The sequence below is a fragment of the Bidens hawaiensis genome, unplaced genomic scaffold (genome assembly GCF_021521415.1).
Source record: "Bidens hawaiensis isolate Kalapana, Puna unplaced genomic scaffold, B.hawaiensis_p1.1 tig00039579_1, whole genome shotgun sequence".
NCBI lineage: Eukaryota > Viridiplantae > Streptophyta > Magnoliopsida > Asterales > Asteraceae > Bidens > Bidens hawaiensis.
In genome coordinates, this window is record NW_027496967.1 from 55,006 (window position 1) to 180,484 (window position 125,479).

At 36.2% G+C, this 125,479-nt stretch overlaps 9 protein-coding genes, 2 non-coding genes and 1 pseudogene across 12 annotated transcripts; 8 read left to right on the top strand and 4 right to left on the bottom strand.

The window, feature by feature from the left end:
• Nucleotides 1-14,828: 14,828 nt before the first annotated feature.
• On the top strand, nt 14,829-17,695 carry LOC143591345 (ubiquitin-conjugating enzyme E2 7-like). Its single transcript, XM_077071578.1, has 6 exons — nt 14,829-15,009; nt 15,095-15,197; nt 16,630-16,727; nt 16,874-16,974; nt 17,293-17,370; nt 17,451-17,695. Exons 1-6 carry the CDS (start codon nt 14,961-14,963, stop codon nt 17,526-17,528), a joined length of 507 nt encoding a protein of 168 aa, XP_076927693.1. The 5' UTR covers nt 14,829-14,960; the 3' UTR covers nt 17,529-17,695.
• A 2,644-nt stretch (nt 17,696-20,339) lies between these two features.
• Nucleotides 20,340-21,582, bottom strand: LOC143591346 (putative F-box protein At1g47790). The gene has a single exon (XM_077071579.1). The coding sequence runs from the start codon at nt 21,580-21,582 to the stop codon at nt 20,416-20,418; it is 1,167 nt and encodes a 388-aa protein (XP_076927694.1). The 3' UTR covers nt 20,340-20,415.
• Nucleotides 21,583-30,980: 9,398 nt separating this feature from the next.
• LOC143591337 (uncharacterized) lies at nt 30,981-33,867 on the top strand. The gene is made up of 3 exons (XM_077071573.1): nt 30,981-31,133; nt 32,517-32,598; nt 33,033-33,867. Exons 1-3 carry the CDS (start codon nt 30,993-30,995, stop codon nt 33,527-33,529), a joined length of 720 nt encoding a protein of 239 aa, XP_076927688.1. The 5' UTR covers nt 30,981-30,992; the 3' UTR covers nt 33,530-33,867.
• On the top strand, nt 33,867-41,305 carry LOC143591336 (uncharacterized). Its single transcript, XM_077071571.1, has 7 exons — nt 33,867-34,054; nt 34,144-34,250; nt 38,259-39,033; nt 39,115-39,459; nt 39,543-39,811; nt 40,895-40,993; nt 41,084-41,305. The coding sequence occupies exons 1-7, from the start codon at nt 33,994-33,996 to the stop codon at nt 41,111-41,113; spliced, it is 1,686 nt and encodes a 561-aa protein (XP_076927686.1). The 5' UTR covers nt 33,867-33,993; the 3' UTR covers nt 41,114-41,305.
• Nucleotides 41,306-44,952: 3,647 nt separating this feature from the next.
• TRNAC-GCA (transfer RNA cysteine (anticodon GCA)) lies at nt 44,953-45,024 on the bottom strand. The gene has a single exon. It is a non-coding gene; the product is annotated as a tRNA-Cys (tRNA).
• A 5,924-nt stretch (nt 45,025-50,948) lies between these two features.
• Nucleotides 50,949-52,735, bottom strand: LOC143591347 (protein SOSEKI 5-like). The gene is made up of 3 exons (XM_077071580.1): nt 52,468-52,735; nt 51,565-51,634; nt 50,949-51,489 (listed from the first exon to the last, which is right to left on the bottom strand). The coding sequence occupies exons 1-3, from the start codon at nt 52,733-52,735 to the stop codon at nt 50,949-50,951; spliced, it is 879 nt and encodes a 292-aa protein (XP_076927695.1).
• Nucleotides 52,736-57,183: 4,448 nt separating this feature from the next.
• On the bottom strand, nt 57,184-62,357 carry LOC143591338 (phragmoplastin interacting protein 1-like). Its single transcript, XM_077071574.1, has 5 exons — nt 61,771-62,357; nt 60,275-60,446; nt 60,089-60,135; nt 57,784-59,384; nt 57,184-57,511 (listed from the first exon to the last, which is right to left on the bottom strand). Exons 1-4 carry the CDS (start codon nt 62,256-62,258, stop codon nt 57,788-57,790), a joined length of 2,304 nt encoding a protein of 767 aa, XP_076927689.1. The 5' UTR covers nt 62,259-62,357; the 3' UTR covers nt 57,184-57,511; nt 57,784-57,787.
• A 1,760-nt stretch (nt 62,358-64,117) lies between these two features.
• LOC143591339 (beta-hexosaminidase 1-like) lies at nt 64,118-69,347 on the top strand. The gene is made up of 15 exons (XM_077071575.1): nt 64,118-64,495; nt 64,939-65,022; nt 65,861-65,896; nt 65,989-66,100; nt 66,193-66,263; nt 66,346-66,476; nt 66,640-66,656; nt 66,765-66,813; nt 66,897-66,997; nt 67,091-67,150; nt 67,232-67,265; nt 67,348-67,446; nt 68,245-68,304; nt 68,392-68,642; nt 68,884-69,347. The coding sequence occupies exons 1-15, from the start codon at nt 64,142-64,144 to the stop codon at nt 69,057-69,059; spliced, it is 1,635 nt and encodes a 544-aa protein (XP_076927690.1). The 5' UTR covers nt 64,118-64,141; the 3' UTR covers nt 69,060-69,347.
• A 16,814-nt stretch (nt 69,348-86,161) lies between these two features.
• On the top strand, nt 86,162-87,058 carry LOC143591349 (glutathione S-transferase T3-like). The gene is made up of 2 exons (XM_077071582.1): nt 86,162-86,554; nt 86,762-87,058. The coding sequence occupies exons 1-2, from the start codon at nt 86,162-86,164 to the stop codon at nt 87,056-87,058; spliced, it is 690 nt and encodes a 229-aa protein (XP_076927697.1).
• A 4,840-nt stretch (nt 87,059-91,898) lies between these two features.
• LOC143591340 (metal tolerance protein 11-like) lies at nt 91,899-96,296 on the top strand. Its single transcript, XM_077071576.1, has 6 exons — nt 91,899-92,286; nt 93,081-93,190; nt 93,296-93,541; nt 93,697-93,777; nt 94,451-94,684; nt 95,742-96,296. The coding sequence occupies exons 1-6, from the start codon at nt 92,079-92,081 to the stop codon at nt 96,087-96,089; spliced, it is 1,227 nt and encodes a 408-aa protein (XP_076927691.1). The 5' UTR covers nt 91,899-92,078; the 3' UTR covers nt 96,090-96,296.
• Nucleotides 96,297-101,149: 4,853 nt separating this feature from the next.
• On the top strand, nt 101,150-111,046 carry LOC143591341 (sulfate transporter 4.1, chloroplastic-like; annotated as a pseudogene). The gene is made up of 17 exons (XR_013145647.1): nt 101,150-101,505; nt 106,155-106,203; nt 106,297-106,495; nt 106,630-106,798; nt 106,912-106,977; nt 107,058-107,165; nt 107,510-107,617; nt 107,700-107,765; nt 107,856-107,916; nt 108,011-108,138; nt 108,537-108,578; nt 108,702-108,818; nt 108,894-108,945; nt 109,026-109,164; nt 109,245-109,333; nt 109,414-109,490; nt 110,270-111,046. The product of XR_013145647.1 is annotated as a sulfate transporter 4.1, chloroplastic-like (transcript).
• A 664-nt stretch (nt 111,047-111,710) lies between these two features.
• LOC143591350 (U12 minor spliceosomal RNA) lies at nt 111,711-111,867 on the top strand. Its single transcript, XR_013145649.1, has one exon. It is a non-coding gene; the product is annotated as a U12 minor spliceosomal RNA (small nuclear RNA).
• Nucleotides 111,868-125,479: the final 13,612 nt, after the last annotated feature.

Sequence of the window (125,479 nt, forward strand, 5' to 3'; positions counted from 1 at the left end):
ACAAACCCCCACCACCGGTAGCCACCAACCACAACCACTACTGACAAAATTCATCAACGCCTCAGATTCATTGTACCATCTTGTGATTAAGTTTAGTAGCTTGCCTCATGATGGTATATAAGACCTTAAATTATCACTCCAACAAAACCCCTCAATTTCAAGACGACATATGTACAACAATTACCTTTACCTTACTAATCTTGATATTTAATTTCCAGCTGTTGAGCAATTTAATTTCCAACAAAACCCCCAATTTCAAAATCCAAAAGCACAGAGATGACGATTGCGATGGTGTTTGTGTGTGTGTGGCGGAGATGATGATGGCGGTGCGGTGATGGTGATGATAGCAGGGTGGTGGTAGGGTAAGACGGTGATCTCAAATTTGATAGCAAGGGTAAGTACGAAGGTGGTGGTGACAAATTCTTTCGTCGTGGTCTTCGATGGTGGTGGTGGTTGTTGGCAGGGAGGTGGGGGTGGCGATGGTGGCAGGGAAGAGGGGGGTGATGGTTAGGTGGAGTCGTGGAGAAGGATGCGACATATATAAATATAATAAATAAAATTTTTGATTTTATCACTTGAACTTTGAAAAAATGACATTTTTTACCCCAAACACTAACGAAGTCAGTGTCTCGTTACCCTGGGAGTACCAGAAGAATATATGTTAAAAGTTGGAAGTGTTGAGAAACATTTCGTAAGTTGATCGTGCTATCTACCAATGGGTTAAAGTTGAGAATATTTAGTTTCATGGCGGATCCTACGTGTGGGAGAGAGATATGGTCCTATTATAACTACCCAACGACACCGACTCCTCATGGTATCGTACACAGGTTGAAAACTAAAAAACTAAAGAAAACAAAAACAAAGACTATAAGGAACTGAAGAGGTATGTACCCGCCTCAACACCGAGCGAGGCGGGTCAACCCACAAGATATAGACAAGAGGCTTGAAATGTCACAAAGCCAAAACCTATGCGCATGGCGCATATCACATATGCTCAGGCATCATATGCCCAGGCACCACACATGCTCAGGCATCATATGCCCAGGCACACATATGCTCGCGCATCACATATGCTCACGCATATCACATATGCGCGCGGCGCATATCACATGCTCGTGCATATCACATCTGCGCATGAAACATCTGCGCGTGAGAATAAAGAGAAGACCTCGCGCATCCTCAGGATTGGCGCATATCACACATGCACATAATCAACCTCGTCCTTATCCAAATCAGGATTAGGGCAACCTTGATTGTGCACGTCAGACAACCTTCCAGAAGGTATCTTTTTAAGGAATAAGAATATGCTGATGTTGACAGCTGCCAAATGAAAGGTGGACAACTCAGCATAATCCATGTGCTACCACGTGATTATAACCAATGAGAAAGCACCAGGTGTCCCAGAGGACACGTGGCGCAGAGCAATTGGAGGAGGCCAACAAGGCTGAGCCCAATCAGTGGAAACCCTAGCACTATAAATACAGCATCAACTCCACAAGGAGGGACACTCAGTCATTCACAGTTACAGACAATAACACATTCATATCACATTCAATCACATTCAATCACAGACAGTTACATCCAGTAACACAATCACACAGAGTATTCAGCTATTAAGCAATACTCTCAGATTTCCTGACACACATATTATTATCTTCTCCACAAATACTTATTCTCACACCGGAGGGTTACCCCAAAGAGGACCCCTCTGTCCCTTTCTGAGGGGTAAGTTAACGGTGCTGTTCATTTTGTAGGTGGAAGAACACAGATCCAAGAAAACCATCGGTGAAGAAGCATAATCACACCCGAGGAAAGTAGATCGTCTACCAGTGAGTCGATCCACGTCTCTTCATTGGCGCCATCCACTGTTACAACGGCAATCAGATCTCATCAGATCTATATATAAAAACAAAAATCACCATGGTTTCTGGCGTTCATAACGTTGATCAAGTTCTGGAGGATATTGAACGTGAGGACGTTAATGAGGGACAACAGTTTCTGAGGGGGCCGCGTGATTCTACGCGCACCACCAGTAACCGTCCCTTCATCACAACTCCTCACGGCCAGACTGAAACTCCTCCAGACGATCTCACGTTACAAAATCTTGCCGGCGCAAAACAAAAGAGACCAATGGGTCCAGAAGATGAAACAAATGATCCTAAAGAATGGCTCATAAACGAGCAGCGGCGCCTAATGGACAAGTACAATGAGATGGTCAAGCAGAAAAAGCTAGCCGACTTAACACAAAGGCAAGCGCTTGATAAGCAAACTGTTCATGCAACAAAAAGGCCGCGCGCGCCGGAAGAAGGACATTCTGTTCACACTGCACACACTGAGTTCAGTGATGAAGAAGTGCATAGCATGAGGAAGACGCGGGATACTCATGCAGGAGGCTCACAGCTCCGCGCGCCTGTGAACATGGCGCCTGGAGCCAGAGCCGATCTGGATCTGCACATGCCGTACAGCCCACCAGTCAGAGGGCAAGTGGACGTAACCACACCGTACAGACCAGCCATCTTGGTGAAACATTCAAAGTTCACTGCGCGCATCGCGCAGGCTCCCATCCAGCACAAAACCAAGATGCCAAGTGGTTTGGGTACATATGACGGCACAACAGATCCAGGCGATTTCTTGCAAGGTTTTTACAACACGGGAAACCTAGAAAGCTGGACGATGCCAACATGGTGTCATATGTTTGCTCGCTGCCTCACGGGCGCGGCGCGGGTATGGTTCGAGAGCTTGCCGACTGGGCAAATTGATGGGTTCGAGGAACTATTAGAAAAGTTCCAAGCCCACTTCGTGCAGCAGCGCAGACACACGCGCGATCCTGATGACATCATGCACTGCGTGCGCAGGAATGATGAAACGATTGAAGACTACATCACTCGTTTCAATCAGGAGTCTCTGGCAATCGGAGGTATAACTGAGCAACTCCTGCGCGTGGCCTTTATACAAGGCGCGCGCAGTGATCAACTCCGCCGAGCTCTCGTAAGCAGAGATGGCATGCCCACCACGTGGGCCAAGTTAATGGAGGCATCGCGAGTTTTCGCGAGAAATGAGAAACAAATTGCCCAAGATAGGGCAAGAGAAAGAGCGCATCAAGCTGAGTCACCGCGCAGCAAAGAAAAGCGGGGCAAGCAGAACTCTGTATGGTCCAGGTTGCAACCAACCAGTTTTTCTTCCGCAGAAAAACAGGCGCAACCAAGCTCACCCCAGGCCCAAAAAGATGTTCGTAATCGCGGGGAGGGTGACAGGAGGGAGGGCGGCAGAGATCCTAGCAGACCTCTGCCAAGAATATGGACTCCCCTCACTAAAACGCCTTCACAGGTGTTAAGCACTGAGAATGTCCAATTCAAAAGCCCTAAGCCACTACACTACAAGGGACCATCAGATAGTGGCAAGTACTGTGAGTTTCACAAATCCACTGGACACAACACCGATGCATGCCATCATTTGAAGGATGCAATTGAGAAGGATGTGAAATCAGGCAAGCTGGCTCACCTGGTAAAAAACTCAAGACCAGAAAATGAACAACCAGAAGGAGCCTCCGCCAGCAAAAAGTACAAAAGAATCTGTGTAGCTGAGGGAGGAAGGCAAGGGCAAACATCAAGAAAAAGAAGCGCGCAAATCCAAGGAGATTGGCGCGAGCAACAAGTCATCTTCCCAAAAATCAGGAGAGGCCCTTCCATCTGCAGTCATCTTGTTATCACTACACACATTGCTCATTACGAAGTGTCAAAAGTCCTGGTGGACACTGGCAGCGAATCAGACATAATGTATGAGCAATGTTTCAGGAAATTGGATCCGGTAGACCAAGCAAGGCTTGAAATTGTGAATGCACCGATCTCTGGTGTTTCCAATGAAATCATTCATCCCCTAGGTCAAATACAATTTGAGCTAACTATGGGGGATGAGAAACACAAGCGAGCCGAAGTTGTCAACTTCTTGGTTTTGCCCACCACTTCATGCCACAATATGATCTTGGGTAGGGAAACGATTGCCCAATTCAACGCCATACCGTCGCCAGCGCACGGCGCGTTGGGGTTCCCAACACCAACAGGTGTAACTTTTGTATACCGAGATCATTTGTGCGCAGTGACAAGCACTCCGCGGGAGGGGAGAATGAAAATTCCAATGGCAGAAAACGCACCAGAGGAATGGATTCTCAACCCGAAATTCCCGGAGCAAAAAATCACAATTGGCGCTACGTTATCAGACGACACGAGGTTAAGAATGAAAAGGTTGCTCACAGCATATATGTCGGTCTTCGCGTGGCAACACTCTGATATGACTGGGGTTCCGCGGGACCTGGCGCAGCATTCTCTAAACACCTTCAAGTCTGTAGAGCCAATTGCTCAAAAGAAGAGAATCATGGGGGATGAAAAGGCGAGGGCCATGAATGAACAGGTTGAGGACCTATTGCGCGCAAACATCATCCGCCCGATACGATACCAGACATGGGTAGCCAATCCTGTTATGGTAAAGAAAAGTAACGGGTCATGGAGGATGTGCATTGACTTCAAGGACCTCAACAAAGCGTGCCCAAAGGATTGTTACCCCCTACCAAACATCGATGCAAAGGTGGACTCCGTGGCGCCATTCAAGCTAAAATGTTTTCTGGATGCCTACAAAGGCTATCACCAGATTCAAATGGCGCCACAAGATGAGGACAAGACCGCATTTAGAACCGACAAGGGTGTTTTTTGCTACACAAAAATGCCCTTTGGTTTGAAGAATGCGGGCGCCACCTACCAAAGACTTATGGATGCCGTTTTCAGCGAGCAAATCGGAAGAAACCTAGAAGTCTATGAGGATGATTTGGTGATCAAGAGCAAGGAGGAAAAGCAAATGCTCAAAGACATCGAAGAAACCCTTGGGCGCCTAAAGGAAGTTAACATGAAGCTCAATCCGAGCAAATGTACTTTCGGCGTACTAGAGGGAAAATTTCTAGGTGTAATGGTCACCAAGGATGGTTTCAAGGTGAACCCTGAGAAGGTGGAGGCCATCCTTGACATGCCCTCGCCATCCACCATGAAGGAAGTTCAGAAGCTGAATGGTAGATTGGTTTCAATCAACAGGTTCCTAGCGAACCATGCAACCAAATCTACCCCATTTGTCAATACATTGAGAAACTGCTTAAAGAAAAGTCAGTTCAAATGGACTCCTGAGGCCGAGCAAGCCTTCAGTGAGATTAAAGAATGTTTGATAAATCTGCCCGCCCTCACAGCTCCTCTTCCTGGTGAAACTTTGACATTATATCTATCAGCAGGAGAACGCGCCATCGGCGCAGTATTATTGGTGGATCGCAAGGGAATCCAAACGCCAATATACTATGTGAGTCGGGTCCTGACAGATCCTGAGACGCGCTACTCCATCATGGAAAATTTAGTTTTATCACTAACACACGCGTCGCGCAAGCTTCATAGATATTTCAATGGTCATCCCATTGAAGTTCTGACTGGTTACAACATCCAACAAGTCTTGCGGCGCCCCGCGCTCTCAGGAAGGCTGACAAAGTGGGCGCTGGAATTAGGAGAGCACACGATCTCCTATAAGCCCCGTCCAGCAATAAAGGGACAAGTCTTGGCTGATTTCATTGCAGAAGTCCCAGAAGGAAGAATTGAAGAGGCTCAGCGCGAGGCAGACCCTCCGCGAGCCAATGATGAAGAAAATGTTTGGAGATTGTTCACTGACGGAGCTTCAAACAATGAAGGGTCCGGCGCAGGCCTCAAACTGGTGGATCCAGATAATCATGAATATACTTACGCCATCAGGTTGGACTTCAAGAGCACCAACAATGAGGCTGAGTATGAAGCCCTGCTGGCTGGCCTGCGCATCGCGCACAAATTCGGGGTTAAAAAGCTAGAGGCCCATGTTGATTCATACTTGGTAGCAGCACAGGTCAATGGCCTTTATGATGCCAAGGAGAACACCATGCCTCTATATCTAGAGCAGGCGAAAAAGCTCATCGAGCAATTTGACTGCTTCAGAATCATTCATATTCCGCGCAGTGAAAACAAATCTGCAGACGCGCTGAGTAAGATGGCATCAACCAGTTTTGATCACTTTGGCAAAGATGTCAGGGTAGAAGTAATGAGCAACCCGTCGGTGGTAGCGAAGTCTGTCCTGGTAACTCATACAACCCCTTCATCATGGATAACTCCAATAATGGAATTCTTGAAGGAGGGAAAGGTACCAGATGATCGCGCGCAAGCGAGGAAGATAAGACACAAGGCGCAGAACTATGAACTGCTTGATGGTACATTATATCGACGCTCTTATCTTGGACCGCTCATGAAATGTCTAGATGCTGAGGAAGCAAGCTATGTGATCAGAGAAATACACGAAGGAATCTGTGGAATTCATGCTGGCCCGCGCATGGTGGTTGCCAAGGCAATGAGCGCAGGCTATTATTGGCCAGGCATGTACTTGGACGCTCTAAAGGAGATCCAAAAGTGCAAAGCATGTCAGAGCTACGCGCCAAACACCATGCGGCCAAAGAACAACTTGATTCCAGTAACCTCAGCATGGCCTTTCCACAAGTGGGCAATCGACATTGTGGGTCCCCTACCGCAAGCGCCTGGGCGAGTAAAATTTTTGGTAGTGGCAGTAGACTATTTCACAAAATGGGTTGAAGCCAAGCCACTAGCAAAAATAACAGCCGAAGTGATGAAGCAGTTTATCTGGAGCCACATCATATGCCGTTTTGGCTTGCCTATGGAAATTGTGAGCGATAATGGCAAGCAATTCACTGACAAGAAGATTTCCAGCTGGCTCAAGGAATTGCGCATCAACCAAATTTTCACTTCAGTTTATCACCCTCAGGGGAATGGACAAGTGGAACGCGCGAACCAAAGCTTGTTAAATGGGTTGAAGAAAAGGTTAGAGGGAGAATCCCATTCTTGGGTCGAAGAGCTACCTAATGTCCTGTGGGCACACAGGACATTAAGCAAAACCAGCAATGGCGAATCCCCGTTCAGCCTAACCTATGGAACAGAGGCAATGATTCCAGCAGAAATCGGATGCCCATCCCATAGAGTGCTCATGATGAACAAAATTGATAACGAGCGCGAAAGAAGGTTGGATCTCAACTTACTTGAAGGGCGCAGAGAGGCGGCTATCATCAGTGAAGCCAAGTACAAGAAAAAGCTGGAAAAATATTACAACCAGCGCGTGAAAGAATGCCACTTCAAGAAAAATGATTTTGTCCTTCGAAACAATGAAGCTAGCCGCGCGATACCCCCGGGAAAATTGTCCCCCAATTGGGAGGGACCATATCAAGTCTTGGAAGAATTGGGAAAAGGCGCATACGCCTTAAAAGATTTGAATGGAAAGAAGATCCCGCGCGCATGGAACGCGGCACAGCTTAGAAAATGTTTCATGTAAAAATGTCAAGTTTGTAATCAAGGCTTTTTAAGCCAGTATGAATAATGATACGCGCTATCTTTTCTTAATGTGGATTCTATTACCTTTTGCATACATGTTTCACACTTCCCTTTATTATTTTTGAGCAATATGACAACATTGTATTGACATCAAAACGAATTAAAAACGAAGTAAAACATACATGCGCGAGCTTCAAGCACAAACGCGTTAACGAGTCTTAACTCTAAAACGTCAGGGCCTTAGCCCAATTCTATTACCTTTTGCATACATGTTTCACACTTCCTTTTATTAATTTTGAGCAATATGACAACACTATATTGACATCAAAATAACATAAAGCGAAGTAAAACATACATGCGCAAACGCGTTAAAGAGTCTTAACTCTAAGACGTCAGGGCCTTAGCCCAATAATGTGAGCCTTAGCTCAAACAACTCACAACATCCATCCTACATGCTGCGCAGCCAGACCATAAAATACCTAAACACAACTAAGGCAAAGCAAATGCCAAAACATAGTTGTTAAGGTCTCAGGTCGAGGTCGCGCATAAAATTGTAATGGATATCTGAGTAACACATTGACGCGTAAGGCTAAAAAAAATCATAATTCCATAAACGCGCAATAACGTCGCGCAGAAGAGGAATAATGAAAGCGCCAAGACATGTGTCAACATAATCAAGATATCGCAGAATCGCTTACAATATGACAAGGGTTAAGTATAATAAAATTCCTTACAACCTTGTTCTTATTCCAACGCGCAAGCATATCTTATATTCAACAAGCAAACATGCGATATAAAAAGATGAATGGGAATGCGCAAGATGCGAAGAAGGGAAAAACAGAATTTCATTCAAAACCATTGAAATTTACAAGTTTACAAGATGAGATACGAACTACAAATAAAAAAAAACAAAAAACATGAAGGGCTTCTCAAGTCTCCACGTTGACATCAGCCTCTTCATCATCCTCATCATCGCCCTCGGCATCTGGCGCAGCCTGCTCCTCATCATCTCCAAACTGACCATAGTCTTCATCTTGAATGGAGTCTTCTATCGCAACAGTGTCAGGAGCGGATCCTTTGGCCACGCCAGAGCCGCTAGCAACGCCAGCATTCCCCGCGCCATCATCGCCGCCAGCCCCTTCGCACTCGTCAAGTAATTTCTTTAGCGCAACGAGATCGGGCTGGTCAGCAAGCGCGGATATCTGCAAATCATAAGGAAAAATATGAGTACAAAAAGACTTACAAAATAAGTCAAGGTAATCTCATTAAAGTTAAAATACATGCGCAAGGATGGGAATGGGAGTATTTATATACTTCTCCCCCATCGCGGCCATCTCCGCGCAGGCAGCGGAGCTCTGATAAGGGTACTCGGATGGGTTCTTCTTCAGCATGTCATATTCATAGCCATCCGTAAACCCTTCAGCTCGCCCCACCAAGCGCGCGGCAGCATTGCAGTCCATCACAAGGGCCTGAAACTCGTCTGAATATTTCATCGCGAAAGCGCAACGAGTCATGCCCTGTGAGATGAGCCAGTGGCGATCCTGCGCGAGGCCAGCAACAGACGTCTCGAGGGACGGAACCTGAGAGTTTAATAACTCAACAGTTTCCTTAGTCTTTTTCAGCTCCTCTTTGTCAGACGCTGCTGCCGCCAAGATTTCTTTTTTCTCCGCCCGCGCAGCATCAAGTGCTTCCTGGCTAGACGTTGCCGTCGCCTGGGCTTCATCTTTATCGGCCTGCGCGGCCGCCAGTTCCCTCTTCAGGCGCGCAACCTCACTCTCCAGTGATGATTTCTCAGTGATAGACTGGACGAGAGCTTGGTCACACGCCTCAGCCTCCAGCTCCAAGTCGCGCGCTCGGCGCGCGAACTTGGCCGCATCCGCCTCCGCCGCCTGCAGCTTCTCCCGCGCCGCCTGAAGCTCATGCCCGCGCTTCACGAAGGCGCTGTTGGCACTGGCTCTGTTCTCACTGAGCTCGGCTTGGAGCTTTTCAGCTCTCTCGCGAGCATCAGAAAGATGCCAAGCAGACACCTTAGCCTCTTGCTTGGCTTCCGCAAGAGCATCACGTACTTTAACGTAATCAGAGCGAAGCTCTTGGGAGGCAGCAATGAAGGCCGACCCAGCAAACATATGATCATTGAGCAGGTCGTCGCGAGCGCGGTCCTCCTGGAACCTCCTTTCAGATGGAGGCACAGCATGAGCCCAGAATTCCGCACACACCCCCATGGACTGAAAGGTGTTGTCTTCAGTTATATTCCATCTCGGGCGGTAAGTGTGATCGGCTTCCTGCAAAAAACAAAGAAATTGTCTAAGTCATCAAAACATTAAGATGGAAGTCCGCGCAGCGGAGCAAGAAAGAACCTATACCTGCGGGGATGAAGCAGAAAAGTCAGCGCCAGCCCCACGAGAAGGCTCCGCCGCGAAACCTCGTGGCGCTGCAGGGCTGGCGCGGGCGCCATCGGAGTCCTCAGCATGAACCTTCTCATCCTCCTCTGAAATAGGCCTCTTCTCCTGCGACCTGGAATCAAAATCGGTCTCGCGGGGAGGGCTGTGCGCAGGAGGAGGTGAGGGAGGTCTCGCCACCGCCAGGTCGGCGCGCAAAACGGCCTCCTGCTCCTTACTGATCCCGATAAGGGGAGATTCATCGCTTGCAGGAGCAGGAGCAGAGCCAGCGGCGCTGGCGCCGGCGCCAGGAGTGCCGCCAGAAGCTTGTACGCCAGCTACAGCTTCTATGAAATAATCAAACAACAAGAAATGGTTACTGACTTGATCTAAAAGAAAGTCAGAAAATAAGAGCGCAATACGTACCTTGGCGCAACTCCGTTCGCGAAGCAAACATCGCCATGAAGTCCATTCTACCCTTCTTTGAGGGTAAAACAGGGGACTTCGAAGCGACCTCCGGCGCAGCCTCGGCATCTTGTTGCGCTGTTGCCGGCTCTACAAACATTCGAGCAAGACAAGATTCATTAGTAATTCTATAAGAATCGCGCTCATACAAACATAAAAGATAACCAAAGGACAAGCAAAGTATACCTGTCGAGGGCGCAACGCCACTTCCCTTTTCCGTAGCGCGAAGGGAGGAGGTAGCGCCACCATACCTCAAGTGGACAGGAGGTCTGCCCACTTTTTGAGGCAGGGAAGCCAAGGAAACCTTGGTGGTAAACCCCGGGGTTTTCCCAAATCCCCCCGCCTGGGTAGGAGGATCCTGAACAACAGGGGCATCATCCTTCTTCTGCTTCTTACTGGCCCCTGCGCCAGTTTTCCCCTTAGCTTTACGCTTTAGTTGGGGCGGCTCCTCTTCCTCCTCCTCCTCCGCGAGCTCCAGCTCGTAATTTTCGAGCGCATCTACAATACATGCAACAGAAGTGTTAGCCAAATTTGGTATTATAAAGAAAAATGCATAAGTACAAAGGCTTACCAGGCGCATCGCTGTCAAACAAAAATCCCAGATCAACAGGGATGAACATGTCATCAAAGCGATCTGGGAAACCAACCTCCCCAGCGCCAAGCGCGACGGAGCCACCCTCCACTTGATCATCATAAACGGCGTGGATATACTCCTTGGTGACTGCACAAAACAAGTTAAGTGATATCAGCAAAAAGAATTATATTCGCGCAGAAATAAAGCAACGAGATAAAACTTACATAACCCGTCGACTTGGATAACGGGCTCAAGCGCGCTGTCCGCCCACCCCTTGCTCATACCAACCCCCACCAGCGCCTCCTCACAAATGTTCTTGGCGGGGGATGGTTCAGCGGTCAGCTTATTAACCCAGGCGCCAGTTGGGTTCTTGAGGACACCCACATCCGCAGGCGCAGAAGAAATCGAGCGCATGGTCATACGGATGGGGATCACACCAGCCCTTATGTAAAAGAACCTCTCAGACCAGTCATGAAGGCTCTTGAATGAAACAGTGGAGCACTTCACCTTCTGACTGCGAGGAACGAAGGAGAACCAACTGTCTTGGATCTTGGGCTTGTAAAAAAATTGAAAGCGCCGAGGGGTGGGCTCCTCGCGCTGGGATTTGCACATGAACTCAAAGTGAGTCATGCGCACAAGTCCAAATGGATGGACTTGGGATATATGAATCCCAAAAAACTTAAGCACCGCACCCACAAACCTTGTCATCGGGAGACGAAGGTTGCAGTGGATGAAAAAATGGCTATATAGGGATATATAGCCGGCAGGCGGGTCCGCCGCCGTTTGCCCGGCTGCAGGCAACATGCAGCCAAACACAGGGAGGAAGCCCTGAGAGGCAATAAGGCTGTCAAGATCAGCCTGCCTCAATTTGCAGGGGATTTCATTCCACCTCTTCACGGCTTTGGTCCTCCCTACCTCCTCCGATGAGACCTCAGCAGCCTTCTTCCCCTTGCCGGTCTTCTTCAAAGTAGACATTACTATTGATTTTCTACGGCAATGGATGGGGGAGATTATGTTGTCTGAGCTATCAGACATACAACTTTGACAACGAACGAGGGTTGTTTCTGAATCACAGATATTTGGAAGCAGAACAAAGATAATTGGAAGACAAAGACAGAAAGGAAAAAGCTCTGAAAAATACACAAGATGAAGGATAAAAGAACTCTAAGGGCTGGCTTTTATAGGCCCAGGAGAGAGAAGGTTGGGTGCTGATCGGACTTCACGCGCCCCCACTCGCAGGTCTAAGCCAACGCGAGTGCGACACGTGTCCCTGACAACTGGGTGAGGGGACACGAAAAGAAAAATACAGCTGTTGCCAGAGTTCACGCGCCACCACTCGCAGAAATGACCAATGCGAGCGCGACACGTGTCCCTGACAGCATGTGAGGGGACACGAAAGGCAACTGTAGCACCTCGAGCACACGAAAAGCCTGACACGTCTCCATCACTGGCCCACGTCAGCAACAACCAACCACGTACAGGGCCGATTCGTTTGCAACCAAAAGGATAGAATTTCGCGCAACGGTGAATAATAAGAAGTAACAGACAAACCCCTATTAAAGAAACAAACTGTTAAGTCTAATATCTATCTTGCCTCGCTCGCGCGAGACAAGACACACATTAGACTGGGGGGACTTGAAGAGGTATGTACCCGCCTCAACACCGAGCGAGGCGGGTCAACCCACAAGATATAGACAAGAGGCTTGAAATGTCACAAAGCCAAAACCTATGCGCATGGTGCATATCACATATGCTCAGGCATCATATGCCCAGGCACCACACATGCTCAGGCATCATATGCCCAGGCACACATATGCTCGCGCATCACATATGCTCACGCATATCACATCAGCGCGCGGCGCATATCACATGCTCGTGCATATCACATCTGCGCATGAAACATCTGCGCGTGAGAATAAAGAGAAGACCTCGCGCATCCTCAGGATTGGCGCATATCACACATGCACATAATCAACCTCGTCCTTATCCAAATCAGGATTAGGGCAACCTTGATTGTGCACGTCAGACAACCTTCCAGAAGGTATCTTTTTAAGGAATAAGAATATGCTGATGTTGACAGCTGCCAAATGAAAGGTGGACAACTCAGCATAATCCATGTGCTACCACGTGATTATAACCAATGAGAAAGCACCAGGTGTCCCAGAGGACACGTGGCGCAGAGCAATTGGAGGAGGCCAACAAGGCTGAGCCCAATCAGTGGAAACCCTAGCACTATAAATACAGCATCAACTCCACAAGGAGGGACACTCAGTCATTCACAGTTACATGCAATAACACATTCATATCACATTCAATCACATTCAATCACAGACAGTTACATCCAGTAACACAATCACACAGAGTATTTAGCTATTAAGCAATACTCTCAGATTTCCTGACACACATATTATTATCTTCTCCACGAATACTTATTCTCACACCGGAGGGTTACCCCAAAGAGGACCCCTCTGTCCCTTTCTGAGGGGTAAGTTAACGGTGCTGTTCATTTTGTAGGTGGAAGAACACAGATCCAAGAAAACCATCGGTGAAGAAGCATAATCACACCCGAGAAAAGTAGATCGTCTACCAGTGAGTCGATCCACGTGTCTTCAGGAACTTAGTCAACTAGTTATGAATTTCATATAAAAGCTCTTACATATTGGGAGAATTATCACATGTGTTACAAGCAACAAGAAGGTCCATAGCCCCACAACATGCATTAATTTGAAGATAAAGCAATGCGAATGCAAGTTGTGGACTTGTCATTCTAAATAGGTTCAAAGTTTGACAAAACGATATGAAGTTGGTCATCACATGTAAAGATAAAGTAAGAATCTGTGCATCATGTAACCTTCATATATGCATTCTAACTAAGAAGATTGTAACATGGAATTGAATACCAAAATTCGGTGTCTCCATCGTTTACGTTATGCTAACTTAAACACAAAATGTAAGTCTTTTGAGCATAACAAACCAAGAATAACTAGGAATATATAACTCCACAGATCAATGAAACATTGGTGGATTAATAACAAAAAATCGACATTTTGTTCCCTATGTTTAATTGCCATTTAGAACAAAGTCAGGTTAAATAATCCATGTGGATTGATTTAAAAAACTTAGCCTTGGTGCACACGAATAAAATCGAACCCATAAAGCTGTAGAGGCCCATCATGTTCGAGTGATTTTTGTGTACACCATACAAGCATGATACCATGATGGGGATAAAGAAGAGAACATAAAGTGGCCTACTCAGATTCAAAGGGATAAATAAAGAGAAAGAAAAGATGAAAAAGACCAACATGATACTTATTATAAACTCTTAACACTAATATATAAGTTAAAGGAATACTGTAATATATGGTAATGTTTATGAAGATGGACTTTTTTAATTTAGAACCAATAATACATTAAAAAGTGTAAGTACTACAGCCTTACAGGTTATGCTTTAAATGTGATACATAAGACGATTATATAAAAGTTATGTATTCTCTCTTCCACTAGTTTGATGATCATTCTAAAATAAATATGCCCATGTGTAATAAATTAGTAGTGCTCGTCAATGAGATTTTAGGTTATCTGAATTTGAATATTTTGAAACCTAATTCAACTTCGAATAAAATGTGTAACGCCCTATTAAAATAAACATTTTAGAGTTCAATCTATTCAAATAAAAATTCTAAAACACAAAAAGAAAAAAAAAACATCCATAAGTGATTTTGAGGCCCGTGTTTAAAGCTCAACCAAATTTATCGTAACTTTATAAAAAAAGCATAATCTATAATCCCAATTCGGTTTATTCTAATCGCTTCGTGATACCTAAATACAAATTCAAATTCATAATTTAATCCAGATAAAACCGATCAAAATTCAATTCGATTTAAATTTTGAGTTATTTAAATCCGATTCGAATAATTATCAAACAATAAGAAACATAATCATCTATATAAACAACTTATAAATTATAATAATATTTTCTCTTTCAACAGTAAATAAAAAGAAAAAACCAAAACCAATTTGTGATTTTAACTTACTTCATCATCACTCTCCTATAAAACCAACCAACAGCGAACACACATCTCAAAGTCTCAAACTCAACTCATTCTAAACTAACCAAACTCTGTCGGTTAATCTATCTATCTCTAGAAGCTTCCTTCAATGGCTTCTCCATCTCAAGCAAGTCTTCTTCTTCAGAAACAGCTCAAAGGTTTCAATTCCCACTTTTAATTCATGGGTTTTGATTTTAATATAATTTAATTTTGTTGGGTCATGATCCGTTTTTGATTTTTCAGATCTCTGTAAGCATCCGGTGGATGGATTCTCAGCTGGTCTTGTGAATGAGAGTAATTTGTTTGAATGGAGTGTTACGATTATTGGACCCCCGGATACTTTATAGTATGGTTATTACTTATTATTGTTGTTTGTTATTTGTTGAATTGTGGGATTTGTTTGGTGGTTTAAGTTTAGGAAGTTAGTTATGTGAGATTTAGGATTTTTGGATGTTACGGTTTGGTAATTGCTATTGTTTTAGTTTAATTCTAAGCTCATAAATCGCCCGTGATATATTGGTTAACGGTACCTTGGTCGGTATATTAGTCAGAATAACGGTACCTATAATTTCAGCGATATTGACGATATTGGACCATTATTTGACCGATATATCACTGATATTCCCGATATCAGTGTTTTAAGTCTTTATTATTAATGTTTAGTGTTCAATGTTAGTGTTTTAAGTCTTAATAAGTTCCTACTTGCTACGATTGTTAGTGTTTTGCAAGTTGCAAAAGGTTAATTTGTTAATGGTAGGAGAGTATACTGAATTATTAGTGTTACATTTCTATATATGAATTTTACATGATGCTAAAATTACCGATATCTCATATATCGTACTTGACCGATATCCGATATTTTACCGCATTAACTGCTTAGTTGTCGTGTTGTATATTTGTTAGGGCTGTAAATGAGCCGGGAGCTTGGTTTGTTTTGATACACGAGAGGCTCGGGCTCGGCTCATTATCAGTTATTAATTGATTTATATACATTTTTATTTATTTTTATTTGAGAAAAACTTGCAACAAACCTAAGGTTTCTTAAATGAGTCAAAGCTTGGCTATTTAGTCCAAAGTTTAAACAATTAAAACTTAAAAATACACTAGGCTTGATCGATCTTTCCATACAAGGCTCGAGCTTGGTCTTGATAACTGAACGGGTTTTATTTGAGGTTTCTCAGCTTGGGCTCAATAAGGCTTAGCTTGTTTCAAGCTTTTTTTTTATCCGATCTCGAGTGGCTCGGCTCGTTTTCACCCCTAGTATTAGTTTAGGAATTTTATTTTGTGAATTTTGGAATGTTAGGGCTTGTTAATCACTCTTGTTTTAGTTTATTTTGTATTCTCTTGTTAGGATATTGATTTTATTTGTGCTGTTAGGGTTTATTTTGTTGTGTTCAATATTTGTTTAGGAACTTATTTTGTGAAATTTGGAATATTAGGGTTTGTTAATTGTTCTAGTTTTAGTTTTAACTTTATGCTCTTGTTATGCTATTGATATTATTTGTGATGGTTAGGATTTAGGGTTTATCTTGTTATGTTCAATATTAGTTTATGAACTTAGTTGTATTGATTTTAATTTAGTTTAGTTTATTTTGTATGCTCTTGTTAGTTTATCTTGATTAACTGTTGAATTTTAGGTTAACTTTTCTATTATTTTACTGAATTGTGTTATGATAATAAGTTCTATATTGTAGATCTTGTATGGAGTTGACTGATTACTATTACTAGCTAATGAAATATATGTTTCTAACTCATTGATTTTGGGTTCATTGTTTCAGTGAGGGTGGTTTCTTTAATGCAATAATGACTTTTCCACAAAATTACCCAAATAGTCCTCCAACCGTGAGGTTTACATCCGAGGTTTGGCATCCAAACGGTTAGTAGTTTTCATGTGCAATTATTCTCATATCTTTTGAACTTTCATGATTAGACCATGCAAGAAAATATAAGTAAAACCAACACTTTGGGTTGAAAGATTATAGATTTCTAATATTATATATTTATATTTTGGTGTTTTGACAGTTTATCCCGATGGTAAGGTTTGCATATCAATTCTTCATCCTCCTGGTGATGATCCAAACGGTTATGAGCTTGCAAGTGAGCGTTGGACACCTGTTCATACGGTATGCATTGGCTATTTTAATAACATTCATGTTCATGTCTATTGCTTCAACAATTATCTTTGTCATACACTCAAAACTGTTTTCAATATTAAAGTCTTAAAAGTTAACAATGCGAAGTTGATTATACTATCACAATATGTTTCACATTAGCGTCGTAGATGCTCGAATTTTAGCTAATGATTGAATCGAATCGCTGGTCTAGTTATTACCATATAGATAGTTGTATATTGATTGTAGTGTATAAAAGGTTTGTGTTTGTTGTCTTTTTAGTTCAGTTTTTATTTCATTATATAAATTATAAAATTATTATTTGTACAGGTTGAGAGTATAGTGTTGAGCATTATTTCAATGCTTTCAAGCCCGAACGATGAATCACCTGCAAACGTTGAAGCAGCGGTAATATACTTATTGATATATTTGTTGATTGGTATTAATTTATATTGGTTGGGTGTTGAAAATATCTGTGATGTTTGCAGAAAGAATGGAGAGAAAGAAGAGATGAATTCAGGAAGAAAGTGGGGAGGTGTGTGAGGAAATCACAAGAATTCATGTAAAAGTGGTATTGCCTTAATTTTAAACCAACTACTTGTAGAATCAAACATTGAAAATGCCATTGTTTGTTTTATGGATTTTTTTTTGTTTGTTTTGTATTGTATTGTGTTGTTTTTATGATTCCTTTTGTTTATGGCTCAAATCAAATGAAATGATTGGTTTACTTGTAGTTTGTTTTGAATGAGGGGAAAGAATTTTCGAATGCGAGTTCTATTACCGGTTGCGTATGTTTACATTGCATTAGGATGGTAAATATATTGGCTTGTTGGAGCATTTTAAGCTTAGTTATATCCATATATATTTAAGTACATTAAAAATCAATACATTTTATATTTCATTTAAAATTAATAATGCTCTTTTATATATATCATTATTTTCCTCTCTTCTCCATTCACATTTACTTTTGAAAAAATTTACTTTTGAAAAATATTAAATATCAGTGTAAATAGTCTAAATACAAATTTTTCACTTATATTCATAACTATATCATATAATTTACAAAACTCACTCACATATTATAAAGAATGAGCTGAGAATACTCGAGCTTAAGTCGCGCGTCTAAGCTAAGCATTATTAAATAAACAAGGCGTGGAGCTCGAAAAAACTGCACGTGCTTATATATCTTGGTTGAGGCTTATCAGCTTATGCCATTTTTTCAAAAGTTACAATTAACTCTTTTACTATTTTGCTCTCTTAAAACTTTTAGTATAACCTCTAAACGAGTAAACTTCGGGTCATAAATAATAAGGCAAATTGGAAATAAATAATTATAATTTTTATGTATTTGTCGATAATAATTTCAACTATAAAAATCACTACTACCGGTCCCAACTTTCAACTATTTTTATCTCAATGGACCTCCGTTAAAAACACTTAACGCAATTAAGTTTTTTCCCGATTTTCAAACCGATGTTTTAGGCTTTTGATCGGAAGAACGATACGATCTAACTGATGTAAGACTTATTTAGAAACGGTGATTGTGACAAAAATAGTTGAAAGTTGGGACCGCTGATGAGATCCATAGCTATGGTAGCAAAACTAGGTAAGTTATCGCTTAGTGTTATAGTTGTCGCATTTAGCTTAGTTATTGCATAATTTAGTTATGGCATAATATCGTCCATGCCTAGTCTACGTTATCGCATCCCTGTATGCAATAACTTGATCAGGCGATAACTTAGTTAAGATTCACGATAACCTAGTTTCACGATAAATTAGATAAGGTGTTGGCCGAGTTTCGCGATAACTCATATAAAACGAGAACTAGGAAGGGCTGATAACTTGGAGCCTTTGATAAAGTTAGGACTTGATGAGTTTAAGTCGTGAACCGAGTACAACTGTTCAAGTGTTCGGTTTAGCTTTATGATGTGGGTCTAGGGTGATGCCCATACTCACAAAATGACCAAATGATTTAAAAAAGGAAAATAGTTTTGGCTTCTCGTCTATATTTGAAAGAATCAATGTGTAATGTTTTGTGAAATGTATTAACGATTATGGGATGAGTATGTATAATATATGTGTAAACATAGGGTTTTGACTTTCGATTTTGGTATGAGTACATAATATACAACGTACCTAGGTCAACACACATCAAGGTTTCAACCCGTTTTACTAAAGCTCATTTTGACTCGTTACCCAACCCGCTCCGCCATTCATTTTGCTACATTTTTGACATATTTTATTTTGATTATTAATCATATGGCGTAGGAAGTGTTAACACTTTTTATTTTGATTATTAGAAAAGCTGGTAAGATTTATAACAGAATCACCTAACTACTTGTGTTAAGGAATCACTATACTCTTTACATGAATATAGTACGGTTTTGCTTCTCCCGTTATCAAAAACAATAAAGATTCATGCTTGTTACATGAACCTAGTTTCATAAGTGTGTTACTTCCATGTAATGAAAATTGCAACATCAATCAGAACCGTTAAGACTTATTTAACCGACAGTTTCTATGTAACATGGGTTATATATTCATATGATTACAGAGTTTATATTATTCAATGTGATAACTTAATTTGCTGAAAAATATGGTATAAAAGGTTTAATGCATTATAAAAATGCATTTTGTTAGGATTGAAATGGGTTTAAATCATTATAAGTGCAAGGTTTAAAGGTTTTTGGGTGGTAAAATTTGTTGGTAAGAAAAAGGCATCACATAAGTCATAATCTATACTTTATTATAATACATATGAAAATGACATTATAAGAATTATTTGATTCAAAAGTTTCGAGTTCATATTTACATGATACAACACTTGATGCATTCATTTTAAACATTAAATTTTTAAAAGGTAAAATTGTCTTTTGAACAACTAATAATTAGTGTACATTATTTAATAACAAATATTTAATTCACTATATTAAGTGCCGATGAGTTGGTGGTAGAGTGATAAGAAGAATACTTAATATTTCTTGTGAACCATGTTCGATTCATACCCCATCATTTAGTTTTGGCGGCACCGGATGATAATAAGAGATTAGGCGAGTATGTGGCGTTCACTAGTTGGATATTTGAACTAAACAAGTTTTATCTCACAGCATTGCCGTGCCTTCGAGCGAGTGTTCATGAACATTGGCCTTAGGTGAATGTTTTCCCGAATCGAAAGACAAGTGTATCCCGATGTGATGAATTTAGCAAGTAGCCAGTTTGAAAAGATTCTTTAGTCGCGCTCAAAAAAATCACTATATTAAGTGATGTATATTTAACTAGTTAAATTTATGTAATGTAACCACTAATAATTATTATTTTTATTTTAACAATAATAAAACTCAAATATAATCAATGTTTAAAGAAAATCAGGTTAGATTTTTCATTACGAACCCGTTGCAAAATGCAAGCCTCCCAAGCATTAACATTAAGTACTTAGGTTTAAGTACTTTTAACTTAAGTTAAAGACATAATACTTTCCACATGTTCGTTAACATTCATGAGAACCAAACTACAACTAAACTCAAAATCAGTCAACTCACCAATCTCCACCTTCTTCACTTCATTCTTCTTAATATTATACAACACCACACAAAACGGTTTAACCAGCCTTTTATCCGCAAATATCATCTCGCCGGAAAGCGTAGTTCCGGCGAACTTAAACCTCCGGCGATCCTTCATCTCACCGTACATCACCGGAATAGTTACACACTTCTTAACCCATTCATTTTCACCATCCATTAATATCCACATAGTCAAAATATCATCACCATTTGTAACACCTTGATGGTCAACGATAGTTAAACACCCGTCGAGTTCGATTAAAACACTTTCTTCCGAATTCGAAACCGGGTCATCGATCATTTTAATTAGTCGAAACTCGTCGCGAGTAACATCGAATGCGACCATGACAGGCCTTTCCGAAGCGATCATACTCGGAAAGGCCCTAAAGTAGATGTGGGCATTAATGCATATGCTTTCGTTGAATGGAAAGTACGGAGGACCGTCAGCGATCCTCCGCCAGGATCCGGATCCGGATCCTATTGTGAATACTTGATGCTCCATGGTGATGTTGTCGTTATGACATGTGGTCCAGGTGTCCAGCACTTTGTGTGTGGTGGACACTGGGTCAAACCCAAAGTGGCTTGACCGATGACGTGTCGCATGCGCTGTTAACGGTGCATGCGACACTGTCCATAGGAGTTTGATGAATTTGCGAGTGGAGGGGTTGCAAACACACATGGATCCTAAATTTAGGCAAACGATGCCGTTTAGTGATTGTGAGACAAACGGGTGGGCGAACCCGGGGATGGTGAGGAGTCGGGTTAGGTTTGGGGCGGGGCGGGTTTGGTTCGAGGGAATCTCGAGGGAGAAAATCGTGCGTTCGGAGGTGAAGCGGTTGATGAAAGTGAGGATAAGGGTGACGGGGGCGCCTGCGATGATGGAGCGACGAAAGTGGGCTTTGGAGAAAGATGGGTGGGTGATGGTGGAGTTCCATTGGGTCGAAACAGAGCGGAATCGGGTCAGGGATTTAACGGGGAGGCGTGTGAGGATTTCGAATATGAGTTCGTGTGGAACGGGTACGGGTATGGGTTCGGGTGAAGTGTTATTTTCTTCATTCATTGCTTTCGACTTTTCGTTGTATGGGTTTAGCGTATGGAGGAGTGTGGTGTATTATGTTATATAGCACGTAGGGACTAATCCGGGTTAAGTTTGACTTTCTAACTGGATCTTGATAACATAAAAAAATATAAAATGTTATTATATTTCGCAACATGTTAAAATGATAAAATCTTTGACGTTGCATAGTATTCAATTAATCTTTTATCTTGCTGCCCAATACTTTTGGTATAGAATACCTTGAGCTTGATTGGGCGAACTGGCCATCTTAGCACCTCACGATTCATACTTGAGAAATAAAGATGATCGAGTGGATTCATGATACGTCTGTTATTCAAGTTGTCGTTTAAAAAAAAAAATCTACATTTCGTATGATCGTCCATGTTTGATTATATGAACACACTTTTTGAAAAAAGTCTAGAAGGATTAAGACACACATGCCATTTTCACTGATGTCCAAAATTGTCAGCAAAAGTGCAAAACAACCCATGTGCAAAATCTTTCATATTTATATTTTTTCGTAACTTGAATGTTCGGTTGTTATAATTATATAAATGTCTAAACTATAAAAAGGTGACAACTGAATGACTTGATTAATGTGATTAATCATTTGCGAGAATAGTAGATTAATTCGTGATTTAACACATGTCAATTAATAATTTAATATGTTACAATGTTATACTGTCATAGAAGTGTTAGATTACCCCAACATGTGTCTAAAGTTGCATGTTCTAAAAGTCTAGTAACCTAAAACCATAGTAGAGTTATTACTAACGAGTTAGATGAAGATTTCACCTAAAAACCTTAAAATACAACCATCACCCTTAATTATATCAATCGGATGTAAGGCCAATCTTAGTCTAGGTTTGACTTGCCCATAACATCTTCCAAGAAAGGATATGAAATAACCTTACAAATACAATATGGTCGTTTAAAATAATATGCATTTAACAATAATGGACTTATGGTTTATTTAAATAGTTCGTAACAAAGGGTCAAGCACGTGACACATGAAAGAGTTTTTTCGCGTGCATCATGGTGGGGCTGCGAATTGGCAATAGTCCAAAACCATATCTCAATTGTTTACACTTCACAGTATCGACAAAACAAAATAATTTATTTAATAATGAGTTAAGATCTTTTTTATATGACAGCTCCGTTACTTTTATGTAGTAGCAACATATATTTGTGATTTTGTGTAGCTTATGGTTGTAAATTTGTAATCGGGTAGGTGGGTGTCCCGATCTACTTAGCACGCTCGTTGAAGAAATAAAAGTGTTCGGTTTATGTGGGTTAGCAATAGATCACGGTTTGGTGGGGATCTTTTTGGAGTATTATTTTAGCTTCTGGTTGTATTTGGCTAGGCGGGGGTTGGGTGGAAGTTTTATATGTTCCCCTCAGGGGTGGCGTTTCTTTTTCTTTTTGACGGTTGTGTCAAGTGTGCTTAGCTTCTTGCTAGCTCATATTTATATATAAAAGAATATTTTGTTGGTCATAAAAAAATTCTTTAATCTAAAGGGCTTGAGCCGGCTTCTTACTACCTACAAACGCTACATGTTACTATGTTAGAGCTAATAATTTATGACACAATCAATCAACATGGTGACTTATTATAAAATTAAACCGACATGCACTTAAGTTAATAGGTGCATGTAGATTATAAAAGATGGTGTATTAATGATTAAAACATTTTAGGAAAAAGGGTTCAACATCCCCAATTTCACGTTGCTGAACATGCAGTTGTCTGGTGTTGCACAGCCAATATGGGGCAAGTAGTTGCGAGCTTTTAGTCTAGTTAAAACTTTAAAGTCTTCATATAACCATACCAACCAATACCATAAAAGTCGTACTAAGTAACGTATTAAAGAAGGTCCCTATGAGTGTCTCTTAAACATCATTACATCAATGGGGCACCTTATAAATTTTTAACTAGTCATTTAGATTTAGAGAACTACCAACTATTATAAAATCTTTCGGCATTCGTATAATAATCAGGGGCGGATCTAGCATAGGTTGATTAGCAGTCTCAGTTATCTCTCAATTTTCTTGGTGAATTACATTTTTAGTGAAAAAAAAAATTTATCCGTTTTATGTATCTGCTACACATAAACAATTTTTTTAGCATGCACAACCCCTCAATTGTTTTTATAGACTAACATAACTTGATAAACAATTCAAAAGATTTTGAAGAGTAAAACTAACTTGAACCATAATCGTATTCAATCGGGCGTGATTTGGTTGTTTGATTACGGTTGCTATTATTAGTTAACGGAAAACATAAATTAAAAATAAGCAATCAATCCGTAATAGTTAGAATGACAACCGTCGATTAGAGCCAAATTCTGATAACTTTAGTGGCTAAAACTTAGCGTATTATACAATTTAATTTAAAAACTAAAAGTTTATTCGGGTTTTTCGGGTTGACCCAAAACTTATAAATCAAATCCAAGAACCAACTCGAATTACTTCGGTTCGGGTTCGGGTTAGTCTTTTATCGTGTTCGGGTTCTTCAAGTCATGTTAGTTCGGGTACGGGTTTTTTCGGGTCAGGTTTCGAGTAAAAATGACAGCCCTATAACCAAACAATAAAGCAATATAACCTGATAAAAAATTCAAAAGAAGAGTAAAACAAATTCTAACCATAATCATCTTCGATCAAGCGTGTTTTGGTTATTCAATTACAGTTGCCATTAGTCATAAGCGTAAATTATAAATTAATAATAAACATTTGATCTATAATAGGTGGAATGGTCCAGATTTTGATAACTTTAATGACTAAGACTTAGTTTATTATACCTAAAAATATATTTGGTTTAAAACTAAAACTTTACTAAAACTTTATTCGGGTTGATCGAAACCCATAAATCAGACCCAATAACCAACATGAATTACTTCGATTCGGGTTAGTCTTTTCTCGGGTTCAGGTTTTTTCGGGTCGGGTTAGTTTGGGTTCAAGTATGAGTTTTCTCGGCTATATGACAACCCTAAGATAGATTGATATTCATGTAAATTATGTATATTAGTATATCTTGTGGCAAGTTACGTGAAAAAATTGATATTCATGTAAAGTTCAATCCATTAATTGTGAAATATTCAATCAATTAATATTCATGTTACGTGAATAAAAACATGTTGATATTAATGTAAAGTTTAAATTAGAAAACTAAAATCACACGGTTACGTGATTTGATATTCATGTTTGTTAATTGTTGTCACCTTCAACTAAGAAGAAAACTTAAAATCACACATTTACGTGAAAAAAATGTGAAAGATTTTGGTTGTTTTTAGCAAGGAAGGAGATAAACATTCATGGAAGAGATAGAAGTTGCAAGAAGGCAAGAACCGAAGACATGCAATTTTTGGCCTTCGGGTTGTTAGGATATCGCCAGAGAAGATTAGATTATGGTTTTAACTAGAAGGTTAACAAAGCGTCAATATGAAAAGCCTTTTAGAAAAAAAAATATATGGATAAAATTCTAAATTTGAATATTCAGGTTCTTCAACTTCACGTATTGAGCTTTCGGTTTTAACTGGAACCGATTCGGAAGCCGTTTAATGCAAAAATTGAGAGCTAGAAATCATAAGGCAACATACTTTGGAGGTCCAGATACACCGGTTTTGTGTCGGTTTCTTGGTTATGGCAGTTCCAAACCGTTTCTTGCTCATCTATAAACATCATCATTGATGAATGGATAGAGTGATTATAGTGGTGGACCTATAAAATTTCCTCACATGCGTCAATATTCAGTTAACATTTGGTATACAAATTTTTTTCGGTCTGGTTCGGCTGTGACATTCGTCAATTTCGGGTCTCGTTTGTATTCGTTTTTGTATTCGTATATCATGTAAACCGACCCATTTTGTAAACCAAAGCTTATGATATAATCAAAATGATGGATTTTATGTTATAATATTGTTTTACACTTGTTGGATCTTGAAAACATTCTTTTTGGTCCTTAAAACGACTTAAACCAAACTTTGGGGACTATTATTGCCATTTACCAAAAACTTGTTTGACCATTTCAACCATCACATGCATCTTTACCCTATTTGTATGAACCATACTCTTACCATTATAAAAGCAAGGCTCCATACACCATTTTGGTTGTTCATCTCCAAAATCTCTCTCAAATCATAGTATTCATCTTCAACATTTTGTTATTTTGATTTCTTAAGGTCAACTAACTATAGTCTTTCATTTTAACTTGTTCATCTAATATTACTAACACTTGAATATGGTGGTACAACATATATATACTTGAGTCTTTTACCGATCATTTTAACTTGTTCATCTAAGTTTTATACTTGAGTCTTTTACCATCCGGTTATTCATCTTTTACCGATCAAGTTTTATACTTGAACGTGAGTAACTTCATACCCCGTTTTCTATCTTTTGTTTCGGGGTGACATTTCATACTTATTCAAATCAAATGATTTATACTTGAGTCTTAAACCACAAACGTTGTTTTATAATTTACTTGAATAATTGCTCGATTTGGTGTTCTATGCTTATATGCCTATGTGTTTATCGCTTTCGGTTGGTGGAATCTATAAATCCTAGACTACTTGGCATCCCCTTGTAGAAAGGTGTCGTTAACGTAATGCAATTAACGATATTCTATTAAATCCTAGACTACTTGGCAATCCCTTGTAGCTAGGTGGTGCTAACGTAATTCTATTAACGATTGTCAATTTATCCAAGTTTATAGCTATTATTTATGGTTTTGTATACTAGTTTTGTGGCTTTTCATACTATATATCTATTGTTCAAACTTATGAATTGTTCACCAACCTTTGTGTTGACAACTTTATTTTATGAAATGTTACAGGTTTGCATCTAGGTTGATTATGGAGTTCAGTGAAGAAAATGACCAAATACCGTTAGGATATTAGCAAAAATGAACAATATTTGATTTGCTATATTTTGCTATATTTTGTTGTATTTGACTTATGAATATTTGGTTATGTGACATTTTCGATGTTGTGAAATGAAATGAGTTTGATAAATATTGTCGCTTTAAATAGTGTCGTGCGCTTATGAGCAATCGTTACACCTTGGCATGTTCCGCCGCCTTTGGTCGGGGTGTGACATCGGCCGTTTGGTTCGGGTCAACAAATCAGCATATAATTTTTTCCGGTCTGCTACAACCGGCCCTGTCGAGTCAAAATTTCAAATCGGGTCGACCATATACAAAAAAATAATCAAACAAAATATCATATAACCAAAAATAATACATGAAACGTCATTAGAAACATATAGTTAAAATACAATAAAAGTTGCTATCTCCCGGTTTTTAATTTTAAAATCTAACTATGATATCATCTAGTTTAACATTTTCAAGTAAGTTTTTCTCAATTATACAGATACGACTATTGTTTAAACTGGATATATTACATTCAAGTTAAATTTCGGTAATTTGACTTAAAAATTGGGTAGAAATTAATTAGGCTTGCAGGGGCTTAAAATTGGGCTTTAAATCAAATTTAATTGGTAAAGTTATTTATAGGGTGATGATCCTAAGATAATATTTTAAAGTTAAAAACTTTGAGAACTATTGTAAATCATAAAAAACCCCTTTAAAACAAATAAAAGAAATATGAAACAAAAAAATAAACAAAAAGTTTAATAAATTATAAAAACAAAAACAAAAATTTTTATGTTTCATCATGGTTTTATAAAAAACACACCTATTTATACACATATATACATTTTTATTTAATCTCCATTTGACATAATGTACATATATTTACATTGTCATTTATCTCAATTGTATATATGTATATAAAAAATAACATGTATAAAATTTAAAAATTAAGTATTATAAATATATGCATAATTTTGCTAAACCGATATTTTTTTATGAAACCGGGATGAAACATAAATTTTTTTTGTCTTTTTTTACTTTTTTTATTTTCGCGTTTTTTTGTTTTATAGTTTTATTTGTTTTTTTTAAAAGAGTTTTTTTTGTGATGTAAAATGATTCTTAGAGTTTTCAATTTGTAAATGAATCTCACACGATCCGTTATTTATATTACATTTATACAGTTATATATGTAAAACTTGTTATTTTAATTTTGACTAGGGTTGGTCGCGAATTTTCATGGGGTCATTCTCGAAACTCTCGGTGTCAAAATTTCACAAGAGTTTGTCATGATTTTAACACTACAATACACTAACAGCAAAATTTCATCAGGGATGGCGGACCCTACCATAAGGGTAGGTCCGCCGATAAGAGTGAAGGAATATCAAGAGTACGCTTTGGATAGAATGTGGCAGAAATATTCCATAGGGAGAATGGCTCTACACATACATATCACATTATCACGTTTTTTAAATAGTGCTTGACTTACAACTCTATGAGGGAGGAGGATTTTTAGGAATACTTATTGTTAGTTGTAACATTCGTGTTTAAGAAAAACATAGAAGCCTCTAAGAAAAATCAGAAGATAGATGATGATCAAATTCTACCAATCAAATGAAAACCGGATTTTTGGCTTTACAAGCCTAAAATTCATCAAACCAAAAATAGAACATCTATTATATATATATATACAATTAGCAACTTTGTTGTGTTACTAAGTTTGTACGTTGTGCAACAAATTTTGTACACCCTTCTGATTGGTAGGTCTGACTGTCCTTTCCATGTAGTCTTCACCGTCTCACCGTTTTCATCTTCCCTTTGAAAAGCCGGTTCCACAGACACGGCATCGCCGCAAGTCACACACAACTTAAAGCCGAGCTCCGCCTTTGCGCCACCGCCATCGTCGTCGTACTGCTACCCACTTCCAACGATCCTTCACTCCTTTCTTCTTGTCTAATTTAGGGATTGTAAAATGGTGAATTAGGATGATGATTTTTTGGGTAGTCAACTTCGATAGTGAATTAGGAATTGTTCGATCCCCAAACTCGGAATTTGTATTTCACCTAGCACAAGTTATCAGAACATACGGAGGTAAGCGAATATATTCAGCAATAGTAATTCATTGATGATTATTTTTCATGCAATTGATGATACATGTTATTATATTATTATTAATACTATTGGTCAAGATTACAATTTAAATAAGGCTACAGACCAATTGGAATTCAAATTATATTACTAACGGAAGGACAACTTAAAGTCGAGTCTTGCGAAGTAAATATGTGATTGCAGATGCTACAAACATGTAACTTTGCTAATGTTGAGATAGTTTGGGGAACGTGTGATTGAAGGTTTATTTGGTCGACCCAAGAAAATTAAATAAAAATCAACTTTAAAATTCAAAGACTATCAAATTTACTCTTTTGAACTGTTAACTGTGGTTACCTTTTTGGTTTTTGGATGTAAATGTGCTTCAGATTTAATATAGGTATCAACTTATGAAACGTGGTGTGACTCATTTTTCTTATTGATTTGCTAAGTCTGTTTTCTTGGATTATTTTTTGTAATTGAATTCCCAGTGGATTGCTGAAAGTTTGTACTGTAATCAAGGGTTTGGCAACTAATAGTGTTTGTTTAATTTTCTCATTTGGTGGTTGTTTGCAGGCCCATATTATCAGTTAATCATTTTTATAGACGGTAATGGCGTCTGAGCCATTTTACATAATTACTCTACATGCCAGCACCATATATAGTAACAAGTATCGCAAATGGCAGTGTGCGCCTAAATTGTTTGAGTTAGATACTGTGTAGTAACTGTGGCTACGGTGGTTATGTGGTGGTAGAGGTGGTAACAACGGATTTCGTGGTAACATTTGGATGTCTTCGGTTATGGTTTCACACCCCCACCGCAACGCGGGGGGTGAAAATTCTAGTTTGAAATAAATCTCGAACCTTGAAGACTTAGCCAAATTCGTCCTTCTAGTGCTAAGATGATACATGTGTTAGTGAACAAGTGCATAAATCTTAAAAGGATAAAACATAAAGATAAGGGTATGTTTGGCAAAACTAACTGCTAGACGCTAGCTGGAAGCTGGAGGTTTGAAGCTGGTAGCTGGAGCTTTTTAGATATATTTATATGTTTGGTAGAATAGCTTAAACTTTTAATAAATGTAAAAAAATACTAAAATGAGCAAAACTAAAAACAATAATAGTGAATGCATATTTTTTGGAAGGTTATTTAAGTAAATTAAAATAATAAAAGCTTGTAACTCTTTCTAAACGCTACTAGTAGAAGTTTTTTCTCATAACTTAAAAGCTTCAAGCTTCTTGAACCAAACAGACTTTTAATTAAGTATGAGTGTTTTCTTAAAAGCTCAAAGCTCCTGAAAACTTCCTGCCAAACATACCCAAGAACTCACATGTCAAGCGGAAGGCCTAAAGAAATTTAATACTTGTTTATGCCTCTACCCGAAACATCCCTGTAAATAGTAATTTAAAGTCACAAAGGAAGAGGAACGAGAGTAAACGAGCTTAGGCTAAGACATATATAGCCATCAACATCATTCGTCACGTCTGCATCACGTCAGCTTTCCCCCATTATTCAACATCACCCTTCGACCTAGGGGTATACACTCTTAAACACCATTTTTCATCATTCTCTATTTCCTATATTTCTTTTTTATTTAATATAATTTTTGTATTTAGAATATATATTTGAAATTATAACATCTAATAAAATAAATTAAAATGCATAACATGTGCTGGTGTAATTTTTCTTAGCCTTAACATGTGCTGTACCCCTTCAAACTTACCTTAATTGTTTCACATAAAATTCTTTTTAAGTATTTGTTTTTGTATTAGCAAATAAGGATTAATCACTTTTGTAAGCATTTACTGGCGATATAAAATCAAAATTCTAGACCCTCTTTCTTTTGAAAATTTGATGTCTTATTGCACACAAATTTTTATTTACTATGTTGAAATCAATTTGCCATCTTTGATTAACATTGATTAACATAAATCTAGGACCAACAAGTAGTATTATTTAACTTTTACAATACCAAAAGAACCTAAACCTTTACATTACTTATGTTAAAATCAATAAACATAAACATAGCTTATCTATTATCTACACCGTTTATGATGCTACAATAAACTTTATTGCTACATATCACCACACATGAAAAAAGCACAGTAATAGGGAAAGGAAAGTGAGAAACACGTAACGGATTAATTAACGCCAAAAAACTAAAGAAAGAGTGGGGTCCATAAGCCTTCAATTAAATACACTCTTGCATAGTGATTGTTAGCCTCTTTCTAATAGTAAAAAAAGAATATAAAGTTTTTAAAAAGAACATTAAAGTTTCAATAAATAACAAAACACCTCAATACATGGTTCCCTAAAATAGAACATGGTTCATGAACTCCAAGCCTCTTTTTAATACATCTCAATACACAAATTGATTCATTCATATAATAATAATAATAATAATAATAATCATATCATAATAACACACATTACATATTACATATTACGGTGGAGAGGCTGACAATGGAGGAAACCACCACCACCGCCGCCGTCGCCGCCGTGACTTCTCCGGCGATATCTAATCCTGCTGCTACCGATGCACAACCGATCGCCGATTCATCCAAAATCAGAGAAGAAGGCGAGCTGTCCGCTTCGGAAAATGACGTACGTCTCTAAAACCCTAGCTTATTTAACTGAATTTCGGTTTATATAATAAATCGATTCGATTTGTGCTGTGTAATTGAATCTGTTGTTGTATATGTTTGCATCTATCGCGATTATATGAGGCAATGAGCTGTAGTTATGTATATGTTTGCCTGTTTGAGGAGCGTTTGATTAAACTTCTAGGGTTTTACGGTTGTATTAGGTTTATAAGAAGCTCAATTAAGCAGTCGTATTTGTTAATGTCTATGGATATGATGTAGGATTTTGAAGTTTTTGAAGCTGAAGTGATGTTAGTTTTTTCGGTCGAACACACGGTTGAATGCAGTCTACGTGTCGGTAGAATGTAGATGCATCAGTTCATTTTTATGTTGGTTAGGTTATTTTATAGTTTATACTCGTTTCGTATTTATTTACTCATCTTTTGGGGTATGTTGCTTAATAGGCGCAAATGCAATAAATGTATGGCCATTTCAGTTGTTACGAAGTTGGAAACCGCACATCAATGTCATAATTCATCGTAGGGTTTGTATTAAACTCGTGATGTGTCACAATTATATGAACTGTAATTGCGTATTTGTTTGATGAGCGTCTGATGAGTCTCCTAAGGTTTCATGTATGTCTTGTTCATCTCGTGGTTAGGGATTTGCTTATTCGTTTCTGTTTGTATTTCGCATATAAAACAGTTTTTTTTAGGTTTATAAGAAGCTAAATCAAGTAGTCCTGTAAGAATTTAGTCAAATTCATAAGAACATATTGACCTAGATGTCTTTAGGACTATCTTATGTCAATGATTTTGGTATTACAACAGCATGATTCTTTTACATTTTAGTTTGTGGTTGTAATTGATACTCCTATTAATGTCTGTATGGATATGATGCGTTAGTGGTATCTTCTGTCAATTGTAAACGTCTATGTTGATAGTTGAAGTATTTTAAAGCTTCTGAAGCTGAATTGATATTTGTTATTCAGTCTGATTACACGATTGTATGAAGAATGTGGATTTATATCCCAACTCGTCAGATAAATTTTAAATATACAATAAATTGTTTGCACAAACTCGATTTTCATATAAAAGAATTAGGTTATCTGGATTTATATTTGGTGCATTTCTATTGTAGCATATAAAAGAATAAGTAACTTGCTTAATTTGGATATAATCTAAATCTTCATATTATGTTATTTTATACTTATTTTGTAGTTATTTACTCGATCTTTTGTCACGTCATACATTTGGTGTATCTCTCTTTATAGGCACAAATGTGATAAGCATATAGCCATTTTAAATGTTATGTAGTTGGAAATCTTATTGTGAGCGGAACTTGCATTTTTTTCTCCGTCAGATATAGGTAAATTGAACCGTTTTCATGAGTGAGTTTCTTTCAGGACAATGCGCGTTCTCAGTTCCCTGATGGAACAATTCTTGCAGCACCTCCATTGAACAAGGGCACCAGTGTTGTTGAGAAGGGTAGGTTGTACTAGTCCTTTAAATTTGTTGTCTTTAAAAAGTGCACAAAACAGCATTCTGTTCTGTTGGATATCTTTTCTTAAAAAGTAAAGGTATGTCAAACACCATAAAACAGAATAATTGTTAGGATACCCTAACATTGTCATCAAATCTATATAACACAGTAATATGTGCACAAAATCTGTGACCCCATCTTTATCTATATTGAGTTAAAACATGGTTGATAATCAAACATTAAACACCTTTTTTAACACTCTCATTCATGGTCTTTTCATAATGCTATAACTTTTGTATTTGCAAGCGTGCACTCGTTTACTTCATAAAGCATGTTATCAAATGATGGTTTTACACTCTTTTGACCTCATTTATTTATTAATAATTACATTTTCAGTGAAAATGCAGATATGGTTTGATGTTTCTCGTGTACTTAACAGGGGTGTCTGCATCGATTCTTAATCCTGCCGTAGCTTCAAGAACAATCGCTTATTCAAACAAACGGAAAGGCGTGGAGAAGAATCGAGTCCCATTTGTGATTAGTTTCTCAGATGATGATGACAGTGGTAGTGACTCTGAAGAATACAAGAAGGAAACGGCAATGGAATCTGGTGATATGACACGTGGCACCATCGATAATAGAAAGTTGTCCACTTCAATGGTGAGTTCACGGTCACAAATGGTGCAACAAACTGGCAAAACAAACACCAAAAGTCCCAAAAAGTTATCTACAAGCCGTACATTTGTCTCATCAGTTAACAGAGTGAATGGAGCCAAATTCAAGAATGGTGGAAGCACGTTTGTTGGGGTGAAAACTCATCTTAAAAAGTCAACCCCGCCTAGCATTATTAAATTTGGTCAAAAGGCCCCAAACATTCATGTCAACAGTAATAAACTCCAGGATTTAAGGCAATTGATCGCAATTCGGGAAAATTAGTTAAAGAGTAAAGCTGGTAAACCTGGTAACGAGGTAGCTTCAAGTTCAAAAAAGAACGCTTCTGATTTGAATTTGAAAAACAGTGCTGTTAAGAGCCGAAATCTTACTGAACGTATAGAACCAAAGGAGCAAGAAAAGAAACGTCTTAAAGTTAGCGAGCCACCTAGAAATGTTGTAGTTTCTGTTGGTCAACATGATAGGCCTTCTGGGTCAACAATAGCTGCTGGAGTTGCAATGTCTGTTGGTCAACATGATAGGTCTTGTTCAGAGTCATTAGCAGCAACTGGAGTTGCAACTTCCGCTGGTCAACATGGTAGACTCCTGAGTCAACAGTACCAGCTGGTGGTCAACATGATAGGCCTCCTTCAGAGTCAACAGCAGCAACTGGAGTTACAAATCTTGGTCAGCATGGAACTTCTGCACTAGAAAATGATGGCTTGAAGGGTAGATATGGGAAAGAAATCATGACAATGCAGCAACATATAAAGGAACTTAAAAATCATGATATCAATAATCTACTGATAGGTTGGGAATAAAGTTATGCGTTATTTGTTTATTTATGCTAAGTTTGTTTTCATCATAGGTATAAGTTAAGGCAACTGTTTGTTGTGTAGGCAGTGGCATAGTCAGCAATAGCAGGCAGCATAACAGGATAACAAATCTGGGAGAGTCTTCTGCACAATTAATGGCTAAAACTGATAAAAGTTCTTCACCTAGACAGGTACATATACAAATTTTTATTGCAAGACTTTGTTTTAGTCTCTGAAGCTTAGTTATTGCTGAAACCACAAAACAGCTTTTGCTTGCATTACTATAACCAAGGCATCACCACCACTGAACCTAAAGATTTATAGTTATTATAATGTTACTTACAGGAAAACATCATAATCAGTTGAAGAGTTTCTGTGTATGCTTTTTAGATGTTTTTGTTTCTTTTATTTATTTGTCAGTTCTTTACACATGGACTATTCCCATCTTAGAATCTCTCTAGCATTGTTACATATATATATTAGAATACTGGGTTAGAAACCCGTGTATTACATGGAATCCATGTAATGGATAACAGATTGAATAAAGAATATATTAAACAGTTAGTAATGAAAATTTAAGAATTATAAAATGATATATAAGATAAGATTTGATTGAAATTATGTATAAAAGAAGCAGGAAAAAGAATTTTGGGCTCACAGAATTGTGACACTTGGTGCAACTGATTACTTGTTTATTAGATATTGATTATTGTTAGGTTTTAATTATGTCTAGCACACAGGGCCGAGTTAGGTTTCTCTATGGTTTATTTCCTATATCTTGAGGTTTCCCCTTTACTGTAAATACACATGAATACATGATTCACTGAAAATGTAGTCAGTCACTTTTACAAGCATATAATTTACTAAAAATAAAACGAAGTATATGTATAAACTCGGGATTCACTCTCTTTCAGCCTCTTCCAATTTCACTCTTCTTATGCTATATTCCATATGTAAAAGGGATAGTCTTAGTAGGATAGTTTCTTCTTTGGGTATTACAAACCATACAGACCACAATGATTTTTGGTTAACTAAGTTTAAGCTAGATATGGGTCTAACTTGCAGCTTGTGATGATGTTTCTATAAAAGCTAATACTTTAGAGAATAGTTTCTAAATTTGCGTGGTGAAATGATAGATAGCATGACACTTGCACTAATATTAAAACAAAGCTATATGCGATATAATTTACAAACAGGTTCATTGTAGACAAAGTTAGTTTATGTTATGATGATCAGTGGTCATACTAAATGCTTTAGAACTTATGGAAACAGTAGTCACTTAAGAAAGGGTACTAGAAAATTAGAATTATTCAAATAAATAAAAACAAAAGGAATATTAAAAGTGTGACCAAAGATTGTGAAGACGCTTAATACAAGAAATCAATAATGTTTGTTCTATTAGTAATCTGTTATGTTATGAACTTGGATGTGAAATCTATGGGTTGAAAGGGATTTTACCACCAGTGTGCTTTTTGATTGAGGACAGTCAATATCTTATTGGTAAGATCTGTTTTGAGAACTGATTTTACCACCAGTGTCTTTGATTTTTCCTTCGTACAAGCGCTGTGAATCATGAAAACAGGGTTTTCTTGTTCTGGGTTTATAAATCTCAAGCAAGCACATACGAATAGAACAAGAATTAAGAATACCATTACTTGCTTCTTTGACTTCTTATGTTTATATGTGTATACTTGGTGGAGAATTCTTGGTTTTCTTCATTTGGCGGATAATCCAAAGAAATGTGATTTAATGTGTTATGAATTCTTGGTTTAATTTTTCACCGGATATTATAATTATAAGTTATAACTATATATTAAACGAGAGTTTTGGCGACGTAGCCACGCAATTTGTCCACGTGGCCTCACGTGGTTGATTGGCATTTTTCCATTTTGATTTTTAGCTTTTTATTTGTTTATAATTCGCGTCGGTTCACTGTGGCAAAACGTGTTTTTTTACCGTTGATACCTTCAAATGATTCCAGCCGAATTTGTTTCAGCTTGCGGTCGCAACACGGGTTTTTTTTCGCCGTGAGTTTTTTTTGTCCGTTGATTCCGGACAAATTCGCTTCAGTGTGCAGACACAACGCGCGCATATTTTTGTTTTTCGTTAATTTTTTACTTAAACATGTTAATTTGTTGTATTTGGGCGTGGATGAATTAATTTTTTGCTTTAACTTCGGTGCCATAACCCGATACCGACTGAACTCATGTCGGTTCGCCACCACAATGTGTGGTTTTCTTTGTACAATTTAGTGCCGACAACGTCGATTTTGACCGAATTCGCTAGCGCGCAAGTTTTTTTGTTCGTTGATATCGGAATCAACGAGTTCATATCAGTTTGTAACTGCAGCGCGTGATTTTTTTTTGTTCGCCACATTGTTTTCTTTTTTAATTATGTTAAATTGTTGTATATAGGTGTGGAGTGTTTGGATCAAATACAAATAAAATTAACATGCTAATTGTGAGAATCAAGTAGAGTAATTATGTAATTACATCATAGAGTAATCATATTACTCTTATGATGTAATTACATAATTACTCTACTTGTATATATAATTACTCTACTTGATTCTCACAATTAGCACGTTAATTTCATTTGTACGTTACCTTTCCCCTAGGTGTGGACGAATTTATGTTTCGCTTTTCTTTCGGTGCCGGAACTAGATACCGACTGAAGTGTCGTCGGTTCGCCACCGCAATGCGTGGTTTTTTCTTGTTAATTAATTTGTTGTATATGGGTGCTAGCAAACTTTTTTGGGGTTTATTTCCGTTCCATAACCCAACACCGATCGAATTCACCCCAACTCGCAGTCGCATCACACAGTTTGATAAGCTGTACGACTATCAATAACATCAACCTAGCGCAACGCGCCGGGAATGCTACCTAGTTTGTTTTTAAAGAGGGCCATATGCATACACACGCGCGCACACACACACATATTTGTAAGTGTGTGTGTAGGGGATGGATACTTTGAGAATTCGAAAGAACTCCATCTTAACAATATTATTTTTTTTTATCATATATAGAATAGGTAAGTTACATCTACAAAACAATTTAAAACCTTTTTTTGCATGAATTGACTTTTAACAGAGATGTAACAAACGTTTACATTACGCAAATATTTGCAAATTTGTACTTTTTACCTTGTAATGTAAACGTTTGTTTCATCTATTATAAAAGTTGATCGACGAAATATATTTTTTGTTTTTTAGCTGTAACTTATTTATATATGGATTTTTTTTTTCAAAAAAATATCGTTAAGTGGAGTTCTTTCGAGATCTCAAATGATCTCATTCATATATGTATATGCATAAGTGTGTATATAATAATGCAGGGATGAGCAAATTCGGTACCAGTACCGAAATCGGTACCGATTTGGTCCGTCGGTACCAAAGTTTTGAGTTTTGGTATCGGTACGGTACCGGTATTTTTTACCTTCAATACCGGTACCGAAACGATACCGGACCGAATATTTTGGTGCCGGTACCAAGAATTTGCGATTTTCGGTCCCGGTACGGTACCGATCTCATCCCTAGTATATACACACACACACACGGAAGATCATCGTCTATTCACTCATCACCAATTTGGGGAAAGTTTCTGAAACCCTACCCCCGTTCTTTCCTGCCATCTGCTGCTCCTGGTCATTGCTGATTTCATAACAGTAATCCCCCTTGTAATCTTTTTGTTCAATTTTGTTGAATTGCTGATTCTCAGATTACATCCATTCATTTTCTTGTTTTGGCTCATATTTATCGAATCTGTGTAGGTTTTAGATGCCCTAAGTTCCCGATCATGTCGCAACAGGGTTCAACATCTTCTATATCCGTGTATTTTCCGATTTCACAACAGGGTTCGACATCTTCTATATCCGTGCGTTTTCCTATTTGTTTCAAGATCTGTTCAATCTTGTTTCTAGATTACATGGGTTTAAATAACATAAGTGAAACACAAGCTGATAATGCCGTTATAGTAGTTAAGTAGATAAATTCTCTTTCCATTTCTATCTCTATTCTTATAGCTACCAATCATCAAAATTCTCCATAGCACCTCTGTTTTTACAATGTTTACAAACAGTTAGCAATTGTGATTTACATTATTTTAAATTCTGAATTATGAATCTGCAAATAGCTTTTATGCAACAATGTGTTGACTGTTCACCTTACATGAACAACTACCTTTTTGTCAACTGATTCTAGGGTTCTCTGACCAATTCAAGCTTTTGGAATCATTTTGGGGCCACAACTGGCGAGATGGATATCAAATCACTACTAGAACTTGAAGAATTGCAAGATAAGGAGCTAGATGAAGCACAAGAGCATAGACGCAAATGTGAAATTGAAGAAAGAAACGCCTTAAAAGCTTACCGGAAGGCTCAAAGGGATTTAGCTGAAGCTAATACTAGATGTTCATATCTTTATCACAAAAGAAATTTATTTTCGGCTAATCTTCGCTCTCACGTGATGGAGGATTCAAATATGTTCTGGTCAAATATGTCAAACATGTCAAATCAGCTTATTGATGCTAATGTGAACTCTATAACCAACATGTCAGAAAACGACACACCACATCATCAGGTGCAGAATGAGTGCGAGGATCCCGATTCCAGTGGATCAGAGCCTCAGGGTGAAGAAAAAACAAACGATAGTAATAATATGTTAGCTGAGGATGACCAGACATCCACTTTTGGGCTTAAAGCTGGTGATTCAAGTTTAGATAGTCATATGGAAGGAATATGTAATGAAATGAATAATAATTCAGTTCCTATTGACAACAATGAGGACTCATTGCTTCTAGAAGCATCATTGAGGTCTCAACTGTTTGCAAGGTTAGGAAATAGACAGTCAAAGAAGAATGAGCCAGTTCAAAGCCTGGAGATTGCTACTTCTGAAAAAGAGGATGGGGAAATTATGGAAGATTCTGGAAACATACCATCTTCTGAGACAGAGAAAGACCAAATTTATGATAATGGAAGTACATTACTACATTTTAATAATTTTATTATGTTTTAGTTAGTGTGTATAATTTTTAACTTCTTTTTCTTGGAATATAAAGATATTGTGATGTCAGAGAAAGACCAGTGCGATGTCGATTATGGATCCTTTTTGGCTGAACCAATTCTGAAGAGTGCTTTTGGTCATGTAAAGTTCAGTGAGAACACACAGATTCAAACTGATGACATTCCAAATGGTGTTTGTGGGGCCCACCATACTGATTCAGTTTCCAGTTCTTTATTGGATCTTTATGTTGGTGAAGTCGGTTCGTATTCGAACAACTTACCAATCAACCCCTTTTGGCCTCATTGCATGTTTGAATTACGAGGTAAATGCAACGATCATGAGTGTCAATGGCAGCATGTCAGAGATTATTCATCAAAAAACGTTGATTCAAACAGCAATGGTATGAAATTTTGAACTATGATCTCACTGTCTTTTATTTTGAAACATGTTTTTATTTGTTTTAATGTGATGTTAACGTTGCAGATCGTGGGTCCCTTTGCTTAGCCCCACCTACTTATCTGGTCTGTTTAGACAGTTTGAAAGCTGATTCACATCCATATAAATATCTTGTGGCTCCAACCAATGAACAGCGTTGGAAAAAGTCGTATAGTGCTTTTTTAGTTGTTTCAAGTTCAATGCTTGCAGATTTGAACTCAGATGAATCATGTCTGCATGGTCCTGAAACACGCATTGAGGTTCATGGTGTTTGGAATCGACAATCATCGTATTTTCATGGTCAAAATGCCAAAGAGGTCAGTCTATTTTCTCATTATACACACACAGTTTACCAACCCTTATGAGTAGTGATTTACATGTTTTTAGAGGACAAAAAATGTATTATGTCTTGAAGCTTTGTTTAGCAACACATGTTTTGATTTTTTATTATGTAATTAAGTATTATGTATATACTTTATGTACTAGCTCTTCAAGCACAAGGTACAACTCCTCAAAGCTACTATTATCTAAATATTTTAATTACTTTTGAGCATATTTTTTTTTCTCTTATAAGTTTTAAAGCATAATGTTTTACAAAATTCCGAATATACCGTTATAACATGCTCTTTTATCTACACGATTTAACATAATCGATATTCAAAACTGATACGCCCTGCTTGCGGTGCGCACATATAATGTATATATGTGTGAACCCTTGGGTGGGCAAAAGTAAAATTGCACTAATTTTGACGTTATTTTACTAATCACGTGAAAATAACGTTAAAAGTGGCGGAAGGTTAATCAGGCATCATGTGGTGGCGTTGATAGCCGAAAGACAAGGGCACATGCACCAATCAGCCGGTGTCCCGATGATTGAGTGTTATGTGTCTTATGTCCAAGGCTTGATTCAAAACTACTATCGAGCCGGGGGTCTCACCGGAAGCAGCCTCTCTATCCCTATGGGATAGAGGTAAGGCTGTCTACATCTTACCCTCCTCAGACCCTACCATAGCATTGCTATTGGTGGGATATACTGAGTACGATGATGATGATGATGATGATATTCAAAACTGAACCTGGTCAATATTATATATATTTTAAATTTTTTTCCACGGCATAATGATTCTAAAATTCCAAAAGCATTACGAGACGCTTATTGCTACCTATGTTTCGAACTTTCATTATGAATTTTACTCAAAACCGAGCTATCGTAATTCACTGGAAGTGAATACTAGTTTTAATACAATTCGGTTATAATGGTGTGTTATTATTTGCATTATTTTTTATTTAGTTATATTTAAATTAACTTTAAATGAGATAATTTTTCCTATGAAAAAGTAAGCACGGATTAACTTTTATTAGCTAATTAACCTTTTTATATATAAACTATGTTAATACAGGGTCAATCAGATGAACATATGGATGGCATCTATCAACGTCTTGAAACGGCTTTTCTTAATCTCAGTAAGGAGGTTAGCAAGGAGAAGGGACGTACAGGGGTAATTGTGATGTTACCGACTCTCACATATATTATTATTAATATATTTTTGATATTATATATTAATTTTTGATCATCAAAAAAATTGCAGTGTCTTACTGTTCTCGCTCGTGCCCTTTAGGAACATCCTACATCTGTACTTATCTGGATTGTTTATTTACACATTTTCTATTGCAATCAGAAGTCAATCGGAAAAAGATGACATGCATCGTTATGCGGTACACACTTTGTTTTCTTTCTCTCCTTTTCAGTATCGTATATTCGTATTATTTTAACAAATCAGGTTAATTTTTTAATGTAATAGTTTTTGGTCATTTAAATTACATTAATTATTTAGAGATATAAAAAGCTTATCAAAAGGTGTTGCAGGTCAACCTGACCTGTTTTTAGCTGTACGTAAGAGCCGTCTATGTTGACATGAACCCATTTGCATATTTTGTTAAACGAGCTGAGCCACATGAGTGCTTGGCTCATTAAACCTTTATTTGTTAGTTATTTTATTTAAATGCACACTGACACACACACACACACATATACTGTTTAGTTATTTTTACCAATGTTATATTATTATATATACATTAATGTTTTTTATGTGGTATATATTTGTTTAGATTAGATATGAAATTTCATATATATAACAGGCCGTTTAGGCTCGTAAGTCTAGCCGTACTCCGTATGTTAAGCTTGGGCCTCAGCTCCTTTACTAAACAAGCTTTGATTTAGGCTCGAAGTCAAGCTTAAGCTTAGCTTGTTTAACCTCGGCTTGATTTGAGCTTTTAGCGAGCCAATCTCGAGTAGTCATGAGCGGCCCGGCTCGTTTACACCCCTACTCTTTGTCAATATTCTTTACAATGACCGTCTTTTTGTCAGGGTGTTTGCCAATTTTTTAGTTTAATTTCTTCATCTACTTTCTTTTTCTTTTTTGTTATTTTTGAAATTAAACATATTGGTTTTTGTATCCAGGTTGAAAACAATGAATCATCTTATGAACTTTGGCTAATGTTCATCAATAGTCGGGAAAAACTTGACGATCGGTTACTTGCGTATAACACTGCAATATCAGCACTATGCCGTCATGCATCAACTCTTAACCGGGAAAGCGAGTGCATCTTAGACCTCTTTCTACAAATGATTAATTGCTTATGCTCATCTGGTCAAGTCAACAATGCTATCCAGAATGTATATGGACTGTTATCTTCTACAAACACCTCCACCGATCCCCATGCACCATTGTTTCCCGATATTCAGAAATCCCTAACAGATCCTGACATACGTGTCTTATGGCTTTGTGCTGTATACCTGCTATTATATAAAAAATTACCCGATACCATCATCCAACGGTTTGAATGTCGTAAAGAATTATCTGCAATCGAATGGCATCCCGTTCAGTTAACAGATGATGAAAAACAGCAAGCGCTTACCATGTTAGAACTCGCCCCTGAGTCGGGTATGTTAGCGCAACAGTTTGCTGTTAATCACATCAGATGTACAGCTGTCATTAAAGGTTTAGATTCTTGTAAACAACTGTTGGAGAAGTACCTTCGGGTATACCCATCCTGCTTGGAACTCATTCTTTTATCAATTCGGGTCAACGGGGTTGACTCGACCAAGTCAACATTCACAGCATTTGAAGAGGCTCTAAGTAACTGTGCTGAAGAACGTGGTATCCAATGCATTTGGAACCAATATGCAGAATATGCCCATGAAACTGGAAAAATCGATCTTGCAAAAGAGATAATGGGCCGATGGTATCCAAAATCTGGGATTATGAATTTAAGTCAATGGATATCTAGTTTGGCCGAGTCCGATATCGTATTTGGTCTGCTTAATCTCTCACTATATAGACAGTTACAAAACGATCATAACGAAGCTCGTATTGCTATTGAGCAAGCGTTTGAAGTCGCTTCTGTTGAGGATTACACAATGTTGTGTGAAAGAGCATGCAGCGTTTTCACTCAAAAATGTTTTTGGTAAACCGAAAGCCTGTTTAGACGTGTTTTTAAACGCGATAAACCGTTACCTAACGGATCCCCGTGCTTTACCACCCCCCGAGCCACTTTCTAGAACCTTCATCAAAAGTATCGGGAACCAGAAAATTCAAAAACTCGTTAACAATCTTTTATGTCCGGTTTCTTCCAATTCATCTTTGTTGAATCAGGTTCTCGAATCGTGCTTTGGCTCGTGTTTGTTACCGTTTGAAGGTTGTGAAAAACCGACCGATGTTATAGATCTTGCTGAAGCGTTGATGGAAATGAGGCCCGCGAATTACCAATTAGCACTATCGATCTGCAAGAACCAATCAGATGCGAACGCTAGCGTGTCTTTCTGGGCGAGCGTGCAGCTGATCGATTCTCTGTTTCAGGCGGTCCCGGTTGCACCGGAGTCTGTGTGGGTTGAAGCTGCAGGTTTGTTGAAAGACGTGGTTGGTTTTAGGGCGATCTTGGATTGCTTTCATAAACGGGCGTTGTCGGTTTACCCGTTTTCGTTGAAGCTGTGGAAGTCGTATCGTGAGTTGTATGATACTGATAATGATAATACCAATCAGGTGAATGCAGTGGTTGAAATGGCTAAAGAAAAAGGTATAAAGCTTTAATGATGGTTAATTAGTGGTTGGTTATGTTGTGACTTATGGTTGACAAAAATTTGTGCCTAGATATTATGGTACTTGAAAACTTGTGGTTGACCAGTCAACGGTCAAACATAAGATATAGGGACGAATAGTGTATGGAAGTTGACAATGCCTACACTTAGTTTTTAGGAAATGGAATCTCAACTGGTTTTATAAATCATTTCAGTATTTTGGATATTTGTTTAGCAAAATGGTTTTTCTTGCTAGTGCTATGATTGATATTATATATTTTTACATTATTTGGGAATGGATCATAATAAGTCTTCTATATCTGAACCTGTCATGAAATTTATTGGTTTGGGTTTAGTGTTCGAGTTTAGTATAAACGGGTTTCAGTTTGTTTCTGGTTATGGTTACACCTGAGTACACATTAAGATAAACTGATTGTGTCTGGGTCAATGTGGTGGGCTCTCGGTTGGTCTGTTGGGTGTTTGGGATTCCTTATTTTTTACCTTCTTATAACTTTATTTTTGGGATAAGCTATAAGTTACAATATTGTAACTTGTCAACTTATCCCCTCACATATCAAACAATGCCAAACCCATTTTTAACTTTTTCAATAATTTATAAGTTGACTAAAATAAGTAATTCAAAACACCCCTTTATCCTGTTTGTTTTTTTATCATTTGGAAAAGACATGTCGTCATCATTAAACATGGTTGTTTATTTTATGTAAGTTTAGAGGGAGTGACCTAAGGTGTTTATACTTTAAACGTAAATATTTTATATATATTCATATTTGGTTGTAGATTTGTGAATTTAAGGTAATAACATCCAATTTTTTTTATTTAGTTCAGGTTTATCTAGTTGTTTATGTACATTTGTAGTTATTTGTGTTCTATCGGAGTTCACGTGTCTTATATGATTTTCAAGTTTTATTGTTTGAATTAGTGTCGTGCTTAATAGCCAACTCACGAGCACAACCCGATTAGCATCCTGATTTATTGGGCGTTAGTCCTTGATAGATGTGATAACAAATAAGAAAAATGTTGCAAAAAATGCCCTATTAAAAATGTATAAATTAATGTAGCATTGAGCTTTGTCAAGATATTTGACTTGACGCATTGTAAAAGATGATAGAAAAGTGTATAATGTAAAGTTCAAATGCAACTACAGGAATGAGTCTCAATGGTATTTTTAATAACACAACAGTAATACTTTTAACTGTTTTTCTTTGTAAATTCATCTTCGTAACTAAAGAGTGTGGTAAACCAACCTTTTCTGCCTTCCTTAGCATTTTCAGAGTAGTGATCAAAGTTATACATCTAAAAGTATTTAATAACGAGCTAATTAAAATTAAAAAAACTATTTAAAATAAAGAAAAACTAAAAAGGGCCCAACCGGGTTCGAACCGGTGACCTCTTGATCTGCAGTCAAATGCTCTACCACTGAGCTATGGACCCTTTGATGTTTAAATATATTATTTATGTGATTCATTAATAATATATTCTAACCAGATGGAGCGACAAGGTCAAAACCATTGTCTTTCAAGTTGCATTTATTTTTTAACTCGATAATTAAATAACGCGCATACATGATGTCTTAAAAAAGCAATAACACATGACAAACGTATTACTATATGATATGAATTTCTTGGTGAGATTTATGGCCATAAACAATTTATCAATTGTTAATTCTTATGTAAATTATTAGGAGGTATGTTTTGTCCCAAGTTTCATAAGTTTTGAAATCCAAAGGCGAATTGAGCAAACTAATACAAATATAAAGAGAGGCAGATACAAAAATATTTTGTACCAGGAACATAGTACAGAGGCTATTGGAGGGCGGCGAGGCAGCCGGGCAACACGATGGGAGGCAGAAGATGAGAAGTCGAGCGTCGTATGGGAGCCATGTCGATTCACAATGCATTCAAAAATCAAAATTAGCTTATTTGAATTACTGGATTAGATTTTAATTTGTTTAGGCTTTGGGATTGATAATTTATTTACTCCTATAAATATCACTAACCTTCGTTTATTTTCAACAAGTCATATCTCCAATCCTATTATCTGAAAGGTTTAAGTCTATCATATCATGTATAATTCACTCATTCTATGTTAACCTTGCACCCGAAATACCCTAATCTAATTAACAGTTTAAAATTTTGACAACAGAAAATATGAATTATATTAATGTAATTTTATTATTATGTTGAAACATCCAAACGATTTACAATGAAGTGGTAGGTAAGCGGGCAACAAGCTGCGCCGCAACCCCCGTTTGGATAGCAAACTTAATCCTACTAAAAACAAAGTTTCGATTCTTATGGGCCGATAGTCCGATACGTTACTATGCACAACTTTCTGAACCCTATTCAAAAGGTCCACGGCATCCGGAGCTAAGAAACCAAAAGTGTCAAAGGCAAAGGGGATAAACACGTGTTGATTCTCCAAACAAGCTCTCTCGTGTTTAGCAACCTTCCCCGATGCCGCCTTCAATGCTGCCTGGCCTGCTACAAACCCATTGTCACTAATCCCAACAAGAGGGGACACTCCTGTGAGGTTGACACAAGCGTGTTTCCCTCTACCCACCAAAAAACAAGAATATCGGCCGGTCGTAATGTGGATCTTCCTTCTTGAGGATCCGTAAGAAAGTTTACGGGGGCTTCCTTTTTAGCCGAAATTCCGGCTCGTTTAAGAACATCACACAGAACATCCCTCACCAAATCATGCCTGCACTTAAACCCAGGCAACTCTTTGCAGTGAACCGCATGCTCGCCAAAAGAATCCAAACAAACCTTACGGCAAACCGGACATGACTCATCTACCGGGAACAAAGGGATCATTAACCGATACTTCAGGATGGCCCGGTACTCCAAAGCGGACATATGTTGGCCCAATCCTTCAATAGGGAGAACAATTAAGAAATCTTGAGCCCGAGGAGCCCGAAGACACTTAAGCACCGCTTTCGGACGAGGGGATAAATCAAACTTCATTTTCAAACTCTTGATGATTCCACTATAAAGGGTACTCGCCAAAGCATGTTGGGCTTTAGGGGGTGTCTTTATTAGAGAAACCGCTAATATCAAAATCGGGAAGTGCAATGTGCCATCGATCAAACCCATCAATACCACAACCTCGAAGAATGTGGTCTTGCAATTCCCAAGATTGCGCCCTCGAGGCCACAAACGCATAAGTAGAAACATCTGAAGCTGAACATAAACCCAAACCTTCAAAACGAGTCGGAAGTGATGCCAACCTCCATTAAAAATCTCTAAAGAAGGCACTACCACAAACCACGATATCCTCAATCGCCCCCCGAAGGCCATTGTTAAACACAGAAACTGCTTCCCCTAAATACACAGGTTAGCATTTTCTGAGACCGAACAATAACTTTCCAACTCCCATACATGAGCGGAGCAAAAAGAGCTCGTATTGAAGGTCCCGCAAATGCGGGAGATAGCTCATCAATTATATTATAAATCATAAATTGTTACAAAATTGAAAACCCTGTATAAGTAGGGTATTATAATTTGAATAATTGAGTACATGGTATTTATTTGCTTTTAATCATAAACCGAAACAATCTTCGACGAACATACATATAAATTTCAAGGAAGTTTCTTGTAAGTTGTAAATAATAATCCAATCTTCAAAAATAATATAAAAAGACTAGTAGGCAAGGCGTTGGGTTGACCTAGACTTTAAACACAACATAACTTCTATATATTAACACACACCATTCATCCAAACTCATCCATTAAACCCACACCCACCGGAATCTTATCTTACTTCGGCCAAAATGAACTCCGACAGCTACACACAACCTCCATCCAACTCCAACATCTACCAACGTTCAGTTAGCATAGATAACAACACCAACCCCACATCCTACACAGCTGCTCCAAATCTCTCATCCAATCTGTACGGTCACTCTGACCCTTACTTTCCGGCAACAAGTCAACGCATTCTGCCACAAGATCAACCACTCTCCGGCCATTCCCCGGGGCTCTCAGACGTACGTGGACCATTCAACTCTAATAATAACATTACTAGTCGTGATGGGGTGTACTCAAATAATAAGTCACCTGAGATATCAGATCTTGGGAGGAAAAACATGTCGGATAATAATCATAATGGTGGTGGTGTTGGTGGGAGTCAACAGAAGCAGCCTGACATATCTGATCTTGTTAATCAACGGGATAAGAGTACTAATGGTGGTGATGAGAGTAATGAGAGTGGTGAGAGCGTTGACCCGCGAGATTATGTTGGGATAAGTTTGGTTGGGAGGAAGTTTAAGCAGGTTAATCCCGAAGCTTATTATGTGGAGAAAGATGATCAATAGATGATGAATTGATGATGATGATGATGATTTGGATTTGTTTGTTTAAGATTTGTGTTTCAGTTCATTGGATTTGAGTATTTTAAGTTTTAGATCTTGTTTGTTGTTTGGCATCAATAATTGTTATTATGGTCAACTTTACTTTGGATGGTATAATATGTCTATTTTAAATGTTAGATATTTATTTTTATTTTGGTATATGTCTCATTATCATGTTATACAGTACATTTCTTTTATATGAATCTTATTAAAGTAATTCAAAACTTGTTATTGGTGAATGCATTAATTTATCCCAAAAGAGATTATATAATTGTTAATGGTACTGTCACTGTCATTGTTACCATCACCATTGTTTGTAATGTTGGGTTTAGTGGATTAACGCCCATGATACCCACAAACTATAACCTTCACCACCGTTTGTAAGGTTGTGTATAGTGGATAAACGCTCACGACACCACCATCACCCGCAGCATAACTACCAGAGGTGCAATCCATGTCCCCATTGCGCTACCCCTCTTTGCCCCTTTTGCCGTTGCCGTGCTCATGCCCTCTAATGCAAAGCTCATGCCTAAAACTTGCAAGAGTGATATGACGCGGGCGGTGGTGATGTTGTGGGCTTTTATCTGTTACACATGGTTTAACGTATGTGTTTCATAACCACATCGTACAGTGAATTGGACAAGCTACCGGTTCAACCGGTCAAACCGACCGAACTTTTGTCTCAAAAAATGAGATTTAAGGTTAAAAAATGTTATATTAAAAAGAATATTTTTTGGAAAAATTACCAAAATAGGCATGTTTGACCAAGAATTTATCAAAATAGGCATGCCTATTTTAGCCCACATCTCTTCAATAATTGGTTTTTAGACCAATAAACAACTGACACGTCATCGAAGCCTGCTAAGGCGGCTAAGCCTTAGCCGCCACTTTATGGGCACAGAATTGTATGAAAAGTAAACGGGTCCCACCTTTAGCCAATAAAAATTCGACACGTGTCAAAGGCGGCTAAACTTAGCCTACATCTATGGTTATTTAGCCGGCATCTCTGACTCTTAGCCGGCTTCGGGATACGTGTCTATTTACTTAGCCGGCTCCAAATATTCCTTTTTAGCCGGCTCCAACTCGGCTTGTAGGATAAGGCTTCACTTAGCCGCCTTCTTTTTTTCATTTAGCCGTCTAATTTTAGCCGTCAAAATTAAATATTTTACCAACTTTACCAACTCTATTAAATATTTAGTCGGCTTCACTTAGCCTTCTTCTTCGCCGGTGTAAGTTTAGCCCCCAAAATTAAATATTTTACCAACCTTACCAAGTCTATTAAATATTTAGCCGGCTTCACTTAGCCGTCTTCTTAACCGGTGTAATTTTAGCTAACAAAATTGAATATTTTACCAACTTTACCAACTCCGTACCAAATTAACCCAATGTTAGTTAAACTGAAAGTTTATTTTGGAGCTTTGTTGGTCAACTTTCGCTACTGGAGGAGGTCTGGACGGGAAGAAAAACTTTTTGGGTTGATAGTTCTGACAAATATGTGCAGCCCAACCACACTGGTCAGGCGAAAAATTCGGAGGTATTTGCTTGTATGTTAATGAAACATTTATGTTTTGGAAAACAATTTAATTTTGAAGGAGATTTTAAGGAGAAAATGCTTAAATATCGGAGGTTTATGGCAGAAAAATTTACATTTGGCGTTGTCAGCCGACCATCAAGTAGATTGTAATCGTTATTTAGTATGCTTTGTTATTATTATGTTTCTTAATTTTTATTATTTATGAATATTTTCGTGTATTACTTTTTTGTTAGTATCTACATACATAAAAATAATTTTAATAAGTTAATTCATTCAGAAAAAAAAAACCGGCTAAGTAAATAATACAATCTGATCTAAGTAAACAACGACGTTAACAAACATAGTTTTTTTAAAAAAAAATTGAGGATCTTTTGATAAGAAAGTAAAAAAGTTTCGTAGGATGAAGAAGGTTTTATAAGATGGAGTGGAGACGGTTGTATAGTTTTGTAAAAATGGTTGGTGAAAAATTACATTTGGGTAGTTAAATGTATTTATTTCTAATGGCTAAGAAAAAAAATTGACGGCTAAGCGAAACCGGCTAAATAATTAATTGAGTGGGTAAAAATATTTAAATTTGGGGGCTAAATTTACACCGGCTAAGAAGACGACTAAGTGAAGCCGGCTAAATATTTAATAGAGTTGGTAAAGTTGGTAAATAATTTAATTTTGGCGGCTAAAATTAGATGGCTAAATGAAAAAAAGAAGGCGGCTAAGTGAAGCCTTAGCCTACAAGCCGAGTTGGAGCCGGCTAAAAAGGAATATTTGAAGCCGGCTAAGTAAATAGACACGTATCCCGAAGCCGGTTAAGAGTCAGAGATGTCGGCTAAATAACCATAGATGTAGGCTAAGTTTAGCCGCCTTTGACACGTGTCGAAATTTTATTGGCTAATGGTGGGACCCGTTTACTTTTCATACAATTCCGTGTCCATAAATTTGCGGCTAAGGCGGCTCGGCTTCAATGACGTGTCAGTTGTTTATTGGTCTAAAAACCAATGATTGGAGAGATGTAGGCTAAAATAGGCATGTCTATTTTCGTAAATTCTTGGTCAACATGCCTATTTTGGTAATTTTCCCATATTTTTTTCTTAGTAAATTGGTTCAACCGGTTGGACCGGCTGAACTTTTTGTCTCAAAAATGACTGTTAAGGTTAAAAAAATGTTATATTAAAAAATGTATTTTTTATCATAATAAACCGGTCAACAGGTCGGGCCAGTTTTCTGAGAACCGAGCGAACTATATAGAACCGTGCCGTCCAGATAATCGAATCCCGATCAAACCAACCAGTCCGGTCTAAAAACACTATTTGTGTGACAAATTTTTTTTTTCCACTTATTAAAGAGAGAATTGTAATTTTAAGTTTTTAGCAACAAACTATTATTACATTAAACAAAATTAATTCATAGATAAAACTTATTATTACTAATAACAATCCAGTACTTTTCGCTTACCATACACCTTCACAGTACGCACACTCACCCACACCCACACCCAGTTTGCATCTTCAATCTAGAAGCCGGGGCCCCACACGTAATCAACTGCATCAACACCTCCGAAGCCTTCATCCTCCCACTTCCATCACACTTATCCACCACCGTCCGATCACCATCACCACCACCATACCGTCCTCCAACCACACCATCCGAACTCGAATTCGACGGCGGCGGAGACGGCATCTCCTCCGTCACCACCGCCACCGCCACGTGTCCCTTCCGTTGCTCCTCCGTCTGCGTCGCCGCATCCGCAGCAAAATTTGCCGCCAATTCTCTGTTGGATTCACACTTCACAACCATATATTCCTGTGGATTATCAAACGAACTCCATGACTGGTTTCGCCGTCGGATCGCCGCCGTTGAAGAAGAAGTGCAGTTTTCGCCGGTGCGGTTTGTGTCCGTACAGTCCGTTGGATGTGGTTGAAGAAGCTCGGTGCCTTTGAGGACGTAATCGTGACCGTTTGTGACGTCGATTAAGTCGTCTTCGGATAAATCGTGCCATACGTAACCGTTTTTGTAGCTCCTGGATTTGATATTATGAAATTTTAAACCTAATAACTTATTGAACACGAAACAGAAATTGGTTTAAGTTATATACCGTTTGAATGACCAGGAGTACATGTTTGCCATTCCTTTTCCTCTGTGATAATTCAAAGTGTTCATAACATCTGCCAACAAAATTACTACAAATTCATCAGATCAAACCGCTCGTTTTCGTGAATTCTACAAGAACATACTAATTAAACTTGTAGGAATCAAGAAGTTTGTTAATTATCAAGTTAAATTGATCAATTGAACAATCATTTTGCGTACAACTGTTATGTATACGTTATGAGCGCGATGATCCAAGCTGCGCGTGAGGCGCGAGCTATATGAGCTCGGATTGACAAAATCTTGAAAGGAGTTGAGTCTCAGATAAAGCTCGTTTAGTTATCGAGCTCAAGCTTTGTATGTATGGGAAGCTCGTTTAGGCTTGTTGAGCATTAACAAGACAAATTTCACATTGTACAACTGAGCTCGAGCCTAGCTTTGGCTCGTTTAAGGTTTTCTCACAAAATACAAAAATAATTAAAAACGTATATAAATCAATTAATAAATAATAAATAAGTTGAGCTTGAAAAAAAGAGCTAGAAACAAGCCGAGCTCGAGCTCAGTTGAGCTCAACTGCTCAAGCTATGCTCTGCTCGTTTACACCCCTAGTTTCCATGAAATCTTCATGAGGACACTGGATTAAACTTGCAGAAATAAGTGAATTCCATAATTATCAAGTTAAAACGATTGATCAAACAAGAATATTACATTACACAGAGAAGAAAATTGCTAAGGTTTCATGAAATCTACTTGACCAGTGGTGAAGCTTGGACGAAAACGCAAGAGACTCAAACTTTTCAGCAACATAAGGTTACACTACGTATAAAAATATTTCCTGACGAAAATAGGTGGCCACCTCAGGGCTCAGGCCACCATTAAATTCCACAAATATCAAGCGAAAACCGATTACCTCTGAGATAGAGTCCATCAAGCGAAGAGAGCGGAACATCGATAAGATGCGGATGCTCAATGTGACCGTTTCGCGTAAGATAATACAGAATCGGGACTTTTCTCGGTGTGATTGCAACTGCTGGTGAGGTTCTAGGTGTGATGAAGTTAGGACTTGCGTCAGGAGTACTGAGCATGAGAGGATTCAGGTTTCCGGTAATGTTAACACGGTTTCGAGTCTTCTTAAGTCTTCTGGAGATGAAGATCTCGTTTCTGGAATCGGTGGCCATGTGAGTGAGAGAAGAAGAAGAAGAAGAAGAAGATGGCGGGTACATTCGGTTAGCTGTCATCACAGGGGTATATAATGTATATTTATGGGAACCAGGGAAACATTCTACTGTTTCTTCTGCACGAGTATGAAAACTATTCCTAACACTTGTATTTTAGTTATTATTAACACTATTTTTATTAAATTGTTGCTTAAATCAAGCTTTTTATTATTTTTAAAAATTCAATGAGTTTGTTCGATTTAAATTCTAATTAGATGTTCAATGTGTTGGGGACCTCCAGTGGAGGTTGGCTTCCTTCCCTATGCGTTGCGGAGGCTTAGGAATTTTCTCGGCTGAGGATGTCTCCGCATATGCATTTGTGGTTTCCAGGTCTCAGTCGTGGAAATTGCAGGACCACGTCCTGCGAAACGCTGGTGTTACGTGGGTAGATCCTGACTACTCTTTTGCACTTGGTAATATTGGAACAAATCTCCCGAACCTTGATATAGGCGGTTTTACTGATAAGGAGACCGCCCCCAAGAAACCTCAACAAACCTTGGCGAGTGCTCTTTATGGTAAACACGTACATGATTTGGAGGAGCGATTCGATATGACCCCGAGACAAAAGGCAGTTTTAGCTTGTCTCAAGGGGCTCATGCCCAAGATTTTTTGACTGTTGTGCCCATTGAAGGTCTTGGGCAACGGATGTCGGCAGTTGAATACAGAGCCATCCTTAAATACCGGCTTATGATTCCCTTTTCCCTCCAGATGAATTATGCCCCATTTGTAAAAAAGTTTGTTTGGATAGATTCGGTGAGCATGCCCTCCACTGTAAGGAATTGCCGGGATTCAAGTATCGTCATGACTGGGTTAGAGATGTGTTATGGGATGTGCTTAGATGTGCCGGGATCTCAGCCAAGAAAGAGGCACCTGTTAACTTTTTGATTGATCCGCGTGAGGGAAGATCTACCCTGCGTCCTGCGGATGTTCTTGTGTTTGGCTGGGCAGGGGTTAAGCATGCGTGTGTTGACCTCAATAGGGTGTCCCCGTTGGTGGGGCTGAGAGACAGTGGCTTCGTACCGGGACAGGCGGTTTTGAGAGCGGAGTCTAGGAAGGTTGCTAAGCATGAGACATCGTGTTTGGAGAATCAGCACGTGTTCATTCCATTTGCCTTCGACACTTTTGGATCCCTAGCTCCCAATGCGGTTCACTTCTTGGAGCGGGTGTAGAAGGTGGTCCACAGTGACTCGCAGAGCCCGAGGAACCAAGGATTTATATTTAGCAGAATAGGCTTTGCGATTCAAAAGGGGATAGCGGCCCAACTTGTTGCTCACTTACCCATTATCCAGATGTAGTTCGGTTTGTATTATATATAAAAGGGTCAATATTTTCTCTTTAAGAAAAGGGGGTCAAATCAAGCTGTTGATAGTTGATACTGTTTGATTTCACAGTTCGGATTTAATAGGTTTCCTAGCATGTAACTTTTGTTAGCTATTGGGTTGGCCAAAATTCTTTCAATATCTAATAATGTAAGATGTAAATTGATGTGTACTGATGTTTAGAAAGGAAACATCTTTTAACGACTGAGATAAAAAAAAATATTATACAAGTAATGTTACAAATCTTATAACATTGTAAAATGTCATTTAGTTTACTGTATTTTCAGGATCAAATGAATGATTGAATGGTCACTTTCGGCTTAATACTCGTCGGTTTTAAGCCAAACTTCACAAAAAATTATAGTCACTGATTATCAGATAACTAGCATTGAGTCACAAAAATCATTATTTAAACATGATCACAAGACTTGTTTTTTTGTTTTGAAAATAAAAATCACTTTTATATGTTATTACAAATAAAGTTTAGACCAAATTAAAAGTCCAAATACCCTTTGGTATCTTAAATTGTGAAGAACATATAAGTCTCTTTCAAGTTTCACAAATAGGGGTTTATCTTTTGTTTTTTTAAAAATAAACTTGTTTCAAGAAATAACTAGTATCAACCAACATTTATAAATAATAATTTTTATATTCATTAAAAGGGCTTTAACATGTGTTTAAATTTACTTTTTTCAAGACCAAAACAATATAAAAAAGATCATTAAAAATCCAGAAGAAAAAAGTACAATAAACTTTGGATTCTACATAAACAAATCTAGAAAATGCATGAATATCAATTCTCAAAAACCCCCATGAAACTCCCTTTTTACAAACCAAAAAATTATAAAATAAAAATATTTATTTGTCCATTTATGATGGGATGGTGTCCTAAATTAGAAGGACAAGGGGCCAACATCTTTCCATAATTATCTCAAAGGGTTATGATTTCTTTGTTGTATTTATGCAAGTATATTAATAATATAGCTTAAAAGCCGGAGTCAACAATATTCCAAATACTTCACATTTTCCAAGTTGCCACCCGTGAACTTCATTTTTGTATGTATCCAAATTATGGATATGATTGTCATCCATGAATTGCAAGTTTGACTCTCAAAAAGTCAACATCAATGAATTGATCAAATACAAGTACTTAACAATCACATGTGCTATTAATGCGGATATTAACTTTAAACCATTGTTATAATCAAGTTATAATGTTATAATAAATTTGTAGTACATATTAGGCTGAGGGGTGTGGAGGGCTTTAATGAGAGCTCCAACCAATAATATTATGACGTGTGGCAGAGAGAGAAACTGGATAAGGGGGGTGTTGGAGCCCCCGTTTGAGCCCCTAGCCCTGGTGTGGAGGGGCTCCAGCGAATTTTTTTTTTATTTTTTTATAAATATATTCAAACAACGTATTATTAAAAAAACTCATAAATTATTAAAAAAAACACACATTAATAAAAAAAAACATTAATATCTAAAAATAAAATAAAAATTAAAGTACTAAAAAAAACATTATTCTTATTCTTCGGCTTGGTCTTCTTCGATCAACCTCTTTCGGATACGTTCCTTTTGCTTTTCCATTAGCATTTGATCGACCGGGTTTAGGTTACTGAAGTCTCTAGTAAGAAAGTCCAAATCTCTCATTCGACTTTTTTCCTTTTTGTCATTAGAGACCACCTCCATGGTTTTGTTGAATTTATTGAGGGATTCAACAAGATTGACGATGTTTACGGCTTCCCCCTCAGCCGGTTTTTTCCCCTTGGCGTCCCTTCCCAATGGCCGCCTCCTCGGCGGTGAAGACGTTTCCTCCTCCGCAATGTTTAGGTCGAATCCAACGCGGCAATCCGACCCGGTTGAAGTGCTATACGCTCCAGACGAACTAGTTTTAGTCCGTTTCGCCCTTACTTCCGCATCAAAGTCCGGCGCCACCAGCTCAACCCACTTGGAACACCTTTTCAACCTCTCCCACAACAATAAATCGTCCCACGTCTTCACCATCCCATACCTCCGCAAACACTCTTGCTTCCACTCTTCGACCGTGAAATTGTAAACCGCCAAATCATCACTGCCACTTGGTCTCATACGACCGCTGTTCCTGTTGAAAAGATTAGTAAACAAGCTGACAAATTTTCTGATTTCGGACCACCGACCCGAAATCATATCGGCGTTCCGCTCTGTACTCCCAACGAGCATGTAGAACGTCTTCCTAACCTTTGTCCAAAAAATCTTGCTCTTTTGGTAGTCGGCTGCAAAATGAATAAATAAATTAGATTTCCATTTAACTTTTATATTTAACTTTTTTATTAAAAATCATTTTTAAAAACGTTAAAACAATTACCGCAACGCCGATCCTCAGAAATGACTATCCAAGCCCGACACAAGGCTTCCTTCTCATCCGATGACCACTGAGTGGCTTTTCGTTTCGTCCTCGGAGTCGAAGCCGGTCCCGACCCGTCAGTTGCAAGTTGTTTTTTCCGGTGGACGCGTCTTTTTGGTCCCGTAGCTTCACCGTGTGATTCTTGCGTCTCCGGAACAACAAAGTTAGGAGACGGTTGTGTGTTGGATGGTTGAAAGCCGGATGATTCTTGCGGCTCCGAATAAAACATCGGTTGGTGCGGTGACGACCATAAATCGTCGTCAATATAATCTGAATCAAGGTTTGGGTACCAATTTCCAGCCATTTTTTTTAAAAAAAGTTGAGAAGATGAATTGATTTTGGGTGAAGGTTTGAAGTTGTGGTATAAAAATGGGTGAAATGGGGTATTATATAGGAAGATTTTTTTTTTTTTTAATTTAATAAGAGCCCAACGGCTCTTTTTCTAAAATTCAACAAGCTCCTCTCTCTCTTCTCCCGCTAACAGGCTCACGCCTGCATGGATTTTCGCGTTAGCGCCCCGGTGGTGTGGTGTTAGCGCCTGGGGGCGCGAGCGGAGGGGCTCTAGCGCCTCCGTTGAAGCCCCACACCCCTCAGCCTTAGGCGTTAAATTTGTCATTGTTACAATAAATTTGTAGTACATAAATTTGTATTGATCCGACACAAAACCCGATTATGATTCTTAATCATTGTAACATTACAAAATAAAACCAGTCAGAAACATCTGGATCAATAGATTCAGTCATCATAATATGTTTTTGTTTCTTACTTTTGTCAAACAAGTAATGATAAGAGCAGAGTAGGTAGCATAAAGTGTATTTTCTTAGATAAAACAGCCTAGCAAAAAGTATATAAATCCATTAATACAATCAAAGAAATAATGACTAGCAAAACTTGTAGCGTTTAAACGCTATTCTCAAACGAACCTTTGTTTCGATCCATGCAGGATCAGGTGAAGATTACTAACTGGTTTGGTTATTATGTGTTGAAAGAAATGGACCATGGCAGGGTCCGCGGTTCGGGCCATGACAAAACCTGAAAACAATGATGACTCGGAAAGTTAGCATCGTTGTCTAGAACATATTATAAACATTATTATTCATTCCATGAAAATTGCTAAAGTTTGTCATGGCATATAGACATAGTCAAAGCAAATTATTAAGTTATTATTCTATGGAAACAACATAATGGGAGCTATATAATTTTCAACTAATTTATGCATGATGATGATAAACTTGTTTCACCATTGATAATAATAATAATAATAATAATAATAATAATAATAATAATAATAATAATCAACTTACTTGATTAAGCCGCAAAACTAGTTTGTGATTTGTTGGGACACAATGAGGATACATGACCCTTTAAACCGCACTCGTAGCAATTCCTCCTCTTTAGCTTGCTATCACTAACAGCAACCGGAGTCTTAACTTCCTCAACTGCCACGTCATTATCTATCTTGCGTTCAGCCACTTGTTTCTTAGGACATAATGACGATAAATGACCCCGTTCACCACATTCATAGCATGTTCTCCTCCTTAACTTACCTTCACTCACTTCCTTACCAACAACTGCCACGTCAGCTTTCTCAACTTCCATGTCATCAACTTCCTTCACTGAGCTTGCCACGTCAGCAGCTTGTTTCTTAGGGCATAATGATGATAAATGACCTCTTTCACCACATTCATAGCATGTTCTCCTCCTTAACTTACCATCACTAACAGTGTTGACCGTGTTATAGTCAACCTCTTCATTATCTTTGACCGCTACATGTGCAAAAGTTTCATAACGCGGGTTTGCCACGTCAGCAACTTGTTTCTTTGGGCATGATGATGATAGATGACCTCTTTCACCACATTCATAGCATGTTCTCCTCTTTAACTTACCATCACTGACCGAATTGACCGTGTTATAGTCAACCTCTTCATTACCTTTGACCGCCACATGTGCAAAAGTTTCAGGACGCGAGTTTGCCACGTCAGCACCTTGTTTTTTCGGGCATGATGAAGAAAGATGCCCTTTCTCACCGCACTCATAGCACGTCCTCCTTTTAATCTTACCATCACCAACATTATCAACCTCCATTTCATCTTTGTGAAACGCCACATCATCAGTTCTGTTATATGTATGTGCCACGTCAGCAGCCTTTTTGTTCGGGCACAATGAAGAAAGATGCCCTTTTTCACCGCACTCATAGCATGTCCTCCTTTTAATCTTACCATCACCAACATGATCAGCCTCCTTTTCACCTTGGTCAAACGCCACATCATCAGTTTTGCCACCTGTGTATGCCACGTCAGCGGCCTTCTTGTTCGGGGATGATGAAGAAAGATGACCCTTTTCACCACACTCATAACATGTCCTCCCCTTCGCCTTATCAGCGTCCACGCTATCAATTGCCATATCATCAGTCTTGCCACCCGTAGGCGCCATGTCAGCAGCCTTTTTGTTCGGGCACGATGAAGAAAGATGACCCTTTTCACCACAACCATAACATGTCTGCCTCTTTCCTTTGCTTGCCACGCCATCACTACCACTTTTACTGATAGTGGGGTCCACTTTTGAACCAGGGTTAACTGATTTTGGTGCGACCGCACATCTAACTCTCACGGGTCTACCAAAAAGCGGTTTTTGGTCTAACTTTAACGCCATTGTTAACGACATATTATCAGCAAAATCGACGTGTGCAAAACCTTTAAATTCCCCTGTTTCTTTATCCTTACCGAGTCGAACAGAAGATATATTGCAATCTGAAAAGAATTTCTTTAACTCATCTTCTGTCATATCCCATGATAAATTTCCAACATAAATTCTGTTATAGCCTTCCAACATTGCAGGGGCAAAATCAGAAACTTTTTTATCTCGGGTTGCCTTGTAAGGTTGAATCTTGAGGGACAGTCCACCCCTATAACAAGAAATAAGTTTGTCATTCACATTATTAGATAGAAGTTACTCAAAGTGGATTTTTAATTAATAAAAACCTCATAGATCACTTTCTTCAACAGATTTAATTATTACTAACAGAATAACAGATCTGTAAATAACGGTGTGCATGGGTCGGTTTTAGACTAAGACCGAACCAAAAACGGAGCTGACTTTTAGATTTTGAAAACCAATCGGTTTCGGTTTTTTCAGCTTTCGGTTTACTGTTTGGGCTTGAAATTTTAGGGCTGAAAAAAAAAAGTTGACGCAAAATAATGAATTCAGACCTAAAACTTTGTGTTAAATATTGATTAATTGATTATTACGCATTTGGGCTAAAATATTTTGGTTAACTATTTATTAATTTTTTGGAAATTACTTAACATTCAAAATTAAAAATGAAAATCCATACAGTCGTCCGGTGCAGTTTTTGTTTGGTTTTATTACATGCAAAACCAAAATTCTGTTTTTAGCAAAACATAAAATCAGAATGCTGGTTTTTGTTTGGGTTTGGTTTTTTCGGTTTCATGCACACCCCCGTTTGTAATAATACTTGACACTCTTTTAAGTGTTTAAAAAGAATAAAAAAATAGAACTTTTGGCTCAACTTAAATCGCACCAAAAAGTACCCATATAGCCCCTGTATTTGTAACAAACATTTTACTAAAAAATAGTTGTGTTACTCACATATCCGACCCATCAAGTGCCAGTGCTCGTTTTGCTGCAGCTTCGGTCTGCAATGAAAAAATTGGAATGTGACTCCACATTAAAGGTTTGTAACTATACCATACTAATAATAATATTAATGCGACAAATATGTACAAAAATAAGGTTAAAAATATGTGTGACAATTAGAGCACCTCTTTATCATACCCGAAAACTTATCATGGCAATTCCGTTAAACTTTCCAGTCTCGGGAAACTTTAGACAATCTATTTCAGTAATGCTTCCACATCCTTCAAAGAAACTTTGAATATCTTCCGCAGTTGAGTAGTATGGAATGCCTCCAACATATATCTTTGTAAAAATATTCTCATCTTCTTTACTGCATTAAATAATTTAGCACACAAATCGATCAAAATGTGTTGGCATCGTGAAAGCAATGAGATACAATTGGTTTAAAAAATTTAGAAGTTACTTGACTTTAATTAGGTGTTTCAATCAAGAAAGTTTAAAATTAAGTGATGTAAATGAAACATATATGATTTTTGCTTATTATTTAGTGATTATCCATTAATAACTCTCATCTGTATTTTATAGTAGTATGTATAAGCCTGTAATTTGAATGTGTATCTAAAGTGATTATCGGGGCTTGATGTTGCAATCAGTGTTGTAAAAATCAGGAGTAATCAGTGATTAATCGCAAATTGGTACTCCACTAATGCGATTAAACCTAATCAAATTAATCGTAGTCGGTCAAATCGGTCAAAATTGGTCCAAATCAGACCTTTTTTTTATCTTTTATTATTTTTAAAAGAACCTTGGTTTTCTCATTGATTTGTCATGCTTACGTTTAACAGTTTATGCTAGAAGTGTTTATGTGAAATTTTATATGAAACTTTTCAAAGTATATATAATTTTTGAAAAATTACATGAAAAATTCCAATCCGAATAATCCCTATTAATCGCTTGTCGGTAACTCTCTTAGGACATGGTCCAATATAGGAGTTCATGGACACAAAGGTTTAGGATTGAGGAACTTTAAGTGAGGCTACAATTTTTACTAGAATTTGCTTGTAATTGTCTTTCATTGTGTCTTTATATATTGTTTTATGATGTTACAGTCTTTATAATTGTAGCCTTCTATTTTAAAACCATCACTAGCACACTAGCACTATATAGTTTTATATTATGTTTTCTAATGCTGGTCTTTTATAGAGCCGTAAGTCTCACTCGAAGCAACCCTCTATCCCTTAGGATATATATATATATACATATATGATTTACCTACACCCCACCCTCCCCAGATCCTACGATGAGATTTTTACTAGATATAGTTGTTGTTGTAACCGCTAGTCCATACCCCACCGCCCAACGAGCGCCTAGCGAGTTCTACAACACTGGTTGCGGTCAATGGCAAAGCTTGGAAGTAAATGCCCGGGTGTCAGGATTCAATACGCATAAAAAAATTTCATAAACAAGGGTGGTCGGGCTCAAAATTTTCGGACAAAAGACATGTAAATTTACACCATGTATAAAAACAATTTGGACGAAAACGCTTAAATTTACACTACTAAGCCAACCACAATACAAGCTTTCCCCTTGGTTGGAGTGATCTATTTTGATTACATCAACATTCAACAACTTATCAAGACATGTTTAGCCTACAATATGAAACATTTACATGAAGATGAATAAAAAAAACATACCTAATTTGAGTTTGAACTTGAACTTGAGTTTGACTTTGACTTTCCTCTTTCACACCTTGTTCTTCACTTCCTGCATTTGCTTTCTGCACACCCTCTTCATCCTTCTTCACAGCTTTCTTCTTCTTAACATTTTTCTTCTTTTTCTTTTTATTATTGTTGTTATTATTATTATTATTATTATTATCACTCAAGCCCTTATCTTTATCAACTCCATCTTTCTCCTCTCTCTTCCTCTTATTATTATTCTTCAACTCACCATCAATTTCTTCACTTTCTTTCTCTACACCACCAGTTTCTTGACCTGGGTTTGGTTTAACTGCTGGGTTTTTAACTCTACGAATCTCCCTTTTGTTTAATTTGGGTTTTTGGGTTACCGACCTCAGGAGCGATTTAAATGATTCGTGGGGTTGTGAGTCTGATTGGGGTGATGATTCGGATAACAATACGGATCGAAGCTTTTGCTTTAGCTTCTTGTTTGATAGAACCATGGTGCATAAGATTTGAGTAACAATGGAGGCAGCTGAGATAGTGGCGGAGGTGGAGGAGACGTATAAACCCCAGAAACCCTTTAATGGGTGATACAATTTAGAGCCTCAAGTTTGTTCTAGTTGCAAAATAAGTCCTTATTGTGATCCTGGTTTTGATTAGGGCGCAAACGAGTTGAGCTGTTCAGTATCGGCTTGTTAAAATGCTTGATCGAGCCGAGCTTGATCGAGCCTAAAAGTAAGTTCATTTAATAAACAAGTCCCGGCTCGAGTTTCACTTATCGAGCTCGAGCCGGCTCGCGAACCTAAACGAGCATGTCATTTATATAATTTATATATATATAATTATTAACTAATATATATAATGTTACTGAAAAATATATAAAACTAACCAAATAATATATAAAAATAATTATAATTATAAAAAATATTTGATAAATATTAAACGAGCTGAGCTTGAGCTAGAAAATCTACCTAAGGGCCGAGCTCAAGTTTTGAAAATGGAGCTCGAAACGAGTCGATCTCAAGATTTGTGTAGGTTAAACGAGTCGAGTTCGAGCATGGTCGAGTTTGGGCTCGGTTCAGCTCGTTTGCATCCTTGGTTTTGATTTGGCTAGGGTGTGTTCATCGTGTCTGGTTGATGTATCAAATTTTGTGTTTAAAATATTAGTCATGACTTGGTGTGTTTGGTCGTTTGATTAATTTAGTCAAATGGTTTGACGGGTTGTAAATGATTTGTAATCAAGTTGTAAATATATGACAAAGAGGTTGATGGGTTCATGTGATAAATCTGAACATGGACGGTGTATTTGTTGGTGTTATAGACATCAATCCTAAATGTGTGCACGTAAACATGTGCAAACCATTAGCATAACAAGTGAAACGGTTTGATACTAAATTCAAGTTGTAATTTGGTTAAAAATGGTCTGTCGTGTATACTTTATCAAATACGCTCATTGTTAAATTATAAATGGTATGATAATTGACAAATAATTGTACTACCATAACAGATCGAACATTTTAACTGATAAAACTCTTCTTCTAAGTATAAATGAGTTAATATAGAAATGACATTTATCATCTCTCACCAAAGAAATAGTCATTCTTGGGCTATAAGCACCATGATTAAGTGCCAACGATGCACTAAAATTTCTTAACATTCATACAAAGATATATAATTTGTATATTCTAAATGAAGACACAATACGATGTAACCTATCGAAATAAGTTTAGGTGGCACTGTAGATGCAGAAATTCTAATATAACGTAGTCGTGGATTTTTTGGTATCTGTATACGAAAAGACAACGAAAGTCTCACACGAAAATAAATCATATACTTTATTCAACATAAAGAATTACGCATCAAGAAATCAATAGACCAATCATTAACTGTAAATGTTTCAACAACTTTTACAGATAAAATAACTGACACTCATCATACTAGTTGCACTCATTTTCACCAGGTTTTGTCCTATTGACTTTTCCTAGTACCGTTTTTAATGAATCGGCATAACTAATCCAAAAGTAACAAATGAGACAGGTTATGCTACACTTTTTTTTACCTTTTAGCGATTGTTTTATGATACTAGGTTTTTCTAACGATACAACATAGGCGTGTTCAGAAAAATCGAAAAACAAAAAAAAATCTCGAAAACAATATCATATCCATAACCGAAAAAACCGAGTCCGAATTCAGAATTCGATTTCGATTCGGGTATAACCGAAAACCGAACTGTGGACTCCGATTATTATTACCATGAATTAAACACGGTGGTCCTTCCGTAAGAAACCATCATTATTTTAACCTCAAAACAAACCAATATCATCATCATCATCATCATCATCATCTCACACAGGTCAAACACAGCTTTTCAATCTCCCCAAAAATGTGTACTATAAACCCTAAATCACTCAAACTTGTGTTCACAATTCTCTCTATATGTCTCCTTCAAACCATCAATTCACGCACCATGCGTTCTTTATCCGACGATCAATCCATCACGTACCTCTGGCCGTTACCTTCGCAATTCAAATCCGGTAACGAAACCCTAACCGTTGATCCTAATTTATCCGTCTCACTCTCCGGCAACGCCGGAGACTCCGTTATTGTTAGAGAAGCTTTCAATAGATACAAAACGATTATATTTAAACATGCATATGGTTATAAATTGGGAGGAGTTAGTGATTCGGATTATGATATTGGTAAAGTTTATGTTATTGTTCATTCTAATGATCAAGAGGTGAGTTAGTTTTGTTTAAAGGTGTGCAAACGAGCCCAGGAGCTCGAGCTCGTTTAACTTACATAGAGCTAGAGCTCGGCTCTTATGATCTCTATTTTTAAAGCTCGAGCCTAGCTTGTGCTCAGCTTGTTTACTATTTATTAATTAATTTTATATATAACGTATCAACGTTTATAACATTTAGTTATCTTTTCATAACATTATATATATTAATTAATAATAATAGTTATTATATATATATATATATATATATTATACAAATTATATAAATGACAAGCTTGTTTAGGCTCGAGCCGGTTGAGCTCGGGCTCATTTAAGCTCTTTTTCACTAGCCGATCTCGAGTTGCTTGCGAGTGGCACTCAGTTTGTTTGCACTCCTATGTTTTTTGAAGGTGTTTTGGATTCGGTTAGTGATAATTGTTAGGTGTTTGAATGTGTTTCAGTTGCAATTAGGTGTTGATGAGAGTTATACATTGCTTGTTGCTAAGAATAATGACCTTTCGATTATCGGAGAGGTTACAATTGAGGTAATGCTTATCAATATTTCAAAATTTTATAAACAAGGCATGCGCTCTACAAACACCACCTTCGTGTATAAGACCTGAATTATGTCAGTTTGTGTCGGCATGTTTCAGTTTTTGTTTATGGTGCCTCGTATAGACCTATGCTGATCATATATGCACAAAGTTTGTTATTTTGTTTAATAAATTAAAACTTGTGAAAAATATAGTCGTTTGTTGATGGAGGTGTTGGTTAAAAACAAGTCGATTGACGATGGTGTCAATGATGTTGACAAAAACCTACACGAGCAGTATAGCGTGCATACAAGTAAAGGAGAAAAACTTGCAAAACACTAATAATTGTAGCAAGTAGGAACTGATTAAGACTCAAAACACTAACATTAATCACTAAAAGTTGAAAATTAAGACTTAAAACACTGATATCGGGAATATCGGTCAATATCGTTGATATTATCAGTATCGATGTTCTGACCGATATTTTAACTTTGAAAAAATTTGAATAAGAATGAGATATTATGGCCTATACGAGGCATACGATTCATCCATGAAGAGCTATACGAGTCGTATAAGGCCTATATGAGCCATATAGTTCATCCACGAAGAGCTATACGAGACTGGCATCAGGGCCTATACAGTCATATAGGCTGCGATTCTGATTTCTTCGTACACATGTTAATCACACAATGTCTATACAGGTCGTATAGGCTTATACGAGTTCTATAGGCATGTATAAATAGCATGGGGGTGATGTTTGTATATACAGCCCCCGTAAACCAACAAAGGATTGAATTTCACAAATGACAGTTGATTTTTCCAAACTTTTTGAATATTATGTTTAATGCAGGCAAACACAGTGTATGGTGCACTGCGCGGATTAGAGGTACAAACATAACAGTCAGTATTATAGTTAAATTAGCTAGCTAATTGTTTAATTTGCCTTAAAGTTTAAACTAATGGATTTTTTTATTACAGACATTTAGTCAATTATGTGGTTTTGATTATGGAACCAAAACTGTACAAATATACAAAGCTCCATGGTTTATCAAAGACAAACCAAGATTTAAGTTTCGTGGGCTTTTGCTTGGTATGTTACAGCTCTTTTTTTAAGTTTAATATTTTGTTTTGTTGTAGCTTTGCTAGTTTGTAATTCTGGATTGTGTTTACCTTGCTTAATAGATACTTCAAGACACTATTATCCAATTGACATAATAAAGCAAATAATCGAGTCCATGTCATATGCTAAACTTGTAAGCTACCCTTTGATGTTTCAGTATTTATGACTTGAGTATAAGTTCATATGTTTCTGATATTGTGACTTTTGTTCAGTAGAATGTTCTTCATTGGCACATCATAGATGAACAATCGTTTCCTTTAGAGGTACCTGCATATCCTAAGCTATGGAAAGGTGCATATACAAAGTGGGAACGGTATACTGTTGAAGATGCTTCTGAAATAGTCAAGTAAGACTCCATGTCTATTGCTTATGATTGTTGTGAAATTTATATTATTATATAATGCTTAGTTTTATGATCTCTTAAAACTTGTGCTAACATGCAACTTTGTTTCTGTTTTACTAAAAGTTTGTTTGCTGTTTCATGTTTACCTGATGATTTTACCGTAAAGCTTTGCAAAGATGAGAGGTACATTTGCTTATATATGTAAACTTGATTGATTGGAATAATGTTTAATGGCGTTTTGTTTCGTTAATACTGGTTCTTTTTTAATTATGGTGATTGTTTTCATGCCAGGTATCAATGTAATGGCAGAGATTGATGTTCCCGGTCATGCAGAATCATGGTAAATGCGATTGACGATTCACATTCTTGATTACGACATAAATTAGTTTATTCTAGATCAATAGTGAGCTGCTTTCATTGCAGGGGTACTGGGTATCCTGATCTTTGGCCTTCATCTACTTGCAAAGAACCTCTTGATGTTTCAAAGAACTTCACTTTTGAGGTGCTTACCGGAATTTTACAAGGTTAAACATATTACTGATTATGTATTTAACTTTATTAATGTTTTACCGCATGATGTTAACTTGTGCTTTGTTTATATAACTCAATATTTGCAGACATGCGAGATATATTTCCTTTTGAGCTTTTTCATTTAGGAGGTGATGAAGTCAATACTGGTTAGTAAATAATGATGATACAATTAAATATGAATAATTTATTTGTTGTCTTACACAATCTACATTGGTGGCTTGGTGCAGATTGTTGGAAAAACACCCCGCATGTGAAGCAATGGTAAAACCTTATCTAAATTTATCAGATTTTTGTTTTCTCACTTTTTGTATTTACAATTTACATATAATCTGTTTATATATAGGCTTCAGGAGAGGAACATGACAGCTAAAGATGCATATCAGTACTTTGTGGTCAAAGCTCAAGAGATAGCAATATCCAAAAACTGGACCCCCGTCAATTGGTATCGCAAATTTAAAACCTTTGTTATACCAAATTAGTGTTTATTTAATTTACTATACCCATTGTTCCAAATCAAAATAACCTTTTTCCGTGCCCGTCATAGTTTAGCAATCGAAGTTAAACTCAGAAGTGAATAATATTGGTAACCACATTACAGTATATAAGTACTGAACATTTGTCAATTACGTAATATGTATACATATTTGTAATGTAGGCCTACAAACGAAACGAACGAACACGAACGTTTAACCTAACAAACGATTAAACACGTAAAATTAAACGAACGAGGTTTTCTTGTTCGTGTTCGTTTGTTAAGAAAATGAACTGCTTGTGTTTTGTTTATGCTCATTAACAACATAAACGAACAGTTCACGAACGAACATAACTGAACATTAATGAACAAACCTAAGTAGGCTAAGATTTAAAGTAAATGTGAAGAACAATGTGTTGCGCCTGAAAAGTTATTTTAACTAGACTAAATTGTAATGGGCCTTAAAAAGGAAATGAATATATAAATGGACGAACGTAAACTAACCAACATAAGTAATGTAATTGAACGAATGTAAACGAATTTCAATGAACGGATGTATATGAACGTTCATGAACATTAATGAATGAACGAGACAGGTTCATTTAATTAACTGAATTAAAATAATTGTATTCATGTTCGTTCGTTTATTAAATATATGAACTTCTCAACAGTCACTGAACGTTTGGTTCGTTTACAGGCATATATATGTGTGCATTAATGTGCATATGTGTGTGTGTGTGTATATATATTTAAATTCTATCTATACAGGGAAGAAACATTCAACACCTTTGCTGAAAAACTCAATCCAAAGACTGTTGTGCATAACTGGTGAAGTTTCCTGTTTTTTTTCCCCTACTTTATATCAGCATTAAAACATTCACATCTAAATAAAGAAGCGATGTTATATTGTCACAGGTTGGGAGCTGGTGTTTGTCCAAAGGTGGCTGCAAAAGGGTTTAAGTGCATTTACAGCAATCAAGGGTTTTGGTATCTTGATCATTTGGATGTCCCATGGGATTATGTTTATGATGCTGAACCCCTTGAAGGAATAACTGATCCTGCTCAACAGGAACTTGTGATTGGTGGAGAAGTGTGTATGTGGAGTGAGACTGCTGATCCTTCAAATGTTCAGCAAACAATATGGCCCCGCGCCGCAGCCGCCGCAGGTATCCTATAAAACCAAACCGTCGGTTTTGTTTGGGTTTGGTTTTTTTTCGGTTTCATGCACACTCCTACTTTACTTTCAAATAATTTAAGAACTTTAAGAACTCCTTAACAACCAATCATTAATTTATTTATTTCATATTTTTTTAATATTATTTGAGGGTGGTTTTGTCATTTGTTATATGAAATCGTTACACTTTGGTTTTTACATTTTCTAAGCATTTATTAATTTTTGCATTTTAGAGCGGTTGTGGACGGCAAAGGAAGCTGCACCTATAAGCAACACCTCTGAGACTGCATTACCCAGGTTGCAGTACTTCAGGTGCCTGCTGACTAGGCGTGGTGTTCAAGCTAGCCCCGTAACAAATTTCTATGCCCGGAGCCCGCCTACTGGTCCAGGATCATGTTATGACCAGTAACTCAATATGCAGCGGGTGCTGGTTTCCAAAGTTGTATATATTATCAATTCGGGCTAAATGGTTCTAGAAAGCCCAGATGGACAACCGTCATGATGTGCGTTCGTGGTATGTTGTGTTTGAATTTCTGATTAATATAAGTAACATGTGTGTTGGTGTGTGTAACTGCACTTTTTAAGTTTGTACTTGTGTTTTTTTGTGGGTCATGATGTTGTAGATTGTGTGTTTATTGGATTTGTTGTCTTCAAATTTCATCGATTTGAATTTCTTTTGGATGTTTAAAAGTTTAAACTAGTTGTCATGACAGATAATCTTTGGCAAGTTCATTTCTGGTTGCATCACTTGCTTCCTTTTTTCGGCATCCGATGTGACCAAAATGTTTTGACAATATTTGAGGCATGACGCACGTGGGTAGGACAGATTGATATGACGAGTCAAAGTTGCATAAATCGTATAGTGGCAACGGCGAAGTTCTTTTTGTTTTTCTCTTATTACCACCCTATATATTATACATGTTTAACCTAGTAAAAGTATATAGAGAGGTTTATTTAAGCATATACCAAACATAGATTTAAACTTTGTGTATTCAATTAGAAAAAATTATAAATTTTGTCCTTTTTTATGGATCGTGTCCCTTCTTTATGGACCAAAAAGACCTCACGTGTCACTCACGTGACGATATTTAACTGAGCTTTTCTAACCCAGTTAGCGTAAATGACATAATGTGTAGGAAAAAAATATTTAAAGGACATCGCATGTAAACAAACTAAAAAAGGGACATGATTCATAAATTGACTTTGTTTAAAGGACAAAATTTGTAATTATGTCATTCAATTATGTGCCTATCTATGTATTTTTTATGTTAGAAAACTTTAGCATAGCCATATAAGTTATCACGCAAGTGCTAGTTTTTAATCTAAGATGTGCATATATTGTTAGCTATTTGTCAAAAGTGTTAATTCAAAGGGTTTATCTATTATTTTCATATCATATTTTTATGACTAGGTTAGAAGCCGGTTTTAACGCAGGTTGAATGGAAAAAATATTAGCTAATTAGTAGTCAACCAGTAGAAGGGGATAACATCATTGTTAAAGAATTTGAACTCATGTAATGTGGGTTGTATACAGATGATAAGCCTGACAAACACTGACACTATAGTCGTCCAGAAAAAAGTCATGTTTATTATTTTATTTTATATTATAACGTAATTTCACATTATATTAATTAATTTTATCGTAAGTTGATATGATATGATGTAACATAATTTCATTTAATAACATATGACATTAAATGTTATTTATGTTATAAAGTAATATGATGTAATATATATGATAGGATATGATGTATAATAATGATGTAATATATAATATATAAAAAAATTACTATTATTTATATTACATTATAGTACATATAAACAACCTTTCATTTTCCACTTTCTCTTTCATTAGACACTTGTATATTTAATGTTGGACTGAATGTTACATTCAATTTCATTCATTGCTTTGTCATTACCACATTCGTTGCTTGAGTCTGATTTAACCGTTGAATCTTTCATTTGAATGCAACTGGTTAATACTTTACCGTTTCCATCTACCCGCTATTGAATCCCAGATCCGTTTCAATTGAAGCCCTCATCTTCAATTCCCAAATCACATCTACGGATTCTAAAACATTTGAATGCAACAGATTAATACTTTACCATTTTCATCTACCCGCTATTGATTCCCAGATCCGTTTCAATTGAAGCCTACTTTAAGGCCTCATCTTCAATTCCAAATCACATCTACGGATTCTAGGATTTGCTTTGCCAAAACGGTAAAACATTTTTCGTTTTGCTTATTTTAATAAGGAATTTTTTTAACAATCTAAGCTATTAACTATGACTCATTATTAATCTCTTCTAACATTCTGGTTAGTGACAATCTCAACTTTTAATTATATTATCAATAACAATCTTAATCTAACAAATTGTTAATGTAGTGATTATATTGGCATCCCATTTATTTCTTAAGATGTTAACAGGACATGTAATAAATTGTATGCTAACCAAATCAAATTGAAAAAAAACCGAATATTCGTATACAAAAAGATTGTATGGGTTCATGTCGTTTCACGAATAGTATTGAAGTTCTTTTTTTCTGATAGCATTTAAGTAGTAAAAAGCAATCTATCAAATAATTACAATTTCAAATCGAATCAAAACTACCTTTTTTAGTTAATTTTTTTTAATGTTTGTTAACAATTTTTTTAACTATGCTTAGTAAAAGCCTCAAATATTGATACATGTTACATCCACAGAATTTATAGAACCAAAACCAGATTGACAAAAAGCAAGTGCAAAATTGATCATTAAAACACAAGAAAGTCACTCTTGTAAAGGAAAAAACTTCTAATTCATCAATTATTTTGCACACACATTTACATCATCACTATTTTTTTGTTGTATATGTACATCATTACATCAAGACCTTTTTTACTACCTACACAATAATAAAATGTTCATTGCTCACGGGGTTAACGAGCAAACGATCCAAACATTGGAGAGAATGATACTGCAAGATCCTAAAGCAATTGGGAGTGAGACACCAGGGGCGCCGATTCGACCGAAGCATTTATAACAACATGGATCCAAATGGGATGCTCCCCACACCTAAACCATATACATCATGAAAAAAATGTAACACCCAAAAATAGTTAAAACAATAAGACACTAACATAGTTAAATAACTAACCATGACTGAACCCCAAGTGATCTACGATCTAGGGAAGAATATAGGCCCAAAATTCCCTAACATCTTGCCCAATCTAGTTAAAACAAAAGTTGTAACAATGATTAGAAACAAGGTGTTAGAACATTTGACTTGCTTTGAACCATCACTAGACTTACCATCTTCTTTCTCAACAAATTGCAAATCATCAAACGTTGTGATTGTGGCCAACGAATCAACGATTCGACTTTATTATCATCCTGTAGGTAATGCAACAATCTATGTTATAAACAATATCAATCATAGTTAACATAATAGAAAAATGCTTTCCAAAGTGGATCGAAGGCTACATACAGAATGAACTTACAATTGACAACAATGAGCTCATTGCAAACGTTGCTCTGTCACCAAGAGTAACCATGAATTTTTACCCAAACCAAATATCCCGTGTTAAATTGGATCTCCACTGATCTTGGTCTCGACTCGTTTACATCTTTAAGCGGCCCTTATTTCAAGCTTTATACCCGTAACATCTCATATGTAATCATGTCCATGTTAATTCACTTTTTTACACATAGTTGATGACTTGTCATGACCAATGAAAGAGTGACAAGTTGCAACTCGTGCAATCATTGAGTGACACGTTGCACCTTTTACCCACAATGACGCATTTATTTCTCTAATGTAATATATATATACAGGGGAGGGATATTTTGAGAACCATGTTGAGCTTTAAGAACTTAAGAACTCAATTCTAGGCAACACATTTAATTAAATGGATTGGAATATGTGGTTGAGATTAAATCTAGCAAAAAAGTCAAAGTATGAGAGAGAATAAATATGTAAGTGGTTACACTAACTTTTACGTCCGTTACACATGTGTAAAAAGTCGACTCGGTGCGTAAAAAATTCTGTAATTTTTTTTACATGTATGTAACTTACATATATTATACATGTGTAAAAAAAATTCGGAAAGAAAAATCGTTACACTGAGTTCTTTCGAGTTCTTAAAACTCAAAGGGGTTCTTAATTGAAATCTCCATATACACACACACACACACACACACACACACACCTATATATATAGGGGATGGATCTTACGAGAAGTGATATTACAGCGAGAAGTGAAGGTATAATTCCATTAATCCCTAATTTCACTCCATTTCATATGATGTTACATACATATATGTAGGTTGGTTGTATTTATGTCTTAATTACACATTCAAACTTACCTACAAAAATATAAATGTACCGAGCCACATTCAAACCTATGTACCTACGCACATACATACACGTATACAAACATACGTACACATATACAAACATACTTACCTACACACATACATATGCACCTACACAACGCACCTACACATAAGAAATATAGTGAAATTAGGGATTAATGGAGTTACACCTTCACTTCTCGCTGTAAAAAAACTTCTGATATATATATATATATATATATATATATATAAAGCTGGATTTTCACCTCACTTTTTATTAAGTTTACCATATTATTATGCAAATTTGCTAACTTAAGTTCTAACATGTATATTCATCATACAAAACTAAACTTTCCTTCTATGTCAAGTCATCATTTCATTTAGATGTCATACCTAGTGCAACCAAGTTGAATCGGAAACAATCAACATAATCTAACTATACTATTAAAGCAATAAGCTTTAAGTCCATATACCCCATTCCTATTGGTTGATTCTCATAGTTTCCATTTATATCAAGGCATTCTTTAATTTTCAAGTTAATAAAATAAATCAATAATATATTAAATTAAGATTTATCAATGCTATTAAATTATTATCTTTATACTTTCCTATAATCTTTAATTTTTTCATTTTGAATACTTAAATAATAATGTAATAAGGTAATATTTTAATTAATATTACATTTAGCTAAAAGTGTAAATCTAACTATTAATGCTAGACGAAATATTCTATTCTGCCTAAATTCGAAATATTAAAAATTAAATAACAAGACAAAATATTCTATTTAATGCAATATTTAAAAATCGTAGGTATACTTTGAATTCGAAATATTAAAAATTTATTTTTGAAAAATTTATTATTTTTGGTTGATTTCATTCACCACCTTTGTTATATTTTTTGTTGATTTAATTCACCACATGTGTTAATATATAATATATAATAAATAATTTAATTATTTACGTATTTAATATAGAGATTACAGAGAAAAAAATATTATATATATATATAATATAGAGATACCGATATAAAATATTATAATTCTTTATTATATGTCATTATTTAAAGTAAATTTGTCAAACTGAATAGGAAATTAAGGATATTAGGAAAGGATGACCCAGTGTATTAAGGAAAGGTTTAATTACAGATTTATAAAATTTTAAATTTGATATTCCCTCCTTCATATTTTAATTAATTATTGACTAAATTATGGTCTAAATTTGAATGATAATTTTATTTAATTAACATTCATTAACTTTTGCTATAATTAAGTTAGTTGACCCATTGACCCACTGATTTATTTACACTCATTTACTTTTAAGATTTAAAATACAAATTCATTGACTATTATTTTTTAATAATAACAATTTACGTTAGTTGACCCATTCACCCATTCACTTATTATTGTCAATATATTAGTAATTAGTAATAGTAATAGTAATATTCCATTTTACATATCTATCACATATTAGTAACTTTTTATTTTCACACCTTATATGAATTACAATTACAATACATACTATATGATTAGTAACTTACATTTTTTCATTATCTAACATTCCATTTTACATATCTACCATTACATAAAATTAAAAAATTTGGAAAAATATTATTTGTTTTTCGAATCTAATTTTCTAACATTGCATATATTTGAAAATCCATTAATTACGATATCAATTCTATTACTTCTTACTATAATTTTTTTTTAAAAATTGACAAAATTCCAAAAATTTATGTTTCTAATCAGTTACATTTATACCTTCCTTGTATAATTTTCGATAACCCTAATTCATTTCCTATAAATATGTACATTTGTTAGGCTAATTTTTACACCATCAAAGCCTTTTTTATAAAATCGAGTAGCTTTGTGCCAAGGTTTTTAGTTTTTTTTGTTTATATATTTTCCATCTTCATATTTCATTTTTGAAGCTTAAAAGTGTTATTGTTATTTAGTTTTAATGTTTTTGTGTTTTTGTTAAATTTTTGTAGCCAGATGGAGCCAACCAATATCACCATGTTGAACCAACTCGATGTTCTTAACAGTGAGTGTATCCTAAAGGTCGTATTTTGAGAATTTGGCGACTGAAGGACAACTCAAAGCCCGGGCAAGATTGATCAATCGAAATGATTGTTCAAGACGAGATGGTATTGTTAACACATTCATTCATTTTCTGAATTATTCATACAATTATTTACTAATCTTAATAATAATGTGGTAGGGCAACAGAATGCAAGCCTGTGTGAGGAAGCCTTGCATTCCCAAACATGATATTTGGCTTGCAGAGAATAAATCTTTGATTGTTCGGAAGGCATCGCTCGGTGCAAATATGTCTACTTACAAATACATCTATTGCCCACACAAACTTTGTTTCACAACGGAGACGCATCTCTATAATTCCTATGAATTTGAAGGGCGCTTGTATGGGCTGAAATTTGTTACTTTTGATGACATAAAAGCCAAGAACTTTCTACAAAGCGGAACTATAGGTTATTTGTATTTATTTGTTACCACCTCATTATGATTATTACACATTTTCTGATTAACTTTAAACATAATAACCCTCATTATATGTATAATTATTTATATATTTTATTTCTAGATGTCATTGGACATGTTACCAAGTTTTTTAATAATAAGAACTCATTCTTAAGGGAAGCTCAACATCAAAACCAAAGAACAATGGAGTTTTGTGATTTGCGGTATAATTATTAGATTTATTTATTTTATTTTGTTATTATATATATGTGTAATTGTGTTAATTTACTACTTTTTATATCTGGTCAAACATCATAATTAGCCTATTAATGTAATTATGATATTAGTTATTCTAAAATAATTACTCTAATTATTATAAGAATTCAAAATCTTGCTAATTAAATCATCTCACTTACATTATATAAATCTCAAGACTGAAAACCATAACCATTTTAATCTCTCTCTCTCTCTCTTTGTTTCCTCTCTCTTTCGGCCTATTCCTTCACGTCTCTTATATTCCGGTAATGACCGATTTTGTTATATGTTTTTCCGGTAAGGTTCTATTGTTTTCCGGTAATGTTTTAATTGTTATATGATTTTTTTTATAATCTCTTTAGATTGTAATCATACTCTATTTTATACTCTTATCATATGATCCCGGTAAGGTTTTATATCAATAATAATTATTATTTAGTTTCCTGTTTTTGTTTGTTTTTATATTAATAATTATGTGATTTTTTTTCTTATGATCTCTTTAGGTTATACATCAAAATCGAAGATTCAATTGAGATATTCACTATTTCGTTTTTCGGGTAACGCGATTCAAATTTTTTGGTTGTAAATTATAACATCAATTTTACATTTTTTTCACATGATTCAAATCTTCAATAATTTGTAATTTATTTATTATGTGATATTAATATTTAATTTTGTCATTTCAGGTTATTGTCCACAACTTGATATAGCTAATTTCATGTATTGAGGATTGTTTGATAAGCTGCCTTTTATTTTTGTTTAATATTGATGTATATTTCTGTTAGTATTCATGTATTTATTTATTTTTCAAAATTTATGTAATTCAAATAATTATTATATAATCCAGAAATGAAATTTAGTTGATTATTCTATAAGACATAAAATTATCTATGGTAAGATAATTAATCTTATATTGTTGTTAGTCAAAGTCCAAATAAATCACCAATGTCAACGCAATTAAAACATTATTATACTTTCCAATGTTATCTTACTTTACATTTTTAGATTTATACACATTTAATATGACATTTAAAACCGATTTTCCGCATTCAAATGTCATATATATGTGCATGTATATATATACATACACATATATATATATATATATATATATATATATATATATCATACCCAAATTCAATTCTCACAATTTATATGAAGTTTACAAAAATATGTTAAAGAGTTTTACTTTCACCATATGTTAAAAAACTGAATTTGAATAAATTAACAATTTGACTCAATTTGACCATTTATATTGAATAGGCTAAAATAACATTACAGATTTAAACATAATTCTCATTTTAATTTGACTAATTTTTTTCAACCCTTTTTAATTTTTTGATTATCATCCATAATTATAAACCTATTTCATAAATATTTCAGAAATAATCAATATCCATGCCTTAAATAAAAAAAATATTATTTTCTTCTAAATGTTTCAAGTTATTAATTTAACGTCAATTTTAACTAAATCCCTTAAGTTTATAATAAAAATTATTTATTTAAACCATTTTGAAATTCGAATTGTTGACCACTTATATGAAGTTCACAAAAATAGGTTATACAGTTAATAATCCGGTGTTCACGTACATTATAGAATCTTTAATATATTTGACCAATTTAATATGTCTTTATTATAAATTTTTAATTACCACGTTTTAATTAAGGTAACCAATAAATTATTATATTATTAATTAATTAGTTAATGTATTTACGTTTTTATAAAGATTCTTATAATATATATATTAATCCAGTTAACCAAAAATTAGTTAGTCATAAATTAAAGTTTTGTTTTTCAATTTATTCAGTTTTATAAGTTTCATTTTAATTTATTTTGTTTGAAATTAAAATTTGGCTTCTTTTAGTAATCACTATATGTTATGAATTTGATTGTTGATCTATAAAAGTTTAATCACTACACTTCGAATTCTTATTCTTATTTATTTTCATATTATTCTTCCGTTGGGCACTTTGTCATCTTGATTTACATAGTTAAAGAAACAAGTTAATAGTCATTTAATATTTGCACGTTTAATTTTAATTAGTGAGCATAACATTTAATATGATACCATAATTATGTTAAAATTTCCATATATCTTGTAATAAGACTAATTGTTTTAAAAGTCTGTTACATTCTTAACAACAAGTCAAATCTATTTATGAATTTTGAATATAAATTTTGAAAGGCTAAATGTTGTTAGCTTAATTTTGGTTTCCATTTTTGCGGCTACAAACAAGTCAAACATATTTATGAATTTTGAATATGAATTTTGGAAAGCTAAATTCCGTTGACTTAATTTTGGTTTCCATTTTTGCTGTTTTGTATGCCAACATTAAACATTTATGTTCATGTAAAATCTGATGCCAGCACATGAAGGTATTTATAATGTTTAGGTTTTTACACTATGATGGCATTATTCTCATAGATATAACTTATTTCATTACTATATTGATGAAGTTTACCGGTCATCAATTTATCCCATTTCACATAGAAGATGCATTACTTACATGTCATATATAAGATGTATTTATGTTTAGGCAATTTGGCTTCCATGACAACGGAAGATTCAAAGGAGTGAAAATACGAGTGAATGATAAACCATAGCAACAATAGTAACCACCATTCATGTTAATTCGATTTCACTTTGTATATTTCCAGCCTTGTAGCGCACGGCTTTATGACTTTGACTTCTGTTCTTTATGGTCACCATTACTTACAAGATTGATTGGAATTTTTTTAAGTTTTCATAATCATCAACATTTCTAAAATATCGATCTTTGGATTTAATTACATACAATTATATTAATTGAAATTGACAACACAAATAAATTATGCTATGTAATTGGATTTTGTATAATCATGAGTTTATTCATGTTTGTATTGTATTTTGAAGGAACATATTTGAGGATGAATATACAATTAACATAAACATGTAAATACACATTATTAGTGAAAAAATTTATACTTGAATAGTTATATAAACAAAAAAAAAATACAAATCACTTTTGGATAAATTATAGAATTGAAAATGAACATTGTGCATAACACTTTTGATTCATTGTTATATGTTTTATAATACATAAATTGAGTTCTTTGCAAGTTTATTTTGTTAGATATTATTTTATTGCTTGGACTAAACTACACATTTCTTTTTTATTATCAAGATCATGGTGGTTGTCTCAATGAATTCGAGAATTCTTATTTACTGAAGATTATATAAACATGCTTGTTTCCTATAATATGCAAGTTATGTTAGATTTTATAAGTAAAAACAATAAGATAATAAGCCCGTTTTTTGCTTTTATTTTTTTTTTACAATGATTCTGTTTTTTCAGCAAATATGAAAGAAAATATGTTGCTCCACACAAGGATGTCATGAAGATAGACGAGACCCAAAGAATCTTAGCACCATGCAACTTATTACAGAATTGAAATTATCATCAAAACTTTGCTAGAAGATGCACCAGAAACTAATTAGGCATACGGTACTTATGATAGTGCGTCGATGATATGTCACATGAAACACGCTTAAATATAAATTTTGTTGACAACCTTGACTTGCTTGAGTCCAATTTCAGAGCTTATGTAATTTTAATTAAACTGCCAAAAGCACCAGTGAAGACAAGTGTGCACAAGAGGTATGTAACCATTTGTTTTATTTTGACCTAAAATTTGAACCATCATAATACTTTGTCAACTTTATGTTTATAAAACTTTTCCTATTATTTCGAAAACATTTACATAAGAGGACTATAAAAGTATGTTATCATCATACACTACCTGAATGTTATTGTTACTTACAGCCATCCAGGACCGGGATAAAATCTATCTCTTGCAACTATTTCAAGATGTTTCCTTTTCAAGCAAGGATTCAGTAGTGTAAGTACCATCTCCAATTTTCTTAGGGGTGGGATAATAGATTTTGGTTTAGAGATCTTATGTTATATTTAAGTACTTAACACATTGGGTGTTTGTCGTATCACATGTATAAATATAGGATTTTGAAGTAACATTGCTTGAGGAAGAATCAAGAATGGTACAACTTGATAGCCATTTGATATATTGGTAATAGCTATTATAGATTCTACTTTTTTTACAACACGTATACTTAACTTGAATGGTTATTGAGATTGAAGCTCACTAATGAAGATTTTGTGATATAAACAAATGTCTTTTATGATTGTTTTCCTTCCCATATATGTTTCTTAAATATACTGTATATCAGAAGACACATGACAACCAGCCTAAGACAACAAAAGTTGCCTAGCTCATGGCAATGGATCGGGTTTGGAACGGGTTTAGGTATTCCCAAACCCATACACGATTAGTAAAGCCCATCCCAAACTCGTCGAGCATTTATCGGGTAACTACCTATCGGGTTTCGTGTTTTCTCATCGGGTTTCGTGGTTTTCAATCGGGTTCGGGTTTCACTGCCATCCCTATAACCCATACAGTCGAACAACTATGAACTAAAAAAACTCAACCAATTTAACGAAAGTTAAATTTTGGAAATTTAATTGCTTCATGGATATAATAAAATTTATAATTTTTGTATCATGCATTTATGTTACATCTAATCATTTCTTAATCATCATAGTTATGTAATTATAATTTTCATTGTATACATCCAGGGTGGCAATTGCGATAGCGAAGTTCTTTGCTACTGTATCTCTTAAAGCGTGATGGGTGTGGCTTTTGGACTATAATCTTACTTTTCGCATGAAATTTCTTTTATGATGCTGTGATGGAAACTGTATTAACACTTGGTGTCAACTACCTTGCTTATTTTATGGTATGTAGATTCTTAAACTCACTTGCTTTGAAGGTATTTACTATTACAAACATTAAATTATAATTTGTTCTTCTTTAGTATACAACTTTTAATGTGTATAATATTTATTTATATATTTATTAATAACAAGAGTCAAGGCCAATCACTCGCAAAAGTTGGCATATACCTACGAGCACCGGTGTTTACGCATAGTCAGCTATATGTTGCTTTATCAAGAATGAAGAGTAGAGACGGTGTTAAAATGCTTATATTAGACAAGGAAGGAAAAGTGACAAATAAAACTACAAATGTTGTTTATAAGTAACTCTTTACTAATATATGAAATTTTTATTTTTAATCTACAGAATGATTGTAAGATGTAGTTTATTTTACTTTGAAAGATGTTTAGTAAAGTTTCGTTTTTGTTACCGACGTTATTAACCATTGTGTATTATTTTTATCGTCTCGACATGTATGTATGAACTTATGTTTTCCAGTTTAATATTACCGGTTCATGTTAAAAAATTTATATTTTTCTACTCGTGCCGCCCACGGGTCAATAACCTAGTAAATAATAATTTGATAGAATAGAAATGTAACACTTTCTCGTCACCAACATTTAAGTTGGTTGATATTTTCAATTATAGGTGAATTGAACATAAGACCAATAAGTGTGCTTATCTTTTGAATAGAGATCTTCCTTTTTACGAGTAATTCCAACATAAACCAAAGAAATTCAATCCATAAATACTTAAAATCATTTCTAATAGGGTTCATTATGAACTAATTGATTAAGACATTTCATGTCTAATTCAGTCAAATTTTGGATTCGATCATGAACACGACCTGGATGTGACCCAATTATATCCCCCCCCCCCCTTTACATCGCAATTGTGTTGTGGTGGTGGCCTCATTACCGAGTCAAGCCAGCTAAACTTAAATAGCCGAACTTTGATCTCTTGCCTCGTAAAAACCTAAAGTTACCTGTTTATTTAAATAAAAAATGTTATAATTTTATATGATCTCTCACTCTCTCTCGCTCACTCTCACACACACACATGTGTGTGTGCGCGTGTGCATGTATAGAGAGAGATAGAGACGAGGTTCATTGGGAACCACAAAAAATGGGAACTGGAGAAATATGGATCAAACGAACTCCAATTTAACTAATTCCATCGGCATTGGAATTGGCCAGTCGAACCTCCAATAATAAAAAGATAGCGATGGAATGATAAATAAGAGATTTTTTATATTGATAGATAAATTTAAAAATGACGATTTTTAGTTAAATTACGTGGATACGGATTAGACTACGAATGCTAGCACTCACATTGGAGCCTACATCTCCTTATGCATCTCTAATGTTAGAGTTCTTCGGTTATTTTTCTTCATATGAATCTTCATGTACGCCTATCTATATTTATATCTATACTCTCTAATAAAAGGCTACAATTTTTGCCACTTGTCACTCCTACATTAATCCTCACATTTTTAACAAATTTATAATAGTAAAATAATAATTACCTTTCTTAAAATTTATGCTTCAAATTTGTTAATTTAATATTTACTTCATATTCTTTTTTCAAACATTTGATATTTATAATTATCTTTTAGGCCCCATTTGTTTTTTTTAGAGATTTAAGTCTGAATCTGAATACCACATCTGAATGTTAAGAGGTGGTTCAAATGTCTGAAATCTGAATCATTAAGAGGTGGAGGCTAGAGACGAACCTCTAGTTGTCGGAGATGGAGCCTAGTCTCCGGGTTAGAAGTTAATGGAGGCCGGAGACAAACGTATGTTTTTTTTTGGGTTAAGAGGTTTTCAGACCCACTAAAAGCTCTTACTGGTTCAGATGCTATTAAGACGTTGAACCTCTTAATGCCAGAAAAAAAACAAACAGCCCCACGTCTGATTACGTCTGACCGAATCAGACGTTTTCCTATATTCAGAGAAAAGAGGCAAAAACAAACAGGGCCTTACTTTAAAAATGTTTTAAAGACTACTGTACAACGACTATATTAATAGCGTTTACGGGTTTATTGTTACTTGTATACTGATTATTTATCAAATATTGTATTTTCAAAAACTACTCGTGTTGTACACGGACCTCAAACTAGTAAACTATAAAATATAAAGAATTTGCCGTATTGTATTCAGAGAGACCATTCACATCTTCAAAATTTAAAGGTCGTGCCTTACCTATTTTGGTCTATACATCAAACATGCAAGAGACAAAAATAATTAATAAAAATGTATAAAGATAAAGATGAAGTATAGATGTGAGAAATCAAACATAATTTAGAAAAGTGAGATTTTAGCAATGAAGATATAGATTCCAATAAGAATGCTATAGTATGTATAGGGATGTATATGGTGGAAACTAGTTTTTAGCATGAGAAGTGTAACAAGCATTAGAAAACTTATGGTTATACTAGAATAAATATTATTATGTTATCTTTTAGCTAAAGTAACATCTTCATTTATTTGTAAAGTGATAGTTATTATTTTACAACAAAAATTTGAGCTTGTGTAATGGGGCGTTTGCCCCTGTCACCAAGCCTGAAGAAAAAAGAAAAAACCAACACCACTATAACATTTGTAAATTCTGGCCATTGCCATTTAACTTGTGAGACTAGATATTATGTGTGTGTGCGAGCGCGGATAGGATTTCTTGAATTCTATCCTGTTTAAAGATAATGATTTTATCAAACTCCTTTCACAACCTTAATAATAGTATAAATGCAATAGGTAAAGAGTATAAGGGATATAGATGACCCAACCGATCTATAGAAGTTAGAGTGAATGTTAACCAATATATCCACTTTAGTTTCTCCCCCGATCCTCCAATCAAAAACTTTCTTCACTAGTAGTCTCCCTTATCGATATGATCGTCAAACACGTCTCACTAAGCAAAGACAGTGATTACTTTCTTCAACGCACCATGTCAAGATAGTAACATTTCTGGGGTGTTTTTGACTTTTTTTTAATCCATGAATGCTAATGCCCTTATTATTACTCTACAACAAAATAAACTAAAGTATTTATTTAACTTAGTTCAAAACTGTATCTCATTGCTTTAGCACATCTCTCAATAAGATGTCTTTACCTATGTACTATCAACTCAAATGTTGTAAATTAGTTGCGTATTCAAAAATTAGTTCTGCTATGCATACTTTAAAAGAATTTTGTGTATTTATCATCAAATGATGAAAAATATTTAGATGTTTCATCATAATTGGACTTTATTGTGGTCTAAAATAGGTGTCAAAATCGACAATAACTATTTACAATACATAAAAGGAATTAAAATCAACAACAATAAAATATATATTCTCTTATAATCTCATTAGTGATATTCAAATAAATTCTTGTGGAACCTACCACAAAATAAAGTGAGTCGTATACTCGTATCCTAGCTAATGGCCATATGAACCCCACTTGTATGTTTGCCAAAAATCTTGATGCATGATAAGACCTCAGATTATATACGACGATAAGTACAAGTAAAAAAAATATATTATTGTAAATATAAAGAATAATTACATAGATAATACTATTGGGTATGCTTATATTATATTTTGATCGTTAGCCTTCAGAAATCACGCATTTGATCATCATCATTCACTCATCCATGACGTGTTTGGCCTTTCGCACTAGCAATCGTTGAAAGTTTTTGCTAAATATAACGAATTGATCAAAATACCATACCATTACAAGTTAAAATAAAAATTGTGGACACAAGCACCGATAGTGCTTATAAACGTGACATGAGCCACAATATACATAAATAGTAATCATGTGACATTCATTTAAAGTATTTTTCTAAGTGATAATAGGGAATCTACAACCAAAAAAAATAATCCTAGTTTTGTGGTTTTTATTTTTTAATATAATATGTGGCTTGTATATCTCACAAACTCCTGCACCTAGGATTCATATCATGGATTTTTTATGTGATTATTTTTAAAATATTATTATTTCATTTGAAAATCAAATAACTAAACTGATAATTTTTTTTTTCTAAAATAGTAATTGAATTGCCACAAATATTCGATATATAAGAGGATTCACAGCACATTCTATATATATATATTTCCTATAATTTAGCTAAAAACACCATTTCATAAATTTGTTTATCATTTTTTAAAATTCTTTCACATTCTATTCCCTATTTATATCTATAAATCAATTCTTTATTAATTTTTTCTCTTTTGTTTTGTTATATAGTAAATGATGATTGGAAGATATGTGATATATTATATGGTATGGATCAAAAGTGAGTCCCTATATTTGGGGTTTTACTTTAGTTACCATATAAGAGCATTCTCATTCCATCCATTAAAACACCCCCTATCTTTAAATTTTAAAAAAATATTTCAATTCCTCACTTCATCCAATCCCCTATTCATATACCCTATCTCTAATTTATAAAAAATATGCTACAGTAACTCTTTATTTATAAAAAGCTACTGTATCCCTCCCTATCTCAACTCCTGGACTTTCACCCGCCAATTTCATCATCTCCCGCCCATCTTCCTTTCCCTCTTACTCTGAAGTAGGTTAATCTACTTTCTCCTTTTTTGCTTCTTTCCCTATGAAACAAATCGGTGGCAAAACCTAAATCAAAGAAATCTTTGTTCATCTACAAAAGCTACAACAGATACTCTCTCCATCTCTCAGTTTCAATATGTTTATTGTAGGATTAAAACTATTAGTATGATTTGGAGGTGTTCTTACAAATATGCCGGCATGATAAGAGATGTTAATTAGGGTTTGTAGATGTTCAGGTTCCATGTTCTTGGATAGTAATTTGGGTTTATTGGTGTTTGTTGATGGATTGTAATTTGGTTCATGATTAGGGTTTAGGGTTTGTAGATGCTTAGAGTTGTATACAAAAAGCGATTTTAGTTTTGATCATTTTATTTGTTTTTATGTTGAAGTTGATAATTTGAAGGTTTGAATTTGTTACTATATGAGTTGGGATTGGTAACCAGCACTAGGTGGGACCATGTCAATGATCCAACAACTTGAATATCATCCATCAATTGTTTGATGATTACATTGTAACCAAACATTTCGATTCGATCTTTAATTTTATGAATGATCCTCTGCTTTCTTCAACCTCTGTTTCAGCAGAGATGAATGGTTAATTGGTTGACCAATCAATGAATGGTTAATGGGTTAACTGGAAATCACTTCCAGTTATGAAGGTGTGGAAGGGTAGTTTGGGAATTTATTAAGAAATTAAGTTCCTTGCTTGCTTGATGGATAAAGATTTTGGGTTTGATGATATGTTTTGTTGGTGATTTTGAGGGATGGCATTTTTTTAAAATAAAGTGCTGTGAACTTTTTTAAAAAAAAAGGTTTGGTTTACTTTTTATGGGCTGCTGAGTGCTGAAATGCCAAATTTGGCTTTCTAATCTAATGCAAATCTACTGATTTGCCCTCACGGAACATACATAATTGTCTACTATTTGAGCTTGTAGTAATTTGGTATTTATAATAGATAAGAGAACACATTCATTTATTGTTTTATGTTATGTGTTTGGATTGATATGAGAGTAAAAAAAAAGCAAGGTTGATTATATATACATGCATGCATATGATCAATAAAATGCCGTATTTCTTTATCAATCATAATATAATGATCTTTGTATCATATTTTAGTTTTGAGCATGGATTCACAAGATCAAGGTTTATCCTACACTAACCTTCTTTGTGGGAATTCTATTGTGAGTCTTGACGACTCTCCACCCTTACCCACAAATCCAAACAGTGTTAAGAAATCAAAAAGGGGAGTGAATTTCACCGCTAAAGAAGACGAGCTAGTCGTTGCTGCATGGCTTAATCATAGCCTTGATTCCATTCAAGGAACGGATCAGAAATACTCTCAATTGTGGGAAAATATCTATTTGTACTTCGAGCAACATAAAGAAACCACAAACGAAAGGTCAATCAAGTCTTTATCAAATCGATGGTCTAGCATTCAAAAGGCCACTAATACTTTTTGTTCGTGCCTAGATCAAGTTGAACGTTTAAATATAAGTGGCATAACCGATCATGATAAGGTAAAATTCCACACTCTAATTTGTTTTGTGAGTATTTTATAATGTTGGGTTAATCTTGACGGGTCTGAGTCAAAGTTGGGTCATGAAATTAAATTAAGTTTGCTTTTAATGGGTAAGTTAAGTGTCAATAAAGCAAAGTGAGTCCGAACCAACATAAAAATACTTATTTTGTTTATCTAAGATGTATTTTATTTGTTTAAATGCAAGTTTGAAAAGGCAAAGTTTATGTACCATAAACAAGAAGAATGCAACTTCGCGTTTGAGCATTGTTGGAACCTATTAAAGGACCAACCTAAGTGGATTTTACGAGACGCGAAGGGCGAGTCAAAGAAAAAGAGGATGACGGTCCCATCCCAGACCCCAACCACAACCCCATCCGAGGCTGGAAATGCAATTGAAATGAAGTTATCGAATTGGATCGACCACTGGGTAGGAAAGCTGCAAAACGATCACGAAAAGTTGAAGGTGAGCAAACCGAGGAAATCAAACAACTCAGAAAGATGAAGTATACACTTTTAGAGGAGTCACATGCTCAAGAGAAAGAGTTTTATCGCCTTCAGGCCGAGAAGATGGCGTATGATAGACTTGCTGAAGAAGAAAGGATGAGATTGAAGGCAGAAAAATTGAGAATTGAAGCTGAGAAAGCGAAGTTTGCAAAGAATGAATCCGATCAACGGATTATGATGTTGGACGTGAGTGTTATGACAGAACTCCAACGACTATATTTTGAGGAACTTCAAAGAGAAATCATAATGAGACGCAATCGTGATTGAGATAATCAACTTTAAAGGCCGAACAATAGTGCATATATATTAGTGCTACAAGAAATCGTATTCCCCTTTTTGGTGTTACATGGAAGTCTTATTGCATAAGAACAGATTTTTTTTGGCATTGTCTAACCTTATACTTTTATATTTTTGGGTTTCATGAATTCAAAGCCTTCTGGCCTTGTGGATGCTGGACTTATTTTGTTTTTAATTAAAGGTTGTTGAAATGTTGTTTTGTTTGAAATCAATGTGCTTTAGGTTGCAATTTAATGTGTGTGTTTTGTTTCGGAATCGATATTTTTGGTACCGGTACAGTACCAAGCTCATCCCTAAATGGAACTCAGTTGAAGCGTTGTTCAATGAAGTGCTATTTTGGATGAAGTTATTTGGGACCTACGAAGAAATTTAAACGCATATCGATTATAATGTTTGGTTTAATATACTATATGAGTTCGAGCCGACTTTAGGCTTGCATAACGTTTAACGCAATTTTTCTGAAGGTTATTAGAATTATTTTAGACGAAAAGTATAATAAGACAAAATAGTCTTTAGTTAAAATTGTAAATGAATAGAAAGAGAAAAAATAATAAAAAAAGAATGTAGAGATAAATATAGAGGTTAGGATGTGTGGTGTTTTTTAAAAGGAGAGACATATTTTAAAAAGTAGTGAATTTTTGTTAAATTATGAGGTTAAAGATGGTGGATGGGATAAGAATGCTCTAACTCATCCATATAATAGGGAATGGATTGGAGAGGTGATTTTGATAGTTTTCTTAAATTTACCCTAAATTATATGAGTTTGACAAATTTAAAAATGGGTTGAGAATGCTCTAATTAAATATGCTTGTTAGTATTTTACTATTCTTGTAGATATTCAAAAGTCAATTATTGTGAATATATATTTGTAACTTAAACTATTTTGCCGAAATTAGTTTCCTTTTGAAGATCTTGAATTAAAATAAAGAAAAGAATGACTTTCTTGTCCCCCACTTGGGTGATTAGGCATCATATTGTAGACGTGACCGTACACGATTCTTCCTCGACCATGGCATCGTAACCCACTTTCTATATTATTATTCACCACCACAAGATACCGCCACGTGTCACCTTTCACCGATCAAAAAGCATGTATAGTTAGGCTGAGGGGTGTGGGGCTTTAACGGGGGCGCTAGAGCCCCTCCGCTCGCGCCCCCAGGCGCTAACACCACACCACCGGGGTGCTAACGGGGGCGCTAACGGAAAAAAAAAGAGAGGCGTGAGCTGGTTAGCGGCTGAAGAGAGAGAGAATCTTGCATTGAGTTTAGAAAAGAGCCGTTGGGTTCTTAAATATTAAAAAAAAAATATTTTCCTATATAATTATACTCCATTTCACCCATTTTTATACCAAAACTTAAACCTTCACCCAAAATTAATTCATCTTCTCAACTTTTTAAAAAAAAAATGGCTGGAAATTGGTTCCCAAACCTTGATTCAGATTATCTTGACGACGATTTATGGTCGTCACCGCACCAACCGATGTTTTATTCGGAGCCGCAAGAATCATCCGGCTTTCAACCATCCAACACACAACCGTCTCCTAACTTTGTTGTTCCGGAGACACAAGAATCACACGGTGAAGCTACGGGACCAAAAAGACGCGTCCACCGGAAAAAACAAGTTGCAACGGACGGGTCGGGACCGGCTTCGACTCCGAGGACGAAACGGAAAGCCACTCCGTGGTCATCGGATGAGAAGGAAGCCTTGTGTCGGGCTTGGATAGTCATTTCTGAGGATCGGCGTTGCGGTAATTGTTTTAACGTTTTTAAAAATGATTTTTAATAAAAAAGTTAAATGGAAATCTAATTTATTTATTCATTTTGCACCCGACTACCAAAAGATCAAGATTTTTTGGACAAAGGTTATGAAGACGTTCTACATGCTTGTTGTGAGTACAGAGCGGAACGCCGATATGATTTCGGGTCGGTGGTCCGTAATCAGAAAATTTGTCGGCTTGTTTACTAATCTTTTCAACAGGAACAACAGTCGTATGAGACCAAGTGACAGTGATGATTTGGCGGTTCACAATTTCACGGTCGAAGAGTGAAAGCAGGAGTGTTTGCGGAGGTATGGGATGGTGAAGACGTGGGACGATTTAAAGTTGTGGGAGAGGTTGAAAAGGTGTTCCAAGTGGGTTGAGCTGGTGGCGCCGGACTTTGATGCGGAAGTAGGGCCGAAACGGACTAAAACTAGTTCGTCTGGAGCGTATAGCACTTCAACCGGGTCGGATTGCCGCGTTGGATTCGACCTAAACATTGCGGAGGAGGAAACGTCTTCACCGCCGAGGAGGGGGCCATTGGGAAGGGACGCCAAGGGGAAAAAACCGGCTGAGGGGGAAGCCGTAAACATCGCCAATCTTGTTGAATCCCTCAATAAATTCAACAAAACCATGGAGGTGGTCTCTTATGACAAAAAGGGAAAAAGTCGAATGAGAGATTTGGACTTTCTTACTAGAGACTTCAGTAACCTAAATCCGGTCGATCAAATGCTAATGGAAAAGCAAAAGGAATGTATCCGAAAGAGGTTGATCGAAGAAGACCAAGCCGAAGAATAAGAAGAATGTTTTTTTAGTACTTTAATTTTTATTTTATTTTTAGATATTAATGTGTTTTTTTATTAATGTGTGTTTTTTTTAATAATTTATGAGTTTTTTTAATAATACGTTGTTTGAATATATTTATAAAAAAATAAAAAAAAAATTCGCTGGAGCCCCTGCTGGAGCCCCTCCACACCAGGGCCAGAGACTCCAACGGGGGCTCCAACACCCCCCTTATCCAGTTTCTCTCTCTGCCACACGTCATAATATTATTGGTTGGAACCCCCATTAAAGCCCCCCACACCCCTTAGCCTTATCGCAATCACGCATCTGAATTATTATTCGCTTTCAAATCAATTAAATGAATCATGGATGCTAATATTATCAATTTAAAATCTATTTATGTATTAAGTTTATAATTTAAAAGAATTAATGACGAAACTTGTTACCCGTTTGTAATTTATCTAACATACGTAATGGTGATATTTAAGATATTTTTGGGTTTGAAATACATGGCGAATACATTGGAACTAAAACTAAATACAATCAAAATTATTTAAAAACTTAAGCAAATTAAATAATTGTTTTTTGGTTAGCCTTTAAAAATCCGCATTAATTATTGGATTTTTGTTTAAAAGCAAAAATTCGATTCAACTATAAATTAAAGTTTTATCATCAACACAACTTTATTTTGCCTAACCTAATCAGATGATAATAATAATAGAATATAAAAAATAGAAAGTTTATTTAGTTGAAAAAAAGTTGAACCCATTTTGAATTTGTCTTCCGATTTATTTTAAACTACCTGAACTCAGTTCGGCTTTAGGTTACAAAACAATCTTATTATAAACTATGGGTGCAAACTAGTTGAGGCGACTCCTGAGTTACTCGAGATCAGCTCGTCAAAAGCTTGAACCAGGCCGAAATCGAGCCTTAAACTATATGTCGGTTTAATAAACAAGTATGAGCCCAAGTTTCATTTGTCGTCACGAGCCAAACTCAAGTTATGAAAAAAGATTTCAAAACAAGCCAAGCTAAAACTCAAGGTCACATAAATTAAAGTAATTCAAACCCGAGTCTAGTCAAGCTCAAACTCAACTCGTCTTGTTAAGTAGAAGCCTACCCCTTGTGTATCTAGAGCCACATCCTACACCTTAAACCACCCGTAGTGGTGGCTTTGCCCGTAGCGTTATGAAGCAAAACGCAGGGGGTACACCGCCCCCTGCGTTATGTTGATTTCCATTTTGTGTGCGTTGTATACAAAACGTTGAGAATGACACGTTAATCAAAATTTGACCATTTTTTTGACCGTTGGATAATAAAAAAAAATTATTTCCTATATATTAAACCATTTCATCCCAATCAAACCACATCAAATTTATAAAAATTCTCTTTCAACTCTATAAAAATTCCTTTACACCAAATTCACTATATATGGATCCTCCATCGACGATGAAAACGACGACGAGGACGACGACGAAGAGGGCGAAGACGACGAAGAGGGCGAAGACAACGACGACGACGACAACAACGACGAATAGTTTTTTTTTATTTTCTTGTAATATTTATTTAATAAAATATTATTGTTATTTGATTATTCTTATTAAAAATTAAAAAAAAAAACAAAAACTGTAAAAGTGACTGGGCGCCACGTGGCGCATAACCACTGGATGTGGAGAATAATGACTACACGACGACGAAGAGGGCGAAGACGACGACGACGACAACAACAACGACAAATAGTTTTTTTTTTAATTTTCTTGTAATATTTATTTAATAAAATATTATTGTTATTTGATTATTCTTATTAAAAATTAAAAAAAAACAAAACTGTAAAAGTGACTGGGCGCCACGTGGCGTATAACCCCTGGATGTGGAGAGTTATGACTACGGCCTGTTTTTGTACAAAACCATAACTCTGACTGAGCGCCACGTGACGCATAACCCCTGGATGTGGAACTTTATGACTACACATGGTCTTACCTACCTACCCACTTAAAATTGGATCTTCTTTTAAATCCCCAAACTACCCTCCACCTTTATCATATCTACACTCCCTACCCTTCCACCTCTTTATTACCTAAACAAATACAGATTCTGTTTCTGCAACAGCCTACAAGCATATTCAAAAATATCTCAGAAACCCTCGTTCAACATCAACTCGAATCCGTACTCTAGGTTTACAATGGTGGAGACGATGACCGCCGGCGGCGATCACGGCGGCGACGAGGAAGAGTTTCTGCTAACGGAGATGAGTATCATTGGTGGCGGCGGCGGCGGTGGTGCTGGCGGCTGTGACGTGTCATGGCGGTTGAACTTCGACGGGATTCAGTTTTCGTCGGAGCATAAGGAGAAGCCGCCACGTGGACTTCATGACTGCCTTGGGGTTTTAGGTATACAATTGTTAGTTATTATTATATTATTAATATTAATTTGATAGGTTAAATAATTTGATATGAAGTGGTTAATATTGGACTAGTCCGTTAGACTCTGACGGAATTTTGTTTTGTTTTTTAGTTTTAATTGTTTGATCATTTTTGTTTGTTTATGATACTATTGGATTTGTGAAATTGATTTAATAATAATAATCTGGAAATTGTGACTAATGACGAATTAGGTTATGAATTTCGATTCAGTTTTGATATGAGAATATTATTGTAGCTGGATTTGTGCATTTTGATTGATGTGTAATAGTGATTGTTAGGGTTTTAAATATTTAGCTTATGAAATTGGTAGTGTTTGTGGGTGAGTTCAATGTGTCATTCAGTCATTTGTTTGTATTCAAATACAGTTTATATTATTATAGGGGAATTACATATTCACCCCTATAAACTTGCAATATTACATATTTACCAAATTATGCTTGAATATCATTGGAAAATATGTATTGAAACTTATGTGTTGGGGAAATATATAATCATGCAGCAAGAATATTATTGTTTGTATGCGTATTTGCTTGGTTATGGTTTTAAATCTTGATTTATGAAATTGGTAGTGTTTTGTTGAGTGAGTGAGTTGGTTCAAAGTGTTTTTTGTTTGTATTTAAACACAGTTTATATTATTATAGGACAATTTAATTTATTCCCCTCTAAATCATGCTTGAATTATGAATACCGTTGTAAGTTATGCATTATATATTTTATTATTTTGAATAATTGCATTTAAATTGAGTTTTGTATATTCTCAGTTCCGGAAGACAATGTAGCAGAGTATTACCAGCAGCAGGTAGAGACACTGGAGGGATTTACTGAAATGGATGCATTAGCAGAGCGCGGTTTCGTGCCTCGGTTGTCGGCGGTAGGAGTCAAATGTTTGACTTTTTTGACTTGAAGTTAGTGTGACGCGTGCTTGAACCTTGACTTTGACTTTGACTTTGACTGAGATGATTGTTTTACTTTGCAGGAAGAGAAAGCGAGTTTGGCAAAAAAGGAAACACTTGCTATTAGAATATCAAATATTGCAAACATGGTTCTTTTTGCTGCAAAAGTTTATGCATCCGTTAGGAGTGGTTCATTGGCTATAATTGCATCAACATTGGATTCGCTTCTTGATCTGCTATCAGGGTTTATCTTGTGGTTTACAGCATTCTCTATGCAGACTCCAAACCCTTACCAATATCCAATTGGAAAAAGACGAATGCAGCCTTTGGTTAGTCTGCGATTCTTAAATGTCACATTAAAATAATTTTAAAAAAACTTGAAAGATTTGTTGTTATGATTGCATCATTATTTTTTAAAAGAATCATAACCTAATTGCATCATTTCATATCTAAACCGTGTTAATTTTGCAAAATTGATTTGTAGGGAATTCTTGTGTTTGCATCTGTTATGGCTACACTCGGGCTGCAGATTATCTTGGAGTCGGTTCGGACATTGGCATCTGATGTAAGTAAATTAGCATGATCTTGAGGCTTGTAAACGAACCAAACGAGCATGAATGGAGCATGTTCGCGCTTGTTCGTTTAGCTTTAACTGAACAAATAATCGGACACAAATGGTTAAAGGAACATGGTTTTCTTGTTTGTGTTTGATCGATAAGAAAGTTTATCGTGTTCGACTGTTCGTGTTTGTTTATGTTCGCTGGTTAAGAATATAAATGAACGATTCACGAACGTACACTAATGAAAATTATTGAACATAGATGAGCGAACATAACTGAAACTAGAGCAATGCGTTGGTCCTAAAAGGTAATTAAAACTAGACTAAGTTGTAATGTGCCAAAAAATGATAAATGAATATATTAACGACTGTAAACTAACGAACTTAAACAAATGTAACTAACGAACATAACTGGATGGATGTAAGGGAACAAATAGAAATGAATGAACCTAAACATAAATGAACGAACGAGACATGTGTTCAAGTTCGTTTGTTTAAACTAAATAAACAAATTTTTTTGTACATGTTTGTGCGTTTATTAAATAAATGAACTTCCTTTGGAACGGTTCATGAATTGTTCACTGAACATTCAGTTCACTTAACGGAAAAAATGGCCTGCACATGATTCTAGATCAAGAAAATTGTTGTTTTGTAGTATTAACTGTTAAGATTGTTTCAGGAAAAGGATTTTAATTTGACCAAAGAACAAGAACAATGGGTTGTTGGCATTATGCTATCTGTGACGCTTGTGAAACTCGTGCTGTGTATATATTGCCGATCGTTTACAAACGAGATTGTGAAAGCTTACGCTCAAGATCACTTTTTTGATGTTGTCACTAATCTGATTGGGCTAATTGCTGTACTACTTGCTAATTATATTAGTGACTGGATGGATCCTGTTGGAGCTATTATTGTAAGTTTCTTTTTTACCACCCTTCCCCTTTGAAATTTGTGTTGTGTTTTATTTCTCAAACGAGTAAATTAAAATGAGCTAAAAGGGGTTGTAATGGGTTGAAAGCCATAATGCATACAACTTTACTGAAATGTTTTACTTAAAGATTTGAATTATTTTGGTAATATTAGTTAAAGCGTCAATTATTGTCCAAAAAAGCTACAATTGAACTTAAAAGGTGTTTGGACTCTGGGTTGTGTTTTTATTCCAAAGCGGATCAATTTTGGCTGTGTTTTTATTCCAGAATGGGTCACTTTAGGTCGTGTTTCATTTCAAACGTGTCAGTTTGGGTGGTGTTTTTATTTAAAATAAAATGGGTCAATTTGGTTGTGTTTACTTATTTCAAACGGGTCAGATTGGGTTGTGTTTTGATTTCAAACAGGTCAAATTTGGTTGTGTTTTTATTTCAAACGCGTCAGTTCAGCTTGTGTTTCATTTCAAATGCGTCAGTTATGCTTGTGTTTCATTGCAAATGGGTCAATTTGGGTTGTGTTTCATTTCAAAGGTATCAATTCGGGTTTGTGTTTTTATTTCAGACTGGTCAATTTGGGTTGTGTTTGTATCCATTTGGGTTATGTTTCATTTCAAACAATTTGGGGTGTGTTTTTATTTCAAAGGAGTCACATAAAAGACCAGCTAATTAGCTAAAAAGGAGTCATAACGAATTGAAAGCCATGATGCATACAACCTTACTGGTATGTATTTTACTTAAATATTGTGATTATATTTGTAATAATAATGAAGACATCATTTTTTACAACAAAATTTATCTAGTGTGTATTTTACTTAATTATTTTGATTTAATGAAGACATTGTTATTAACAAGAAAAGCTGAAAAAAAGAAAAAAGCACTTAGAAGTCTTTGTGGGTCAATCCACTCTATCTTTGTCTATTTTCCCCATACTAAACATGACCTGTTACTCCACCCCCAACTTATGATTATGAATGGGTCGGTCTAGTTTATGTGTTTTTCTTTAACATGTAACATAAAAATTAAATTGTATTATTGTTTACACAGCTGGCGCTTTACACGATCCGCACATGGTCACTAACGGTGTTGGAAAACGTAAACTCATTAGTTGGAAAATCAGCAGCGCCAGAATATCTACAGAAACTAACATACCTCTGTTGGAACCACCACAAGGCTATACGCCACATAGACACCGTACGAGCATACACGTTCGGGTCTCACTACTTTGTTGAGGTGGACATTGTATTACCATCCGACATGCCTCTACAAACAGCTCATGATATTGGTGAGTCATTGCAAGAGAAACTCGAGCTTTTGCCTGAAATTGAACGTGCGTTTGTTCATCTTGATTATGAGTACTCTCACAAACCCGAGCATGCACAAACACATCATTAAACAAAACAAATATTTGTGATTCTTTGACCTTTGTGGTATGGTTGTGTGGGGTTGGGTCGAGTCGGGCCAACTGCTTGTAACTAAGTTCTCACAACGTGATGCAGAATACTGATTATTGTATTTGCCAAGTTCCTCCGTTTGCTCGAGATTTTAGTAATTGTGGAGCTTGTATAGTGAATGTGAATGTAGATTATGATATTGTGACCATTTTGTGTTTCAACTTTTGAATTTACTTGGTCTAAAGTACATCTTTAAAGCACGAGTAATTTTATATGTAGCCCAGTAATTTTTTTGCTTTATAAACATTTTTGCTCTCAACCGGCAAGAACCATGTGAATCAAGTGGTATAGTTAATATTTTGTTTTTTACTTTATTTAAAATTTAAGAGAATAAAAATACTTTTATTTCTTCATTATCCAACAAACTTGTAAAAGGGAGATTTTTTATTTAATAAAACCATCTATCAATAGATAGAATGTATTCAATGTTGCCAACTGATAGTGAAAGAACAAAATAGGATAAGTGTTTTATGGTTTTGATTTTGGCTAGGGGTTTAAATAATTTGTGCTCGTTTACTTAACTTTTACGCATACAATTATATTCGTAGTTGCATTTATTCGTAGTTGCATTTATAATTATGAGTTTATATTTATATAATAATTAATTATATTAAATAAGCATTTTTATACTTATGGTGGTGTGCAAAGATACTAGTGTCCTACCAAGGGACATGGTGTGGATGTGTGTTGGTAAGGAGCCTCCACTTTATCTTGAAGGTGGATGGTTCAAATATATGTTTAGATAGTTTATAGGAGTAGTTATTTTAAGGTAGCCTAGTTTGTCGTTAAAACTAGCTTATTACGTCCTGTTTTTGAGTTTTTTTAGATGAGGGAAAAGAAAGGAAAACTAAGGATAGTTAAAAAATGAATGTTTTTGTTTTTTTAGAATGAAAAGAAAAGAAGTAGGAGAAGTTATGAGGAATTAAATTGATGTTTTTCCCAATAAATTATCCTTTCAAAAATGGGCTAATTACTAAGGATAAAAATGTTATCATTTTCTTTCCTCTAATTTTCTTCCAACTCAAGAACACACCTAATTAAAAAAAAAATCTTTCCCTTTCTTAATCTTCCCTCTCTTTTCCTTTTCTTCCTTTGGTTAAAAAACTAAGAACAAGACGTTAGTATTTTGTTAGTTAGCCTTTATAGCACGGCTAATCGTCTATCACATGTCCATTTCTTGTTTTCTTTCTGAAACAACTAATAAACATTCATTTGTCATGTTTAAATATCCATTTGTCATCACGCCTTTTCAAATTGTCATTCATATTGTGTCAGATATAACCAAAATCATCATTTTGTCAACAATCATGATTTTTTAAATAATCTTGCATTCCCATCCAAATCAGTTCTAATGGAGATTTTAATCAACTTCCATCATTTAGTGATATGGGTACACCACATTTTTAAATAAAATAACATATATTAAAAGGGATGTGATCCTCATACACCATCCCTACATGCCTATACGACTCGTATAGGCCTATACGGCCGTATAGGGTACGCATGCCTGACAAGGGGACAAAAAAAAACAGCTTTTTGCAGCCTATACGAGCATTGGCGGACCCAGGATTTTTTGTCAATGGGGTCCCAATTTTTTCGGTTTACAAAATTTTTCGGGTCGGTCGTTATTCGGGTCGGGTCGAGGCGAGGAACATGATAAAACACGGAACTATGGTGTCATTGGAAACGGGTAAGTAGAAAGAATCTAAATTAGAAACTAGATGAAACATACACTTTTAATTCATACCCGAAAAACATGAACGTAATCTATATATATGGTCTTACATAATTGACCAAAACATGAAAAAATAACTCTAACACAAATAAATGATTAATTATAATATACATACACAAGGTAAATAATAAAAGAATATGCAAAATCCATGTTAACATTATATATGTTGCATGGTGATAATGACAATATGAGAGAAACTAACAAAAAACACAAATACCCTAACTGAATAACTAAGACTAGAATATTAAAAAAACAACAAAAAAAGGAGTATGGTGGGGCTTGAACCTACAACATCTCACAAGTAAAACAAGGGACTTTCCACTGTACCAGTTCAATCCTAATAGTATGGGTTCCAAGTATTAATTTTTATGGGGTCCTTACAAAATTTAATATACCGTCTCTAAATAATTTTTAAAAAACATCGGTGTCCCGGGACACCGATCGGACCTACGTGGGTCCGCCCCTGTATACGAGTATAGGTCTATACGAGCCGTATGTATATGCATTAAATGGCTAGTATTGCCTTCTGACAAAACCATAAAAGCTATACGATCATATAAGGCTATACGACCGTATAGAAAACATTTACATAAACATTTTAATTGCCTTAATCGTTGCCGGAAAACGACTATACGTGCCTATGCGAGCCGTATAGTGCTATACGACCCATATAGACAGATTTTTTGTTTTCTAAGCTTAAAACATAAAAGATTTTTATGATGGTTGATAAGATTAGGCTGAAAGTAATTTGGAACATTATGTATTTTGGGGTGCAGTTTTATTTTAATGTATGTGGACTAGGTGTTAAAAAAACCTCAAATTTTTATTATATGTAAGTAAAAAGTATGCCTAGAATATTAAAACACCTTAATTTTTTTTTTAGAAAATTTAATAATAAACAAGCTGGGTCAACCAACCCCAAAAATTCTTGAGCTTTCTCGCTAAGCTTGAGCTCAACATATAAGCCCGTTAAGATAAACGAGCCAAATACGACCCGTATAAATCACATATATTGTGTATACTGTCGTCATTTTTTTTTAAAAAGTGTCATACGGCCGTATAGGCCTATACGACCCGTATAGGCCTATACGAGGCACTATAAACGATGGCCGACACAAACTGACACGATTCAGGTCCAATACGACCGTATAGCCCTATACGAGCCGTATATGACAAAATATGGTGTATGAGGATCCAGGGTGGTGTGGGAGGATCCTTTGCCATATCAAAATGCACCAAAACTCACACATTCATTTTTTATTTTTATTTTGGTTATCTTACATAAGGGAGTGTTATTTTAAGAACCTTGATTAGTTGTAAGACTTTTAAGGACTCAATATGGACAAAATATTTAATTAAATGAGTATGAAATATGTGTCTGAGAATAAATCTGATTAAAAAATGAATCAGGAGAAAGAATAAGTATTTTTGATGATTGCACAAGTTTAAATGTTAGTTACACATGTGCAATAAGTCGATTCGGTGTGTAAAAAAATAACGTAAATTTTTTTACGTTACTTACACTTACGTATTACATGTGTGTAAAAAAAGTTCGAAAAAAAAATTGTTACGTTAAGTTCTTTCAAGTTCTTAAAACTCAAATTGGTTATCAAAAGAAACCAATCCATCTTACTTATACCCAAAATCAAACTCATCCGAAAAGTTCTAATCATTAGATAGTTTTCTAAGCTATTGTATTCTAAAACATTATAAATCCCCACAAATTGCATGCTTGGTACAAATTCTTGCATGTTGGGCATCCGCACTATATACCCACGAATTTCTTGTGCCAATTAGTAGCACACATGACACCAAGTCAAAATATATGTTACTTTGAAGTAGTTTTTTCATTCCAATTGCATGTAACTAAATAAAATAAAATAAAAATATATTAACAAAACTGAAAATTTTTAAGTAAGTTATTTTATAAATGTTAATAGTTTTTTAACGGCAAAGAATCTCACGTGTAAACCTATTCTTTCGGGAATATGTCAAAGGTCTCGACCGCCGTGAGACCGTACCTCATTATACGCGGGAAAGAATCCATAAACCCTCGCTTCTTGTTGGGTTCGAACCTAGAATTAAAGCCCTAATTTGTCCCTTCATCAAAATATTTTTGAGTTGACCTAAATGAGAATCGAATATACGTCCACTAACGGATAACAACCTCTTACCACCAGATCAAGTTCTCAGGATACATATTAATAGTTCATAATATGCCTTTATTAGTAGTGCTTACTTTTTCACAAAACTATTTGATTTTATTATAAAACAAAAGTAGGACGCCTCAAATGGAATGAACTTGGTGAAGAATGGAGTCCGGATACATCATCTATCACTAGAATTCAGATCTTTAGCACGATACATCTCCTACTGACAGGCTTTCTATTTTAATGTGACTTTTAACTAAACAAATATCTGATATTCAGCTTGGTTGATAACTTGATAAATATACAGTAAATCTTGCACATTTTTTGACCCAATACATTGCATTTTAAACGACACAACATCTAAATATTATAACATTAAATCTAATTAATTAAAAAAATCTTTCAATAAATACAAAAGTAATTTACAAAATCACTCAACTTTCAATGTGTATTTTTAAAATAAATGCTATTTTTCTTAAAATTAAATAATGTAGATGGATTATACATGAATTTTGATTATTATTTCCATAGCCATCTTACATAGGACCATCCAAGCTACTAAACGGTAGTTCAATTTCGCCTCTGTTTGTAAACGAGCTAATTGGCTCAATTCGTTTTATAAACAAGCCAAGCCTCGTTCAAGTCGATTTGATCTAATTTTTTTAATGATAAATAATCTTACGTGTAAACCTTTCATTTTGAGGCTATGCCCAAGGGCCACTCATCGATCGTCATGGGACTGTACTCATCTGATGCGCAGAAACCATATAGAATCCGTATATCCTCGCTCTATATCAAGTTCGAACCAATGATTAAAGCCATAATTTATTCATTCACCCAGATATTCATAAAAATAACCAATAGAGAATCAAATCCGGATAATATCCAGAGGATAGGACAACTAACTTGGATCTAAATATCTAATTATATATTTTTATGAAGGGTGAAATTTCATTAAATTAAATATTAATTAAATTATTAAGCTTAAGCTGAAAAATATAAACTAATCGGACCTACAAATTGTTGACGTAAGGAACTTAACAAACACCAAAATAGACTTTCATTTCATTTAAAATCAAATCGTAAAAATTAATTAAGTCGTGGTTATCGGCGTAGGCAATTCCCTCATAATAATAATATTCAACGTGCACCAGGCAGGGGTGCGCATGGAGATAACTTACGCATCCTCTAGTCTCTCTGACCTCGTCTCCGTCTCATCATCAGCGTCCGCCATGCCACGAACTCGTCCGGTCAAAGTCATACCTCTCCAACACGCCGACACCACCACGCCGTCATCATCCTCCGCCTCGTCGTTTTCGAGATGGAAGTCGAAAGTGAAGCGGATGAAGACCGTAGACTGGATCGATTTGTTCCTTCCGTGCTCCAGGTGGATTCGTACGTACAATTGGCGCCAGAATCTGCAGCCTGACGTCATCTCCGGCGTCACCGTCGGAATCATGCTCGTTCCGCAGGTGATTGATTGATTGATAAGTGTCGAAACACGAGATGAATCTGACCTGATCCATGACGATGTTTCCACGGATTTCGAGATGAACGAACCACGTCTTGATCTTCTTCTCCGGCTGGTTGGGATCTGCAATGACTTTTTTGGGGTGTGGAGGTGACCGCTAAGAAATCTCCAGGATCTCTTGTTCACAGACACAAAAATATGGTGGTGGCTCTTATTGAGAATGACCAACCCCTAATAAGGAGGTGGAGACCTCCTTATATAGGGAGCCTCATGGCCACCATCATGGTACCCTAATGGGCCTAACCCAGTTAGGGTTACCTCCACAAAACCCCCTCAGCCCAATAACATTGTATTAGTCCATATAATAAAATAAGCCAAACATAATAAATTTAGGGTCGTAAAACCGGGTTTAGTACCATACCCCTACAAGCCCCCCCAAGTCCAGCGTTGCTCCTGGGCGCGCAAGCGTTTAGGTGGAGCGTTGGACTTTATGAGGTGTGTTAGGGCGTGAGGCGGTTTTTTCCCTTTTCTTCGGCCTTATCTTTATTGTCTTTGAGTTTTGGGAGGTTTTCTTCATGATGGTGACGTGTTGTGGTTTTTATGATAATGATGGTGCACTAGCATGAATAAGATATAGCACGCCGAATAATAAAAGCCTGCGCGCGAGACGACTTACGAGCTATGAGAATAATAAAGCTTGCGCGCGAGGCGACTTATGAGCTATGAGAATAATAAAAGCTTGCGCGCGAGGCGACTTACGAGCTATAAGAATAATAAAGCTTGCACGCGTGAGGCGACTTACGAGCTGTAAAAATGATGAAGCCTGCGCGCGAGGCGACTTATGGATCTATGAGAATAATGAAGCCTGCGCACGTGGCGTCTTACGAGCTATAAGAATAATAAAAGCTTGCACGCGAGGCGTCTTACGAGCTATAAGAATAATAAAAGCTTGCGCGCGAGGCGTCTTACGAGCTATATGAATAATAAAGCTTGCGCGCGTGAGGCGACTTACGAGCTGTAAAAATAATGAAGCCTGCGCGCGAGGCGACTTACGGATCTATGAGAATAATGAAGCCTGCGCGCGTGGCGTCTTACGAGCTATAAGAATAATAAAAGCTTGCGTGCGAGGCGTCTTACGAGCTGTAAGAATAATAAAAGCTTGCGCGCGAGGCGTCTTACCAGCTGTATGAATAATAAAGCTTGCGCGCGTGAGGCGTCTTACGAGCTGTAAAAATAATGAAGCCTGCGCGCGAGGCGACTTACGGATCTATGAGAATAATGAAGCCTGCGCGCGTGGCGTCTTACGAGCTATAAGAATAATAAAAGCTTGCGCGCGAGGCGTCTTACGAGCTGTAAGAATAATAAAAGCTTGCGCGCGAGGCGTCTTACCAGCTGTATGAATAATAAAGCTTGCGCGCGTGAGGCGTCTTACGAGCTGTAAAAATAATGAAGCCTGCGCGCGAGGCGACTTACGGATCTATGAGAATAATGAAGCCTGCGCGCGTGGCGTCTTACGAGCTATAAGAATAATAAAAGCTTGCGCGCGAGGCGTCTTACGAGCTGTAAGAATAATAAAAGCTTGCGCGCGAGGCGACTTACGAGCTATAAAATGATGATAATGACTGGCCCACAAGGGCCTCCTCCGCGCAGGATGAATATCCCGGCCTGTTTTCAAAATAATAATGGAGGCACAAATGGCCAGATAATAATAATGATGTCATAGGTGTTTGTGCGGCTCGTAGCCGAACCTGCAAAAACATGTCAACTAAAAGTGGATGTATTGCATGGTTCCCATCCTCGGGCAAATTATGAGGTGTGCCCAACCTTTAAGCTTGGCGCGTGGCCTATTTATGAGGATTCCCAACCTTTAAGTTTGGCGCGTAGCCATATGGGATATTATGAGGATTCCCAACCTTTAAGTATGGCGCGTAGCCATATGGGATATTATGAGGATTCCCAACCTTTAAGTATGGCGCGTAGCCATATGGGATATTATGAGGATTCCCAACCTTTAAGTATGGCGCGTAGCCATGTGAGTACAATCATGGTTGTTCTTATCCTGATTTGGATTAGACTGTTCATTTGTTATGTCGCTTACGCGCGGCCTGCGCAATGTCTCCTTTATTCTCACGCGCAGATGTGGTGCGTGAGCGTGCATGATGCGTGAGCATCTAATATGCATGAGCATACGTGAAGCCCAATAACATATGTGATGCGTGAGCATATGAGATGCGTGAGCATGTGATATGCGTGAGCATACGTGATGCGTGAGCAAGCGTGATGCGTGAGCATATGTGGTATGCGTGAGCATACGTGATACGCGTGAGCATGTGTGATGCGTGAGCATGTGATATGCGCCACGAGCATAGGTTTTGGCTGTCTTCATGAGCATGTGATATGCGTGAGCTGTGGCGTAGAGTAATCGCCGGGAGCGCGCATGCGATCCGCTGTGGCGTAGAGTGATCGCCGGGAGCGCGCATGCGATCCGCTGTGGCGTAGAGTGATCGCCGGGAGCGCGCATGCGACCCGCTGTGGCGTAGAGTGATCGCCGGGAGCGCGCATGCGACCCGCTGTGGCGTAGATTGATCGCCGGGAGCGCCCATGCGGCCCGCTGTGGCGTGTAGTGATCGCCGGGAGCGTGCATGCGGCCCGCTGTGGCGTAGAGTGATCGCCGGGAGCCCCGGCCCGCTGTGGCGTAGAGTGATCGCCGGGAGCGCGCATGCGACCCGCTGTGGCGTGGAGTGATCGCCGGGAGCGCGCATGCGACCCGCTGTGGCGTGGAGTGATCGCCGGGAGCGCGCATGCGGAATCCGAAGTTGATCCACAGGGAGCGATTTTGATCCGCGGTGGCGCGCACGATCTAGAGATTTTGAATATCCACATCAGGTAGATTTTATGTAAAACCAACAGATCTAATAGGATTTATAGATCTATGAATATGAAGTGTGACTGTTGCTCAAACGAACCCAGATCTGAAAAAATCATAACTAGATTTGGTATATTTCACTCAGAAAAAACACAGATCTAAGGGTTTTCCCCAAAAGTTCGGTGGTATTTCTTCCTGTGTATTTCCAGATCTGGAAGTATTTTTTAGATCTATGGATTTTTGGATTTCCATAGAACATATCTGAAAGAAGAAACCGTAGACCCGAGATATTGATGAACAGATCGGAGGGCCGAGACGAGAAGCGAAGCGTGGTTCATTGCCGTCCCACGGATGGCGCCAATGTCGAAACACGAGATGAATCTGACCTGATCCATGACGATGTTTCCACGGATTTCGAGATGAACGAACCACGTCTTGATCTTCTTCTCCGGCTGGTTGGGATCTGCAATGACTTTTTGGGGGTGTGGAGGTGACCGCTAAGAAATCTCCAGGATCTCTTGTTCACAGACACAAAAATATGGTGGTGGCTCTTATTGAGAATGACCAACCCCTAATAAGGAGGTGGAGACCTCCTTATATAGGGAGCCTCATGGCCACCATCATGGTACCCTAATGGGCCTAGCCCAGTTAGGGTTACCTCCACAAAACCCCCTCAGTCCAATAACATTGTATTAGTCCATATAATAAAATAAGCCAAACATAATAAATTTAGGGTCGTAAAACCGGGTTTAGTACCATACCCCTACAATAAGTGTTTGACTAGAAATTAGAAAATTAGAATAGTGGAATTGATTTTATTGATTCGGATGCATTTACTTGGTTGGATAGTAATTTGACACGTGCTTAATTAATTAATTATTGTGTTATAATGTTTAAGTGATCTGTTTAGAAGGTATGTGTGTATGATTAGGCTGTTGATGAAGTATTAGTGACATTCAGATCTGTTACTAAATATAGGATTTATAATTTAGTGTAATTGATAGATTCAGTTCTGGCAAATAGATCTAAACGTGTTAAACTGGTCAGACACGACACGATAAACTGATCGTGTCATTTTCTTCAAACACGAACATGAAACTGTTTATAAATGTGTGGATTCGACTTGTTTAATACGATCTAAACGTATTAAACTGTTTATATGTATATTGGACGACTGGTAGTGGTGGAGTTGTAAAATCGTAGAGGCGTAAAGGAAGGAAGTAGTCGTAGGACTAATTGACTAAAAGAAGCACATAGGGATTTATTAATATAAATATATATATTTAAAAAAAATAAAAATAAGTAGACACGATTTTTATAATGCCTTAAACTTGTCGGTTTTAGTAGTATAATATGTGTGTGTTTAAAAATAAAAACATAAATAAGTATGATCAGGTCTAAACAGGTTTAAGCTGTCCAGACATGATTTTTATCATGTCGTGTCGACCTGCGTAAGACACGAAACCTGTTAAGCTCACACCCAAACCTGTTTAACTCCGTGTCGGGTTAACAGGTCCATGTCTTAAATTTCCAGCCCTATAGGTGGATGATGAACTTTGCCTCCATTTTCAAAATTTGGTACCAATTTGAAAAGGCTACAGCCACATTGTTCAAAAGAGTTGTTTTAAGCACCAGTAAATTGTTTTTGTGCACTTAATTTTGAGAGGATGATAGTCTTGTTCCTAAACATAATTTTGTTATTTGCTGAATATAAATGTTTAATAATTTGTATATAATCTTTTTTTTTTGTTTTGGTTTTCTTATTTCTGTTTTTGTGTGATCAGTCTATGTCATATGCAAAGCTAGCTGGACTACAACCGATATATGGACTTTGTAAGCTGAACATTTGGTCCTTTTAGAAACTAGTTTTATGCTGTGATCACAAGAAGATCAATTTAACTGTTCTTTTATTATCGTTCATTTCAGATACTGGATTAGTGCCTGTATTTGTGTATTCCATATTCGGGTCATCTCGCCAGCTGGCAGTTGGTCCAGTAGCATTGGTTTCTTTACTGGTCTCTAATGTTCTTGGCAATTTTGATTCATCTGGTGAATTGTATACAGAACTCGCGATATTGTTGTCACTCATGGTCGGGATTCTAGAATGCACAATGGGGCTTTTAAGGTACTTTTTCTTCATCCATCTTTTTTATTATTAAAAGTTATATAACAATTTTAAATGGTAAAAATAGTGTTCTCTAAGTAGCATAAACTATTTGACGGTTTAATTAGTTATGTATTTTCTCTTAATGTTTATAGGCTTGGATGGATCATTCGGTTTATCAGCCACTCTGTAATATCTGGCTTTACAACTGCTTCAGCTTTTGTTATTGCTTTATCACAAGCAAAGTATTTTCTGGGATATGATGTGGACCGAAGTAGCAAAATAATCCCATTGGTCAAAAGTATTATAGCAGGAGCAGATAAGGTATCCTATTTTTCACCTGATTTATATTCTATTGGTGTTAATAGATAAATCATTATTACTTATATTTTCTCAATTATTTTTTCTAATCATTGACAAATTTTCATTGCCTGTAGTTCTTATGGCCACCTTTCTTGATGGGGAGTTTTATCCTAGCAATTATTTTAGTTATGAAGCATTTGGTACATGTTTTTTTCAGTTTATTATTTTCTTACCCATTGTACTTGATTTTTTTAATTAAGTTTGATGGTTATGTTTACAGGGGAAAACAAGGAAGAATTTGCGGTTCCTGCGAGCAGGGGGCCCTCTCACTGCTGTTGTTGTGGGTACAGCCTTTGTGAAAATATTTCATCCCTCTTCCATTACTTTGGTGAGAATAATGAGAGAAGCTTTTTATGAAAAAATTGAACTTCTAAAATTATTTGATGACTGTTTTATGATATGATGCATCCGCTAATCTGTTGATAATTAAACAAAATCTGAATATGGGATAGTTTTGTTTTTAATATGTTGGGTTCAGATTGGTATACTGATTACTTGTTCAGCTGGAAAGAAAATGAATTTTGCGAAATTAATGCAAGCATTTGTTAAATTTTTGACAAATAGAAGCTAACTTCAGTATATGTTCATGAATATTTTATTCTTCTGATAAATCTATTCACTTTCTGTATCTTCTGTATTCTTATTCTAAAACACTATTATAAAATATTTCAGGTGGGAGATATACCTCAAGGGCTTCCACCATTCTCCATCCCTAAAGACTTTAGTTATGTCAAGTCGTTAATCCCGACCGCATTCCTCATTACTGGTGTGGCTATACTGGTAAATAAGATTACTGTGTAATTAAATATGATCATTATGTAATTTATTACCTTACCCATCTAATGATTAAGTTGTACTGCAGGAATCTGTGGGGATTGCTAAAGCTCTGGCAGCAAAGAATGGATATGAACTGGACTCAAATCAAGAGGTGTGGTTTATAACCAAATAAACAACAATAAAAGTTTATATTATCATAATATCCTTGATTTATAACCAAAGTGATGCTGTTTTCTAACAGTTATTTGGCCTTGGTGTGGCTAATATATGTGGATCCATGTTTTCAGCATACCCGTCAACAGGTGAGATCAGTGCAAGGGTTATTATTATGCGTGGACAAATCTGATAATAGTTAAAATGCACGTTACCCTTTTTATTATTTTTTATTTGTTATAGGTTCCTTCTCAAGGTCAGCAGTTAATCATGAAAGTGGGGCGAAAACTGGTTTATCTGGAATCATCATGGGCGTTATAATGGCTTGTGCTCTACAATTTATGACACCATTATTTGAAGTTATACCTCAGGTATACTCCTTAACCTCAGGTATACTCCTTAACATCATTGTCAAATTGTTATTTTTTTTTTTGAAGTATTTTTGATAGAAACCAGAAATCTAAATTACTGGAACTAAGAGTCTAAGATAACTAGCCACATTCGAGATAGGCTTGATCTCCGATTAGCCAATTCGAGATGGCAATTCTCCAAATACAAGGTTGATAAACCCTAATTTTAATTAACAATAAACATAGATATCCCTAACCTTAATCTCTACACTATTATAACAAGAAGAAAGGTAAAAACTGTCCCATGGTTTGCTCCTCTATTTTTGGTAACTGAATAATTGAGTTGACCCATTTTTTGGTAGCTGTTTAATTGTGTTGACTGCTTTGTGGGTACGTATCAATTTTCTTAATCTCTGCAGTGTGCTCTTGCTGCTATTGTGGTCTCTGCCGTCATTGGATTGGTTAGTATTGTTATTATAATCTGATTTCTATTTTGCCTTATGGTCTTCTTTTTTATTTTAATATTAATTCCAATTTCTTTACTCAAATAATCCTAAATTTTTTAAAATACCGTGTATGTAAAGGTGGATTGTGATGAGGCTATATTTTTATGGAAAGTAGACAAGAAAGATTTCTTTCTTTGGGCCGTTACTGGTGCAACCACTTTGTTCCTCGGTATTGAAATCGGTGTCCTTGTTGGGGTAAGCTACCCGCAACCACACACATATTCTGAAAGTTACTTAATCTAATTGACTTTTCGGTGTTTTAATACACAGGTTGGTTTTTCTCTGGCTTTTGTGATCCATGAATCGGCAAACCCGCATATTGGTAAGGTTATCATTTACATATTTATTTCTAAGAAAATGCTTTTCTGATTGATTAATGATTATAAATTTGTATTATTGCAGCTGTGTTGGGACGACTACCGGGGACCACCGTTTACAGGAACATCCAACAATATCCGGAAGCATACACATACAATGGCATTGTAATTGTTAGAATTGATTCACCTATATATTTTGCCAATACAAGTTATATTAAAGACAGGTGAGAATTATAAATTCAGCTTAAATTTGATAACTTTTTTGTGCTAAAAAGACTTCTAAATATATTTTGTGTAATACTAGGATCCGGGAGTATGAAATTGTGGTTGATCAGTCTAGCAAACGCGGGCCAGAAGTTGAGAGAATATATTTTGTAATCTTGGAGATGGCTCGTAAGTTTGTTTATCAGTTAATAGTTAACGAATGATTTATTAATTATATATTTATACGTTTATATTAATGTCATTTTCAGCTGTTACTTATGTTGACTCTAGTGCAGTTCAAACACTAAAAGAACTGTATCAAGAATACACCTCAAGAGACATCCAGGTACACATTTTTTTAGAATTATGGAAAGTTGTAAAATTACAACCAAAGTTGATAAAACTGGGGAAAAAACGTTAAATTTGAAATCGGAGCTCCAAATGAAGAATTTGGGATGTTAAGAGATGGTTTGTGTAAGAGGCATTTTCCTCCATTAGTTATGGGTCATGTAACTCCAAACAGAGTCAAAGCGATGCTCGTTTGAAGTTGGGCCCTTTTCTAGTCCACCTGCCTCTATCCAGTTTAGGGTTGTAAACGAGCTGAGCCAAGCCGGGATGGGGTGGGGTCGGGCTCGGCTTGTTTACAAACCAAGCCGAGCCAAGCCAAGCCAGGTCGTTTATCTTAACAAGCTGAAATGTTGAGCTTGAGGTTGGCTCGTCAGAAGCTTGAGCCAGTATGTATAAAAGTTGAAAAATAGTATTTGTAACATACATATAATGCAAAATTTATAAACTAAAAATATATGTAAAAATTTGGGTTTTATAATTTGGGATTTACTTTTAAACGAGCAAAATGAGATTTTTTAAAATTAAGAGAATTTTCAATAATTTTTATTTTTTATTAAAAAATGCCATACGACGTTAACTTATATACATATATAAATAAATTTGGGCTTAAATTTATACGAGACAGTTTTTTTCGAGCGAACTGAGACTTTTTGACAACCCCTGGTCTAATTGGTCAAAATATGTCGTTGCAAACTCTTGGATCAGCTACATATAAATTTCATTGCTTAGATGGAGCGGATTACTTTTTATCTAATTTTGTGATATCATAATATGCAGATAGCTATATCCAATCCGAACAAAGAAGTTCTATTAACGCTTGCAAAATCCGGATTCATTGACCAAATTGGTAAAGAATGGTGTTTCGTGAGAGTCCATGATGCGGTTCAAGTTTGCCTCCAACACGTTCCTAATCCAAACGACGCACCAAAAGTACCTGATTCGTCTCCCTCTAAGGTTTCTTGAAAGATTAGGAACACAAAGAAACGAGGATTTATCAGCATCTAAACTGGAGTCTGGCGAAAGAGAATCTAGAGTATCTAAAGATTCCGACTCGCATTTGGAACCCTTGTTACCAAGGAAGTCTCAGTAAAGATTCATTTGCATTGAAGTTTTACCATATTCTTATGATTCAAACAAAGTGTTGATGATTCTTTATAGGGTTGTTAGTTTCTGTAAGTTATGTTTAAAGTTCCGTTGGTCCCAACATTTTGAGAGTCATCATTGGTGTATATTATATGATTCTGGCCATATGTTTTTGTAATTAATCAATAAGTTTGGTGGAATATTCTGTATATCCGAAGGGCAAAAACTAGACTCGTGTACTCTCGTTTGCACTCAATACATATGCATTTACCGCATACGTAGATAAATCACACATGATATTACAGTTTGATAGTTAAGTATTGTCTTTGGTTCTTTGGTGTCACACAGCTTATTCTGTTGGAAGGAATTGAGACTGACGATGGTAAACTAAGATGTTATGGTTGGAGTTATAAATGATTAAAATGTTATGGTAAATTGAAATGTAATGGTTTAATTAAGAAGTGCATAACGTCTTCCCATGTCATTCTCACGTAGACAATGAGCTTTAACTAATCCATCTTTTAGCTGTCAGGCTATCGTTTAACTAATACTTAAATAGAAACGGTAAATAAAGGTGTGTGTGTTTGCATGTGATTGGTGAGAGAAGTGGACCTCAACCCACCCAAAGAGTGGGAAGGTGTTAAGGGGCTAGCGCCCTTTGGTGTGGTGGTTTGGCGGACACAACTTTGTTAAAATGGTATTGAGGAGGTACTTTAATATGTTAGATCTTAGAACCAAGACTGAAAACACTTTGAAGACCCGTTTAGTTCGTGGACTTTATAAGAATTAGAGTTGGAGCTCATGATGTGGTTAAATATCTAACGAAAAAACAATACCAATACTGAATAAACTAACTCAAAATCGAAAATGAACGAATAAACAAAACAACCAACCGAAACCGAAGAACATACAATCGGTTCCATGATCTTAAAATCTAGTAACCAAACTGAAAGCGAAAAGTTCCAAGACCGAATGATTCAAACCTCTTATGGTGGAAACATAACTAAATGATTAGATTGATATAAAAAAGAGAGAACATAATATGTCTCTTATAAGTTGATCCCACATCGGGCAAAGGAAAGATGAAGATAGAGCCTTGTTGTATAAATACAAGGCATATGTGCAATTCTAGAACTTGCCTTAAACCAATGAGTAAGGAAAACAAAGCGAGCGGTGAGAGCCGATCGCCGCGCCACTCATAATCTTTTGAGCGCATGAATTTATGGAGGGATTATAGGCTGGCAGAGTGTTGACGCTGCTTACTTTGCAGAACTCACTTGTGCGGGCCTCCCAAACCCACCCTTGATTACCCAAGTCTAAATTTCTTTTTTTCAGCTAGCTATCAACTTCATATCTCTCATTTTTCTACTTTTAACAAAAACAATTAAGGCTAGCCTCGCATATTCTATTTTGAAAATCGGGCCAAAGGCCCATAAACCTTTACAGAACTACACTTTACTTTTTCCAAGTGTATGAAAGCACTTAACTTCATTATTACATATATTGATTTGGGTCCGTAAAGATGGTTGTGTTTTAAACGACACAAATGATGTACCATGTTTGACCAAATGACCATTTGATGACTTGTGAAAAGTCCCATTCATGTGTAACAACTAACAACTAAATGTTTGTATAATTCTGTGGCACATCAATGAAAACACAAAGCAAAACAAACAAAGAAAATCGGATAAAAAATAGCCACATGATTTTCATTAAACGATACGCTTGAATTGCTAGGAACATTGCTAGGAACATGGACATTCAAACCGGAGAGATTGAGAGAACTATAAAAATACGGAAGACAAGCCATTTGTGAAGATGCCAACGTAGTTTTAGCTAAATACACATGAAAGAGATTCGAAAATTGAGATTTAAGAAATTACGCTTAAAATATTGTTATAGAAAAAGAAAAAAAAAGTAATGTTTAGGCGTGCGTCGGAGACTTATGGAGATTTTTGCGAGAAGGGTACTTAACAAACCCTGTTTTGTATTTTTATTGTTATGCAAGTTGCATGCCCCGACAGTAATCCACATGTGATGGTCGACGGCTTACCACTGATAAACAATAAAATATATATGTATTTTTGTTTTTTTTGATTCGCCAATGTTCGTCGACAAAAAGTTATGTTGGTAAATTTCTAGGGAAAAAGTTGTTTTCTAGCTAGTAGTGATAGAGATTTAAGAATTTGGTTAGGCCCTCCTTAATTTGTCTTTTTCAAAAACTATACTATTTTTTTGAAGTGGTAGAGGATTGTTAGATTTTAAAATTACAAAAAGTGAAGGTTCTTTTGGATTGAAAACAAAATGATATTCACCACTATTAAGAACGCTCACCAACCGGTCCAACAAACATTTTACAAGAAGTAAGTCACCATGAATAGGGTAGGAGGATGGTGCTCAGGTTTGATCTAAAACCTCCACAAGATCTCTACCTCCTTAAGTCTTATACAAAATAAGAAAGAGAAACATATAACTATTAGATGAGTTTGGCTGGTTCAATGAAACACACCAATTCACATAAGTGACACCTATTGTGATTTGTTGTCAAAGGCCGACGGTTCAAAGGTTTGTGATTGCGGTTACCGATGAACCATAGCGACTCATGATAAATGCGCAATAATTTGAAATGTGACAAAGACGCTTATATATAATAACCACCAAATTTTATATGGAGAGAAGATAATCCTTACATAGATGTAACAAAAAAATTCTCTTAGTTACTAGAATATTATATATGAAGGGGGTATATTTTCTAGTTACTTTAAATCCTTGAAAAGGTAATAACCATCCGTGTAGTGTTGATAAGATATGTCACCCGTTGCTTAATTGTGTGACAAGAAGAGATTGACCCGTGAATATAGTCTCCACTGTTACCCAATTTTACAATACACACACACACACAAAGTTTCGATTTCACCATTTATACTATTAATAAAATACATTTTTAAACCCATTCAATCTTTGTTAGCTTTTTAAATTAACATTTTAATACAAAATAGTGTTAATTTTTCTTTTGAACATTATGATATAAATTGAATAGAAAACCGACTTGTATTCTAAATAAAGTATTGTGTAGTATTGTAAACTAGGGATTCAAACTTTTACCAAGTACTGGCAACGTGCCTATTTCAACCAAACAACATCGATACTGATTTTCATATTTATGGTTTTCTGTTTCGATATAAGTTGTTCACTTCTTGTTTCATGCCATGACTTATCAATGTGGTGCTTTGCTTGGGAATAACCAAATGCTGTAATAAGTAACAGATTAGGGAATGAAGTCCTTTTGGTCTTTAGGCATTAAATAAAGTAAAAGATTTAAAGGCTAAAGTTTTGTGACCCTTAGAACCTTCCTTTATCTAGGATATAAGGAAAGTGCTTTGGTATAGTGTTGGCGGCTTGATAGGCTACGAATAGGAATCGAAAGTTGATATTAGCTGGGTTAGGTGGTTACAATATCCGCTTCTAGTCTTGTAATGTTGTTTTGTTCTCTCCTACTCTTCTAGTGTCTTGCCAGAGGAGTTTTCTGTAATTAGTAAGTCAAGTCCAAGAGCTTTTTGTTACAAACAGTAATTAGCAAGTCAAGTCCAAGAGCTTTTTGTTACAAACAGAGTGGCACGCAGCCAAAATAATCAACGCACTAAACTAACGAATATCACGCAGAAACAAAAAAATAATAAACAATAAACACGACACAAGAATTTTATTTGGTTCGGTCCAGTGGGAGATCTACGTCCACGGGTTGTAGATACGTTATTTCATTATTAGGTGTAAGAATTACAACTACATCATAAGGGGTATATATAATTACAAGATTAGTATTAGCAACTTAGCAAAGCTTAGACAACAATAAAACATTATATACTGAAGTTTGGCAACTAGAATCGATAAACAAAAAAAAAACAAAATTTATATCGTATTTTTCATTAAACTAGAAACTTACAATCAGAATGATATAATCCACAAGCTCGGGTATATATACTAACTAGCTTTAGAACCCGTGTGATACACGGTAAACTCAAATGAAATACAATCAACCTATATAAATTAAATGATTAAATAAAAAAACTTATAATCAAATTAAATAATTTAATAAGTTCAAATTATATTTTCTAGTGGAATATTCATACAAATATGTGGTGCATTCTCACACAGTTTTCTTCATAATCACGAAAAGATGCACATAGTGATCTTATAAGTTGTAATTATATTTTTTAACTGAATAACGAATTATAACAAAAGATGATAAGATATTTTATAACAAATGACATAAAAAAAGAACATTATATATAAAATTAGAGCCAGCCATCCCAATTTCCTTCTTCTTTGCAAACCGGGCCAAAGACCCAAAAGGCTTTACAACCCAACACCTTTTTTTGTCCAAAAATATGAGAGCACTTAACTTCATTACATATTGATTTGGGTTGGTAAAGATGATTGTGTTTAAAAGGACACAAATGATGTATGATGTTTGACCAAATGACCATTTGATGACTTGTGAAGTTAGAAGTCCCATTCATGTCTAACAACTAAATGCTTGTATAATTCTGTGGCACATCAATGAAAACACAAAGCAAAACACATAAAGAAAATTAGATAAAAAAAATAGCCACATGATTTCATTTAACGGTACGCCTTGAATTGGTAGGAAGATGGACATCCAAACCGGAGAGATCGAGAGAACTATAAATACTATAGACAAGTCACTTGTGAAGATGCCAATGTATTTTGAGCTGAATACACATGAAAAGAATTCATAAATCGATATATAAGAAACTACGCTTAAAAGATTGTTAAAAAAATGAAAAAAAGGTAACGTTTAGGCGTGTGTTGGGGATTTATGGTGATTTTTGCGAGAAGGGAACTTAACAAATCCTGTTTTGTACTTTTATTGTTTTGCAAGTTGCATGCCCCGGCAGTAATCCACCTGGTCGACGGCTTACCACTGATAAATAATATATATATATATATATATATATATATATATATATATGTTTTTGTTTGATTCGTCGGTGTTCATTGACAGAAAGTTATGTTCGTAAACTTCTAGGGAAAAAATTGTTTGCCAGCTAGTAGTGATAGAGATCTAAGAATCTGGTTAGATCCTCCTTAACCCGTCTTTTTATATATATGAAAGTAGTAGAAGATTGTTAGGACTATTTTTAAAATTACAAAAAGTGAAGGTTTTTTGGATTGAAAACAAAATGATATTCACCAGTCACCACTATTAAGAACGCTCACCAACCAGTCCAACGAACATTTGTACAAGAAGTAAGTCAATATGAATATATAGGGCAGGAGGATGGTGCTCAGGTTTGATCTAAAACCTCCACAAGATCTCTACCTCCTTAAGTCTTATACAAAATAAGAAAGAGAAACGTAGATGAGTTTGGTTGGTTCAATGGAACACACCGGTTCACATAAGTGGCACCTCTTGTGATTTGTTGTCAGAAGTGTTGGTAATTTCCATATTATTAGGCCTGTCACGTGTCGGTAACCGGGTTGGACCTATTAGGCCTATGGAATTCATTAGTGAAGTAATGGGTTTATGGGGTTATAATTGGGCTTTTATATTTGATAGCTACTTGTTAACCAAGTTAGGATATCCCTATAAATATATAGCCATGTTAGGGTTATTGTATAAGTGAGAGAGATTATTGTAATTGAGTTTTGTGCTAGTTTCTTGATTATAATAATACGTGAGTTTACTCTAAATATTGTGTGCTCGTTTGTGTTTCGTTATCAATTCGTTCTTAAATTGGTATCAGAGCCAGTTAAGTTTTTCGTGCTAATTGATCGACGCCCGTGATCAATCATATCATCCAGTCGATATCGCCGCTGCCAAGTTTTGCAAGAAAACGAAGATCTTATTCAAAAGGGAATTATTTAATCCTAATTATTTGATTGGTAGTTTCATACTAGAAGTCAAAAAGAGTATTTGATTTTTTGGTGTTTGCCGACAAGGAATCAAGAAAGAAAATAATAATAATAAAATTTGTTTTTTTGAATTCTTTGGTTCTTGGATATAGAAGTCAGAAGGCCCCGAAAAAGAAAGAAAGAAAGAATAACAAGTGGTTTAATTCTTTTTTTGCTTTATTGGTTCATCTTGTTTTCGCGATTGGAGTTTTACGAAGAACGATGGGTGATGAGGAAGCAGTGAAGACGAGCGGCGTAAGCGGGAGTGGGAACCCGAATGCGTTCCAAAGTCCCATGCTTACCTCTACCAATTACACGGTATGGGCTATTCGAATGAAGGTACTCTTGAACGTGCATAAGGTTTGGAATACCATTGATTCGGGTGAAACCGATGCTGATAAAAACATCGCGATAGCGTTGATTTATCAATCGATCCCGGAAGCGACAATCATGCAAGTGGGTAACTTGATTTTCGCCAAGGAGATTTGGAACGCGATTCAGACGCGTAATCTTGGGGCTGATTGGGTTAAGGAGTCAAGATTTCAAACTCTCATGAATGAGTTTGATGGTATGAGGATGAAAGAGACGGGGACCATTGATGAGTTTGTGGCGAAACTCTCGTGTACGGCGTCGAAGGCGGCGAGTTTAGGAGAGATGATCGAGGAAACTAAGATGGTCAAGAAGTTCCTTTCAAGTCTACCCCGAAGTAAGTTTATTCAAATTGTTGCATCCCTTGAACAAACTTTGGATCTCAAAACTGTTAGGTTTGAAGACGTGGTGGGACGTTTAAAAGCATACGAGGAGAGGATTCGGGAAGAAGACACGCATTCCGAAACCCAAGGTAAGCTTATGTTTCAAAGGTCTGAATCCTCAAGTAGTCGGTACAATGATCGTGAGTCCACTCGTGGAGGTCGTGGACGTGGAGGAGGGCGAGGACGAGGTGGTCGCGGGTCGAGTCAAAACCGCGGTCATCAAGAAAACGCCATGAACCGGGAAAACCGTGAACATAAGGGCAAAACCCGGGACTTCTCAAAGGTTCAATGTTATCAATGTGATGAGTTTGGACACTTTGTCCATAAGTGTCCCAACCGAAAACAGAAAGTTAAAGGTGAAGCAAAGCTAGCTGAAGCATCCGAGACAAGAGATCCTTCTTTGTTTATGATGAAGTGTGTTCAAGAAACAGTGTTCTTGAATGAAAAGAAGGTTATACCCGGAAACTACGATTCTAGAGATGTTGATGAATGGTACTTGGATAATGGCGCAAGTAACCACATGACGGGTAACAAGTCTTTCTTTTATGAACTTAACAATCATGTCACGGGAAAAGTTAAGTTTGAGGATGACTCTTATGTTGATATAAGCGTTAAGGGGTCGATTTTATTTGAGGCTAAAAGTGGTGTACATCGTTTGCTTACGGATGTTTATTCTATACCGAGTCTTCAAAGCAATATTATTAGTCTCGGTCAAGCCTCGGAACACGGGTGTGATATTCATATAAAAGATAACTACCTTACGATGCATGATGGGCAAGGTAGGTTATTGATGAAGGTGACTCGTTCCCCTAATCGGCTATACCGGATACAATTAAAGATTGGTAAACCGGTTAGTTTACTTAGCCGAATTGAAGAAACAAGTTGGTTGTGGCATGCAAGGCTTGGCCACTTGAACTTCGAGTCAATAAAGCTAATGGCTAGGAGGGAGATGGTTGAAGGGATGCGTGGCGTTACCCATGAAAACAAGTTATGTGAATCTTGTTTGGTCGGGAAGCAAACGAGGCAATCCTTTCCTAATTCGGCGGCGTTTAGGGCAACTCGAGCCTTAGAACTTGTGCACGGTGATTTGTGTGGACCGATTACCCCTCCAACAATAGCGGGTAACAGGTACGTTTTTGTTTTAATCGATGATTACTCACGATTTGTTTGGACGTATTTGTTGAAGGCCAAAGATGAGGCGTTTGAAGCTTTCAAGAAGTTTAAAGAATTGGCTGAAAGTGATGTCGGGAAAAAGATCAAGACGTTTCGTACCGAACGAGGTGGTGAGTTTACCTCACATGAGTTCAACCAGTTTTCTGACATGGAAGGCATTCAAAGGCATCTAACGGCACCATACACACCTCAACAAAACGGGGTGGTTGAAAGATGGAACCGAACCTTATTGGAGATGACACGGAGTATGTTAAAAGCAATGGGTGTTCCGAATTACCTATGGGGTGAGGCAATCCGACATGCAACGTACCTCTAGAATCGGATTCCTACTCGTGCCCTAAAGGAGAAAACGCCATACGAGATGTTAAAAGAAAAGAAACCTAATATTTCTCATCTAAAAGTATTCGGTTGTGTGGCGTATGCAAAAATAGTGGGCACTCACTTGAAAAAACTCGACGATTGTTCGAGAATTTTAGTGCATATCGGAGTCGAGAATGGGTCCAAAGCTTACCGGTTGTTCGATCCGAAGACCCAGAAGGTTGTGATAGCTCGTGATGTGGTTTTTGACGAGAAGAAGACGTGGTTTTGGTCTAATTCGGGTCAATCGAATGAAGAAACGGAGCTAGCACAGGGTTTATTTTGGGTTGATTGGAATGGGGTTATTGATCCCGGAGTTGGGCAAGTTGTAACTGAGCCTATTGGAAGCAACAACATCAGCGACGACTATTCAGCTTTGTCGCCAAATTCAGCAACAGCATCAGCGACAGCTTCTGTCGCTAATTCAGACAGCCCATCAGCACCTTTAGCGACAGATTCTGACACTCTGGTCGCTAATTCCAACAACTCAGCATCCAGTTTAGCGACACCAGCAGCAAATGGTTTAGCGACAGCAACACTTATTGAACCAGAAAGTAATCTGAGAAGATCTACACGTGTTCCAATCGCACCGGTTAAGTTCAATGATTATGTCCTATGTTCGGAAGTGAAGGACATTGAACTTCTTTTGTTAGAAGAAGGTGAACCGAGGAATTTTGGTGAAGCAAAATTCAAACCGGAATGGATAAAGGTTATGCAAACGGAACTCGAATCTATTAAACGAAAAGACACATGGAAGTTGACCGAGTTACCGAGAGGGGCTAAAGCTATCGGATTGAAGTGGGTTTTCAAAGTGAAAAGAAACGCGGATGGTTCGATTAATAAATATAAAGCAAGACTCGTAGCAAAGGGTTATGTGCAACAACCTGGAGTTGATTTTGACGAGGTCTTTGCTCCGGTGGCGAGACTTGAAACCGTACGTATGCTCATTGCCATTGCAGCTACTGAAGGATGGCAATTACATCATTTGGATGTAAAGTCAACATTGTTAGTGGTGGAGCATATTAGTGGCAAGAAACAACGAGCTGACAATCTTACGAAAGCACTTGCAAGAATCAAGTTTGACGAGATGAGAAGATTGCTCGGTGTTGAAGATCTCCTAGGTTCGAGTAGGAAATTAGGGGGTGATTGTTGGTAATTTCCATATTACTAGGCCCGTCACGTGTCGGTGACCGGGTTGGATCTATTGGGCCTATGGAATTCATTAGTGAAGTAATGGGTTTATGGGGTTACAATTGGGCTTTTATATTTGGTAACTACTTGTTAACCAAGTTAGGGTATCCTTATAAATACATAGCCATGTTAGGGTTATTGTATAAGTGAGAGGGATTATTGTAATTGAGTTTTGTGCTAGTTTCTTGATTATAATAATACGTGAGTTTACCCTAAATATTGTGTGCTCGTTTGTGTTTCGTTAACAATTCGTTCTTGAAGAAGGTGATAGTCAAAGGCTCATGATAATGGTTACCGATGAACCATTGTGACTCTTGAGAAATATGCCTGTTCAAAGGGGTTGCTTAACAAGTAAAAATGTAACAAAGATGCTTATATATAATAACCATCAAATTTCATTTGGAGAGAAGATAATCCTTACATAAAAAAATTTTTCTCTTAGTTACTAGAAAATTATATGTGAAGGGAGTATATTTCTAGTTACTTGAAATCCTTGAAATTGTAATCACAGTTAGTACAGGTTAATAAGATATCTCAACCGTTGCTTAATTGTATCTTAGAACGATAAATTGATTCTCAATGGTCCTAAGTGGCATGAACCTCATTCATTGGTGTCATGTGAACCCCCCCCCTCTCACGCATAACATGACCAAATGAAGGTGGTCATTCCCGTCATTTGAAGGGTGGTGGCCTCATCCACCAATCATTTTTTTTTCTTTTTGAAGGGAGATGTCGAATGATGGAGAAAAGACTGAGTTGAAATTAAGGTGGCACAGACGTTACAAATGTGGGAAATGATGTATACGTCCGTTTATCCTTATGAGGAGATTGACCATAAGCTCAAAATACATTACTAACAAAATAATATACATTTTTAACCCATTTTATCTTTGTTAGCTTTCCAAAAAGCATTTAACTAAAATTTTTTTGTAAGTGTTATGATATAAATTGTTTGAAAACCGAGTTGTATAAAAATAAAGTATTTTTTAGTATTGTAAACTAGGGATTCAAACATTAATAACCAAATTCAAGTAGCGTGCCTGTACCAACCGATCATCATCAGTATTGGTATACATTTTTATGCTTTTTGGTCACGATATAAGTCGTTTTCGATATAGAAGGTACCCTCAGGTGAAATTTACTAGCTATATATTTATTTACAAGAGGGAAATTAGAGATCACATGTCTCTATATAATAAATTGTTTTTCAATTCTTTACTCAACCTTTATTTAGAAACCAAAAAAACAACATTCTTCAAGGTTTTGTGTTTTGTCTTATCCTTTGTAGCTATTTCACACTTCAATTTGTGGGTCAACTACAGATTTGATTGGAGGTTCTGTTAACGTTACTTGTTAATAGATCTAGAAAACGAAGAATTGAGACCCTTTATTTTAGTATCTTAGTTAATTTATTTCATATGTTTGATTTAATTTATTTTGTATATCCTTGTCACTTTATGGAATAACATATACTAGAAATATCAATACCAGGAATATGATTACAAGATTCATTGAATGCCAGCAGAAGCCAAATCATGAGCAAAATGAGGTTAGATAAGGCTTAGCCGATACGCGTCAGTGTCCAATCAAATTGTGGAACTTTAAGGATTTTGTGGTTGTAGCTAGGTTAATTCTTTTTTAAGATAAGGTCATGATCCTTCTCAACATGTAAGGGTGTTTTCACCTCTCATTTAACTGTACACACTGGTAAGTTGCAATGTTCATGGTCCCCAGTACTTTTACATTTTTACATATGTTCTTTTGTGACGTTTATAGTTTGTCTATATATGTAGCTGGGCCTGTCCAAATTCTTTTGTTACATAGTATCAAATATTCTATGAGATTTTATGCATACTTCACTCCTATAAGTTGTCTAGACTATATATTGAGCATGTGTTTCACCTGTGTTAAACTGAAACACTAGCAGCATTTTTTTTAACTTTAAAGTTTAAACATTACGAATTATCAGTGAATCGCTTTTGTTCTACTAGATTCCACACGTTCTTATCGGCGAAATGTTTAAGGATGAATTGGATTCATATAGTCTGAGCAAGCAGATATGATAAGCTGTACGTTTTGATTTTTCTTCTGACAGTTTGTGCCACTTGAACCTTGAATCTACTTTACTTTTTTGAGAGAAGGAAGAAGACAAATCAACCACTTGACAGGAATCTATTAGAAAAAACGGAAACAGTGGATCAGTAAGACTGATGGAAATGCCATAATATCTCCCTGGATTAATTAAGATCAACAATGAGTTCAATAATTGAGTGTATTAAGAAACTAAAGGTGTCAAGATCATTGGTGTCTTTCTCTAGCATGAAACTGCCAAATAAACAAATACTATACATGCCAGCACAACATATTTAGGTTTTGTATTTCAAATCTTATCCCCCTGAATAGATTTTTGAATCGTGTCGTCTCATTTTCATAAGTATTTCGAGTGTACGAAATCTTTAACCAGATGACATGTAAGACAGAAGTTTTGTAGAAAACGAGAATATATCTTCAGTGAAAAACAAAGTCGTAAATTCATCCGTTACAAAAACTCATAGTACGTTACAATTAATTGTAGTATATACTAACCTAGTTACTACTTCCTGAACATACCAATGATTGGCAGTAACTTGCTACTACTATATAGTAGCTTACTATTGACGACTTCCTTCCCAATAATGAGTAGTAACTTTCTAAGTTTCTATTAATCTTTTAGCAATTAGTAGGAAGACCATATATACCACACATAGACCAGTCACAACTAATCTCAGTTACCACTTAAAAACAATAGTAACCTATCATCGATTCCTAATGACAATAATATTCAAGCAACTTTTCGTTAGCCATGCAAGTCTGAAGTAATTTTCCTCATGGGCTTGGCCACTTGGACCCCTTCGTGTTCAAGTGGCCAAGTGGTAGGGTTACGAACTTAAGACCAATTTGCCCCTACCCTTGAGGTTCCTTGGTGTCGGAAACCATAATAGTGTTGAAAGAGTTTGCCCTCTACATCTTCTAAATGTATCAATGTTCTTTTCCAATTTTTATTTTTTTAAAATAAACCCAATTATACTAAAACGAGATTGATAACTCTAAAAATCACCAATAACAAGTACTAAGTTGGTAACTGTTAAACGAGCAATGACTGGTAGGGTGGTTCGGTCCAATCTCATGGGATGGATGGAAGAAATCAAGCTTAGTTTCTTGTGGTGTTTGTTTGGAATATAATTATAGTTTGATTTACTTCCTAATTCTAGGTAGCTTGTTCCTTATGTTTGTATTGCCTATATAAAGGGCTTGCTAGGTTTATTATTATTGTATCTCTTCTTTTCGTTTTCATTTATAAATAAAGAGTAGCTCGTACGTTTGAGCAAGAACGATCGTGTCTTGGGCCTTGGACTTGATTACCGGTTTCAATTTTTCAAACATAACATGTGTGGTAGTAGAGCCAATCCATTAAACATGGCTGATTTTCAAGTTGTTGATGGCTTGAAGAAATTGAATAATTAGAACTACAACACGTGGTCGATATATATAGGTTCGTATCTACAGTGTCATCATTATGGAAGGTTGTTCAAGGGTTAAACGCAACATAACCGAGAATCAACGTACACCAATGGGGCGATCAACAAGTGGAGGATAAAGGTAGGGAAAGTTATGTTCGTGTTAAAAAACATGATTTAAGAAGGGCTTTTGGATCACGAGACCTAGCAACCTTAAAGCAAGCGTGGGACAGTTCGGCAACACTTTTCTCCAAGAAAAACAACGTGAAGCTTCAACTCGATGAAAATGAGCTCCTCTTGATCACTGATCTCACGATTCTGAAATACCTCTACAAGGTTAAGACCTTGTGTAGTGAGATTGAGGAGCTCGATCTACAAGCTATGATTGGAGATACTAAACTGAAAAGAATTATAGTACACGGGTTAAGAACCGAATACTGGAGTTCCGTAGTTATGGTTAAAATATGGCCAACACAACCATATGTAATGGAACTAGAAAACCTTCCCGTGAGCCAAGAAGCCTTGGCTAAATAGATCGGTGATGTCTCGATCAAAAACTCTAAGTGGTTTTGGACGTCGAAGCCTATTCAAAACCAAAGAATATGTGTTGGCCTTACCTTTGTACATTGAAGCCAGGGACAATTCCTTACAATTCCTTGGACGATTGGATGGTTAACTCTTGGTTCTCAAATGTAACGATTTCGGCAAAATCAGGTATACCCTAACCGGTATATACTATTTATGTGTTATTTAATAATGAATATGTGAATTATGATGCGTTTATACGAGTATGTATGATTCATAGTACGAATTATACTCGATTATACAGTAAATCGTATTGGAAATACGATTAACCGATTAACGGTTATTGAAGCCTCGAACGATCGGGGATTGCATTATAGACGAAATATATAATATTTAGTGAGGTTTACGAAGTATTAAAGCTTCGGGATAAGTGAATTAAAGCACAGAAAAAGGATTTTGATTTAATGATACGTCGGTACGTTAAACGAAACCTTTAATACCAAACCGAGCAAGAGACGATCGATCAAGCCTAAAAAGATGCACAATTATTAATACTATGATGTTTTAAGTCAATAAATGTCATGGTTTAAGTTTTAAATCGGTTTTATATAAATTTCATTTTTAAGCCGAAAAACGACCGTTTTAGCCTCGTTTTAAGCCGAATTAAACGTTTAACCGAAAAACGAACTGAACCAGATTATCCAAAACATTATCCAGATTACGAGAATGTGAACATGTGGCCACAAATGAAGTGGTGGGTCCCTCCCCACCCATCCAATATGGTCCGATCGGACCATCAACCTTGATTTCATTTCATTTTTCTTTTTTACAACACCTTACCCATCAATCCCTTTATTCTCTCAATAATTCCATCCAAAAAGCGACAATTCTAGCAAGAAAAACCGAGGTAAAATTGTGTTATGTACGTGTTTATGTTCGTTTCTTGAGTTCTTTTTCAAGAAAATGAGGTTTCCAAGTGAAAAGGGGTGAAAACCCGAGATGGAACCGATTCTTGCACAATCAAGTGATGTATACGGGTTATACAAGGGATCTTGGTCCAAGAAAGGAGTTAAACGAACCAAAAACGAATTTTTACGGTTAAATCGTTGTTTTTATATCATAACCGAAACCATGAAAGAAATGGCTTGATTGTGGGTGTAACTTGCTTGGTGTGGTGTTATTGTGCTTGTAGGTGTTGTATCTAGTTGATAGCAAAGGCTAGAAAGCGAGATTCTTGCGGTTTGAAGCTAGAAACTCAAGGTAGTTCGGTTTTCGTATAAGGGTTGAGTTTTGGACAGATTGTGCTTCGTGTAGAGTTAGGTCATGAAATTTTACAGGAATGATCTACATATGAAAATATGAGTTCTGTGAATTTTTGGTAATTTTTGGATAAAGGATGAATATTTGGTGAATTTAATGCTCGGTTTTGGCCAAAAACAGTGAAAAATAGTTAAATATCATGAAAAATTCTGGAAAATTGCAGATAAGCTTTT

What these genes read in the sequence shown, in the direction of transcription:
- LOC143591349 (XM_077071582.1), top strand. Translation starts at nt 86,162, where the DNA reads ATGGATTCACAAGATCAAGGTTTATCCTACACTAACCTTCTTTGTGGG. An exon ending in GCATAACCGATCATGATAAG is followed by an intron (nt 86,555 to 86,761) that starts GTAAAATTCCAC and finishes TTTAAATGCAAG; the next exon opens with TTTGAAAAGGCAAAGTTTAT.
- LOC143591340 (XM_077071576.1), top strand. Translation starts at nt 92,079, where the DNA reads ATGGTGGAGACGATGACCGCCGGCGGCGATCACGGCGGCGACGAGGAA. An exon ending in TCGTGCCTCGGTTGTCGGCG is followed by an intron (nt 93,191 to 93,295) that starts GTAGGAGTCAAA and finishes TTTACTTTGCAG; the next exon opens with GAAGAGAAAGCGAGTTTGGC. An exon ending in TTCGGACATTGGCATCTGAT is followed by an intron (nt 93,778 to 94,450) that starts GTAAGTAAATTA and finishes AGATTGTTTCAG; the next exon opens with GAAAAGGATTTTAATTTGAC.
- LOC143591339 (XM_077071575.1), top strand. Translation starts at nt 64,142, where the DNA reads ATGTGTACTATAAACCCTAAATCACTCAAACTTGTGTTCACAATTCTC. An exon ending in GTGCACTGCGCGGATTAGAG is followed by an intron (nt 65,897 to 65,988) that starts GTACAAACATAA and finishes TTTTTATTACAG; the next exon opens with ACATTTAGTCAATTATGTGG. An exon ending in AACTGGACCCCCGTCAATTG is followed by an intron (nt 67,447 to 68,244) that starts GTATCGCAAATT and finishes CTATCTATACAG; the next exon opens with GGAAGAAACATTCAACACCT.
- LOC143591337 (XM_077071573.1), top strand. Translation starts at nt 30,993, where the DNA reads ATGGAGGAAACCACCACCACCGCCGCCGTCGCCGCCGTGACTTCTCCG. An exon ending in TGTCCGCTTCGGAAAATGAC is followed by an intron (nt 31,134 to 32,516) that starts GTACGTCTCTAA and finishes AGTTTCTTTCAG; the next exon opens with GACAATGCGCGTTCTCAGTT. An exon ending in CACCAGTGTTGTTGAGAAGG is followed by an intron (nt 32,599 to 33,032) that starts GTAGGTTGTACT and finishes TGTACTTAACAG; the next exon opens with GGGTGTCTGCATCGATTCTT.
- LOC143591346 (XM_077071579.1), bottom strand. Translation starts at nt 21,582, where the DNA reads ATGAATGAAGAAAATAACACTTCACCCGAACCCATACCCGTACCCGTT.
- LOC143591338 (XM_077071574.1), bottom strand. Translation starts at nt 62,258, where the DNA reads ATGGTTCTATCAAACAAGAAGCTAAAGCAAAAGCTTCGATCCGTATTG. An exon ending in TTGCCATGATAAGTTTTCGG is followed by an intron (nt 60,136 to 60,274) that starts GTATGATAAAGA and finishes TTTTCATTGCAG; the next exon opens with ACCGAAGCTGCAGCAAAACG. An exon ending in GCACTTGATGGGTCGGATAT is followed by an intron (nt 59,385 to 60,088) that starts GTGAGTAACACA and finishes TTCTTGTTATAG; the next exon opens with GGGTGGACTGTCCCTCAAGA.
- LOC143591347 (XM_077071580.1), bottom strand. Translation starts at nt 52,735, where the DNA reads ATGGCCACCGATTCCAGAAACGAGATCTTCATCTCCAGAAGACTTAAG. An exon ending in TGATGGACTCTATCTCAGAG is followed by an intron (nt 51,635 to 52,467) that starts GTAATCGGTTTT and finishes TTTTGTTGGCAG; the next exon opens with ATGTTATGAACACTTTGAAT. An exon ending in TACTCCTGGTCATTCAAACG is followed by an intron (nt 51,490 to 51,564) that starts GTATATAACTTA and finishes TATCAAATCCAG; the next exon opens with GAGCTACAAAAACGGTTACG.
- LOC143591345 (XM_077071578.1), top strand. Translation starts at nt 14,961, where the DNA reads ATGGCTTCTCCATCTCAAGCAAGTCTTCTTCTTCAGAAACAGCTCAAA. An exon ending in CGAGGTTTGGCATCCAAACG is followed by an intron (nt 16,728 to 16,873) that starts GTTAGTAGTTTT and finishes GTGTTTTGACAG; the next exon opens with TTTATCCCGATGGTAAGGTT. An exon ending in GTTGGACACCTGTTCATACG is followed by an intron (nt 16,975 to 17,292) that starts GTATGCATTGGC and finishes TTATTTGTACAG; the next exon opens with GTTGAGAGTATAGTGTTGAG.
- LOC143591336 (XM_077071571.1), top strand. Translation starts at nt 33,994, where the DNA reads ATGACAATGCAGCAACATATAAAGGAACTTAAAAATCATGATATCAAT. An exon ending in AAAGTTCTTCACCTAGACAG is followed by an intron (nt 34,251 to 38,258) that starts GTACATATACAA and finishes AACTGATTCTAG; the next exon opens with GGTTCTCTGACCAATTCAAG. An exon ending in ATGGTCAAAATGCCAAAGAG is followed by an intron (nt 39,812 to 40,894) that starts GTCAGTCTATTT and finishes ATGTTAATACAG; the next exon opens with GGTCAATCAGATGAACATAT.